Below are 106,652 nucleotides of genomic sequence, written 5' to 3' on the forward strand. Positions count from 1 at the left end.
CGTGAGCCACCATGCCCGGCCCTGAATAGCAAATATTCTTTTTGGAAGAGAAAAGGAGACCTCAGGGTGATCAGATAAATAAATAGATACATCAGACAGACAGACAGACAGATGGATGAACAGATGAATGGACAGATAGACTGATGGATAGATGAATGAAAGGATGGATAGATGAGTGGGTGGAGGTATGTATGTATGTATGGATGGATGGATGGATGGATGGATGGATGGATGGACACAGGTACAAGTAGATAGCAGTATCATCAGCTTTTGGAAAATAGTAGCCTCTTTACTTCAGATTAGCAATCAACGTGATATTTTCTCTGAAAGATGCAGCCTTAAACCCTGATAGATACTTGCCCAAGAATTCAGAGGTATGAGGCTCTGTCTCACAAATGGCTTAAGTATACTGAAATTGAAGTATGAAAACTTTGTTCATTCATTCATTCATTCATTCGATCAACAAATCATTATAGAATGTCCACTCTGTACCATGGCCCAGCAATGACCCCTGTCACTATGGAACTTAATGGCTCATTCCCATTTTTATTTGTAAAGTCGTAAATGACACTTGTAGTTCAAGAACAAGAAAGTATAGATGGCTGGGTGTGGTGGCTCATGCCTGTAATCCCAGCAGTTTGGGAGGCTGAGGTGGGCAGATTGTGGTCAGGAGTTCCAGATCAGCCTGGCCAACATTATGAAACCATGTTTCTACCAAAAATACAAAAATTGAGGCTGGGCGCAGAGGCTCATGCCTGTAATCCCAACACTTTGGGAGGTCGAGGTGGGCGGATCAGGAGATCGAGACCATCCTGGCCAACATGGTGAAACCCGATCTCTACCAAAATACAAAAAATTATCCGGGCATTGTGGCGTGCCCCTATAGTCCCAGCTACTCAGGAGGCTGAGGCAGGGGAATCGCTTAAACCCAGGAGGTGGAGGTTGCAGTGAGCCGAGATCACGCCGCTGCACTCCAGCCTGGTAAGAGAGCAAGATTCTGTCTCAAAAAAAAAAAAAAAAAAAAAAAAAAAAAAAATTGGCAGGGCATAGTGGTACATGCCTATAATCCCAGCTACTCAGGAGACTAAGGCAATGAGAATTGCTTAAACCCGGGAGGCAGAGGTTGCAGTGAGCCAAGATTGCACCACTGCACTCCAGCCTGGGCAACAGAGTGAGACTCCATCTGAAAAAAAAAAAAAAGAGACAAAATATAAATTCACCTTTTTCTCCTCTTACCCTCTAACGCCTCTGAAAATAACAAAATACCCTGGAAATCATTCAACAGACAATGATAAAAGAATTCTGAGTGCTTGACAGAAGAAGGGAGATAGCTTAGAGGCCTTAAAACTTCAGAAATGACAACATGGTGAGTTCTCTGGTTTTTCTTTTTATATCCCATATGACCCCAGACTGGATGCCAGAGAGGCCTGAAACCTCCAATAGGCATAGATGAACAATCAGACAGACAAACAAAAGTCTGGCTTGAGAACTGGGTAAAGGCAAAGCACAACAGAGACCAAATGGGGAGCCCTAATTCCTGTTTCACAACTGGGCACAAACAGGTGGCCTGATTTTCCTCCAAAACCCTGCTGGGTTGACCCAACCCTTACTCCACACTTGGGTAATTGGTGAGTGGGCTAATCCATCTACAGGGGCAGCATTAGCAAAGCCCAGCATCCCCCTACCCTATATCACGAAGGGCATGCAGTGCACATGAAATGGCACACGAAGATATAAGCCCAGTGGCTTCAGCCCCCCCACCTTTTTTTTTTTTTTTTGAGACGGAGTCTCGCTCTGTCGCCCAGGCTGGAGTGCAGTGGTGCGATCTCAGCTCACTGCAAGCTCCACCTCCCGGGTTCACGCCATTCTCCTGCCTCAGCCTCCCGAGTAGCTGGGACTACAGGCGCCCGCCACCTCGCCCGGCTAGTTTTTTGTATTTTTCAGTAGAGACGGGGTTTCACCGTCTGTTAGCCAGGATGGTCTCGATCTCCTGACCTCGTGATCCACCTGTCTCCGCCTCCCAAAGTGCTAGGATTACAGGCTTGAGCCACTCTGCCTGGCCGGCTTCAGCCCCTTTTAACTCCCATGGCAGAGGATGGCCTAGGAATATCTGGTGATCCAGGAAAGCAGCTTCCACTCCTTAAAGGAGCCGCAGCAGGAATCAAGCAAGAACTTCAAAAGTATCAGAAGAATGAGGCAAACCAGAATAGGACTGCAAGGGCTCTGAAAACTAAACTGTTGTTTAGTACATTTTCTGCTGATATAACAGAATACTTGAGACTGGGTAATTTATAAAGAAAAGAAATGTATTTGACTCACAGTTGTGGAGGCTCAGAAGTCCAAGATTGAGGGGCCACATCTGGTGAGGGCTTTCTTGCATGTCATCCCATGTCAGAAGGTGGAAGAGCAAGAGAATGTGTGTGAGAAAGCAAGAGATTAAACTTGCAGCCTCAAGTCCTTTTATAATTGACATTAATCCATTCATGACGGGAGAGCCCTCCTGACCCAAATGCCTTCCATTAGGCTCCACTTCCCAACACTGTTGCATTTGGGATTAAATTCTCAACACATGCTTTTTAGGGAACAAATTCAAACCATAGCAGCTGTCATTGGAACTATAGCTCACAAAAGTGGGCCAGAAGCTAGACTAAATTGGAAAAGGGTAACTGTCTGCTAACACAGAAGATTTAAGTGGCATCAGCAGCCTCGTAACATGAGCAACCAAAGTGCTCAGGATACAATAAAAATTTACTCATCATACCAAAAATCTGGAAAATCACACTTTTAATGATAAAAACTCAACTGATGCTAATACTAAAATAAATATAACATGGAAATTATTTGACAATTATTTAAAAAGGTTTTAAAACTTTTGCAATAAGAATGCTTCAATAAGCAATTGTGATTCTCTTGAAACAAAAAATTAAAAACCTCAGAAAGAAATAGAAGTTATAAAAAAAGAACCATATGGAAATTTTAGAACTGAAAAATACAATTGAAATAAAACATTCATTGGATAGACTCAATACTAGAGTAGAGATGACAGGGAAACTTGAAAACAGATCAACAGAAGGTATTCAATCTGGAAAATAGAGGAAAAAGACTGAAAAAAGTGAACACAGCCACAGGGACCTGTGAGACAGATATCCAACTCTCTTAAGTATCTAACATTCATATCATCAGAGTTCCGGAAGGAAAAGAGAATAAGGTGGGACTGGGGCCAAGAAGAACTCAAAAAACTAATGGCTGACAACTTCCCAACTTTGGAAAAAGGCATAAAACTACAGAATCAAAAAGTTCAGCAAAATGAAATGGGATAAACCCCAAGAAATCCACACAGAGACATATCATAAACTTCTGAAAAACTGAAGACAAAAAATTTTTTAAAACAGCTAGAGATAGGCTGGGCACGGTGGCTCACACCTGTAATCCCAGCACTTTGGGAGGCTGAGGCAGGAGGATCATGAGGTCAGGAGATTGAGACCATCCTGGCTAACATGGTGAAACCCCATCTCTACTAAAAATAAAAAAATTAAAAAAAAAAAAAATTAGCCGGGCATGGTGGCAGGCACCTGTAGTCCCAGCTACTTGGGAGGCTGAGGCAGGAGAATGGCGTGAACCCAGGAGGCAGAGCTTGCAGTGAGCCGAGATCGCACCACTGCACTCCAGCCTGGGCAACAGAACAAGACTCCATCTCAAAAAAAAAAAAAAAAAAAAAAAAACAAAAAAAAAACCCAAAAGAACAGCTAGACAGCTAGAGATAAATGATGCATTACCTATAGTGGAAGACCAACTTGAATGACAGTTGATTTCTCATCTGAAACTATCAAGGCCATATTTTTCAAGTGATAAAAAAAAAAAAAAAAAAGCAAAAATCAGCCAAACAAAAATCTCAACTATCAACAATGAATACTATATCTAACAAGCCATCTTTCAACAGTGAAGAGGAAGTAAGACATTTTTAGATGGAAAAAACTAAGAATTTGTTGCTAGTAGATTTAGCCTTTTGCTAAACAATGGTCCCCAAACATAAAGAAAATGTTAGGTACTAAATTGTGTCCCCTCCACCCTCACCTTTCTTTCTTTTTTTTTTTTTTTTTTTTGAGATGGAGTCTCGCTTTGTCGCCCAGGCTGGAGTGCAGTGGCGCGATCTTGGCTTACTGCAAGCTCCGCCTCCCGGGTTCACGCCATTCTCCTGCCTCAGCCTCGGAGTAGCTGGGACTACAGGTGCGCACCACCACGCCCGGCTAATTTTTTGTATTTTTAGTAGAGACGGGGTTTCAACGTGTTAGCCAGGATGGTCTCGATCTCCTGACCTTGTGATCCACTGGCCTCAGCCTCCCAAAGTGCTGGGATTACAGGCGTGAGCCACCGCGCCCGGCCCACCCTCACCTTTCTATACTGAAGTCCTAACCTCCAATGTGACTGTACTTGTAAACAAGGCCCTTAAAGAGGTAATTAAGGTTAAATGAGGTCATAAGTGTGGGTCCCTAATCCACTAGGACTGGTGTCCCTATAAAAAGAGGCAGGCACACCAGCTGTGTATATACAGAACAAAGGCCATGTAAGGACACAGCAAGAAGATGGTCATCTGCAAGCCAAGGTGAGAGGCCCCAGAAGAAATCAAACCTGCCAACATCTTGGACTTCCAGCTTCTAGAACTGTGAGAAATACATTTCTGTTGTTTAAGACATTAGGCCTATGGTATTTTGTTATGGTAGCACTAGCAGACTAAGACAGACAAAGGCAATAGATGAATGATTGTACCTTCAGAAAGGAAAGAATAATGGAATAGGTAAATAGAGAGGTAAGCATAATAGACTACTCTTCACTTGTGGAGTTTCTTTAACCGTACTTTGTGTTTGAAGCCACAATTATAACACTATTCAGTATGGTATTTGATGCACGTAAACACTTCATACAATTAGATTTAAAATGTTGGAAAGGTAAAGAGATCTATATAGAAGCAAGGTTTCTTAACTTCACTCAAAGGGGTAAAACAGTGACATGGGCAGGCTACAGTAAATTACATATATATGTGGTAATGCCTAGAGCAATCACTAACAAAATTGTACAAAGTAGTACACTAAGAAATATTATAAATAGGCCAGGTGCAATGGCTCACACCTGTAATCCCAGCACTTTGGGAGGCTGAGGTGGGCAGATCACGAGGTCAGGAGAGCGAGACCATCCTGGCTAACATGGTGAAACCCCATCTCTACTAAACAAACTACAAAAAATTAGCTGGGCGTGGTGGCGGGCACCTGTAGTCCCAGCTACTCGGGAGGCTGAGGCAGGAGAATGGCGTGAACCCGGAAGGTGGAGCTTGCAATGAGCTGAGATCGTACCATTGCACTCCAGCCTGGGCGAGACAGCGAGAGTCCGTCTCAAAAAAAAAAAAAAAAAAAAAAAAAGAAGTATTACAAATAAAAAGGAATCTAATTCCAATGAATGTTTAAATAACTCACAAGAAAGTAAGGCAAAAATACCAAAGGAATAAGAAACAAAGTAGACAAACAGAAAACAAATAATAAAATGGCAGACTTAAGCCTTAGCATATAAATGATTAATTTAAATATAAATGGTATAAATATACCAATTCAAAGATTGTCACATTGGATGCCACAGGACTTAATTCACCAAAGATGTAAAAAATAACAACACAGGTAGGAAACAAGAAATGGAGAAAGATATTCCATGCAAACATAAATGAGAAAAAAGCAGGAGTGACTATATTAATGTCACATAAAGTACACTTCAGAGCAAATGACATTATTAGAAACAAAAAGAGCATTACATAATAGAGAATTAATCCTCCAAGATATAGCAATCCTAACTGTGTATGCAGCACACAACAGTGTTTCAAAATACATGGAGTAAAATCCAATAGAGATGAAAAGAGAAATAAATTCAGAATTATAGTTGGGGAATTCAAGACTCAATTTGAAGCAATTGATACCACTACTAGAGATAAAATTAGCAAGGATATGGAAGAATAAACAGCACCATTAACTGACATTTATAGACTACTCCATCAAACAACAGCAGAATACATATTCCATTCAAGTGCTCATGGAACATTCATTATTAAGGCTCTATCCTAGGTCATACGATAAACCTTAACCAATTTAAAAAGACTGAAATCATGCAGAGTATATTCTCTAACCATAATTGAATTCAACTGGAAATCAATCACTTAAAGACAACAGAAAAAAATCTCCAAACACCTGGAAATTAAATAATACACTTCTAAGTCATCTATGGGTCAAAGAAGTCTCAAAGGATATTGAAAAATAAAAACAAAATGGACGTAAATGAAATTTAAAACATAGCTTTATCAAATGTGTGGGTTTCAGCTAAAGCAATGTTGAGAGCGATATTCGTAGCACTTAAATGCTTACATTAGAAAAGAAAAAAATATCAATTGATAAGCTAAGTTCTAGTTCAAGAGACTCGAAAAAGAAGAGAAAAAAATGAAATAAACAAACCAAAGCAAGCAGAAGGAACAAAATAATAAAACAGAAATCAATAAAATTGAATACATGAAGAGAAAATTAATAAAGCAAAAAACCTCATTTGTCAAAAAAATCAATAAAATTGATAAATCTCTAGTAATACTGACAAAGGTAAAAAAGAAGACATAAATAATTTCCAGTGTCAAAAGGAAAGTATATCAACATATCCTGCAGCCATTAAAATGACAAGTAAATACTATAAACAACTCTATGCTCATAAAATTGACAAAATTTGGGCTTCTGTTCAATGAGACAGGTAATAAATAAATGACGAATATCTGACAGTGCAATTGCCTAAAACCTGTGAGGGGATGCTACCCAACCCAGCATAAACTAGGAACTCTTATAAGAATGAACACACAAAAGGCAGTAATTTAGATAGCAAAATGGGGAAAGGAGATATATAAAAGAGTTACAAAATAGGAAATCCTAATTACTGCTGAAGGTTGATAAATCAGAATATAAGGGCATCATATCATTTAGGCAAATGTTTGGTTCTTCAGTAGAATGAAAGAGAACATGGTTTAAGTGGTTCCCTCTTGAGAGTGTGGCTGAAGGTGGGGACACTTATGGTGGAAATCTTCCAATTCAATTTGATTTTTAAACCATATGTGTGTATTAGTTTGATGGGTTTTTATGTTAAAAGAAAAAGGAATAAAGGTCAAATAGCTTCACCTACATCTTTCAAAAAATTACAGGAAATATCTCACTTAAGAGTCACCCAGACAATAATATTTATACTTAGCAAGTTGCATAAAAATTAAAAATTAAAAATATAATTCCCAAAATGATGGCAACATATTATTCACAAAATAGGAGTCAAATAGGTAAAGACAGATATTTGACAAATAAAACACAGGTATAAATACAGAAATCTTATATAGCAATTAAATATATCCCATTCTACTCTAAAAAACATTTTTAGTAGGTTACAAGAATATAAAAATACATTAAATAAAAAAATAGATTGTGAATGTAGCAGTTAGGGAATACAAAAATGAAGAAGAATGCACAAAAATATAATAAATATTTAATTTCTAAAGTACTTTATAGTACTTCCAAGTATTTTCCTTTTCTAATACAGATTCATTTTTTTTCCTAAATATAAAATAAGTATATTATTGAATTTTCAAGTAACACCAGAAAATTATAAAGAATCCAGCATTTCTCGGCTGGGCGCGGTGGCTCACGCCTGTAATCCCAGCATTTTGGGAGGCCAAGGCGGGCAGATCACGAGGTCAGGAGATCGAGACCATCCTGGCTAACATGGTGAAACCCTGTCTCTACTAAAAATACAACAACAACAAAAAAATTAGCCGGGCGTAGTGGCGGGTGCCTGTAGTCCCAGCTACTTGGGAGGCTGAGGCAGGAGAATGGTGTGAACCCGGGAGGTGGAGCTGGCAGTGAGCTGAGATGGCGCCACTGCACTCCAGCCTGGGCGACAGAGCGAGACTCCGTCTTAAAAAAAAAAAAAAAAAAAAGAATCTAGCATTTCTCAACATTCCAGCATCTAGAAATAATTACTATTAACATCAGCTGAACATTCCTCCAGACACATTACTTTGGGTATATGTATCTAAGACAGACATCTAACATACATACACACTCAAACAGAAAGAGCACCAAGAAAATGGGATCTTGTTTAAGAAAGCCGTGTGATTTCGTGGTCAGGAGCACAAACACTGCAGCCAAACTGCCTGGACTGTATCCAGAGTCCACCTCTTACAGGTGTGTGGCCATGGGTGAGTCCCCTCACCTCTCTGTGCCTCAATGTCCTCAGCCATAAAATGTGGATGTCAGTAGCATCCGCCTCCCAGGATTTTTGGGAAGATTAAGTGAGTTAACACATAAGGAGTGAATGGAATGGCATAGGGCACATTGCAAGCCTTTAGCCTAGGAATGTTGTTTTCCGGTGTGATTTCCAGTGGCCTGAAGGCACCAAGAGGAGCAGGAGGGAAAGGCTACCCTGGGTCTAGGCTCTGTACACCGGAGATTTTGTCAGACGTTCTAAGCAGAAGTTCATTCGTCATCTGAGGAGGTGTTCTCCCCGGGGCCACAGGCTGCTTCCCATGACTTCTGGAGGTTTGAGAACAGCATGTCTCTTGCTTCCTCCAGAGCCTTCTGCAGGAGTGGTGCATGGCAGACGGCTGCGGGAGAACGTTTCATTTCTTTACTGGCTTTTACCTGTATTTCCACCCTTTCATTTCATTAGACATGCAGCGTCACTGTAGTACATGTCTTTTTTTCTGTTTTTTTTTTTTTTTTTTTTTTTTTTTGAGACGGAGTCTCACTCTGTCACCAGGCTGGAGTGCAGTAGCGCCATCTCAGCTCACTGCAACCTCCGTCTCCTGGGTTCAAGTGATTCTCCTGCCTCAGCCTCCTGAGCTGCTGGGACTACAGGCACACACCACCATGCCCAGCTAATTTTTGTGTTTTTGGTAGAGACGGGGTTTCACCACATTGGGCAACAAGAGAGAAACTCCTTCTGAAAAAAAAAAAAGTTGGTATCTATCAAAGGCTTTGGAAGCCCTTTGACTCAGCCATTCCAATTCTAAGAATCCATACCCCAGAAACACTTGCAGATCTACGTAACACTACAGGATCAAGGATGTTCATTTCAGCATTGTTTGTAATAGGGTAAAAAAAGAAACTAAATGTCTACGAAAAGAAAATGGGTCAAATAAATTGTACTACATCCCAACTACAGAATACTATGCAAGAATAAAAAGGAATGGGCTGGGCGTGGTGGCTCACGCCTATAATCCCCACACTTTGGGAGGCTGAGGCAGGTGGATCACGAGGTCAGGAGTTCAAGACCAGCCTGACCAACATAGTGAAACCCTATCTCTACTAAAAATACGAAAATTAGCCGGGCATGGTGGCGCACACCTGTAATCCAAGCTACTCAGGAGGCTGAGGCAGGAGAATCGCTTGAACCTGGGAGGCGGAGATTACAGTGAGCTGAGATCGAGCCACTGCATTCCAGCCTGGATGACATAGTGAATGAAGTAATGGTATGGAAATTTTCCTACGTTAAATCAGAACAATGAAGTTGCTCTATGTTTTGTAAAAAGCAATTTGAATACAGGTACATATGTAAATGTTTAGAAACCATTCTTGGAGGATAGCCAACAAACTGTTAAAACAGTTACCTCTGGAGAAGGGAGTAAAACTGGGTGAAAATAGGATTTTCAAGTTTTATTCTTCAGGCCTCCTTACTGTTTGGATGTTTAATAGGAATGTATACCACTTGTGTAATGTAAACAACAGACACAACAGAATAGCAAGGCGTCTTGTCTCTAGGGACAACAAACAAGGAGCTCCCAGGCCCTGCTAAGTGAGAGTTACATGAAACACACACCCTGAGCCAGGAGGACCACACAGGCACCAGGTGAGGAGAAACAGACGAGGAACAAAGGACAGCGCGCAGTTACCGACCCCTGGTCGCGCTCAGCTCCAGGCAGAGATTGTGGGCATCCGCGCCAGGGCAAAACAAGGGTTTTATCTTCACTTGAACAAAATAAATCAAGAGTTTTGAAAAGGTCAATGTGACAGCCATTAAGACTGTATCTTCCAAAGATCTGGAGGCTGTGGAAATGGGAGGCTGAGACGCACACTGCTGCTCAGTCCTGTTCCAACCCAGTGTCCACTCAGAAACCTTCCCAGGACTCTTCCATGGGGCCCTGCACCGAGCAGGGGGCCGGGGACTTCTTCCTGGGGAGGGCCCCCAGGCTTGTGTGTGTGTGGAGGGCAGCCTCACACTCAATTTATTCGCTCCGAGCTTGCGGGCTGAGGAAAGGCGAAGCTGCAGATAGGACTCTGTCACCTGGAAGGGTTGGGAAAGCCCCAGACAACACCAGCCTCCCGACTGTCACTTCTGGAGGCGGCTCTCCGTGCTGGGATGCTATTAGTGATTTGAACAGAGTTCTCTCTGACTTGTTAACTTTCTTTAGCAGGGTGGGAGGTGCAGAGGTCGACTGGGAACTGACTGCCAGGATAGCTGGATTTCTCAGTGTAGCATCCAGGAAGCTGATTCTAAAGCTGTGCATGTGAGTTAATAAGGACAGAAACATTCCTTTCTCTAAAGCAGGGGTATCCAACCCCCAGGCTGGGGAATGCTTGGTACCAGTCCCTGGCCTGTTAGGATCCGGGCCGCATAGCAGCAAGTGAGTGATGGCCAGCCAGCATTACCACGTGAGCTCCGCCTCCTGTTACATCAGTGTGGGCATCAGATTCTCACAGGAGCACGAACTCTATTCTGAACTATGCATGTGAGGGCTCTGCACGTTCCTTATGAGAATCTAATGCTTGGTGACCTGGGGTGGAACACCCTCAACTCCCTGCATCCCCCACCCCGGGCCAAAAAAGTTGGGGACCACTGTGCTAAAGGATGAACAGCAGAAAACGCAGCTGCAAAGAAATCGCTTCAAAGCCATTCATTAGGGAAGGGTAATATTAAGTTTTGGGGGACAGAGACACTCCAGGATAAGTAACAAGAGTTCCAGGAATGGAATACAACGTTTGAAGCTTTTGGTTTGCACACTTTGGTCAAAAAGAACACTGGCACCATGGCTCACACCTGTAATGCCAGCGCTTTGGGAGGTCCAGGCAGGAGAATCACTTGAGGCTAGGAGTTCAAGACCAGCCTAGGCAACATGCCAAGACCCCGTCTCTCTAAAACATTTTAAATGTTACCCAGATGTGGTGGTGCACGCCTACTCGGGAGGCTGAAGTGGGAGGATTGGGAGTTCGAGGCTGCAGTGAGCTATGATTGCACTATGCACTTCAGCCTGGGCGACGGCATTAGCCATCTCTAAAAACAAAAACTAACCGGTTAGTGTGAACAAGAACAAAAGGGATTTTGAACTTTTCTAGAGGAAGGTATGTGTAGTAATTTCTCAATGACTGAGGTGTGTCTGGAGCCAAGCAGAGTTTCCCCAATCTGGCCTGGGGAAAATACTATGAGAAGTGGAGGATTCGATAGTTCTGAAAAATACAGCTCTCCAGTGCAACCCCCTATTTTGTAGGTGAGGATGTGTTCAGCGAAGACCGTGTCCTCGGACTTGTGGCTAGGACTAGACTGGGAGAGAGCTCTCTGTTGTAAAGTTTGCCTCATGCTGCCTCCTTTCTCTCAGTGTGGCATCCTGCCCCGGTGCGTAGACATGCCACTTGTCCCACATCACAGACTTCTAAATGTTTGTTATGGGCAGTCCAGATAAGAAACTCTTTGCTGTAATGACAGAAAGTCGATTCATTAATGCCTCTGTTTATTGTCCTACGCTGGGGCTTGCACGTGACTCAACAGATTTTAGTATATTCACAGAGTTGTACAGCCATCACCATGATCATTTTTACAACGCCTCCATTACCCCAGAAAGATCCCTCCAGCTGGTTTTCAGTCAATCCCATTTGCACTGCTAGCTGTGGCCAACTACAAAATCTATCTTCTGTCTCTTTCAATTTGTATTTTTTTTTTTGTGAGACGGAGTTTTGCTCTTGTTGCACAGGCTGGAGTTGCCCAGGCTGGAGCGCAGTGGTGCGATCTCGGCTCACTACAACCTCCACCTCCCGGGTTCAAGTGATTCTCTTGCCTCAGCCTCCCAAGTAGCTGGGATTACAGGCGTGCGCCACCGCGCATGGCTGATTTTGTGTTTCAGTAGAGACAGGGTTTTCTTCATGTTGGTCAGGCTGGTCTCGAACTCCCAACCTCAGGTGATCCACCCACCTTGGCCTCCCAAAGTGCTGGGATTACAGGCATGAGTCACTGTGGTCGGACTCAATTTGTTTTTTCTGGACATTGAATATATATAGAATCATACACTATGTGGTCTGGTCTATTGCATCTGGTTTCTTTCAGTTAGAATGTTTTTGAGATTCATCCATGTTGAAACACTTTGTCCATAGTTCATTTCTTTTTTTGCTGAATTGTATTCCATTGTGTGGACATACCACACTCTGTTTACTCATTCACAAGTTGGTAGGTGATGTGGTTTGGTTGTGTCCCCACCCAAATCTCATCATGTAGTTCCTCTAATCCCCATGTGTTGTGGGAGGGACCCAGTGGGAGGTGTTTGAATCATGCTGCTGTTCTCATGATAGTGAGTGAGTTCTCATGAGATCTGATGATTTTACAAGGGACGTTTTCCCCTTTGCTTGGCACTTCTCCTTCCTGCTGCCATGTGAAGAAGGACATGTTTGCTTCCCCTTCTACCATGATTGTAAGTTTCCTGAGGTCTCCCCAGCCATGTTGAAGTGTGAGTCAACTAAACCTGTTTTCTTTATAAATTACCCAGTCTCGGGTATTTCTTCATAGCAGTGTGAGAACAGGCTAATACTGTAGGCATTTGGACAGATTCCAGTTTTTCACCATCATAAATAATGCTGCTATTAGCATTTGTTTACAAGTTTTTGCATAAACATATGTTTTTGTTTCTCTGGAAGCAGAATTGCTAGGCCATATTGTCTTAGTCTGGATGGGCTGCTATAAAAAATACTGTAGACTGGGTGGCTTATAAACAAAATCTTTATTTCTCACCGTTTTGAAGGCTGGAAAGTCGAAGATCAAGGTGCCAGCAGGTTTGGGGTCTGATGAGGTCTTGCTTTCTCACAGACTATGCCTTGTCACTCTGTCCTCACATAGTGGAAGGGGCCACTGGACTTCCTTGGGCTTTTTAAGGACTTTAATTCCATTCATGAGGGCTCCACCCTCATGATCTAATCACTTCCCAAAGGCCTTGCCCTTTAATACTATTATATTGGGGAATGGGTTTCAACATACAAATTTCAGGGGAACACAAACATTTAGACCACAGCACACGACACATTTGTAAACTTTTTAAAGAAACTGTCACATTGTTTTCCAAAGTGATCACACCATTTTACATTTCTACCAGCCATGTATCAAGTTTCTCTTTTTCCATATCTTGCCAATATTTGGTATCTTCTTTTTGACTATTCTAGTGAGTGTGTAATGATGTTGCTTCATAGTTTTAACTTGCATTTTTTCTGATGCCTAATAGTATTAATGACTCTTTCATGTGCTTATTATCATTTCTATGGCTCTCATGTTGAAATACCAACTCTTTCACCCATTTGTAAATTGGGTTTTTAAATTTCTTATGACTGAGTTGTAAGTGTTCTTTATATAGTTGGATATACATCCTTTATAAGTATATAATTTACAAACATTTTTTCACAGTCTCTGGCTTGTTTTCATTTCCTTCATGGGGGTTTTAGAGATCAAAAGTTTTTAATTTTAATGAAATCCAGTATATCAATTTTTTTCTTTTCCATTTCATGCTTTTGGTGTTTTATATATAAGCACTTTTTGCTTAACTCAAGATTTAAAAGATTTTCTCCTAGAAGTTTTGTAGTTTTAGTTCTTACACTGATGTCCATGGGCAATTTGAATTAATTTATATACATAGAGTAGGTCTAAGTTTTTCATTTTCAAATAGATTCTGTATTAGTTTCCAATGGCCTCTGTAACAAATTAGTGCCAACTGGTGGCTTACAACTATAGGACTTTATTTTCTCACTGTTCTAGAGGCCAGAGTCTGAAATCACGGCATCAGAAAGAGATGCTCCCTTGAGGACTCCAGGGAAGAATGGGTGCCTTACCTCCTCTACCTTCTGGTGGCTGTTGGCATTCCTTGGCTTGCAGTTGATATCTCCTATATCTGCCTGTTTTCACACTGCCTTCTCCTCTGTGGGTGACCCCCTCTATGTCTGTGTCACCTCTTTCTGCCTGTATCTTACAAGGACTCTTTGATGGTATTTAGGGCCTACCAATGTAATTCAGGATAAGCTCACATCAAAATCCTTAACCATCACACCGACACAGATTCCCTTTTTTCCAGAGAAGGTAACATTTACAAGATCCGGGGATTAGGACTTGATTCTTCGGGTGGCCATCATTTAACCTACTACAACATCAAATTCTCCCAGTGATGTTTGTTAAGAAAACTATCATTTGCTTATTGAATTGCCTTGGCACTTTGTTGAAAGTCAACTGGCCATAAATATAAAGGTTTATTGATTTCTGGACTCTCAATTCTGTTCCATGGATGTATCCTTGTATCAGCAAAACACATTGTCTTGCTAATGCAGTATTATGGCAAGTTCTGAAATCAGATAATGTAAATTCTCCAACTTTGTTCTTTTTTAAAATTGCCATTGACTACTGTAGGACCTTGTATTATATTTTCACATACATTTTAGGTTCAGCTTATCAATTTCTGTGCAAAAATCTGCTGGAATCTTGATGGGAACTGAACTGAAACTATAATTTGGGATATGTTTTAGTCCGTGGAATGGCTCTCCATCTATTTAAATCTTAATTTTTTTTTTTTTTTTTTTGAGACGGAGTCTTGCTTTGTTACCCAGGCTGGAGTGCAGTGGCATGATCTTGGCTCACTGCAACCTCCACCTCCTGGTTTCAAGCAATTCTCCTGCCTCAGTCTCCCAAGTAGCTGTGATTACAGATGCTCCCCACCATGCCCAGTTATTTTTTTTGCATTTTTAGTAGAGACAGGGTTTCACCATGTTGACCAGGCTGGTTTCGAACTCCTGATCTCAACTGATTTGCCTGCCTTGGCCTCCCAAAGTGCTAGATTTACAGGCGTGAGCCACCACGTCCAGCCAATCTTTTTTTTTTTGAGACGGAGTCTCGCTTTGTCTCCCAGGCTGGAGTGCAGTAGCACCATCTTGGCTCACTGCAGCCTCTGCCACCCGGGTTCAAGCAATTCTCCTGCTTTAGTCTCCTGAGTAGCTGGGATTACAGGCGTATGCCGCCATGCCCAGCTAATTTTTGTACTTTTAGTAGAGACGGGTTTCACCATGTTGGCCAGGATGGTCTTGATCACCTCACCTCGTGATCTGCCCGTCTCAGCCTCCCAAAGTGATGGGATTACTGGTGTGAGCCACCTCACCCAGCCTGCCAATCTTAATTCTTATAGCAATGTTTTGTAGTTTTCAGTGTATAAGCCTTATACATTTTTGTTAAATTAATTATTATCTTACTCTCTTTGACATTATACATAGAATTGTTTTCTAAACTGGATGCTTTCCAATCTGGATGTTTTTAATTTTCTTTTTTAGCTTTATTATATAGGCTAGATTCTCGAACACCATTTTGAAAAGGAGTTAAAGATATTTGTGTCTATGTTCAGGAGGGAAATTCATATGCAGTTTTCTTGTAATTTGTCTGGCTTTGGAATCAACATAATAATCTCACAGAATGAATTGTGAGATGTTGCCACCTTCTCAATTTTTCTCAAAGAAATTTGTGAGTGATTAGTACTACTTTTTCTTTATTTGATAGAATTCACTAGTGTCTACCTGCATATGGATATTTTTGTGAAAATATTTTAAATTATTAATTCCATTTCTTTAGTTGTGATGGTCTGTCAGATTTTCTATTTCTTCTTTTTTTTTTTTTGAGACAGCCCAGGCTGGAGCGCAATGGCTTCATCTCGGCTCACTACATCCTCTGCCCCTCAGGCTCAAAAGTGATTCTTTCTGGAGTCGCTGGGACTACAGGCACATGCCATGCAGCCCGGCTAATTTTTGTATTTTTAGTAGAGATGGGGTTTCACCATGTTGGCCAGGCTGTCTTGAACTCCTGACCTCAAGTGATCCACCCACCTCATCCTCCCAAAGTGCTAAGATTATAGGCGTGAGCCACCACCTTGGCAGATTTTCTTTTTATTCTAGAGTTTGATAATTTGCGTCTTTCTTGGGTACATTTGTGTCATTTAAGTTGTCTAGTTTCTGTAGGGTTGGTAGTGATGTTACCTCTTTAGGTCCTAAATTGGCAATTTATGTCTTCTCTGTTATTTTCTTGGTTAGTCCAGTTAAAGGTCTGTCAGCTTTGTTGATGTCTTTTAAAGAAAGTCTTTTGATTTCATTATTTTTCTTTATTTAAAAAAATTCCTCTTTCTGCCCTCCCTCTCCCACATGCTGGTCTGCAGAACCCTACTCCCAAGGAGTACGGCCCTGGGTGGAGCTCAGCAGAGTCTGCCCACTCCCTACGCTGGCCCACACAGGCCTCCAGGAGCCCTGAGAGGGACCAGCAGAGCAGACCCCTAGAGTGTGATGGGCGCAGCCCTGCCTGAGGCCCAGTCGGGGATCTTTCTGCAGATCTACCTCTGGCTCAGCACATGCCCCCTGCCCTGAGAACAGGAAAGGGCCCAGAAGGGCTGACTCACCGGGCCGACACTCACACGGAAATAGGATGCACTTTATTTACCGGAGCAAAGGCAGGTGAGAGTGCCTCCTGTGTGACTGTTGGCCCTCCTGCCTGGTGGCTCTGAAGGGAAGGAGCCAGTGAGCCTGACCCCGGGAGCGGCCATCCCCATGTGCCCTGCTTGGCGGGCCCCAGGCGGCTTCCCCAGGCCCAGGTCTGGGGCCCCAGGCTCTCCCCTGCCTCGTGGCCGCGAGTCCTGTGCTTTGGGTTTTTTAATGCCAGTTCTCAGTACAGAAGTGCATTCTTAAAGAGGTTCCAGCTATCACTTTTAACCACATATATATACATATATAGTCTATCTACAAAGTGGTTTATTTGCAAGATGTTTCAACAGTGAGCTCGGGCCCCGCCCGCCTTGTGACCATCTGTCCCCAGTCCTTGTCCCCGCCCGTGCCCTGGTCCCGAGTGGCGTGGGGACAGGCCACTGTATGTATTAAAATGACTACATCAAATAAATGTTTATTGATTTTTTCCAAAAAAAAAAAAAAATCCTCTCCAGGCCAGGCATGGTGGCTCACGGCACTTTGGGAGGCTGAGGTGGGTGCAGATCATAAGGTCAGGAGACCGAGGCCATTCTGGCTAACACGGTGAAACCCCATCTTTACTAAAAATACAGAAAAATTGGTCGGGTGTGGTGGTGCGTGCCTGTAGTCCCAGCTGAGAGGGGAGAATGGCGTGAACCCAGGGGGTGGAGCTTGCAGTGAGCCGAGATCGTGCCACTGCACTCCACTCCAGCCGGGGAGACGCTAGAGCGAGATTCCATCTCAAAAAAAAAAAAAAAAAAAAGCCTCTCTAATCTTTATTTCCTTCCTTCTACTTGCTTTGGGATTTTACTTTAAGGCGGAAGCTCAGGTTATTACTGAGATTTTTCTTTTCTGATACGGGTATTTAAAAACCTGTATAAATTTCCTCTTACCCACTGCTTTAGCTGCCTCACATAAACTTTTGATTTGTTGGCCTGTGGTGGCAGCACGAGAGCAGAACATGAGCTATGGCTGCTGTAGGAGTCACGGCAGAACCAGCATTTAGAAAGTTTCTTCCACTCTTCAGAAGAAGGTATTGGTTGAAAGGCAAGTATTGGTTGAAAGGAGTACAGCAGAAACTGTAACCAAAGGAGACGTCAGGCTTATGAAAAATCTAAAGGAAAAGTATTGCAAGCAACAGTAGTAGCTGCTGGATGAGGCTATAAGGGAAAAGGTGGAGAGATTCAACCAGTTAGCGTTAAAGTCAGAAATAAATTTCCTCCAGGATAGAGAGACACCAAAATAGTTCTAGATGACAAGGATTGTATCTTATTAAGAGACAGAGGACATTCTTGAAAGTATGTAGACTGAAACAAATCACTATTGAAATGCCATCAACAGGAAGCTGCCCACTGAAGTTCTGCAATCTTCCATCATGCAAATAATTTGTCTTTTATAATAAAACTGGTAACTAAATTTTTTTGATATATTGTATTTGCTTCAGTTCATAACATTTTGAAACCTCCTTTGTGTATTTATTTGATCTGTGGGTTGTTTAGGAGCATACTGGTTAATTTGGGTGTTTTCCAGTTTCCTTTCTTTTTTTTTTTTTTTGAGTCTCACTCAGTTGCCCAGGCTGGAGTGCTGTGGCGCAGTCTTGGCTCACTGCAAGCTCTGCCTCCCGGGTTCACGCCATTCTCCTGACTCAGCCTCCTGAGTAGCTGGGACTACAGGGGCCCACCACCGCGCCCGGCTAATTTTTTGCATTTTTAGTAGAGACGGGGTTTCACTGTGTTAGCTAGGATGGTCTCGATCTCCTGACCTCGTGATCCGCCTGCCTCGGCCTCCCAAAGTGCTGGGATTACAGGCATGAGCCACCGTGCCCGGCCTTCCAGTTTCCTTTCTACTGTGGATGTCTGATTTAATCATGTTGCAGCCAGAGAATATACTTTTTATGACTTCAATCTTTTTAGATTTACTGAGACTTGTTTTATGGCCCAGCATGTGGTCTATACTGGAGAATGTTTCATGTACACTTGAAAAGACTGTACTTTGGAATCTCTGGGTGAAGAGTTCTTTCTTACCACCCCCGGCTAATTTTTATATTTTTGGTAGAGACAGGGTTTCTCCACGTTGATCAGGCTGGTCTCCAACTCCCGACCTCAGGTGATCTGTCTGCCTCGGCCTTCCCAAAGTGCTGGGATTACAGGCGTGAGCCACTGTGCTCGGCCATGTTTAGCTTTTCTTGTCTCTTGTATGTAACAGAGTTTGTGTTTTGCTTTGTGAACCAATTTGAAAATTTTTTCTCAGAGTAGAAATAAAGTGCATGGGCCACATGCAGTGGCTCATGCATGTAATCCTAGCATTTTGGGAGACTGAGGTGGGCACCCTGTTTGAGCCCAGGAGTTTGACATCAGCCTGGGCAACAGAGTTAAACTCTGTCCCTACAAAAATATTTTAAAAATTAGCCAGGCATTGCGGCACACACCTATAGTCCCAGCTACTCAGGAGGCTGAGGCAGGAGGATCGCTTTAGCCCAGGAAGTTGAGGCTGCAATAAGCTGTGATCGTGCCACTGCACTCCAGCCTAGGCAACAGGGTGAGACCCTGTCTCCAAAAAAAAAAAACACAAACAGAAAGTGGATGCCCATTCACTGTATATGTTTAAATTAGTCTCAACTCATGCTATTTTGTTGTATTTTTAAAAAGTTTTTTATAGATTCAGGGAGTACAGTGCAATTTTGATACTTGGGTGTATTTTCTGTGTGTATTGCATTATATTTATTATTTTTCCCCTGTATAGGCTCTAATTTTGCTTTTTTTTGAATTTAGGAAGTTTCGTTTTTATTCTACTAGTTATCTTTATAATAAAACTTCCTATAATGTACCTAATCCCCCGTTTTTGTACTTCTAGTATTCCCTTTGTCTAAATATTTTTGTACTGTACCCCACCTATTTACATAATACACTATGAGCAAATTATTTTTTTTTCAACTTTTAGATTTAGGGGTACATGTGCAGGTTTCTCACCTGGGTATATTGCATGATGCTGAGGTTTGGAGTACAAATGGTCTCATCACCAAGGTGTTGAGCATAGTACCCAATAGTTTTTCAACCCTTGCCTTGCCTCCTTCCCTCCCAACAGTCAGCATCTATTGTTCCCATCTTCATGTCCATGAGTATGCGGTGGTTAGCTCCTAATTATAAGTGAGAACATGCAGTATTTGGTTTTGTTTCTAATTCGCAAGGTATAATTTACATACATTAAAGTATTTCACTTTTCAAAAACTCCAATCTCATGACAGATTATTCTGCTTTTTTTCTTTGAGACAGGGTCTCACTCTGTTGCCCAGGCTGGAGTGCAGTGCTGGAATCACAGCTCATGACTGCCTTGACCTCCCAGGCTCACATCATCCTCTTGCCTCAGCCTCTCAAGTATCTAGGACTACGGGTGCACACCACCATGTCTGGGTTTTATTTTTTGTAGACATCAGGTTTCGCTATGTTCCCCAAGCTGGTTTCAAACTCCTGATCTCAGGCAGTCCTCCTGCCTTGGCCTTCCAAAATGCTGAGATTACAGGTGTGACCCACCATGCCCGGCCTTGTATTTCTTAATCAGATGCTTTCCCCTAGTGGTTTCCTCAGGAAAGGCTCAACAAGAAGTATTAAATTCTAATTTTAAATTGTTTTTCTATAACCTTGTTATCTGAAAGACTGCTTTGTAGATATAAAATCCTTGAATCGTATTTCCTTCTTCCTTCAAATCTCTAGAAAATGTTGCTGTCGAGATGACTTATTTTACCTGTGTTCCATCATCCTTAAGCTTCCTACTCCTCTTCACCAGGAAATAAGTAAGGAAATTAAATTTAAGCATCCTCCATAGCTTAACCCGTACTCTTAGGTGTACGTTATGAATGTTTTTATTTAAGTCATCACAAGGACAGTGTTCTGGAAAGATGCATGGAGATATTTCAGATTTAGATGTTGGACATCTCCATCTTCTGGGACTAAGGTTTTATGTCCACAAGGAAAGACGGCATGAGGCCCACACATCAGATGATTATTATTTCATAGACTTAAAGATACATCTTCTCCACCCACAATGCAATATCTCTAATATTGGAAGACATCTTACAGCATAATACAGGTAGAATTATTTTCTTCTAGTACATTAAAAAAAGTACACATGGTACAATTAGTGAAGTACTGAAATTGATGAAATACTGGTGTATTTTCTGTCCCAATTTGACCCAAAGCCCCATTTTTCCAGAGTTAGAATTTAGTCATAGACAATAAAAAGGTGGTGTGGTTCTCTTCTTCCCTGTGGATGTCCTGCTGAGTGGAAATGGGCTCCAAATGGTCTCTACCCTGCTCGCCCCAAGCCACCGCCTTTTAAAACACAGACTCGTCGGTAGAGCGCTCTGGGAACGTCCCACTCTGTGCAAGAGATATTTGTAACTTGGTCCAGATTTGAGATGACTGTACTTTCTCAGCATTTTGCTTCAGTTTGATCCAAATTTTACTGTTTCTAGTAGACATTTCTTTGTGGTATATATTACTGGATTATGGTCACTCTATAATTTTAACATAAAAATTTTACTTTTGGTTCTTTTTGTTTACAATGTTGGTTTTAAGGATTGAAGTAATGTGCCTGATCCGCCATCTTTCCCAGAAACTTATGGTCATATTTTCAAAAAGTTTATTACAAACATGATTTTGATGTTGCTATTTTGACTTAGAAAGTATTATAAAAGAAGCTGAAAAGTTATTATTTATGAAAATAATGGCCATGATATTTTTGTAGTCCTATGAGGTCAGCAGGAACCTAGGAAACCTCAGATACCATACATTCTTTGGTTGGATGTGAAAAAAGGAACTAAGAAATTTAGTTGTTTTCTAAAATAAGACAAAACACACAGATATTACTACCCCAGTGCAAAAAAGTTAAAAATAAGACACTATTCTGTTGGATATATTACATATGCAAATAGACTAATAATCAGGAATGTAGGTTTATTTCATTAAAAAATAAAACAAAACAAACCAGACTCATCCCCCAAAGAGTACTTTATCCTTTAAAGCAGCAGCAATCACAAGGCACATATGTACAAAATACCTCAAGCAAAATAGAAACTGAACATTCAAAAAATACGTGTTATTTAAAAAGATGTTGAAGACCATTTGAGTAATATGAGCATAGATTATAAAAATGGTAATTTTATTCTTCTACCTTTAACAAGAGAAGGAATGATGGTGTAATATTTATATGCTATCTTGTGGCACATATAACAAACCTTTATACCACGTAACCTGGTTTGCTAAACAAAAAACAGGTGAAGTACTGCTTAAAAATGGTATTTTTAGTGCTTTCACATCTTTTGTAGATATCGGGAATCTGTAAGCTGAAAAGAAAAATTATCTTTTTCCTTAGCTTAGAAAAAGCTACATGTCCCTAGGGAAACCCACCATACAGAAAAGGAATACATTTGAGATATTCTCAAATATAAAGGATGTGATTTATATTCTGGGATCAACATAATAACCAATCCTCTTCCTAAAACAGATTAGAGGTGAACACATAAGAAATGTAAAGAAAGGTCAATTATATTAAAATAAAATAGCATCTGATTTAAATTATTGCTCACTTAGGAAGTATAATGAATATTCTCTGGCTAGGGATGCTCAGTTTAGAAATGGTGTGACATCAATATTTAGTGTGTACAAAAGTTCTAGGATTCAAATACAACGTAAAGTTTATAATAATCACACAAAAAGTGTTCCTTTTAGCCACCATTTAGCTTCACACGACGAAGAGTGGAAAATCTGTGGTTTAATTAGATCTTCAACACAAATTTGTACCACATACGTTGAAGTGTTCCTCTCAGCTTTAATGCTGCAGTCATTTCTACATGAAATAGTAAGGAGTTAAGGAGTGCTTACTGTATCATTACTGTTAGAAGGGAGGGAAGAGACACTGAAGCTCCAGTTTTAAACGACAACAAAAGAATATAAAATACTAGTATAAGAAAACATTTAAATAGTACTAAATGCACAATTTAAATATCAGTTATACACTGTCATTAGTTTTCCTCTTAAAAAAATCAGTTCCTGGGCTTTTAGATGTGTTTTCTTTTTGAAAAAATAAGCATCCTTCTCATGGTCAATTGGTCCATATTGACATCATTTGGTAACAATCCTATCAAAGATCCACATGTTCTTGCTCTCCTTCAGGCCCCTCCTTGGCCAGCGGGAGTCTTGAGTCCTGTCTGCCTATTGTGTGGCAGGAGGCCACGGTCCTGGGACTGTCCCTAGAGCAGGACGGCCTGGGCCACCTCCTTGATGGTGGACGCAGCTCTCTCCAGTTCTTCTGCTGTTTGTCCCACCGTGACCACAACCCGAATGCTGAGGACAGTAAAGGACACAAAGAATTATCTTTGAGGGCCGGGCGCGGTGGCTCACGCCTGTAATCCCAGCACTTTGGGAGGCCGAGGCGGGCGGATCATGAGGTCAGGAGATCGAAATCATCCTGGCTAACACGGTGAAACCCCAACCCCATCTCTACTAAAAATACAAAAAAATTAGCTGGGCGTGGTGGCGGGCGCCTGTAGTCCCAGCTACTCGGGAGGCTGAGGCAGGAGAATGGCGTGAACCTGGGAGGCGGAGCTTGCAGTGAGCCGAGATCGCGCCACCGCACTCCAGCCTGGGTGACAGAGCGAGACTCCCTCTCAAACGAAAACAAAAACAAAAACAAAAAACACAACAAAAAAACAAAAAAGAATTATCTATATGAGGTGAGGACCTGCACTCACAGTCAGCCTGAGTTTGCCTGAGAGTCAAATCCACTGTCTCCTATTTTTGTAAACAAACCTCTCTTGGCAGTTGGCCTGTCTATTCATGTACCTGCTGCCCACAGCCGCTTTCTCACTACTGTGGCAGGTAGGTTGCTGTGGCAGGGACTCTGCAACCTGCGGGCCTGGGCGTACGCCACCAGTGCACATCCAGTTAAGAGTGAGTTGCCGTGGGCTCTGCCTCAGAGGCTGGGAAACAGCACCCTGTCCATCACGTACTGCTTCAGGCAGTGCCAGGCACAAAGCAGGAATTCTATCCTTCTCAAATCAACCAGAGTTTGATTATACATATTTATGTCAATAGCAATGTGAAAGCTTTGTAATACTCTAAGGTATGGCAGAAATGTTCAAGTTTTCAGGAAATCAAAGAAATAATAGCTTGAAAGGACAATGCTACCTCTGTCCCTCAGTTCCCTCTGCAAACATCTGCTTCCTGCATGTGACACATATTTATTGAGCTGTACTATGCTGTGCATGGAGTCCCGAGGGCACAAAACCAGCATGGCTCCCGTCCTCATGCACCTACAGTCTTACTAACAAGTAAACGTAGGATGTAGGATTATACCTTTGGGTAAGTGCAATAAAAGATGAAGGGAGCAGCCCAGGCTGGAGTGCAATGGAGTGATCTCAGCTCACTGCAGCCTTCACCTCCCGGAACCAGGTGATTTTCCCACCTCAGCCTCCCAAGTAGCTGGGACCACAGGCGTGCACCACCATGCCCGGCTAATTTTTACAGAGATGGGGTTTCACCATGGTGCCCAGGCTGGTCTTGTACTCCTGGGCTCAAGTGATCTGCCCACCTCGGCCTCCCAAGTGTTGGGATTACAGGTGTGGGCCACTGCGCTAGGCTGAGAAGGGCAGGGTCTTTAAGGTGCTTTGAGCTGCTACCACAGTGATCTTCCAAATCCTGATCTGGCGCTCCGGGCCAGCAGAGCATTCAAACTCCCCGGTGGGCTCTCCTGCAGCCTCCCTGACTTGGCACCTGGCCTCAGGACCCTTCTCTCCAGCTCTTCTGCAGCTTCCAGTCTGCACTCCCAGATGAACCTGGAGGTCTCCAAGCCACTGACAACCCTGAGCAAAGCACACACCACCGCATCTGATGGAAAGCCACGATGCCCACCCACCGGACGCCCGACACACACACTTCTCCAGGCCTGGTGTAGACATCACCTGCTCTCAAAAGCCTGGGCAATGAATGCCCCAGGGCAGAACTGACCATGTCCATGCCCCCTGCTGTGACTGCCTGGCCCAGTGTTAAACATTCGTCTTTTACTTTTGGTGTTTTTTCTTGATGCTGCAGCTTTTCCCCACCGTTGCTTGGTTTTCCCCAAGTGTTAGTGAGTGTCGCTGACTGAAGGAGCAGCAGAGAGGTGTGCCCGCCCCCACCCAACACTGCCGATCGTCTCTGCAGGACAGTCCTTGTGGCAGAACTCCTGGTCCGGCACGTGCCACCTTTCAGATGTGGCAGATATGAGCTGATGGAAACTCAGTTTGCCCGAGTTCATTCCTGGGCTCCCAGACATTTCTCTGAGTTAACTGAGAGGGTACTCAGTGAGTCCTCGGGAGCTTTTCAGTTAAAATTTAAAACACTTCTAGTTTAAGAGCAGAAAACAGGTAATGTACTATATTTTAATGACACATATTCTTCCTTAGCCTATGATAGTCTTTCAAAATTTTTCAAAAGATAATGTATTTCATAGAGCTCAGAGCAGGGGAAAAAACTAAGGTCATATTTGAATGTCACCGACCTGGGAGGAGGGAGACACTTCTCTTCCTTCTCCAAGTAGCGCGCCTGAGTTAATGCGATACTTCTGTTCATGCACTGCAGGAGGAAAAAGAACATGTCAGCAACCTGGACTTCAGACACGGCGGTAATTAAACTGGGCGAATGCTGAAATCCTGCAATGGTAGCTTTAACTCACTTTTCCAATCATAATTGCTCAAAGATATCACCAAGATACTACACCACCACTTTGGCAGCAATGTCCACAGAACTTTCTGCGATGACAAATCCCTCTGTTCTGTAGTGCCCAGCAGTCGCCATGAGCACTGTGTGCCTGCTGGGCACAGGGAGATGTGGCTGGTGCTACTGAGAGGTCACAGTTGTGCCTTTTATTTCCACTTAGTTTAAATTTAAACAGCCATAGAGAGCTAGTGGCTACCATTTAGACAAAGCAGAGTTAGAACATGAGGAAATGGTGCGAGCAAAGTCCTGCAGGCTGGACTTAAGACCACCACCACCAGCAGGACTGTGTCAGAGAAAAACCACTGCACTTCAGATATTAGCAAAAACGATGTCCACATGTGGCATCTGGGCATGGGGCCGCTGGGCACTGCAGACTCTCGCGTTAACAAAGTTTTACACAGCTTTCCTACATATTAACCATCTGTCAACATTAAGAAAAAATGAAAACAATCTCTACTAAAATAAAGAAAGCATAAACACCAGAGCAAGGTAATAGGCTACAGTGTTTTCTTTCTGGAGTGATGAAAATGTTTTGGAATGAGATAGTAATGGTTGCACAACCTACTGCATGTATGATACTAAAAGCCACTTAACGATATACTTCAATAGGGTGAATTTTATGGTATGTGGTATGTGCGTTATATTAAAAAAAAAGTAGCAACAGAGCAAAGGCCAGTGTAAAGGAAAGAACCACCATTCCACGTGTCTGGCAGTAAAGGCATCTGCCTGAAGAGGGGTCACGTCATAGGCTGCGAGGAAGAGATGGAAAACCCATACCAGGCAATGACAGCCTCCCGCTGACTCTAGGCTCTGCAAGTGTGCCTGGAAAAGTGAACTCCTGCAAACATCTGGACTGGCTCTGTTTCTAGCCCTGGCTGGTTAAGAGACACTATAAACAATAGCTCAGTTTGTAAAAACAGTGTCCTATTGAGCAACTCAAAATAAACTTGGCAAAGCCTCTCGGATCTGCGAAACTTAAGTAAGAGTTACGGCAGCATGGTTCTTTCCTCTCCTTCAAATACTGAAAAGATGAGGCGAGTGGGACGAAAGATCCGGAAGATTTTACAAATGGAAGGTATGATGATGCACAGAAGTGGGATATATATAGATATATAAATGAAGTTTCTAGATAGTATTCTGTTCCCTACCCCAGACTGTTCTCTTCTCACTCAACTCGCAAGAGGATTTCCTTAAGAGAACCAGTATCAAACCAGGCCCACAGACAGGAGTTTGAGATCTGTGAGCTGTCCACAGACTTTTCACTTCCTCTTTCGTTACGTGGCTAATCCTTGTAAGCACAGTATTTTAACACCGAGTTGCTTCATTCACATGTTCTCCTCTGCGTCTCTCTTTGGTACAAAGCAGTAATAAGACTTTAGCTGTTGCTATCTAATGAAAAGAGAACACAGGTGGATTTACTATGCAATGAATACACTGGCATCTGAAGGAGGCGACTGTCCCTCATCATGAAGCATGTGTGGACAACTGTCCCGATGCAGTTCGAGAAGAGACTCAGAACGGCGGAGCCATCACTCAGACCCAACACTGGCGTGTGCAGCTCATGAGCCTGCTCTGCGAACACAGCTCTCAGCTGTCCTGCTGGGGCAAGTCTATTGAAAACAACAAATTCACCTGCCTCATGAAGGTAACGAAATGAATGGGAATTTTACTGGCTTGTCCATTTAGTATGTATTTAATTTATACATTTGTTTTGGTTTTCCATTTGTATGAGAACTCTAATCACAAACACGTCATGCTTAGTTTTGTGTTTGTATGTATTTAAGGAACGTTACAAACAATGAGGTAGTAAAGCAGGCAGTGGGATGTTTGCCCTGTCGAGAGAGTCTTCATGTCCACAGAGGTATTCCTGAGGGGACATCAGCTGCATTTCCTCACCTCACAAGATAAGCAGCTCCAGCCTGATCATTCATAATCTGACACGTTTCTTTAGAAGCTCAGATCCTGGGGCTTGTTTTATGTTTTTGTTAATGTAACTGACTCTAGAAGGCCACAAATTTTATGAAGTTCTCCACAAATCTGTTATTCCAGATTATGTAGCTCAAACATTTGGGACATAGGACAGCTGAAGCCAGGTAGGCAGCAGAGGCTGCCCGCACACCCGGTCTGTATACTGCACAGCCACGTGGCCTAGAAGAGCCTGCCTGAGAGGCTGTATAGGCAGATGAGGCTTAGGACAGGGCCTGGCCTCGGAAAGGCACATGATAGGTGGTAGCTGCCATTATGACCCCAGAAACCTGGTAGCATCGCTCATAGCTACAGCCTCTGGACAAGGAAGCAGAATCATGCCCATTTGCATTCTCAAATACATACTAGGTATATGTCAGACTTTTCTAAAAGCAGCAGCAGCAGCAGCCCACATAAAAGTCCAGATCCTTCTGAAAGCAGATGTCCAGCATCCCAGGACTTGGAAGAGGGGAGCAGGGTGGGTGGCATTCCACTGCCCCTCCTGAGTCCTTCCTGCCTAGGTTACTCCGCTGCTCTTCCTCCCCCTTTTAAAGAAACTTCTGTTGTCCCTGCATCACTGTAAACCCGCGTGCCCAGGGCAGGAAGCACTCTGGAGGGGCAGTGCTGCCAGATGAAAATGGGCAAGTGGTTTCCCTGGTGATGTGTTTCTTAGACAATTAGTAGTAAAATAACTTTTGGAAGATACAAGAGCATCCTAACTTCAGGGTGACTGCGAGTGGACTGTCCCTGAGCTGTGCTGTGGGGACAGCCAGCTGTCCAGGAATGTGTGCGATGCCCACACACAATGCCTCCCCCAACTACACATAGGAAAGCCTGGCTTTGTAAAACGGTGAGCAAGTGAGTTTTCTGCAAGGCTAATTTTTCAGAGGAGAGGCCAAGTATATTTAAATGCAAAGTGGTACAAAACAGAGTAACTTTGGAGGGAGCCACATACTGACCCAATGGGAGGGCCTGCTGCCCGTTACCATGGCCAGAAGCTAGGAAGGACCTGGAGGATTAAGATTCCATGTCCAGAGTGGGTCACCAGCATCTTCCTTTCTACTCTCTTCTCCCAGGGCAAACAGACTTTTCTTAAAAAATAACATTAAAAAATTGCTTGGGGCAACGGCAGAAGTGGTGTGGGGGGATTTCCTCAAGTAAATGGATACTTACTTGATCTACAATTTCCTGAAGCAGTCTGACATCTTGCTCGCGAGACCCAGTGCTCTCTTCCAGTTGCAGGTGAAAGGCTGGAGAAAGGGACTCCCCCACCACTTTTAATCCAGAAATCCTGAAGAAGGGAAACACACACACAGCCATAAGTTCCTTCCAGGCTCAAAGATCACTCACGGAGAAATAATGTTAGAAGTCCACAATGTCAAGGCACAGTGAATGTACAGAAGCTTGCGACTGACGGGAAGCATTATTCCAATTCCAACAAAGAAAGCGAAGCGAGGCACCCTGGCGGTGCTTCCTCCTCTAAAAAAGTTTGCCTGTGATGTGGCTTCCTGAGTGCAGGACTGGGTCTCATGGCCCCAGCCTCCCAACAGGGAGTCTGTGCACCGTACTCCCGCCTGGGCGCCCCTCCTTATAGGTCCTCTGGGCCCCAGCTTGGTCTGTCATTCCCTTGCCATGTGCTCCCTCGCCCCTGATGTTTGTTCTTCCCTGTGCTGGCTGCACATGCTGGGGCCCAGCTCCAGCACTGCCTGCTGCTGGGGCCTTCTTCATCACCCACTTTAGGGAAGGCTCTGCTCCATCATTTGCTATTTTTCATCCTGTCTGGATCCTTCACAAGCTACTCACTACAGTTTATGTTATGCTTCCTTATTATCTATGTCTTTAGTTTTTATTTTGTTTCTCATTAATTACAGGGATGATTTCTAACATTAACAACATTATGCCCCATCTCTACAAACAAAACAAAAACAAAAATACAAAAATGGGCCAGGTGTAGTGGCTTGCACCTGTAGTCCCAGCTACTTGGGAAGCTCAGGTGGGAGGATCGCTTGAACTCAAGAGGTCAAGGTTGCAGTGAGCTGAGATTGTGCCATTATACTCCAGCTTGGGTGACAGAGTAAAACCCTGTCTCAAAAAAAAAAAAAAAAAAAAAAAAAAACCCCAACAAAAACCAAACATACATTATATTTTGACTAATAGCAATATGTTTAGATAGAAAAATGTCCTTATTTGCATGTTATGTTTTAGATTTTACTTGGATTAAAATTATTTTGTTTTCACTTAGGATTAACAGCACAAAAATCTGTAGCTTCTCAAAGACAGATCTTTAGGGGCCAAATCCTGTATTTTTAAATTAAATTAAATTAAATCCTGTATTTGTACTATAGCTGTCAGGAGATGCTATGCCACATTATTAATATCCAGTCAGGTTCACTTAAAGTCTATTTTATCCTATGATAACAAATATTATTTGAGTTTTGACCTACCTCCTAGGACACAAATGTGATACATGTCTATTTGAAACTGGGCTAAACATTTTAGATCCTTTCATTTAGTTTGTTTCACCTAAAATGATTTGTTTTTCCCTCAGAATGAAATAACAACAAAAAGCACTAGGTAGTACAACTGAATCTTCCCAGTTTAGGACTCGACAAGCCTTTACAGAATGACTACTGCATGTTACAATAATGTGAATTCTGGAAACTCATCTGACCTGGCCTTCCAATCACCCTTGGAACATTATTAATTAGCATCTCCTTCCCTTAAATATAATACATCATGCTAGATCTCTCAATAAAGCAGCCTACAGGTCTGAATCATGGAATCTTGAGGATGTGGAATGTGAGGGAACCTCCTAGGTTAGTTCTTTACTAATGTAGAAACTAAGCAATACACTTTCAAAACCCATTTCCTGTGTAAATTCTGACCATGTTAAACACATACATGAAGTATCTTTTTTTTTTTTTTTTGAAGGTCATATATTCTCAGAGTATTAAAAAATTGCTTTCAGCCAGGTGTGGTGGCTCATGACTGTAATCTCAGCCCTTTGGGAGGCTGAGGCAGGTGGATCACCAGAGGTCAGGAGTTCGAGACCAGCCTGGCCAACATGGTAAAACCCTGTCTCTACTAAAAATACAAAAATTAGCCAGGTGTGGTGGTGGGCGCCTGTAATCCCAGCTACTCAGGAGGCTGAGGCAGGGGAATTGCCCGAACCCTGGAGGCAGAGGTTACAGTAAGCCAAGATCGTGCCACTGCACTCCAGCCTGGGCAACAAGAGCAAGACTCTGTCTCAAGAAAAAAAAAAAAAAACATTGCTTTCCAAATAGCATTTCATATGAATCAAATGGCCTCAATTTTCCTCAGGAAATACCAAGCGGCCAGGCATGATGGCTTGTACCTATAATCCCAGCACTTTGGGAGGCCAAGGCGGGGGGGAACACGAAGTCAGGAGTTCGAGATCAGCCTGACCAACATGGTGAAACCCCGTCTCTACTAAAAATACAAAAATTAGCCGGGCATGGTGGCAAGTACCTGTAACCCCAGCTACTCAGGAGGCTGAGACAGGAGAATCGCTTGAACCCGGGAGGTGGAGGTTGCAGTGAGCTGAGATCGTGCCACCGTGCTCCAGCCTGAGCAACAGAGCAAGACTCCATCTCAAAAGAAAAAAAAAAAGAAATACAAGGCACCTGAGGTCCAAATCTAACTTGTGCTTTTTGATCAAATGGTCTCATCTCACATGCTGGTGAGAGAAGGAATTAAACAAAATGCCCTATCTCTGGTTGCCTAGATGCTGAATGTCAGATGAGTTTAATTAAAACCAAATGGACACAGTTGTAGCTTGAGTTCAGAGAAGCCATGTTTCAGAGTCTATTACATTACTCTTTAACAAAAGACTTTGCTGGACATATCATCTTATCCCAATGGATAAACAAGCACTGGACTAGCTCCCAGGGACAGAGCAATCACCAAGGTAGCCACGGTCTACACTGTGTGCTTACAGTCTATAGGGAGAACCAGACACCAATAACTACAATTACAATGAAAACAGAGGCAAACCAGCATAGGATGTTAACTTCGTTTTCCAAACTCAACCTCAGGGATGAGAGAAGTGAAAAATTAGAGAAAAATTGAACAAAAAAATTACTCAGAACTAAGCATTGAAGATACTGCCTCTGAAAATATTTATCTTTAATATATTTATTAGAAAATAAGAAATAAAACTGGCCAGGCGCGGTGGCTCAAGCCTGTAATCCCAGCACTTTGGGAGGCCGAGACGGGCGGATCACGAGGTCAGGAGATCGAAACCATCCTGGCTAACACGGTGAAACCCCGTCTCTATTAAGAAATACAAAAAACTAGCCGGGCGAGGTGGCAGGCGCCTGTAGTCCCAGCTACTCGGGAGGCTGAGGCCGGAGAATGGCGTGAACCCGGGAGGCGGAGCTTGCAGTGAGCTGAGATCCGGCCACTGCACTCCAGCCTGGGCGACAGAGCGAGACTCCATCTCAAAAAAAAAAAAAGAAAATAAGAAATAAAACCAAAAGCTAAATGCAAGAAGCTGAAGAAGAGTAAGAACACAATGCAATGAGACAATGCATTAAAATACGGAAGAAAACACTATGATGAAAACACACAAAACCAAACTTACACAAATAAAAAGTTAAAATAATATGGATATATGAGAAATAATCAACAACTATCCCCAAACCAAAGGCTCCAAGCCTATACGGCCTTAAAGTGGGAGACCTACTCTCAACTTTTGAAGAAACGATTAAGCCGTGTTTTACTCAGTGGAGCCATGAAGTAGAAAGAGTGGAAAATAGCCAAATCATCTACTGAAGCTATCCTAATACTGACTCCCATGTTACATAAAATTGGTATAAAGTTACAGATCCATTTAAATTATAAACATAGATATAAAAAGTCAAATTAAAATATTAGCTAAATAAATCTAACAGTGGAGAAAAACATATTATAATGAAGGGTTTTCTCAAGAATGCAAGGATGGTTTAACATCAGAAAATATTTCAATGTAATTCAGCCATAAGACAAATTTATGATTTACCTTAATAGATGTGTTAAAAAAAAAAAAAAAGGATAAAGTTCAACATTTATTTACGATTTTAACAAAAGGTCTTCAAATTTAGGAATAATTTAGCCAGGTGCAGTGGTACATGCCTGTAGTCCCAACTAGTTGGGAAGTGAAGGTAGGAGGATTGCTTGAGTCCAGGAGTTTGAGGCTGTAGTGTGTTGACTATATCTGTGAATAGCCACTGCACTCTAGCCTGGGCAACACAGAGCAATCCCGTCTCTTAAAAAAAACACAAAACAAAATAAAACTAGGAGTAATTTGATAAAGGCTACTCACCAAAAACCCATAGCATGATGTTTTATATTTAATGAAGAATTGCTTCTATACTGGGAATAAGAAAAGAATGTTTGCTATTATTGCCACTGTTCAATACAGATTTAGAGACCCAGACCAAAGCAATAAAATAACAAAATGAACTAAGATGTAAAAGCATTAGGAAGCAAAGAGAGAACACTATTATTGCAGATAACAGGACTTCTATGTACATCATCATAACAGAATGAAACAACTACTGGAAATAATAAGAGTTTAGAAAGACTCCTGGATATAAGGTCAGTTTAGAGAAAACAGTAATATTCTTATGAATTAACAATAAAGTAGAAAATATAAGAGAAAAGACAACTCCATTCACAACAGCAACAAAATCTATAGGATGTCTGAAAATCCTCTTTAAAGGTTCCATGAAGGTACAAGGGCTTTATAGGAATTCCATTAAAACACACAAAGGGAGATTAATTAACTAAAGAGCTCTTGTTCATGATGACAATTCCCTCCACATTCATCAGAAAATTTAATGCAATTCCAATCAAGATTCTAGCAATAACTTTGGAGGAACCTGTATTCCAAAACAGTAATAAAAACAGACACTAGTGATAAACCTGTATTCCAACACAGCGACAAAAACAGATAAAATAAAAACAGTCTGAGTAATGAGCAAATATACCAATGGAATGGAAGAGACAGTTCAAAAACAGATCTAAGTACAAATGGGAACCTGGTATATGATAGAGACAGTAGTGCCAACCAGTAGGAGAAAGGATGTTTTATACTTAGCTAGACGTTATTCAGAAATTGACCTCAGTAATCTTAAACTGAAATATTCTTCTCTTGACCAATTTCTTTCTCTAGCCACTATCTTGTTTCTCAGTACCTCTTTAGAGAAAAACTCCTCAAAACAGTCATCTAAGCTGTGTCCAACTGTCCGGAACCTCCTTCAAGCAGGCGTTTTACTCCCACACTCCCATGAAACTGCTCACCATGTCATAATACCTTTACATGATGAAGTCAAAGGATCAGTGTTCTGTTATCTGGTCTGGCCCGTAAGCAGTGGCATGTCACAGGCTGACCTCCTACATAAGCAATTTCTTCCCTGGCTTCCAGGACTCTAGGCTCTTCTAGCCTGCGTCTTCCTCACTGGTCACTCTTTCTCGGACTAGTCGTGGCTAAGTTTCTGACCTCTTCACATTGAAATGCTTCAAATAATATCTATACCCCAAGACTCAAAAATTTGTCTCTAGCTCAGTACTCTTCCTCACACTCCAGACTTGCACATCCAGCTGCTGCTCTGCACTCCATGTCTGACAGGCACTTCGGGCTTAACACAACCACTGCTGACCTTCCCCAGTAAGTGTTTCTCCCAGTTCTATCCCTCTCTCTCACTAGCGACTCTACCTACTTACTTTGACCAAACCCCCTAAGCTCCACCTGGAGTCTTCTCTTTCTCACTCACCCTGCATATGAACTGCTAGATCCAGTGTGCTCTCCCTTCAGAAGATACCCAGACTTCTCACGTCATGGATCCCACCATGGTCAGAGTCACCATCACCTTTCGCCTGCGTCAATCTCCTAACTGGTCTCCCTGCTTCTGTTCTTATTGCTGTTCAATGTATTTTTTCACACCATGCAAAAGTAATTTTGCTAGGGTATCCGACAGGGTGTGTCACTTTTTTGCTCAAAACCATGCCAGGACTTTCTCTGTGTGTCAAAGCTCTCATCAGGGCTCACAAGTCCCTGTGTGTGGATGGCCCAGGACCCAGACCTCATCTTCCACTAGATTCCCTACTCCTTCCCTCCTGTAACTTTGACCTCTTTGCTGTTTTTTCACTCTTCTCTGTAACCATCTAGATACCAGTACGGTTTGCTCCTGCGACCCTTTTGAATGCGTGTTTGCTATGAGGTGCCGTGGAGCCTTCCAACTGTGGATACTGAGCAGGAAACTGGGTGTGAGACCTGGAGCTGCAGTGGTCCAGGGTGGAGATATGAAGCTGGGAGCTGTCTACATACACGTGTCATGAAATGATGTGGAGCTCCAGGTGTGGAAGAAGGTAATGAGAAGAACAGAGAACCACAAACAAAGCCTCGAAGAACAAGGTGTTGAAAGAAAGCCTTCAGAGACCGAGATGGAGCCATTCAAAGATGTAAGAGGAAATCCAGGCGTGCAGTGTAGCAGAGTCCAAAGAAGGAAAGAGTGGTCACCTGTGCTGAAAACTATGGGGACATCAAGATGAGCTCTGAAGATGGTCCACTGGATTCAGTAGTCAGTGGAGACCTCCACAAAAACAGTCCAGACGAAGGGCAGTAGCAGAAGCCAGGTCTCAGAGCTGCCAGTGCAAATGAAGACGTGGAGATGATAGCTACTGAGAGCAGTAAAGACATGGGAAGTTGCAGAGGGAAATGTCGGGTGACAGGCAAGAGGAATTTAAAGTGGACATGACTGCTAATCAAATGATGCAAAAAAGGGAACAGGCTGATGACAAAGTAGCAGGGACAAGCAAAGGCACTCAGTCCTTAAAAAAGGGCCTGTGGTTGTTGGAGCAACATTTATTGGTCTACAGGAGGGAAGACTGGTTCAGATACCCATAGGTGTGTAGATTTGTCAGGAAATATGACAGAGTCCCAAGTGACAGCATAAGGCCAGGTTGTTAGCTGAAAGTGAGGGGAGTGAAGACAGAGGGTTAGGAATTTTGGAAAGAAAAAGTGTGACAGAGCTGGGGAAAGTGGAGGATTGGACTTAGAAACTAAGACAGGTTAACACCATAGAGTGAAGGGTATGTGAGGCTGCCGCTGATCAATTTCCAGTGACTCCAATATGCTAGGCTGTGTTGGCATATTAATATTTCACAAACCAATGGAACTGGAACCAATACAAATATATCTCCCTACCATAAATCATGCAAGAACTGCTGTTACTATCACACAGACACACCCAGAACTTTAATTGTCTCTGCCCCTTCTTTATCTGGAACAGCTGTGATATACTCATTTATCAATTGTCCTTTTCTTTTAGTTAAAGTCTCCAGTTTCCGTATCTGGAACAGAGAGATGACTTTCATGACCAAGAAAGCATGTTTCACCTTAGGAAAGGCAAAAAGAAATACCTTGGGCAATGTGAAATCACTTTCTATAAGACCAGGAACGTGCGTGGAGATAGCACCAACCTCGATCTTTTTTTAACTACAGAGGAATCTTAAAGAGTGACTCTTGTGTAGTTTAAAAAAAGAAAGAAAAAAGAAACACTCACAAAATTTCACTTATTTTTCTTGTGTTAAAACTTAGTAATTTACTAAAAAGTAACACAGATGGTATGAACCCAGTCATCTAATTATGTAATATATAATGGCATCCCTGTATGTGTGCGGACATGGAGAGATGCTTCAATGTTTACCCTGGTTATTTCCAGTGGTAAGACGTTGGGTTGTTATTTTCATCTTTCTATCTTCTGTACTGTTGTAATATTTTATTAATGAGTTTGTTTCATTTTTAGAAAAACAAAGTCATGATTCTTTAAAACAGATGATCTGGTTCTATACAAATTAACCAATGTGAGTGAACTAAGTTTTTGGTTTCTTAGTTGCAATTTGGTCAAACTGACCCAAGCCTATAAATTTAAAACTTTTCATTAGTTGTTTAAGTGTGGTGCAGATAAACTTTATGTTGGTTGAAAATATATAAAACTCACCCTTGTAAAGCTTTATGAATTTGTCTGCACTTTTCCTTCAACACTGCAAAAATACCTAGATGAAAAAAATACATTTGAGAGTCTCCTTGGAACGTATAATAGTACTAACCTAAAAATATTTTTGAAGACCCAGATCAAGTTCATCAATTTAAAATGCTGCAAATCCTTCTACATACGAACAGAGCCAGGAACCCATGCTCCCCTGAAGGCCCAGGCTTCGTCTCTGGTGCATGCTAACTGGCCCCTTCTCACCTCACTATCCCACTTTCAACAAACCTGGAATGATGCTTTCAAGAGCAATCAATGCCTCTTGCTCTCATCAAGATCCTACAGGTAATCTGGCTAAGAATCAAAGGGCACAAATTTACTGCTTATTTCTTTATCCTAAACAATTTGGTAAAAAATCAACTGTAGTAATTTTTACAATCTTTTCTTGATATTTTCCTTTTTTATTCAAGGAAAATCCCAAAACTAAAATATCTGAAGAGAAGTTAGGAGTGCCAGGCCATCTGAGAAGCAAGCATATGAATGAGCACAAAGACATACACCTTTTGGTTCTCTGTATCAGTGATGAAGATTCAGAAATACTTTACCGGGTAGGGCCTGCAGCTCCCTTTCTGTGTTAAGCTTTGCAGAGGTGGCCCTGTCATAGCCAAAGGCCACATTTTAAATTCTTAGACTTTTTATTTTTCCCACTGAGTAAGTTTTTTGCTGGTAAACCGGGCTTGGCTTCGGTACCAACTGATGATTCAAAGGCTAAAGGCGAAAACTCACAATATTTATAAAATTACACAGATAAAAAAGGGGCATGCTTCAGCTGATTTCTCAAAAAACTATTAACCAAATAAGGACTGGCTTATTTACACCAATGGAACGTTTAGGCCCAGAAGTGGAAGAGAGCCCCTCCTCCTCCCAGTATCTCCACCCACTATCTGAGCCAGCCTTGCTTTGGCTCTGGCTCTGGCTCTGGCTCTAAGCACAGGAGAAAAGCTCTGACCCCAAGTCCCCGGGGCAGGAACAGCTTCTTCACTGCCACTCTTCCTACGAAGGCCAGATAGTGTAATTGCAAACCAGTTTTGTCTGGCAAATAATTTCTCCAGTAAGTAAATCCGTAACACAAATAATGTAACCTGAAATCTCTTTGATTTCTCGGGTTTTTCAAGGGTTATACCTGGATTCTCTTCCATGATGTTGAGGGCCTCAATTGCTGCAGCAGCTAACAGGGGAGGTAACGAAGCTGAAAAGCAGTATCCCTGGCCGGAAAGTCGCTGAGAAGAAACAAATCAGTTGAAGACACATATATACATTCTCTGCCCTTTCTAGGTAAACATTTTTAAGGCATCAGTTCTCTAAAACAACTACTGAACAGCGTGTACATGTGGTGACGGGGGTAAGATCCAGCCATAAATAAACATGATACGTGTAACAGAAACAAGATTTTTTGTTAAATGAGAAATCATTTCTAAATAGAAAGTATTTTGAATGATTCTTTAAAAATTGACATTTAAATAAAAATTGTGTGATAAACTAAGTAAAATTTTGTATTTCAAAGTTATATTTTGAGGTGACCAATAGAGAAATTAGTTTCAGTTTTAGCTCCTTTTTTAAAAAAGAACCCACCTGATGGTCAATTACAAAAGACCTGCCACAGCAGAAACCTCCAATAGAGGCAAGTGCATTCTCCATGTTGGCACTGATAAGATCAATATCATCAATCTGCCAGAAAAGGAGTGACAGTTATTCCACAGTGTAAAAAAAAAAAAAGGCCAACTTCAGCCCTAGAGACAAAATTTAACAGCATCAAATGTCTGTTAACATCTGGATTCAAACTACCTATCTACATGAAAATAAAAAATAAACCATATAACATCTATCGCTGAATGAACTGTAGTTTCATGGCCCATCTCTGAAACTGTCTCATTTTATATATTTTTACCATTTCATTATACATGACAAATTAACTCATAGCAAAGACAAATAAATTATAAGAAGATAAAACCCAAAGCTGTTCAAAATTAAAAGCAGTCACAGGTACAAAATAAGACTATTTCCTTGCTAAAACAGTGGTCTAGCTGGCCTTCCCCATGGGATGCACCTGAGATAAATAAAAATAAGTCTCTTGAAGTTTTGAGCACTTTATTCTTGTATTCAACATGATTTTCAGCATTTCATAAATCAATTTATCCAAACGTCGTGGCGATGGAATCTTTGACCGACTGGACAGCAGAAGAACCTAATGTGCTCTAATGACCTAATGGGCTTTGAGTCCTACATCTTTCTGACCACTCAGAACTCCTTTGGTGCTCATCTTCGGCTGCAGCCCTCGGCACCGAGTTCCATTCTGGGCACAGAGTAGGCATTCAATCACTACTTACTGATGGGCATGTTAATGGACTGTCAGAACACAGCTAGTGTTTTCCTCAGTGTTTCATAGATCCAACAGAGAAACTGTGCACTCCTGCTCTTTTTAAAAAATGTTTTTAAACCTTTCATTGCGAAAAATTTCAAGCCTGAACAAAGTAGAACAGAACAAAGAATCCCCATCACCCAGATTCAATCATTATAAACTCAAGGACAACGCTGCTTCATCTATATCCCCTACCACCATCATCATTTCTTTGTAGTGAATCCCAGACTTCATGGGGTTTCATCTATAAACATTTCACTGTGTATTTCTTAACGATAAAAACTCTTTCAAAAACATAATCACAAAACTACTATCATACTTAAGACATTAACAATTTTTAAATGTTAAATGTAAATTTGATGTTAAATATATTCAAATATTCAGTGTTCAAATTATCTCTGATTGTCTCACCAAATTTTCTTTTAACAGCATCTGTTTGAATCGGGATCCAAATAAAGTCCACACATTCCGCTCTCTACTCTCAGGCGCTTGTGAGTATTTCCTCAGTGACAACTGCTAGAAGCATTCAGAAAACTACAACAGTGAAGTTCGAGTTTTTTCCTTCATAAACATTTTCATGCCTTAAAAAAGGCTGTTGTGTACTGCTAAATTTGCTTGAATTACACTTCCATTTATTCCATTTATCTCCTCGGTGCATGTAACTGCTGAATGTCAGTCTGCCTTGGAGGAGGTGCTTATATCCAGCCTCTCAGGATATTCACTCTGCTCTACATTTTTCTCTGGGACTACATAGTAGTGGGACGTAGATAATCTAAGGCAATTTATGTTTTATATTTCAACTCTGTAACATAGGTTGCACAGCTCTTATGCGCATGTTTTGGAGAAAAAGCTTTCTGTAACTCTTCCCTTGGTGGTTGGTAAGACAGCTGTTGAAGACTGGCTGACTTCCTCTGCCCTGAGGCTCCAGGAGCAAAACCCACTCACTAGGCACTGTGGGCAGTCTGGGTCCATTTCCCTCAGAAAAGGAAACATGACACCTCACTCTGTTTGGGACTTTAAGAGGTTTTGCTGAATGCATGCCAGTGCTGTTTCTGACACACACACACACACTGACACACGCACACACTGACACACACACACACACACACACACATGCATAACTGTATCTACCTCCCACAAACATATTATATAGAATACAGATTTTTAAATACTAGAAACAGTACTGTTTCTCTGCTGTCATGAATACTTCTGAAAAGACTACTCAGGAAATTCTTGATGATTTTAAGAAATAATTGGAAGGCAACATTTAACCATTTCTAGAGAAGAGACACTAAAGGCCAATTCAAATGCAATTTTGCAAACACAGCACAAACCCTGACTACCCACTCTGAGTTAATAAGTTCAGAAGGAAGATGGGGTTCCCTCTTCTGGCTGACTAGACCCATCCTGGGCTCACTGAGGTGACAGACACCAAAGTTTCGTGACCCTTCAAACTGGTAAGGAGTGCTGTCTTGTGCCTATTAAAAATATATGCCTCGCAGAATGGAACTACATGTCTCCCATAAGAGGCGAAACGTTCCTAAAAAGGGGAACTTACATTGATTCCATAGTGTTCAGTGACTCCTCGGCCATGCTCTCCTAGGACTCCAAACGAAAGGCTTTCCTCCAGGAAGATTCTTGCTTTGTATTTGTATTTTAACTTAACCTAAGTGTTATATAAAGGTTAGGATACTAATGATTAGCATCATATAGAACATTATTATGAAGAAAAAAATTAAGATTAAAAAGTATGTACAGCTGATCCTCGATACTTGTGAATTCTGTATGTGCAAATTCATCTACTTATTAAAATTATTTGCAACCTCCAAATCAACACTTTCTTCCTGTCATCACAGACATGTGCATGTGCAGAGCAGTGAAGAATTTGAATTACCTGACGCGTGTTTTCCCAGGTGAGGGTGAACGGGCAACTGTTTCAGCTCTGATCCTGTGAATTAGTACCCTATGGAAGGTCTATTTATTGCCACTTTTTTGGACTTCTGTGTTTTTTGTTGGTGAGTTTGCTATTTAGAGTGGCCCCCAAGTGTCATGCTAAAGTGCCGTCTACTACTCCTAGTGCACAAAGGCTGTGATGTCCCTCATGGAGAAAATTTGTGTGTTAGAGAAGCTCTGTTCAGGCATGAGTTGTAGTGCAACGAATCAACAGACTTTAAATAAGACACCTTTAAACAAAAACACACATAAAGCGAGTTTTGTGTCAACTGGTTGATGAAAATGTTGTAACCAGAGGCTCAGAGGAACCTAACCCTATAATTTGCCAAGCAGCAATAGTTTAGTATTTCTTATTCCAGTGTTCATGGCAACTTTACAGAATATTAAGTAGAGTGAATGATGAGAATCAATTGTACTTTAGATGGTCTAAAATGATTCAACTTAACAACAGACAGCACAATACTGATTTTTTTTTTTTTTTTTTTGAGACAGAGTCTCGCTCTGCCACCCAGGCTGCAGTGCAGTGGCAGGATCATGGCTCACTGCAGCGTTGACCTCCTGGGTTCAAGTGATTCTGCCACCTCAGCACCCAGTGTGTTGGGATTAAAGGTGTGACCCACCATGCCCAGCTTCAGTGCTTACCTCCACTTGAGCTGTTCCTACACTTCATCTTTAGTTTCACTGCTCTGGCTGTGTATCTGTCCATCAGTACTGCTTCATTACTGTAGCCCTACAGTATATGTCCTAGTACCTCTGGTTCACTACCTCCCTCACATTATTCCATCAACCACTGACACTCTTACAAAAACAGAAAGAAGAAAACAAATACATCTATTCTATTGATACTTAAAATATATTTAGATTTCTTCAGAAATAGTGAAAAAATTTAAAAATAACATATGAAATCCTTATTTTGAATCCTTATTCGATTAATAGACTCCTAGATTAAAATCTCAATGGCCAAATGCAAGGGTGGTTCAACATGGAAAAATAAAATATGTATTACATACACATTAGTAGAATGTAGGGGGAAAAAACCCCACATGATCATCCCAACAAATGCAGAAAAACACGTTTGACAAAATCCAACAACCTCTCATGATAAAACACTCAATAAATTAAAAATGGGAAGGAACTTCCTCAACCTGATAAAAGGTTATTATAAAAAACTCACAGCTAACATCATACTCAACGATAGGAGACCGAAAGCTTTCCTTGTAAGAGCAGGAACAAAACAAAGATGCTCACTTTCACCACCTCTAGTCAACACTGTAGTCGAGGTCCTAGCCAGGGCAATCAGGCAAGAAAGATAAAAGGCATCCAGATTGAAAAGAAACAAGTAAAACTATCTCTATTCACAGATGGCGTAATCTTATATATAGAATAAGATCCACAAAAGTACTAGTCGAGCTAAAAAATTCAGCAGAAGTTACATTATGCAAAAGCAATACACAAAAGTCTGTTGTATTTCTATAAACCAGCAGTAAACAATCTAAAAAGGAAATTAAGGAAACAATTCCATTTATAATAGAATAAAAAAATCAAATACTTATTGATGAATTTAACCAAAGAGGTGCAGGATATGTATACTAAAAACCACACAACATTGCTGAAGGAAATATCTAAATAAATGGAAACATCCCAAGTTCATAGACTGGAAGACTTATTATCATTAAGATGGTAATACTTCCCAAAGTGACTACATATTCAATGCAATCCCCGCCAAAATCCCAACAATACCTTTTACAGAAATGGAAAAGCTAATCCTAAAATTCAAATGGAATTTCAAGAGACCCCAAACAGCTAAAACAATTTTGAAAAAGAAAAAAGTTGAACTCACATGTCCTGATTTCAAACCTACTACAAAGCTACAATAATTGACACAGTGTAGTACTGGCATAAGGACAGATATATAGCAAAGAATGAAACAGAATAGGGTCTAGAAATAAACCCATACGTCTATGGTCAATTAATTTCCACAAGGGTGCCAAGACCAGTCAATGGGGAAACATTCAACAAATGATGCAGGCAAAACTGGATAACCACTTGATGACCTATTCATCATCGCACATGCAAAAATGAACTCAAATGAACTACAGACCTAAATGTAAGATTGAAAACTATAAACTCGGCCGGGCGCGGTGGCTCAAGCCTGTAATCCCAGCACTTTGGGAGGCCGAGATGGGCGGATCACGAGGTCAGGAGATCAAGACCATCCTGGCTAACACGGTGAAACCCTGTCTCTACTAAAAATACAAAAAACTAGCCGGGCAAGGTGGCGGGCACCTGTAGTCCCAGCTACTCGGGAGGCTAAGGCAGGAGAATGGTGTAAACCTGGGAGGCGGAGCTTGCAGTGAGCAGTGATCCCGCCACTGCACTCCAGCCTGGGCAACAGAGCGAGACTCCGTCTCAAAAAAAAAAAAAAAAAAAAACTATAAACTCTTAGGGGGAAACACAGCAGTAAATCTTGATAATTTTGGATTAAACAAAGATTTTTTTTTTCTTTTTTTTGAGATGGAGTCTCACTCCACCCAGGCTGGAGTGCACTGGTGTGATCTTGGCTCACTGCAACCTCCGCATCCCAGGTTCAAGCAATTCTCCTGCCTCAGCCTCTCGAGTAGCTGGGATTACAGGCATGTACCACTATGCCTGGCTAATTTTTTTTGTATTTTTAGTAGAGACAGGGTTTTACCATGTTGGCCAGGCTGGTCTTGAACTCCTGACCTCAAATGATCCACCTGCCTTGGCCTCCCAAAGTGCTGGGATTACAGACGTGAGCCACCATGCCCGGCCAGATTAAACAAAGATTTTAAAATAAAACACAAAAGCACAAGCAACAACAAAACAGATAAATTGGACATCATCAAAATTTTAAAAACTGTGTGTCAAAGGACAGTATCAAATAAACGAAACAAACCCCCACAAAATAGGAGAATATATTTGCAAATCATGTATCTGATAAACATCTAGTATCCAGAATATATAACGAATTCTTTTAAAAACAAAAAGACAAACAACCCAATTTTAAAAAATGGGCAAAGCACTTGAATAGATACGTCTCCAAAGATATACACATGGCCAAACAAACAAACAAACAAAAAAAACAAGAAAAGAGGCTCAACATCATTAGTCATTTGGGAAACACAAATCAAAACCACAGTGAGATACTACCTCACACTCACTAGGATGGCTAAAACAAACCAACAAAAAACCCTAGAAAATATAAGTTCTGACAAAGATGTAGAGAAACTGTACCCCTGGTACATAGCTGACAGGAATGTAAAATGGTGCAATCGCTGTGGAAAACAGTATGTCAGTTCCTCATTAAGTTAAACAGAATTACCATATAATCCAGCAATTACACTGCTAGATATATACATGAAAGAACTGAAAACAGGAATTCAAACAAATACCTATACACAAATGTTCACAACAGCACTATTCGCAAAAGCAAAAAGGTAGAAAGAACCCAAATATCCATCTGTGGATGAACATATAAAACAAAATGTGGTATTATCCCTACAGTGGACTATTACTTAGCATTAAAAAGGTATGAAATACTGATACATGGTATACAATGTTAATGAACTTTAAAAACATTAAGTGAATGAAGTCAGAAAGAAAAGGTCATATATTATACGATGCCATTTATAGGAAATAACCAGAAAAGGTAAATCCATAGAGATAGAAAGCAGATTGGTGGTTGCTGGGAGCTAGAGGGAGAAGAAAATGGGGAGTGACTGTTTAATGGGTTTGAGGTCTTCTTTGCGAGTCATGAAAAGGTTTTTGACCTAGAGTTGATGATTGCACACATGGTAAATGTAATAAATGTCACTGTCCTGTACAATTTAAATTGGTTAACTTTGTGTTATGTGAATTTCACCTCAATAAACGAAATTTCAATGGTCATGGTTTCTAAAAACAGTTATGTTGCTTTCACTACCAAAAAGCTAAGTTTTGGCCAGGCACGGTGGCTCACGCCTGTAATCCCGCAGCTCTGGGAGGCCAAGGAGAGTGGATCACCTGAGGTCAGGAGTTCAAGACCAGCCTGACCAACATGGAGAAACCTAGTCTCTACTAAAAATACAAAATTAGCCGAGCGTGGGGGCACATGCTTGTAATCCCAGCTATTTGGGAGGCTCAGGTAGGAGAATCGCTTGCACCCAGGAGGCGAAGGTTGCAGTGAGCCAAGATCGTGCCATTGCACTCCCCAGCCTGGGCAACAAAAGCGAAACTCCGTCTCAAACAAACAAAAAAAGCAAGCTATGCTTTCATTCATACACAATTCTATAAAAGGGAAAACTAATCTACAGGAAGAGAAAGTAGATTAATGGCTGTCTGGGGCCAACATGGGTACTTACTACAAAGAGGTATCAGGAAGCTTTCTGGATAAAGTTTTCTTTCTGGATAAACATTTTCTTATATAAAAATGTTCTGTATCTTGACTATGGTGGTGATGGTTATGGTGATAGAGATGTATATACATCTGTCAAAACTTATCAAATTTTACACTTAAAGTAGGTGTATTTTACACGTTGATTTCACCTAAATAAAGCTGGATCTTAAAAGCTAAGTAGGGCCAACGTGGTGGCTCACGCCTGTAATCTCAGCATTTCGGGAGGCCAAGGTGGGTGTATCACGAGGTCAAGAGATCGAGACCATCCTAGCCGACATGGTGAAACCCAGTCTCTACTAAAACTACAAAAATTAGCTGGGGGTGGCTGCGCACGCCTGTAGTTCTAGCTACTCGAGAGGCTGAGGCAGGAGAATGAACTGCCTGAACCAGGGAGGCGGAGGTTGCAGTGAGCCAAGATGGTGCCACTGCCCTCCAGCCTGGTGACAGGGCAAGACTCTGTCTCAAAAAAAAAAAAAAAAGGCTGGGCGCGGTAGCTCACGCCTGTAATCCCAGCACTTTGTGAGGCTGAGGCTGGTGGATCACGAGGTCAGGAAATCGAGACCATCCTGGCTAAGACGGTGAAACCCCATCTCTACTAAAAAATAAAAAAAAAAAAAAAAAAATAAAAAAATAAAAAAAATCAGCCGGGCGTGGTGGCAGGCTCCTGTAGTCCCAGCTATTCAGGAGGCTGAGGCAGGAGAATGGCGTAAACCCGGGAGGTGGAGCTTGCAGTGAGCCAAGATCCGGCGACAGAGCGAGACTCCATCTCAAAAAAAAAAAAACCTAAGTCTTGGCCAGGCATGGTGGCTCATACCTGTAATACCAGCACTTTGGCAGGCTGAGGCGGGAGGATCGCTTGAGTCCAAGAGTTTGAGACCAGCCTAGGTAACACAGTGAGGCTCTGACTCCACAAAAAAGGGAAAAACGAGCCAGGTGCAGTGGCATGTGCCTGTAGTCCCAGCTAACTCAGAAAGCTAAGGTGGAAGGATCACTTGAGCCCAGGAGGGTAAGGCTGCAATGAGCTGGGTTCACACCACTGCACTCCAGCCTGGGCAACAGAGCATTCCTGATTACTCTGTGAAGGCCAGCACTGGCATTCAATGTTGTTCTTTTTCCCTGATCTGAGCAAATTATGCTTATGAGGCCTAATGTGCAAAGCAACGCAGACATTATACACTAAAAGTGGTCATAAACAAAAGGCACCTGTGTCAAATAGTCCAAATATTAAAATTATGACTGAACATGGTTGCTTACCAATTCTGGAAGAGGACAAATAGTTCCAGTATTCATATACAATCCTTCTACTACAATGAAACGCCGAGTTACACGAGCCTTGCGAGGATTCTTTAAAAGAGAAAAAGCAGACATCTTACATTTCAGTAACTCTAAAGACAAGATCTGTTAAATATTCCCCAGCACTTTCACCTTCCAAGATTTATTCCTAAAAAAATATTCCGAATGAACTGAAAGCTCAGTGTTTGTGACGGGTTATTTTGAGATGAACAACAGTGCTATCTTCTCTCAGACACGTTTCTCAGCTCACAGCATTAGCTGGATGACCTCACACACACACAAACTAATTAGGCACTCTGAGAATATTAAAACACAAACAAAACCCTTCAACCCTCCAACTGGGAAGGGGCCTAAGGGAACTCTGTAAAGAAATGGGAATGTTTTACATCATAATGGAGCCGACATTCCCGGGTTACATGGGTATAATCACTGGTCAAAATTGTATAGCTGTATTCATATGATTCAATGTCTGTCAATTTTACCCAGAACAACTATAATGAAGATCATCATCATGAAGATGGGGTGAGGAACAGATGGCACAAGAATGATGTAATGCTGATAACAAAGCTGGGAGAAGGGTATGGGGGGCTTCACTATACCACTGTGTTTCCTTATTCTATGTTGGCATTTTTCCATAACAAAAAGTTACAAAACTCAAACCCTGTTTTCCTTCACCTCCCAAAACAAGGGGCAACCCTGCTCCTTCCTCACTCCCCACTGATCTATTATCGGATCAAGTAAAATTTGACTATGACTTTGTCCAATGATGTTCCTCGGCTGTGGGGTAGAGAGGTCTCCTTTTCTTTTTTTTTTTGAGACGGAGTCTCGCTCTGTCACTCAGGCTGGAGTGCGGTGGTGCCATCTCGGCTCACTGTAACCTCCGCCTCCCAGGTTCAAGCAATTCTCTGCCTCAGCCTCCCGAGTAGCTGGGATTACAGGCAACTGCCACCACGCCCAGCTAATTTTTGTATTTTTAGTACAGATGGGGTTTCACCATGTTGGCCAGGCTGGTCTTGAACTCCTGACCTCTTGATCTACTGACATTGGCCTCTCAAACTGCTGGGGTTACAGGTGTGAGCCACTGCACCCGGCCAAGGTCTTCTTTTCAAAAAACACACACCTTCACACACTCCGCTCAGAGCAAGTCACTAATAAATCTCTCACATGTATGAAACTGTACATGGTTCAGGTGTGCGGGACTGCAAAAAACCCTGAGATCCACAGATAGAGTTTGCCATTACCTTCTTACTCAGAGGTTTCTTGCCTCTAAGCTTCTGCTCCAATGGACAATTAGAAATGATCAGAATTAGAAAGTATCAGAGCAATGCTTTAAAGGAGTATTTTACAACCCACAGCAGTAGCACTAAAAAAAAAAATGTTTGTTGAGGAATAAAAAAGTATACATCACTGATGTTGCTCAATCATCTTTACTCTGTCAACTCACAACTGAAAGCTGGGGAGCTAGCAATATGTTAGAAGTGACTGATGAAGAGGTGCCACCCTAATTTCTACACAGGGCATGCTACCTCTGCCTGTCTTTAAGGAAAAACATTTTTCTTAGATTTAAAAATATTCAAATTTTGGGAAATGGAAAAGTACAAAAAACAAATAAATTAGCTAATCATACCACATGGTGATAATTTTTGTCTTTCTTGCATAAACATATAAATTACTTTGTTCAGAATCAGGATTTTACTGTAGTTTTAGGACCTGCTTTTAAAAACATTATACTGTGAGCATTTCTAAATTATTTCGGATTACATGATTTTAATGGAGATGTTCTGCCTATGGATATACCATAAACTACTTAACTATTTCCCTAATGTTGGATTTAGTTGTTTCCCTCATTTGCTTTTTCATATCACAATATGAATATCCCTCAATATGTGACATCATTTCTGATAATTTTTTAAAGACACCACCACAGGAATGGGTCAAACGGCATGGAATTACTTGGATCCTGGAATGTATCTGCCAATTTACCTTCTAGAAAAGAAGTGCTAATTTAAACTCTTTCCAGAGTCATAGATTCTTTGTCTCAACACATCTGTGTTGGCACTGACTACTACTATTAAAAACATGCCCTAATTTAACAGGCAAAACTCCTAGCCTAATTTCCTTAATTATTAGTGAGTCTAGGCTATTTTTCACTTGTTCATAGTTATGTGTATTCCTTTTATGAACTACTGTTCATATCCACTGACCATTCTTTAAGAAGAATTAATATGGCACAAAAGAACCCTGTAGGAAAAGGGATAAAAAACAATTTATGAACCACAGCACTTGGGAAATGGACAAAGAAAACATTCAAAGTATTAATGACCAGATTATTTATGTGAAAATAAAATTGCAAATGAGTATTTCTAAAAACCAAAATGTAAAGTTACTTAGAAAGCCTGCTCTCATCAAGAAAAATATAAATTAGTAAAAAAGTAAAAATTATAAAGTAGAAATAAGTTTCAAGATATTTAATTTTATTTCTTGTTGTTGCTCATTAAAAAAAAAAGTTCTATGGCTTACGGATCTTGTAGAAAAAGAGCACATACAAAACCTGAATCTGATGTTTTCCAAATTTATATAATACTAACTTGGCAAAACAAATGGCAGCAGACTGCAATTCTATTACTGAATACAGACTAGCATTCTATTACTGCATAATCGTAAGAAACATCTTTTTATACTTTGTAGAAAGAAATTAACCAGTGGAATGGGCTCAGTTTTCAGATTTTCCCTATAGGTTTTTCTAAATTCTGTAAATGTGAAACATTAGCCTACAGCAGATTAAGTATAAAATAGCAAGATCATGCATATTCATCATGAGAATGTGTATATTCATGAAGTGATGCACTCAGGCTGACATCTGAACAAAGATGACAGAATCCTAAATGAATAATGCAAATATTTGGAAAATTGAAAATTAACATAAAATTAAGAAATGTGACGAGCATTTTTATAATTTATTCTAGTTATGAATGTGTTGCACTGGCAAAGTCCACCTGAAACTGTGTCTGAGATGAAGACACACATCATGGTGCTCTGCTCAGAGCCACAGACCTGAGCTACTTTACTTACCCATGTCATCAGGGGAAAATAAATTATAATTTTAACAACGATGCTCTGAACCCACTTCCTCTGTTTCACTCTAATCAGAACACCAAGGAGCTACTTCCAAACCACCATCACCTGAGGTTATGTTAGGCTCTTGAGAGGAAAGAGCTGAAACCAGGGCTGCAAGCTGGAAGGAGACCATGTTGGGGCAGTCATTTCCCACGGGCAGCAGCTGCTCAGAGCAGGATACAGGTGGGGTGGGGAGAAAGGGCTTCACTTTGTTCATATATTAATAAAATAAGCTTGCTGCCATTCTTTCCTCATGTAATTGATACATGATTTATTCTGGTGTGAATAAGCCTATTCTGAATTCACTAGGTATATGTCATTAAAGGCCTAGTAAGTTTTGGTGTCATTACGCCCGGCTATGAGTAGACATCTCCCCGCCTCACTAAGTGCATGCTGTTTTTCAGCCTCTCTTGATCTCTTAGAAAGCTGCTTGGATTACCTCCCCTCAATTTGCTATATGTAATTATGGCAATGACAAGGCAATTACAATCAGACTTGGCTCTCCAATATGAAGTACATTTAATAAGCAGGAACACCCTTCTTAATATCCAAATGTGATCCACAGGCAAGTTTTCATGACAAATTACCATTTCATATATAATTTAGCTGGTTAGAAAGTACAAAAGAACTGTATAATTTTCTTCAAAAGAATCATACCTTTTGATCTTCGATCTCTTGTTCTTTTAGTAGTCGCTCGAGGTCAGCCATGTCATTATGCTTAAATAACTTAATGTCACTACGGGATGCCTGTAATCCTTTCTGAATAGCAAAGCAGGCAGCTCTGTCTCTGCAAGGATAAGAGATCCACCAAATTGGGTTTAAAGGGTCTTGTCAACATTCTCAAAAAGGAACGCTTGTTTTTGTAAGCTGACCAATCAGTGATTGTTAACACGAGCATAGCAAATAAATAAAACATGTTTGAATATTTATACATCATTGTGTGCGCTTCATCCATGAGTCCTTTTCACATAACTACCATACTTAATCTGTTCCAAGAAGCACACTCTCACTATGTATTAATCTCTCTGAAATCAGCATGCATCTTACTATGGATGACGTATCAGTGTATTCACATACTTTTCTCTTTGTAAGAAACATAAAATACTGGTGTGCCTCGCGATCAGTGGCATCTGTGATTTGACTGACACATTACTCTACCATTATTTTGCCCTGAGAAGTAATACTGGCAGCCCAGCTAGCCAGAAAACTTTTAGATAATAACTATTCTACTGTAGCCAAACGCCACAGAAAAAAATGAGGGGTACCCAGCCCCATCTATGTCAGCAAAGGCTGAGCAGGGAACCTAGACATTGACCCTTGAGAGGCTCTAACAAGGCAACGCCCCTCCTAGGGTGTTGTCAGGGAAGGCCAAGTAGGACGCTGAGCCTTTTATTCCTATCAGTTGATAACAACAAGTGGACTCCCTCCACCCCCACTGTGGGGTCAGCAAAGAACACATGGAGAGCCCTAACTTCCACCTGCACCTAGGAGTAGTGGGCACCCTCCCCATCTCCTCCTGGGCAGTGTCAGAGGAGGGCGAGTGGAGAGTCAGGACTATTACCATCACCCAGCAGCAACGAAGAAACCCACTGGAGGCTGAGTCGGGCCCCTGACTTGTCCCTCCTCCTGGCAGTATGAGGCAGCAGTCCCCCAGCCCCTTTCCCTGTCAGAGAAAGCCAAATAAAAGAGATGGCTTAAACTAGACATGGACTACAGCAGCGTAATATGAAAGTGTCTAGGTCTCCATCAAATATCCCTTATATCAAGAACCAGAAGATATCAAGTAGAATGAAACAAGTGTCAATAGTGAGATGACAGAGATATCAAGCTTATCTTACAACAATTTTAGAGCAGCCATGATAAAAATATTTTAATGAGCCACCATGAAGACACCTGAAGCAAATGAAATAATAAAAAGCCTCAGTGATGAAATGGAAGATACAAAGAAGAGTCCTATGGAGCTATCAGAACGGAAAAAACAAAATTACTAAAATAAGAAGCTTAGTGGATGGGCTCACAGCAGAATGAAGGAGACAGAGGAAGTATCAGTGAACTGAGACAAGCAATAGAAATTATTCACTGACGGCCGGGCGCGGTGGCTCACGCCTGTAATCCCAGCACTTTGGGAGGATAAGGAGGGTGGATCACGAGGTCAGGAGATCGAGACCATCCTGGCTAACACGGTGAAACCCCGTCTCCACTGAAAAAAAAATACAAAAAAATTAGCCGGGTGTGGTGGCGGGCGCTCATAGTCCCAGCTACTCAAGGGGGCTGACGCAGGAGAATGGTGTGAACCCGGGAGGCGGAGCTTACAGTGAGCCGAGATCACGCCACTGCACTCCAGCCTGGGATACAGAGCGAGACTCTGTCTCAAAAAAAAAAAAAAAAGAAAAAGAAAAAGAAAAAAAAAGAAATTATTCACTGAGCACAACAGAAAGAAAATAGAATAGAAAGAAATGAACAGAGTCTCAGGGAACCGTGGGATTACACTAAAAGAGTAATCTTTTACTCTTGTGTCACTGGAATTCCAGAAGAAGAGAAAGGGGGTGGGGCTAAAAAAGCATTCAAACAAATAATGGCTAAAAGCTCCCTAAATTTGTCAAGTGGTTTAAATCTACAGATTAAAGAAGCTGAGCAGGGAACCTAGACTTTGACCCTTGAGAGGCTCTAACAGGGCGACACCCCTCCTAGGGTGTTGTCAGGGAAGGCCAAGTAGGACGCTTTGCAAATGCAAATGAGCAAATGCAAACAAATAGTTGCCAAGGCACATCATAGATAACTTCCAAAAAAAAATGACAAAAAAAGTCTTGAAAGCAACCAGAGAAAAATGACACCTTACACATAGAGAAAAACAATTTGAATAATGGGAGATTTTTCATCAGAAACCAGACACCAGAAAAAAAAAGCATCACAATGTGTTCCTAATGCTGAAAGAAAATAACTGTCAACCCAGAATCCTATAACCAGCAAAAATATCCTTTAGTAATGAAGGTGAAATCAAGACATTCTCCGTTAAGAAAAATGAAGAGTATTTGTCACTAGCAGACCTACCCTAAAGATATGGCCTAAGGAAGTCCTCTAAATAGGAAAAAAGCCATAAAAGAAGACTGTTAGATTATCAAAGGAGGAAGAAGCACAGTAAGTAAAAAATATGGGCAAATTCACTAGGCTTTTTTTTCTCCTCTGGAGTTTTCTAAATTATTTTGGACAGTTAAAGCAAAAATTACAACACTGATATGGTTCTCACTCTATGTATAGGAAATATTTAAAACAATCATAATGTAAATGAGGGAATAAAGGAATGTAAAGGAAAGTAAAAGTTTCTACACTTGAATTGGTACAATGATGACACCAGTAGTCTACTATAGTATACGTGTAATGTAATACTCAGAGTAATGACTAAAAAAAGCTATACAAAGAAAAAATAAATTCTAAAAACATGTTCGATTAGCCCACAGAAAGGCAGAAAAGAGAAAATAAACACAAAGTAAGTGAACAGACAAGAAACAAAAAACAAAATGGCAGACTTCGTTTTAACAGACTTAAACCCTACTGTATCAAATAATTACATTAAATGTAAATGTACAAATACATGATTTAAAGACAGGCAGGCAGAATAAATTAAATAACATGACCCAACTATATGCTGTCTGTAAGAAACTCACTTCAAATATAACAATATAGGTAGTAAAAAAAATACAGATATATACACACAACTATATAATATACAAAATAAAAAGGGCATCTGACAAAGTAAACCTTGGAACAAAGAAAATTATCAGAGTGTTTGCTTTGGCAGCACATACACAAAAAGCAGAAAATTATCAGAGACAGAGAAGAACATTATGAAATGCCAAAAGGGTCAATTCATCAAGAAAACTTAGCAATCCTAAATATGCACTAAACAAAAAAGCTAAAAAATTTAAGATGCGGCCGGGCGCGGTGGCTCAAGCCTGTAATCCCAGCACTTTGGGAGGCCGAGACGGGCGGATCACGAGGTCAGGAGATCGAGACCATCCTGGCTAACACGGTGAAACCCTGTCTCTACTAAAAAAAATACAAAAAACTAGCCGGGCGAGGTGGCAGGCGCCTGTAGTCCCAGCTACTCGGGAGGCTGAGGCAGGAGAATGGCGTAAACCCGGAAGGCGGAGCTTGCAGTGAGCTGAGATCCGGCCACTGCACTCCAGCCTGGGCGACAGAGCGAGACTCCATCTCAAAAAAAAAAAAATTTAAGATGCAACAGCTAATAAAACTGAAAGAAGAAACAGACAAACCCACAATTACAGTTGAAAACTTCATTATCCTTCTCAACAACTGATAGAAGAACTATACAGAAAATCACCAAGAGAGAACCCAGAAACACCATCAACCAAAAAGACCTGACATTTATAGAACACTCCACCAAATAGCAGAATACACATTTTTAAGTGCCCATGTAACATATTCCAAAATAGACTACAGTATTAGCCATAAACCAAACTACAACAAATTTAAAGTCCCCAAACACCTGAAAAGTAGAAAATACACTTCTAAATAATCCTTAGGTCAAAGGGAAAGTCTAAGCTGGGCACAGTGGTGTGTTCTCGTAGTGCCAACTACCCAGGAGGCTGAAGCAAAAGTATCCATTGAGCCCAGGAGTTCACAGCCAACCAGGGCAAAACACTGACACCCTATTTCTTAAAACGAAAATGAACTAAATACAAATGAAAACACAACACATCAAAATTTGTGAGACACAACTAAAGCAGCGTTGAGAGGGCAATTCACAGCACTAAATGAACATTCAAGAAAAGAGAAAAAGTTTCAAATTAATAATTTAAGCTCCTACCTCAAAATCAAGAAAAAGAACAAAATAAATCAAAAGTGAACAGAAGGCAGGAAATAACAGGAGAATTCAATCAATGGAACTGACAAGAAAAATACAAGAGAAAAATCAATGAAACAAACAGCAGATTCTTTCAAAAGATCAATAAAATGGACACACCTCTAACAAGACCGACAAAGAAAAAAAGGAGAAAAGGCACAAATTACCAATACCAGGAGTGAAACAAGGTATATAACTATAGACTCTGCAGACATCAGAATAATAAGGGGATACCATGAACAGCACCACACATACACATCTGACAACTTATAGGAAATGGACCAATTCCTTGAAAAGCACAAACTACCTCAATTCACTCAATATGACAGATAATTTGAACAGCCTGATAACTACTAAGGAAACTGAATTCAGATTTAAGATACTTGCAAAAAAGAAATCTCCAGGCCCACATGGTTTCATGGGAGAATTCTACCAAAAAATTAAATAATTAAAAATAATTCTATACAAATAGCTCCACAAAATAGAAGACAGAACACTTTCCAGTTGATTCTATGAAGTGTTATTCTGCGACCAAAACCAAAGTAAGTATCAAAAAAAGTGTATTATAGGACAGTCTCCCTCATGAACACAGATTCAAAATCCTTAACAAAAGATTGGCAAATAGAATTTAGCTTTTTATAAAAAAAATTATTCCCCATAACCAAGTGGTGTTTATTCCAGGTATGCAAGGCTGGTTCAATATTTGAAAATAAATCAATGTTACCCACCACATTAACAGGCTAAAAAAGAAAAATCACATGATCATACCAACCAATACAGAAAAAGTAGCTGACCAACCAAATTCAACATTGATTTACAATGAAAATGCTCAGAAAAAAAGGATGAGGTGCAGGAAAGTGGATGTAATAAAGTGCATTGTAAGAAATCTGCATCTAACATTATACTTATTGAGAGTAAATGATTTCTAATATCAGGAACAGGGTAAGAATGTCTTCTCTTACTACTCTTACCACAGTCCTGGAAGTTCTTGCCTGTGAAATAAGGCAATAAAAGGGAATAAAAAGTAAGTAGATCAGAAAATAAATAAAACTATTTACAGATGACATGATGACTGTCTACATGGAAAATCCTAAGCAATCTAGAAAAACAGTTCCTAGAGCTAAATAAGTGAGTTTGGCAAGCTTGCAGGATATAAGATCAGCACACAAAAATCCATTTCATCTCTATATGTTATCAATGAATATGTGGACATCAAAATTTGTATTTGCAAACCACATATCTGATAAAGAATTACGATCTAGAATGTATAAAGAACTCTCAAAACTCAGTATAAAAACAAATCACACAACTAGAAAATGGACAAAAGGCATGAAAAGACATTTCACTGAAGAGATGGCAAATATGCATACGAATGGATGTTCAACATCATTAGCCATCAGAAAAACATAAATTTCTCTCCACACCTATCAGACTGACTAAAAAAGTAGTGACAACATCAAATGCCTCTGAAGATGTGGAGAACCTCGATCATTCATATATTGCTGATGGGAACATAAAATGGTATAGACGCTTTGGAAAACAGTTTGGCAGTTCCTTTAAAAACTGTGCAATACTATAAACATAGCAACTGCATTTCTTGGCATGTATTCCACAGAAATAAAAACTTATGCTCACACAGCATGAATGTACATGAATGTTTAGAGCAGCTTTTTTTTTTTCTTTTTTTTATAATAGCACAAAGCTGGCAACAACTCAGATGTCTTCAATAGGTAACTTCAATAATGGTGGTGCCTTCATGCCATGGAATAATACTCATCAATCAAAAGGAACCAACTCTGGATACAAGCAACAACTTGGATGAACCATCAGAGAATTACGCCAAATGAAAAAAGCCAACCCCAAAGCGTTGCCTACTGAATGATTCCATTTGTATAACATTCTTAAAAAGACAAAATTAACAAACAGAACAGATTAGTGGTTGCCAGGGGTTAAGGAGTGGGCAGGTGGGAGGAATGTGGGTGTGGCAACATGAAGGATCCTTGTGGTGACAGAAATGTTCTGCATCTTGACAATGACAAAGCCAATATCCTGGCTGTGAAACTGTTCATTCTGCAAGAGGTCCCCACTGGAAGACACTTAGGATTTCTGTATCATTTCTTACAAGTGCTTTTGAATCTACAATTATCTGAATGTAAAAAGTTTAATTTTAAAAAGATCTGTGAAGCAGCATGAACACAGACTTAGAGGAGTGATAGGACAGACTTCAGTCCATGAATGACCACTGCGCTGAGACCCACTATTGGCAAAGCATTAACACTGTTTACTGAAAGGAAGGAAATGAAGCATCAGACAGTGTCTATGCCTGACAAATTTATCAAAACAAATTTACCAAACACCATGTTTACCTCTAGCACTCATACATTCAAACACATTTCAGGCAGAATATTTAAAATTATGTAGCAGAATAAACAGGTTAGCAACTCACTGGAATCAGAAGTTTTAAGACACTGAGCATAACACATGGAAGAGAATTTAGCCTGTTTCCTAGCAGTTAAAAAAAAAAAAAAAAAAAAAAAATGTATTTATCAAAGGAAGCGTATGAGTTCACCAGCAACCATCAACTTTTTCTGGACTTAAAAAGAATTTATAGTGGGGTGCTTGTGTATAAAGTGACACTGAATGACACTGCAGCTGTCTATAACTCTGCTTTTACTAAAAACCCAGAAACACTGTTTAAGTCAATGGCGCTCCAGTTAGTGATGAGTCTTCCACATTATTTTTTAAACTATGTGCCAAAAATTAATAAAAATATTCATTTTTATGCTCACATTAGTATACTACTTAGACCCAGGACATTTGCTGTAGTGCTCCTAGACTGTTGTAGAGCTATAGTGAGGAATGGGTCACATGTACTGCAGAAGCCCCAGGTAGAGTCAGCTCTGTAGTAATTGTGATAGAAAGTTCTGTCGCTGCACAAGCAAGAGTTCCAATGGTGAGTGGTAAGAGGCCAGTGCAGGTCTTGAGGGAGGCCAGGCTCTACCATATAGTTATCTGGCCCCTATTCTAAGCTCCAGCTTCCTTTCATTCATTTACTGAACTAGTGTTTATTGACCATTACTAAATGATAAATACTATTCTAAGTAATGGGCTCCCAGCAAGAAACAGAAGCAAATAACCACACAGATATAAAATTATAAACTATTACAAGTTCTACAAAATAAAAGTATAGTTAAGTATGAAGCAAATGAGCAGAGCAGAGTGTGTGTGAGAGTGTGTGTGTGTCTGTGTGTGGGAGGGAGGCTTGAGAAGCAGGGTGACCTTGAGAGGCAGTTTGAGTGCTTGTGTGAGCATGGACAAACAAGAACAATAAATTCTCTCTGGTTGTAAGATTGTGTCCACATGCAGCAGGGGTCTTGACCTGCTCTGAGAGGTGTGGGACGGCTTCCCTGCAGAAGTATGTGTAGGATGAGAAGGTTAAGTAGGATAGGAGAGGAGGAACAGTGTTCTAGTCAGAACAAGCATGTGTGTGGGTCCCGAGGTGAGAGGACACTAGCATACAGGGCTGGCAAGGCTACAGCTTAAACACCTCAGGAAAATGGTACAAAATAAGCCTGAAAAAGTGGTGCAGAGCTCACAAGATCATACAAAGGACTTGGGTCTTCATTTTAGCAACAACAGAAGCTTTACATTTTAAAAAGATTACTCTGGCTATGGTGTTAAAAAGGAAAAGAGGAGGCCAGGCGCAGTGGCTCAAGCCTGTAATCCCAGCACTTTGGGAGGCTGAGGCAGGCAAATCACCTGAGGTCAGGAGTTCAAGACCAGCCTAGCCAACATGGTGAAACCCCATCTCTACTAAAAATACAAAAAATTAGCAAAGCATGGTGGCAGGCACCTGTAATCCCAGCTACTTGGGAGGCTGAGGTAGGAGAATTGCTTGAACCCAGTAAGTGGAGCTTGCAGTGAGCTGAGATCACTTCATTATACTTCAGCCTGGGTGACAAGAGTGAAAGACCGTCTCAAAATAAAAAAATTAAAAGAAAGAAAGAAAAAAAAGGCCAGGAATGGTGGCTCACGCCTGTAATTCTAGCACTTTGGGAAGCCGAGGCGGGTGGATCACCTGAGGTCAGGAGTTCGACACCAGCCTGGCCAACATGGTAAAACTCTATCTCTACGGATAATACATAAAATTAGCTGGGAGTGGTGGCGGGCACCTGTAATCCCAGCTACTTGGGAGACTGAGGCCGGAGAATTGCTTAGAGTTAGGAAGTGGAGGTTGCAGTGAGCTGAGATTGCGCCTCTGCACTCCAGCCCCAGCGACAAAGTGAACTCCGTCTCAAAAAAAAAAAAAAAAAAAAAAAGGAAAAGAGAAAATAAAAGTAAATTTGAGACCCAAATTTTAGTCCACTCAAAGGACGACAGGGGCTTGGCCTGGGGCGGCGACAGATGCTTCTGACTGGTTTAATCAGCTGCCTGGAGCCTGCCAGCCCTTGCTTGGCTGCCCTTTGCCCTTCACAATAAATCTCCATAGCATGCATTCAGGACAGGCAGCGAGTGTGAAGATCTACTTGTGGGTAGTCAAGAAAGTGTCCAAGTCATGGCTCCTCTATTCTTAATAAGGTAGGAAGCAAGATCGGCTGAGGCCAGGAGACGGGGTGAACGGGTGATGAGACATGGAGAGACTTTGCCGGGCAGTCTGAGTGACAACGTGAGGTGGTGACCACGGATGAGGATAACACACAGCCACAGAGCTGCACAAAGAAGGCAGATAGCTGTCCTCATCCGGACATCAATAAATAATTATCATGGCAGATAAATGACTACAGACACTGTTAAGCATCTTTTAAGTGAAGGTTTCACAAATTTTGAAACCTTTGGTGAGGTGACTTTCTTGAAAAACAATAAAAAGCAGTATTATTTTATGCAGATAACTTCTAATGAAGTATTTCTCTAAGGAATTTACCTCAGTATTATCTCAAAGGAGTTGCTATTAGAAAACTAGGTAAAGGTTACTTACACAAAAACAATGTCCCCTCTTTTAGAGTAAGCAGGAATAGCACTGGCTATGGTGGCAAATCCATATGAGTATATAATGGCTTCTTCTGTCTTCATAAATTTTGCCAGGCGGTCTTCCAAATCCAAATGAACATCTATTTCAGTACAAAAATTAAATGGTTAAACTGTCTTATAATTCTTTTTCTCTACTAAAGAATAAATAAAAATGAACATCTATTTCAGTTAAAAAATTAAATGGTTAAACTGTCTTATAATTCTTTTTCTCTACTAAAGAATAAATAAAAATGAACATCTATTTCAGTTAAAAAATTAAATGGTTAAACTGTCTTATAATTCTTTTTCTCTACTAAAGAATAAATAAAAGAACACAAACAGTATAATTATCAGTACTTTCACCTTATGGCCAAAATGGAATGGTTTTTAAATGATAGATTATATAAGATCTATTAAAATAATTCCAGGCCCATACAACTTCTAAAATACACGAACTAAATCAGCTACTCATCTATCTGCAAAATGTGTTACTGGGGCAGTTCCAACTTCGGGTCATGCTTTGATATCACTCCACTGTAAGACTTCAAGGCCTACCAAGTTTCCCTGCGTTAACTGCCCTTGACCAAAACCACTGAGGTCTCACCAATGTCTGATGTTAACTTATTAATGTCTATTTGCATTTTAGCAAAAACAACTCTGTATACTTTGCATCAAGAAGGTGACACTTACTAGAACTCCAGTGACCATTCCTCTAACAATCTGTGTCAGCATTTAGTAGTGGCACCTCCCATCACTTTTTGGGGCTGGGATTCTGTCTGAATTTCTTATAAGTGTAATGAATAATAATTCAAATTTATAGTACAAAAGGAAATATAGTACTTTTATAGATGTACCATAAGAAGGATGTTGACATAACAATGAGGATAAATTATAATTATTAGACTGATTATTATTTTCCTCTGAAATGATGGCTCCTTACAGCCTTTTTTATTTTTTTTATTTTTTTTTGAGATGGAGTCTCGCTCTGTCGCCCAGGCTGGAGTGCAGTGGCACAATCTGGCTCACTGCAAGCTCCGCCTCTCGGGTTCACGCCATTCTCCTGCCTCAGCCTCCTGAGTAGCTGGCACTACAGGTGCCCACCACCACGCCCGGCTAATTTTTTCTATTTTTAGTAGAGATAGGGTTTCACCGTGTTAGCCAGGATGGTCTTGATCTCCTGACCTCATGATCTGCCCGCCTCCGCCTCCCAAAGTGCTGGGACTACAGGCAAGAGCCACCGTGCCTGGTCCTCCTTACAGCCTTTTAGCTCTCAGACTGAACCATGAGGCTTTATGTCCTCGGACGGAGGACCAGTGATGCTTAGAATAAACAGGCCACTGGCCAGTTTAGAATCTTAAAAAGTTTAAAGCAGTCTTAAAATGAGGTATTATCAAGGAGGGAAAGGGATTTTTAAAAAAAATTCCTTTAGCTCTTTTAACTATGGCAGGACCCAAGCCTGGAGGACTAGATAACAGAGTTTCACCACAGGTCCTGTGTGGGGAGGGCTCAGAGAAGCCAGGCCCCTCCAGTCTTAGAGCGCTATGTGAGAAAGGAGGGAAATCAGAGCCCACAGAGTTGGATTTTGAGACCCAGGATGAGGGAGCCGTGGTGTGCCTACTGATGAGAACCCAAGCACGGGCAACGGCAGGCGGTCTGGGCATTCCTGAGCTAGGGGCAGCAGAGAGGGCTGACGGCCTGGCAGGAGGCAGCGTATTTACAGACTTCCTAAAGAATGTTACAGAACTGTTAAATGAACTATTAATTTCACTCCTATCAAATAGTGATAAAATATGAGGCATGCTTCTTCCTATTTGTACGTTAACATGGTCAATATCATTTGATTTCCATTACCAATTGGTTATCGTTATTTTATAAAATGGACACTTTTCATTATACCAATATTAAACAAACGTGGGACTTTACAACACAGAGTTTAGAAGAACATATCCCAGGTGATCTTCGAGTGTAAGATCTCTGACATGACGATCACACGAAATCCAAGGTCGTGATCCCTTTTGTCTGACAGCCACCCTCTAGGAGAGATGCTATCAGAAAAGGTTTCAGGTAAAATCTAGCAAGAAAGAGGAACACAGCCAAGGAGCTGAGCATGGGTTACTCTGGGGTATGTCTTCCTTCTCATCCTCATTACTGTTCTCTGAGTGCCACCACTTTGCCACCTCTCATGTTCCCAGGTTGGAGGCCTCCTTCAAATTATAATGGTGCTTCTAATTGAAAATTTCTGCCACAAACCTTCACAGTTCAGCCAGAAGGACAACCCGGGCCACAACGGTTTGCTTTCATTTGGTATCTCCATTTCAAAAAGAAAAACATGCTATGTATACAAACTATTTTTGCTAACCACAAAAGGGATTTTAAATCACTCTGTAGACTTCTTAGCTCTAAATGACTCTTTTCAGTGATGAATGATGAGACTGTAAAACTGAGTATGACCCTGTTTCAGGACTTTAGAGTGAGTTACCCAGTTGATGAAAATCAGCATGTTACAAATCTTCCTATCATTAGGTATACTCGTAACTGTTTATATACAGTTGCCATAAAGTGGGAAGAAGAATCTCGCAACAATACATCAATGACTTATTTGTTCAAGCATAGTCCCAAAAGTTCAAAAAGACTAGTCTTTTCCTTCTATCAAAAGACACTGGGTTTTAGCTGATGACAGCCTTGCAAAGCAGGTTTTGTGACAGGTAAATATGGGTAACTGCAGAACTTGCTTCTCTTGATGCTCCTTTGTGCAACGAAGAAACTCTCAACCCAAGGGAGCGGAAGGCAACAAGCAGGAAAACTACAAGGGCACCCACTTTTCTTCCATTTCTGATGTCCATATCTTCTGTATGTATGATCCACTTCACTAACTGGCGCTGTAGACTTGCATGGAATAAAACAAAAGTACTATATTCTACAATTCACTGTTAGCACTAAACATGGCAGAGAAGTGACCATGGAGGAAGGTGTCCTAGAATGCCTCCGCACACCTCACAGCCCTCAGCACTTTCTTGCACTTGCTGATCTGGTGTCTGGCTCCCTCACCAGAACCTCAGGGACGGGAGGCCTCATTACCTCCGTCATCACAGAGCTCAGACTGTAGTTAGGTCTGGGGGGGTCAGCCCTGGGCAGCCTCGGTGCCTTCCTCTGTCGAATAGGGGGGATAGTCCTACCTTCCTCAAGGGTTAGCAGGAGGACTACAGGAGTTAATGCTGATAAAACACTCAGAACACTGCCTGGCATGGAACAAGCAATACGCTATTTAAGAGTTTGTTTAATTACATTAATATTGTAGAATAAAAGAAAAGGTTTTATTTTAAAAGTAAAAACCTGGTCACACTTTAGGCAATCTTCTAATTAAGTTATCTGAATTCTGAATTGTTGAGACTATCTTCTAATAAGAGCCACTTGGTTCAGCTTCTCACTTACAAGGAGGAGAGATTATGACCTTCCTGGATGTTCTCCAGAGAAAATACCATAAAATAGCTGACTTTAGGACAGTTTAGAAACAAACTACATTTTCTCTTAAGGCCTTCATATTTTTGCATACATACTGTCCTTAAAAAAAAATCCCTAGAGGCCAGGTGTGGCGGCTCACACCTGTAATCCCAGCACTTTGGGAGGCCGAGGCAGGCAGATCACCTGAGGTCAGGAGTTTGAGACCAGCCTGACCAACATGGAGAAACCCCATCTCTACTTTAAAAAAAAAAAAAAAATTAGTTGGGCATGGTGGTGTGTGCCTATAATCCCAGCTACCCAGGAGGCTGAGGCAGGAGAATTGCCTGAACCTGGGGGACAGAGGTTGCGGTGAGCCAAGATCGCGCCACTGCACTCCAGCCTAGGCAACAAGAGTGAAACTCCGTCTCAACAACAACAACAACAACACACACACACACACACACACACACACACACACACATCCCTAGAGACATGCACAATTTTTCTTCTTAAGAGTATAAATGATAGTGAAAGAAATCAGGCACATTCCTCAGCCCCGGGCTCAACACAAACAGGCCCAGTACAAACACATCCCACCATATCTCTCTCAACTTCCTGAGCCCAGTACAAACACATCCCACCATATATCTCTCAATTTCCTGAGCCCAGTACAAACACCACCTGGAAAATCCCCGATAAGGACACAGCCGTTTGTGGTTTTACTGAAAGCGCGGGAACCAATAGAAAAACTACTAAATGTATAACTTAAAATGTAAACCAATTGTAATGCTGTAACCAAAAGAATTCCCTTGTTCCTCTGTAACTTTACGTATCCTATTTACATCGGGCTATAAAAGGCAAGCACTCGCATTGTTCGGGGCCCTCTTGCATGCTGTGGAATGGAGCGACCAAGTTCGAACTTGCAGTAAAAGATCCTTGCCGCTTGGCTTTGACTCTGGACTCTGGTGGTCTTCTTTGGGGAACAAACGGTCTGGGCATTACATCAGCCCTTAGGTAGTCACTGGAACACACAGGGCCGAATGTCTTTCATGTTTTCACATGCAGTACCTTATGTGATCCGTAGCAAAGTGTTCTAAAGCCACGCAAGCAATGATTGTTCCCGCTCACACCTGAGAAAACCATGATTCCCACGACTGGTAAGAAGAAGTGGCAGATCTAGGAATTTTATGACCAAATTGTAAGGTCCCCTGAGAGCAGGCTGTGCCATGGTCAAGTCATCGTGACCCCTGTGACCCACACATATACATCCAGAAGGTCTCCTGCAGCCAGAAAGTCTGGGACAACAGGAAAACCACGAAAGAAGAAAAACGGCTTGTACCTGTCTTAGCTGATTAGCCAACCTTGTGGCATTCTACCATTGTAACAGGCTCTACCCTATGTGATCAATCAATCTCGTGATAATGTATCTTGTGACATTCTTCCCCTACCCGCAAAAACTGGCCCTTAACTGTAACTTTCCACTGCCTACCCCTAATCTATAAAACCATCTCCAATCTCACCACCCTCTGCTGACTCCCTTTTCGGACTCAGCTCGCTCGCACGCGGGTGAATAAACAGCCTTGTTGCTCACACTTAGCCTGTTCAGGTTGTCTCTTCAATTAGGCACGTGCATAACACAAATGTTCTTCCTACTGAAAAAGGTGGTCATGGATCAGTTGACTGTTCTAAAACAAAGAAGGCAAATATTTTTATAAACTACTGAAATGAACAACTTTTACTCTAGACTGGCTCTAGAACACAATTAAATGCTATTATCTCTCATAATGAAACCTTGCCACCCAATTGTTTTTTGACCTAGTTTAAGACAATGAATCATTACATATGCAAAACAGACCCCAGGGAACCAGGGATAAATCACATGTGAATAAGACCTAAATGTACTAAAAACAAAGAAAGAAACAACAAAAAGTTTACCAACAGACACTATCCTAAGTACAATGGGATCCCACTGGCCTGAGAGGAAAGGAAGGTTCCATGACTCAATGAAACCACTTGCTGAGTTCTAAAATACACATCAGTGGGTGGGAAGAAATCTAGTTCACATGGTCCTAAGGCAACTGTTCTAATAACTTGCTGAGTTCTACCCGCCTGGCCTTGAGGAGGTAGGGGAATGTTTAGCCTTAAAAAACTAGATGAATCTTAATCCAGTCATTGCTCCATTACTTTTTCTGAATTAATCATTTAACAGATATGTTACCGTGAAATAGTAAACAAGAGAGAATGTTTAATAAGGAAATTGACTCTTAAAAGTGATTCACATTCACTATTTCACGAGTTGGGAAGAAAGCTACAAGCGGTGTGCTTTGAAACTAGTTGCGATACGTTGGAGGGCGAGAAAGACAATATTAAAAGCAATCATGTGGGAGTCCAGGGAAAGCTATCCTACACTTCAAATTAAACTCTTCAAGAATACATAAGCAATTGTAAACGAGAGAAACAGGGCTTCATGTCTGCGTTATTGCTCGGTGCAAAAGGCAAACATCCCCGACATATTTAGAATAATTTAAATGTATACGGTATTTTAGACATACAATTTAGCCTTAGATGACTTCATGTAGCTTCTCCAATTGTAACTAATGCTAAAATTTCAAAGTATTTTAATACAACTGTAATAATTCAAGTTATTACTTCCAGAATAAGAAAAGACACAGAAAAAAATCCTGTCAGAAAATTTAAAAAGTACAAATATGGGCAATACATATATTTAAAGAAAGGAAAAACGATGACAAGTAAACATGGGCAACTGTTGAGAATGAAGAAAGCCATGTTTATCTGAAGGACAATGCACTCAGAAAACATTACACATTACTTTAAGTTGTAGATTTGGTGTCTTGTTCGAAAACAGTCCCACTGCAAACTATCTTGCAGCCTTTGTCCAGAAGCCACAGTCTGTCTGAACCTGCACCTATAGCTTTAGGATAAGGATGGTTCCTACCCTAAAGTGACCAATAAAGTGGCTTACAGAGGATCTGATCTATGCTTGTGCGTTCATTGCCTCTGACTGCATAGTTAGACATCTGAAGGATCAAACCCAGTTTAAATTTAAAACACACTCACTTCAACAGCAAGGTACAGAAAAATGTGTTCGGTATGCTAGCATTTTTCTAACAATGGAGGAAAAAAAGAAATACGTGGAAGTGGTTCACATATGCTGATAAAAGGTCTCTGGAAGAATTAACAAGAAACTACTGACAGTAGCTTGTCTTTAGGTGGTAGGATGGCAGTGAGGAAAATAGGACCTGAGGTTAGGAGATTACTCATGTCTATCTTTGTCCACTTTTTGAAGTTTCTATCATGTATTGAATTACCCAATCAAGAAAATTAATTAAAAAACCATTAATCTAAAGATCCCATGTTTGGAAACATCTATCATGCTATTATGCAGGTGATTCAAAGGGAAAGGTGACTAGGATATTTTAACAATATATTTCACAGCTTTCAGAAAACTTGCCTTGAAGATTTGAAACTTTCACAGTTGGACTTGTCAATAAATCTCTCATTTGTCCAGATCAAAACTCAAGCGGGGCCAAGGTTACACAAGCCAATAAAATCCACTAGAAAGAGAGGCTTTTAAGAAACAATTCCTTTACCTCAGTAAGCAGTCACAGAAAGCCTTCATCAGATTACAACTGACAATGCCATAAAATGTGACTTTTCTAGTTTTCTAATACCTGCCAAGAAAATAATTCCCTACCAATTAAAAACCAAGCAAACAACCCCTGTTTGTATTAGATTGGAGGAACGTGGGAGGCTCTGATACGAGCTCATTTCTTCAAACTTGCCATCAAGAATGGAAGTCAGGATACTTGGTTTATATTATTATTATTATTATTATTATTATTATTATTTTTTTTGAGATGGTCTCGCTCTGTCATCCAGGCTGAACTGCAGTGGTATGAACACAGCTCATCACAGCCTCAACCTCCTGGGATCAAGGGATCCTCCTGCGTCAGCCACCCGTGTAGCTCGGACTACAGGTGCACACTAGTGCCCAGTTTATTTTTATTTTTTGTAAACACAGGGTCTCGCTACATTGCCCAGGCTAGTCTCAAATGCCTAGGCTCAAGCAATCCTCCCTTCTCGGCCTCCCAAAGTGTTAGGATTACAGGCGTGAGCCACTAAATCTGGCCAGTTTCTAATTTTAGGGTTAGAACTAAAGATTTTAAAGATCACTTTCAGCTGTAGGATTCCTGGACACTAATTCTCCTCATCTGTTTCCAAGACAAATAATGTAATCACCAAACTAGCTTAGGGATAATGTAAGGTGCTCCCTTACGTAAAAAAAATCACAAAAGTAAAAAACTTAACTGTTAAAGTAAAAAACTACAAAAAGATCCAGAAATGGAAATAAGAATAGAAGATGGAAGATATTTCCCTTGGTCTGCTTTCCCCACACTGTGACAATTTTTTATAAGCCAAAATGTTATTTCCAGCAAAAAATTCATCTGAACAATTTTATTATTTACTTATTTAGAGACAGAGTCTCCCTCTGTTGCCCAGGCTAGAGTGCACTGGCATGATCTCGGCTCACTGCAACCTCTGCCTCCCAGGTTGAAGCGATTCTCCCACCTCAGCCTCCCAAGTAGCTGGGATTACAGGTACCCACCACCATGCCCGGCTAATTTTTGTATTTTTAGTAGAGACGAGGTTTCACCATGTTAGCCAGGGGGGTTTTGAACTCCTGACCTCAGGTGATCCGCCCGCCTAAGTCTTCCAAAGTGCTGGGATTACAGGCATGAGCCACCATGCCTGGCCTGAACAATTATTTAATAACATTTTCAGGAGCAAAGAATATACACTTAATAAAAACAACCATAAAATGCCAGAGTCTTTTTTGACGACTCCCAGGGAATTCACTGTATTTGAAATCATACACTCATCAAATATTTAGTTGGCCTGTTTCTGGCTTATCCATACACAAGGAAATCAATGATCCTTCATCTTCATTCTAGAAAGAAAAAAACTACACTTTATCCCCCCTCCCTCCACCCCAGGCAATCTGCTCTCCACTTTCTTCCTAGAGCTGTTTCTCAGCCCCCTCCATGGCTAGTCAGGGCAGGGGTTCTGCTCTCATCAGTGGACTGTGGGCAGAAGTATGAGGCCATCTCCCCTGCACAGAGAGTCCTGCTGCTCTGCCCTCGTTTCCCCACACTGCAATCCCCACACATGCACACGAGGATGAGCCCACCATGCCCGGCTAATTTTATTATTTTTTCTAGAGACAGGGTCTCCCTATATTGCCCATGCTGGTCTCAAATTCCTGGGCTCAAACAATCCTCCCACCTCAGCCTCTCCAAAGTGCTGGGATTACAGGTGTGAACCACCGTGCCTGGCCTAAAATCGAATCTTAACTATTGAAAGTAGTAGTCTGAAAGAGAACACAACAAAAACTTACCAAATGTGCCATAAAATCCTCTGGGTCCACAAGTCCCCACGCCATACTTCTTTAGAGATGCTAAAGCTGCTGCCTTTATTGAAGTAAAATAATTATACTTTAATAATTTATCTTGAAGAGTTCAAAACGAACATTTCCTATTTTTTAACCCATAGAGCTCCTTCCACCCTCCTCCACTTTTCTTCCTTTCTTAGAACTACGGCGACTCGAACAGAATATAAAGACAGATGTAAAGACTGAGGATATGACTTAAAACATGGAAAAGTTATACTAGCCTGATTCTCAAAACCTGGTTAACTTTTCTGCATTTGTGGGCCAAGTCTCTCCTGGAAAATGCCTGTTAGCCTACAATCCCAATAGGAGAGAGAGCAATTTCCTAGGCCCTTCTCCAGCTATTCTCCAGGTCCGGCCTGTTCAGTTCTGTGGTTGTTGCCCAACACTGAGCCACATAAGACACTCTTGCCCCTCTCTGTCTAGGTCCAGATCACAACGCTTGTCAGACAAAAAGTAATGGGAAAAACTTGCATAGCCCTTTCCGTCCTTTTTTTTTTTTTTTTTTTTTTTGAGACAGTGCAGTGGCACTATCTCAGCTCACTGCAACCTCCACCTCCTGGGTTCAAGAAATTCTCCCACCCCAGCCTCCCGAGTAGCTGGGACTACTACAGGCATGTGCCACCATGCCTGACTAATTTTTGCATTTTTTGGTAGAGATGGGGTTTCACCATGTTGGCCAGGCTGGTCTTAAACTCCTGACCTCAAGTGATCCACCGCGCCCAGCCTGCATTTGTCTTTTACGTCCAGTTTCTTAAATCAGTAATGTTATCTGTCCACTTCAGCATTATGTGCTACTCACCTTAACCCTAGGGTTATCCAACAATCCAAGAAAATTAAATGAGGCAAAATTTATACATTCTTTTCCATTCACCACAATTTTGTGGCTTGGAGGGCTAGGGAAGAGATAAAGAGAGGTACACGTCAATTACACATTCATGTTACATGTTATTACATTACCTTGGTGGCAGGCACAACCACAAAGTGTTGTCATCCTACCCTATTTGCATACTGGTCTTTGATTTCTTGTTTTTAAGAAGTAGTATTAGAGCATGGTACATTAAAAATAAGATATTTTTACATTATTTTTATTTTTAATAAACTACCTGTACTACTAAAATAAAAAAAGAAAAATAAGCTAGAATTCCAAGATGAATGAGTGGCAAATCTTAAATGCTTTGGTTTTAAAACTCGCTTAAGAAAGAAGCTGCCAAATAAAGTATCTCAGAAAAATCTGGAATAAGCCAAACAGAAAGAAAATATAAAATAAGATCAAAGGCAAGAAAAGGCAGAATGAGTTATGAATAGTTAAGTGGCTTAAAAAGAAATGGTATCTATAGGAAGTCACTAAAGAGTAAGTGGGATATGTTCCCAATGTCTAAAGTTAAGGCTGGAATGCTGTTGAAGAGGAATCCCCATACTCCTGGGGAGTGGGGAGAATGTGGGTGGCAGCTACACTGGAGCCGGATATGAGCCCGGCTGGGACAGGAGAACGGGCTCCTGAGGATACTTCTGTTAAGCCCTCTGCAGATCTATATTCTAGCCATGAGCCATGCTTCAAAATAATGGGCTCAAATTATGGGTTGCAAACTGTTAAAGGGCTGTGAGACCAAGTTAGTTGGTCACAATCAGCCTATTTTAACCAGAGGAAACAGTAAAACAAAATAGAATGGAAAAGAAAACATCAGAACCATGGCACAGGGTGAGTGATGGGATTATGTATCTGTACTGGTCCATGTACTGGGTTGCTCGATAAAACGCACTGTAGCCAGAAAAGATGGAGAAACACTATTCTCATCGATACCTTTTAACAGCATTGGTCATCCTTGAGAAAACACAGATGCTGGGAAACCAGGAAAAGGAAAGAATGACAACGTGAAGTAAATTCATGAAAGCTAACTAACTCATAAAAAAGGCAAGAAGACTCAGTGAAAACAACAGGGGTTGTAGAGTCTGTCAGACAGGCCCCCTCTGTATTACGACTACTGATGACTTCAGAAGCTCAGGGACATCACTGACCTCTGGGATTCTCAGTTTCTTCATCATTAAAGTAGGGGGAGAGCCTACCTCGGAGTAGAAGGAAACTGCTATTATGGAAGTGCCTGGCTCATAAGAGGTACTCTCCAAATATTTTCTTCCTTCTTCCCTAAGGCTTCAAGGGCTTCTCTTTCAAATCCAGTGCCACTCACTTCCTCAACTGTGATTCTGATTTTATCATGTTATTTAGGTTCCTACTTCTCAGGGTTTCCTTAAGTTTCCTAAGTCCTCCCTGATTCCAGAGTCAGGGATTGGCAGTCACAAAAAGATTTTAAAAAACAAATGAACAAACAGCTAGGTAGACCACCCCTGTACCAAAGGTGCTGCAAACACTGGGACCATTCTACAAAAACTGTAATACACAGAAAACAAATGATTAAGAACAAGTACATCCAAAACCTCTCACCACGGCTCAAAAGCTATCAGGAGGCAGCATGATGTGATGCAGGGATGCTATTGCTGTCCAGCACTTGGAGTAGGGAAGGAACAAAGTTTCCAGTGAGAAATGGAAGTCTCAGACCTGTGCCCCATGCAGGCTAGCAGGAACAGGTCATAACGGGCACCTGATACAGGAATCCTGGAACCTAAAATCTTACAGGGTACGCTGCAGAATCAGGTAAAACCAACCAGAAAGACATCTCCACAATCAAGACCCGAGAGGACTCAAGAGAGAAAACAACTTTCCCAATCAAAAACCACAAACCCACCATGAGTGACAGTCAACACACAAGACATGCAGAAGGGCTGCCGCCCAAGAACACGAGATGCTGGACATAGAAAGTGCTGAGGACCAAGAGCATAAATATAAGGAAAGATTAAAAAGCTACTAAGAAAACGACAGGCTGGGTTGGGCGCCGTGGCTCACGCCTGTAATCCCAGCACTTTGGGAGGCCGAGGCGGGCAGATTACCTGAGGTCAGAAGTTCAAGACCAGCCTGACCAACATGGTGAAACCCCATCTCCACTAATAATACAAAAAAATTAGCTAGGCATGGTGGCACACGCCTGTAATGCCAGCTACTCAGAAGGCTAAAGCAGGAGAATCGCTTGAACCCAGGAGGCGGAGGTTGCAGTGAGGCGAGATTGTGCCATTGCACTCCAGCCTGGGCAACAAGAATGAAATTCCATCTCAAAAAAAAAAAAAAAAAAAAAAAAACGAAAAAGGACAGGTTAACTTGCTAAATAGTCAAATATAACTTCCGGAAATAAAATCTAAGAGTCAATAAAATTAGAAATCCAAAAGATAGATTAAATACCCCATCAGACACAGCAGAAAAATGAAAGACAGAGCTGAGATTACCAAGAGATGCAAAAATATGAAAGAGTACATACTGAACATGCAGGATATGAAGGTTAAAAGTACACTGAACATTAGTTCTACTGGGAAAAACTGGAGGAAAAAAGTGAGAGACAATGTTTGAACAGATAACAGTTAAAAAAGTCCCAGAATTCACAGGACACAGATCCACAGACTGAAGTAGAAAAATGAATCCCAAGTAGGATAAATATGAATAAATTACAACAAGACACATGACAGTGAAACTGTAGAATTTTACAGAGAAAAAGAACTGTGAAAGCCACTAGAAAAAACAGAAGATGAACAACAATTAGACTGACACAGTCTTTTCAGAGGCCAGGCCATGATAAAGAAATCCTCCAAGGGCCGCAGGGCAAATAATGATCCACTTAGAACTTATTTTCCACTAACTGTCATCCAAGGAGGTAAAATAAAAACATTTCTCATTAAGAGATACAGATTACCTTCTCTGAATCTCCACATAACAATCTAATAGAGAATATATTTTAGAAAAAGGAATTTTAAGCCCGAAGAAGTTGCACAGATAAAGAAATAAATACCTAAAGATTGGCAATAAGAAACTGGTAAATAGGTAAAGAAGGTGATTCTCCTATAATAATCCTGGAGGATGTAAAATAAGTGGAAGTCAAATATCAGACCAGGACATCAAGAAAGGGGGAGTGGGGATGGGGAACAACTGAAGTAGGAGTCTAGTAAGTCCCTGTACTGCTCAGTAAGGAGAGAGGAAGATTAATTAACATTTGGGGCAAGGTGGCTCATGCCTGCAAACCCGGCACTTTGGGAGGCCAAAGTGGGAGGGGGATCATTTGAGGTCCGCAGTCCGAGACCAGTCTGGCCAACATGGTGAAACCCTGTCTCTACTAAAAATACAAACAATATTAGCTGGGCGTGGTGGTGCATGCATGTAATCCCAGCTACTCCAGAGGCGCAGGCAGGAGAATCCCCTGAATCCAGGAGAGAGACGCTGCAGTGAGCCGAGACGGTGCCACTGCATTCCAGCCTGGGCAACAGAGTGAGACTCTGTCTCAAAAAACAAAAAAAACTGGACAGGAATTGCTTATGTGAAGCATGAGGAGAAGAAAAGAATAAAGGAAGTCTAATCAAGAAAACCTGATCAAGCAGACTAAAGGCAAGGGGAAAAAAAAAAAAAGAAATGAAATAATTAAGGCCACTGCCCTGGAACAAAAGACCACGTCTGTCAGCTGCTCCTGCAACTAGGTGTGGCCAGCGTTGAGGTCACCAAGCTGACAGGGCCAGAAGGAGCCTCTTTTCTGCCCGTCTGCCCGCCATCTTCCCTTAAGGTGACCACGAATGGAAGACACACACCTCAAGGGCAGAGCAGCAGGATGGTAGCCTGGGTCCCTGATCATCTGTGGCGCTAGCTACCTCGCTCCACACTTGTGAGGGCAAATAAACTTGTACTTTGCCGGAGCCACCTAAGTTTGGGTTTCCTATTATATGCAGTTGTACCCACTGCTAATTAGTTACAACTTCAACCCAGAATGATCTCTAACAATGCTACCTTTAGGTGTTTTGAAGAAATCAGTTTTGTTTTTTTTTTTTAAAGGGAGAGAAAATAATTTGACACAGATACTGTACTTATTTCCCACACATAATACATATTCCTGGGAGAGGGACTTCACAGTGAAACACTATACAACCAAGTAAGCAAGGCTTTTTAAAGACCACAACAAAAAGCAACCCTGAAAGGGGTCAAGCATAGAATCACAAATACCGAATGAGCATTGGGTAACCTTTTGAGGGACAGCAGCATACACAGATTCAAAAAGTTACGCATCCAGGTATTCAGACAGAAGTGAAAATGACAGACTTTAAACATACATTTTTCAATGCTTCTAATGGTATCCCAGATGCCTAGGAAGACTTAGGATAAAACTGCTGCATGGGGCAAAGGAAGCAGCAGTATTTTTGAATATATTATTTGCACAATGACATTTTAAATATATACGTGCAATTAAATTAATAAATCAAATAACATTATTTTTGGCTATTTCCTCTTTAAGTTTACATATCAAATGGGCCAACAAACTGTTTTAAACGTCATTGGGAAAATTGTGAATCACCTCATATTTCAGCAGAAATAGTGTTTCCTACACAAATGAGTGAGTAATCAAAATAAATGTAAACAGATTAAACTCCTCAGTTAAAAAATGATACTAGGATTAAAATCCAATTATGTACAAAAGAACTACACACAATGACACAGTAAAACTGAAAATGGAGTCCTATTAATCACATAATAACTAAATGAAAGGTGGTGTAGCTACACTGCTATCAGACAAATGGACTCTAAGGTAAAACGTAAGTTTTGTTAGAGATAAGGGACATTAAAAAAGATGTAGAAATGCTGAGCCCACATACATCTAATAACATACCTTCGAACTAAACAAGTTAAAAACAAAAAAGAGAGAATGAATCCACATGGGGGGTAATACTGATCTTCACTGTCTCTTTCTTTCTCATTCACTTACATACCAGACAGAAAATGGCTAAGACTGTCAACTATTTGAATAATAACTAAAATGCTTGATGTAATAGACACAAGACACCTTGAATAAAAGGAATACAAAATATAAATTTTTGTGATAAAGCCATGGAACATTTGCAAAATTTACAATGAAGACATAAAGCAAGTCTCAACAAGAGCAGCAGAATCATTCAGGAAAGCTGTCATCCAGAACATGTTTTTTAATCACATAGCAATAAATTATAAATTACTGAAAAGACAAAAACTCAAGGAAAACATTATGCTTTAGTCAAAGAAAAAAAAAAACCACAATAAAAATTAGAAAATATTTAGGTCTGGGCCGGGCATGGTGGCTCACGCCTGTAATCCCAGCACTTTGGAAGGCCGAGGCAGGCAGATCACCTGAGGTCAGAAGTTCTAGACCAGCCTGACCAACACAGAGAAACCCTATCTCTACTAAAATACAAAAGAATTAGCCAGGCATGGTGGTGCATCCCTACAATCCCAGCTACTCGGGAGGCTGAGGCAGAAGAATCACTTGAACCTGGGAGGCGGAGGTTGCGGTGAGCCAAGATCGCGCCATTGCACTCCAGCCTGGGCAACAAGAGTGAAACTCCATCTCAAAAATATAAATAAATAAATAAAATATTTAGGTCTGAATAACACACATTAAAATACAGCCTACAGGCTGGGTGCAGTGACTCATGCCTGTAATACCAGCACTTTGGGAGGCTAAGGTATGTGGATCACCTGAGGTCAGGAGATTGAGACCATCCTGGCCAACATGGTGAAACCCCATCTCTATTTAAAAAAAAAAAAATTAGCTGGGCGTGCTGGCGGGCGCCTGTAGTTCCAGCTACTGGGGAAGTTGAGGCAGGAGAATGGCTTGAACCCGGGAGGCGGAGGTTGCAGTGAGTCGAGATCGCACCACTGCACTCCAGCCTGGGTGACAGAGCGAGACTCCATTCCCCCCGCCCCCCAAAAAAAGTATAGCCTACAGCGGAATAGTACTTAGAAAGGAATTTATAGGCTTAAACACAGAAAAGTTCATTATCCCTCATACACAATTTTGAAAGTTTGCAGCAAGTTCATTAAGTAGCAAAACCTGTCCTAAACATACATGAAACTCTTTACTGATTTTATTTATTCAATGGAATGAAACTATTCTGGGGGTGCTGCCCTAGACTACATGAGAGTGGTTCTGTAATAAGGAATATGTACTTTATTATCTTTCAAAACCTTTTTTTAAGCCTGAATTCTGAATTACACTCAGGGTCTTTTGTAAAGAGAATGTGAATCAGTACTAGAAAAGATCAAAAATGTAAATTAAGTGTTCAGCTAAGTTAGAAAAAGAACAGAGTACATCTAAGAGATATATGAATAGAAGTTAAATAACAAGAATTTCAGAAAATACAACATAATAAAGAAAAGTCATGCAATGATCTTAGATGCAGAAGTGACATTTGATGAAGTTTAATATCTATTTATAAAACTTAGAAAACTAGGATCGGGGGGAATGGTCTCGAACTGATTAGACTATAATACCTAAAATCTACAGATATTAACTGGGAAACAAGAGAGGCTTACTTTTACGAACATGAACAAAACAGATGCTTGGTATCTTTTCACTATTCAGCATATTACTAAAGACCATACCAGTAAAACTGTAAGTCCAAAAATGTGAATAAACAAGTGTGCCCACACACACACTTCTGAGAAGAGTCACATCGTTATCGGCAGGTGATATGATCACCTTACATAAAAAACTCAATGAAATCAACAAACCATTGGAATTAATAGTAATAAAGGCAACAAAATATAAAGTATTTACAGTATCAAGGAAAATATAAAGACAGTAATAAATGATAAAATATAATGGCTCAACATTTTAAAGATATTATATTTTGCCAAAATAAACTACAAACTCAATGCAATCACAATTAAAATTCCACCAGAATGTCTAACAGAACTCTATAAACTTCAATAATTACACAGAAGGATACAAGTTCAGGAATGACTAACTGAATTTAGAAACAGGGAGGTGCTTTACCGGAAGGAAGCAAATATTACAGACCCCTGTTAACAACAGGTTTGGTACTGCAGCAGGTAGGCAGAGACCAATGAAAGAATCTAGAACTCAAGAGAGCTGTGTACATATGAATACCTGGAAAATGACAGCAGTTACCCCACAAACCACTAGGTTTCATACAAATTTTTCTCTATGGATAAAGTTGAACAGCCTGGTACAAAGTGAATTCCAGATATATTAAAAACCTAAAAGGTATTTTAGAAAAGATAACAAAAAGTGGAAGAATGTCTTTGGGACCTCAGGATAGGAGGGTAGGATATGATTTCTTAACCAAGTCTCCAAGAACACAAACCAAGCCAAGATGGATGCATTTGACTAAGTCAAAATTAAGAAATTTGGTTCAGCGAAAGATACCGAAGATAAAGTTAACAGACGGATGATAGAAGAGGTTTATTGTATTTCACTGAATCTAAGATGTCATCAATTGCATTTTATCCATCACTAAGGAAGAGAAAGTGTCAATTAAAATACATTGATATTTTCTTGTCATGTACAGCTTTTTAGTTTATGCTTAATGAAAAGGTCTATTATACATTCTTAGATACAGATTTTTGTTACACTACATTTGTACTTATGAAAAGGAAAATAGAAGCAAGATAAATCAGTCGAGATATTCCTAAAACCTCTTTAGCTGAGTTCTGTCCCTCTCCTCTAAGTCACTGATACCACAAGTTTTCATACCATGATCTCCTTCTTGCTCTTGGCAGTATCTTGGCATTTTTTACCAGCATGCTCCACTATCATTTCTGAGATTATCTGACATGTTAACTGTCACCCATTCTCAAGTTCTGATGCTGCAACTTTCCTATTGAATCAACCTCACAGTTTTATCGTCCTTCCAATTAAATCACGTTTCTAGAAAGTGAGCTGATACTACCCAAAGGCAACAGGAAGTCTGACAAAGAGATCTTCAAAGCCTTTCGTCATCCTAGCCTCTGTGAGCCTCTGCTCTGCAGATCTGGCCATTTCTCCGGCCATCAGCTGCCTCGCTGACCAGCAGGGCACGCACCTCAGCTGGAATGCTGACAGTAAGCTCACCACCACCAAGTTCACCGGTATATAGGCAATGAGAACCATGCCACAAACTCCCTTCCTGGTGACAATGACTCACCAGTGACTCTCAGCGGCTTTAAGATTCATCCCCACTTCAGGGATCTTACACTAGGGAAAAAACAGTATGTGTCTTAGAATCAATGTAATACAGTACTAAGTCAAAAACTGACTAAGGATTCAAATCTACAAGGAATATAGAACTTTTGCTAATCAAAAGACAGACTGGGAATCCAGTGGAAAAATAGGTAAAAGATATGAAGACACATTCAAAGAAGCAGAAAACTCCAACAGCTAAAAAGTAGATGAAATGATGCTCAAAGGCTCAAATAGCAAGAGAAATCCAAAGCAAACAGTATTGCTAAACAGAGATGTAGGGAAAACTTGAATTCCTGTATACTATCTCAGGGGACCACAGACGACACAGGAAGGTCCTAAGGGAAAATCAGGCAGGCATGTATCAGTATCCTATTCCTGGCTCTATACCCCCAGAGAAATTCAAGGGAATATTAGGTTCATGGGGGAATATTAATCAGAGGATTCTTTGCAGCAGTGGGAAATGGGGGCGGTTTAGGTGTCTATCATGAGGAAAATGGAGAAGTGAAATTTGGTGGCTGTACACAACAGAAGAATATGTGACAGTCAAAAGAAATGATCAGGCCGGGCGCGGTGGCTCAAGCCTGTAATCCCAGCACTTTGGGAGGCCGAGACGGGCGGATCACAAGGTCAGGAGATCGAGACCATCCTGGCTAACCCGGTGAAACCCCGTCTCTACTAAAAAAATACAAAAAACTAGCCGGGCGAGGTGGTGGGCGCCTGTAGTCCCAGCTACTCGGGAGGCTGAGGCAGGAGAATGGCCTGAACCCAGGAGGCGGAGCTTGCGGTGAGCTGCGATCCGGCCACTGCACTCCAGCCTGGGCCACAGAACGAGACTCCGCCTCAAAAAAAAAAAAAAAAAAAAAAGAAATGAACAAGAAATACATGCAGCAACCCCACCTCTCTTTACTGACCCTGCTTTGATATTTCTTCATCCCATTTAATATTAGCTAACATTAAAAACCACCTCACCCTTGATCTCCTCTGAAAGCACACTCGGAAAGCAAATGCAAAATGCATACAAAGTTTAAAGGTCTAAACCTACCCAGACCAGAACAAGGAGAAGAGCTGACAAAATGTTGGAAACCGGAAAGCAAATGGACAAGTTATATTTGATAAGTCAAAGAGATCAAAGAGAAAGACAAGCCTGGGCCAGCAGTGAAAAGCCAAGCAGCAATGCCTGAAACATGCTCCCAAACTGGGGTACCAGCTTCCTCTAAACATGGGAAAATGGGAAAGGCTGACAACAGGAGGACTGGCTGGGTGCCTAGACAACAGGCAGTCACTCCCCTCCACCTTGAAGAAATGCTCTCTGGAAAGGCTGTGTATAAACTGGAAGTCCTTAAGAGAAAGAACAAGTGAAGGCAGGGGTGCCACTCTGAAGACAAAAATTAGTGTAAGTTACATAATGAATGGTAAGACCCTGGGCCTCTTGCCTTCAACTCAGCTCCCAAATGGTGGAAAGCAGCTTTTTACCTGCAAAGTAACAGATTAGAGGACTCCTCTCCTGGGAAACACAAAGCCAAGAGAATAAAAACTACAAATACTAAGTTTGGGGGTCCCCTCAAATAAACGAGCAGGTCCCTGTCTGATTATCCTAGTGCAAGCCCCTCAGTCAAAAAGCCCACCCCATCCTCACCCCTCTAAAACACAAACGGTAACTATATGTGGTGATTGATATGTTAATTTGATTGTGATCACTATTTCACAATGTGTGTGTGTGTGTTTGTGTGTGTATACATAAAAATATAAAATCATTATACACCTTGAATATATACAATTTTTATTTGGCAATTATGCCTCAGTAAAACTGAAGAAAATTAACAGGGCTCTCAATGACCGTTTTAGTGTGTCATTCTTGAAAATAGATAGACCATCCTTAGATTTATGGTCAACTGATTTTCAACAAGACAACTCAGAAGGGAAATAGTCTTTTCAACAAATGGTGCTAGGACAACTTGACATCCACCTGCAAAAAAGATAAAGATAGGCCTCTACCTCACACCATATACAAAAATTAACTTGAATTACACTAAATTGTTAAGGGCAAAAACTATAAACGGTTAGAAGACAGCAAAGAGTAAATCTTCATAACCTTAGATTAAGCCAAAGTTTTTACAGATGACAAAAAAACACAAGCAACAAAAGGAAAAATAGGTTAGACTTCATTAAAATAAACTTTTGAATTTCAAAGATCACTATCAAAGAAGTAAAATAAAATCCCACAGAATGAAAAAAAAATCTGCAAATCATATATCTGACAAGGGACAAGAATTCAAAATATATAAAGAACTTTTACAGTTTTAATGATAGAAAGAACCCCCAACTGAAAACAGCCAAGTGATTAAAGTAGACTTTTCTCCAAAGAAAACATACAAATGGCCAATAAGCCGATGAAAAGATGCTCAACATCATTAGTTATCTGGGAAATGCAAATTAAAACCACAAGATCCCACTTCCCACCTACTAGGATGGCTACAATAAAATAGAAAATAATAAGCATTGCTGAGGATGTGAAGATACTATAAACCTCATATGTAGCTAGTGGGAATACAAAATGATACAACCACTTTGGAAAACAGTTTGGGGATTCCTCAAAATGTTAAACACAGAGTTATCATTATGACCCAGCAATCCTACTCCTAGATACATATCTAAGAAAAATTAAAACATTATGCCCACGCAAAAATGTGTACACATTATTTCATAGCAGTTTTATTCATACATATTTTATTTTTTCATATACTCTTACGAGGGAAAAAACCCAATTGTGCTTCAACTGATTAATGTATAAACAAAATGTGTATATTCATAAACTGAAATATTATTCCATGATAAAATGAAGTATGGATACATGCTACAATGTGGATGAGTCCTGAAAACATTACGTTAAATAAAAGAACCCAGAAACTAAGGCTAAGTATTGTTTATTCCTTTTAATGTGAAATGTCCTGAATAGGCAAGTCCATAAAGAAAGTAGATAAATGGTTGCTAAGGCCTGCGCAGAGGAAGGAGTGGGAAGTGACTGCTAATGGCTTTGGGATTTCTTTTGGGGTGATAAAAATGTTCCAGAATTAGATGGTGGTGATAGTTGTATAACTCTGGGAATATGCTAAAAACCACTTAATTATACACTTCAAAATGATGGATTTTACGCTACATAGATTATGTATCAATATGGCTGCTGTTTAAAGTCAAAAAATCTTACACTTCAAAATGGTAAATTTTATGGTATATAGATTATATATATCAATAAGGCTGCTGTTTAAAGAAAAAAAACTTAAGTAAATTCACTTACTCTTGTGTCAACTCAGTACTGAATATAAATAGGTATTGCATAAGTTGAAGAAAAGTAACACTCAACGTATGACTATCAACAAAACATCCTTCTATTTTCTTGTAGTTTTCTGCAAACAATTTACATAATGTTCTTGATGACAATAAAAATATTGTGCATATTGGAAAAAAAAGAAGGGATGTTAACAATCACCAGATATTGAGGAAGTGTCTAACAGATCAATAAAAACTGATAAAACAATCAGTACAGTGCAAAAGGGTAAAAATAAAAAATTTTAAGATGTGTAGGTTTCAAAAAAGAAATTCACCTCCCATGACCCTTCTCCGAAATCCATCTATAATCTACTGTAAACCAAGAGATAGGAGATAGCCAATGCAGAACAGAGAAATGAAATTCTCAAGCTAATGGTGATTGGACACACCAGGGCCACCCTGTGTAGCGGCTGCAAATAACAACCAGTCAGGAATGGAGCAGGATAGAGAAAGAACAAAGAAAGTGAATCCAGCAGATAACTAACGTGTGAACATTCTGAATGGAGTTTTATGCTCCTAGAGGAAAACAACATTAAATTAAAGACCAGTATAGAACCAATCAAGTGACCAAACAAAAATGATTACCTCTGGGGAAAACAAAAGTATCCGATAAAGAAAATACAGTCTCATAACATTGGCCCAACTAATGAGTAATACTAATGAAGTCATAAAAATATAACCACTAAATTATTTAAGGACACATTATGCTATATCTGAACTCTGCCAGAAGAAAGGGCAGCGCAAGGCCGCTGCATGAGCTGGGGTCCTAGAAGGGGCACCCAAGTGTTGGCACCACAGCCCAAGGTCTGCACCAGGCTGCTGCACTTACTGGAGGAAGAGTACCCTCCCCTAATCCACACAAAGGCACGACAGGAGCTAGTCCAGGCCTGGGGACAGTGAGTGTAGATGTGTTTTCCGAGAGCCAGTCTCAATCACCTACAATTAATGGATATACAGTCATGTGCCACATAACGACATCTCAATTGACAAAATGGACCACATATACAACAGTAGTCCTATAAGATTATAATACTGTATTTTTACTGTACTTTTTTTTTGGGGGGGGGGGACAGGGTCTGGCTGTGTTGCCTAGGATGGAGCACAGTGGCGCAATCTTGTCTCACTGCAACCTCCACCTCCCGGGCTCAAGCCATCCTCCCACCTCATCCTCCCAAGTAGCTGGGACTACAGGCCTATACCACCACACCCAGCTAATTTTTTGGATTCTTTGGTAGAGAAGGGGTTTTGTCATGTTGCCCAGGCTGGTCTCAAATTCCTGGGCTCAAGTGACCTGCCCACCTTAGCCTCCCAAAGTGCTGAGATCACAGGCATAAGCCACCATGCCTGGCCCTACTGTACCTTCTCTATGCTTAAATATATTTAGATACACAAATACAAGTTTGCTACAACTGCCTAGAGCATTCAGTAGAGTAACATGCTGTATAGTTTGTAACTTAGGAGTAACAGGCTATACCACATAGCCTAGGTGTACCAGGTTATAGGTACACACTACACATCTAGGTCTGTGTAAGTTTACTCGATGATGTTTGCATGACAATGGAATTGCCTAACACATTTCTCAGAACGTATCTACGTCATTAAGTGATGCATGATTGTAAGGAAACCTGGGGGAAAAAAATCAAGAAGAAAATAAAGAACAACATAAGCAAGTTTCTTTAAAAAAAAAAAAAAGGTAGGCCAGGTATGGTGGCTCACGCCTGTAATCCCAGCACTTTGGGAGGCCGAGGCGGGCAGATTACCAGAGGTCAGGAGTTTGAGACCAACACAGAGAAACCCCATCTCTAGCAGCCTAGTTTAGGGAGCTGCTTGATGTCCACAGGGCTATACTGCCCCAGAGAAGGAGCCCACATACAGCACCATCTAGAAAACCAAGCCATAGCTGTGTATATTCTGCTCCATGAACTAGTGGTCACTGCCTCCTCTGAAATGACAGAGGCTACCCTGTCATTACAACAGCGTTCTCCAGGAAAGCAGCTACTGCTCTCTCTATCCTAGAAACAAACTCTCAAAGAGGTCTGCCTTCCACATCCTAGTGACTGCGACACTCTAACTGTGGGCTGATTTCTCATGCCATTGGTGTGCTCACCAACTGGGCCTGCTGCTTCCAGAGGATCCCCATCTCAAGCCTGCAGACCAGCCCCAGTAATCCACAGCCAGGCGAGTGTTTCCAGAGGAGTCCCATCTCAAACTGGTGAACCAACCCTTATGACTCAGTAACACACTCACTAGCTAGGCATGCAGCTTCCTGAGACTGCCGCCTTCCTCCACAACCCCCAGTCCTGAGCAGATAAACAAACTGCACATGCTCCTGCAGCCTAGGTCACCAAGGCACTCAGAGGTATCGCCAAAATGGATAATAGCAAAAGAAAAAAAAAAGGCAAGAGAAAAGCACAGATACTACATTATTCTGTCCTCCCGGAACTAAAGCAGATGCAGCCCATCCAACTGTCACCCTAAGACACTTCTCCAGGTGAAAGTCTTTCTCTACATAAACTACTCTATACAACTGGAAAAGGTGACCATGTCAACAGTATCATAAATATAAACATAGGAGATAAGAAACATGAAAATGCAATGAAACTCGACACCACCAAAGGTGCATAATGTTTCACAAAGTTACCCTAAATAAATGGCAATTTTCAAACTGCCTTAAAAGGAATTTCAAATATTGATCTTAAGAAAATTTAATGAGGCCGGGCGCGGTGGCTCAAGCCTGTAATCCCAGCACTTTGGGAGGCCGAGACGGGCGGATCACGAGGTCAGGAGATCGAGACCATCCTGGCTAACACGGTGAAACCCCGTCTCTACTAAAAAATACAAAAAACTAGCCGGGCGAAGTGGCGGGCGCCTGTAGTCCCAGCTACTTGGGAGGCTGAGGCAGGAGAATGGCGTGAACCCGGGAGGCGGAGCTTGCAGTGAGCTGAGATCCGGCCACTGCACTCCAGCCTGGGCAACAGAGCATGACTCCGTCTCAAAAAAAAAAAAAAAAAAAAAAAAAAATTCAATGAGATACAAGAGAATACAGATAGAAAACCTAACAAATAATAAAAAAAAGCCATAACCTGAATGAGAAATTCAACAAAGACATAGATATCATTAAAGAAAACAAACCAACAGAAACCTTAGGAATGAAGAACTGAACGAGTGAAATAAAAAGTACAACTGAGCTTCAACGGCACACTAGGTCAAACAAAAGAAAGAATTTCTGAACTTGCAGACAGGACTTTTGAAATAACCCAGCCTGAGGGAAAAAAGGAGAAAACAAGAGGAAAAAGAATCAAAGAAAGCCTATGAGACTTGTGCCATGACATTACGATAACAGATTTTGGAAATATAGAAGAGAAACAGAAGAGACAGACAAAGACACAGAAAACTTATTTAACAAAATAATAGCTGAAAATCTCCCAATTCTTGGGAGACATGTGGACACCCAGTTCCATGAAGCTTAAAGGGTCTAATACATATTCAACCCAAAAAGGCCTTGTCTAAGGTACATTATAATCAATTTGTCAAAAGTCAAACACAAAGAAAAAATTCTAAAATTAGCAAGAGAGAAGCATCAAATCCCAAGTAAGCAAGTCTCCTTTAGACTATCAGGAGTTTTCATAGCAGAAACCTTGAAGGCTAGGAGAGATTAGGATGATATATTCAAACAAAGTGCTAATGAGAAATCTGTCAGCAAAGAGTACTGTACTTAGCACAGCTATCCATTAGAAATTAAAGAAATAAAGTCTTTACCAGACAAGCAAATGCTTATGGAATTCATCACCATAAGACCAGCCTGACAAGAAATGCTTAAGGGAGTGCTTCAATCACAAGTGAAAGAACAACAACTACTAATGCAAAAACACAGGACATTATCAACCTGTTAAAAATAAATTAACATTCAAATTGAGAATTCTACATTACTGAAATGATGCTTTAGAATCTTTCAAATCACCCTTGAGAAAGGTGAACATCAAAATAGTCAAAGATATTTATATCCACAATGAGTTCTTAATAAATGCCCAATACAGAACAATATAAATTAAGGCAAAAAAGTACAAATTCTGTGCATTGACAGGGGATGTGGGGATAGTATAGCAGGTTCGTGTGTGATCAAAACTTTTTATCAGCTTTAAATAGTCTATCACAACTATAAATTTTTAAATGGAAGAGTAACCAAAGAGAAAAAAATTACACCAGATATGTCAATGAAATAATCAAAATTTATCAGTACAGAAACTCACCAAACCATAAAGCGAACAATAAAAGAAACAAAAGACCTACAAAACAACCAGAAAACAATTAACAAAATAACAGAAGTTAACTTCTTGCCTTTTAATAATATCTTTGAATACAGACAGTTTCAATTCTCTAATAAAAAGATGTAGAGTGGCTGAATGGTTTTTCATACATGTTTCCCTAGTCCAGACACCCAAGAGTATGTCCTTCTCTAGGGCATAAGAAAATCTAGAGTTACATTTAGGGCATCATAATGTGTGGTGAATAGTTGACTGAGCTGGCATGCTCACAATGACCAAATTATGTTCGCCACATTTTAATCCAATACATTGATCTACTATTAACTTGTAAATAATGTATTTGTTTTCTAGACACATTCCAGGAAGACCAGAGAAACTGAGTTTTATCTATATGGAATAATCCACTGGCAAATTTCTTTTAGGATAGACCAAAGCTGATCTAGAACATAATCTTTACATACCTGGATCCTTCCCATCAGACAAGAAAGAACATCTGGGGTGAAAGGCTCCTTTAGAAGAGCAATGTGGGATGGTGCTGTGTTAATTGGTAGTCCCTGCCCTACATCTTTGTAGAGGACTGGAGCCCAGAGTGGGCCATGGTCAACTTATATGTTGAAGTGAAGACCTCCTTCTAGGTGTGCATGTGCTTATTACAGATATGCCACGGTGCGAAGTACCCCAGGACTACAGGAATAAATAAGAATACGTGCTGTATCCACGATCATGAGGCACACAGGCCAGAGTGCCAGCTGTGGAATAGCACAGCTCTGGTCCAAAGCCTGGCTGGGCCATGACCACCTGAATGACCTGAGTAATGATCTAAGACAAATTTGTAAAAAGAAGTGGAGGCCCTGCCTGCCAGGGGGCTATGCGGTAAGAGGCAGCATCCAGTCAGGTCAGGGCACCGTGTCCTCTCCTTGGAAACCTGCTCAGCGAGGCTGGAGGTCCTCAAAGCCACCGCAGCCATGGAGAAGGCGGGCCTGGCTCCAGGCGGCACAGAAGCAATGGAGAGGCCCTGGGGAGCCTGATGAGATCTGGCTGGTCCTGCGCCCTGCTTCCAGCAAGTTCTGGCACTGTAACCCGGGGAACAGGGCCAGCCAAGACAGGGCCACTGGGTGCCAGCCAGCACCTGGGCCAGGCACTAGGCGGGAAGGGCTCTGGCGGATCAGCCCCGCACCCCCAACAGCCCCCAGGCCCCATCCAGAGCCACACATGTGCCCACAGGAGCAGGACGTCCCTGAGGCTAGAGTCCAGCTGGACCGGTGGAGGGGCCCCGCCCTTTGTCCTTTGACTCCTCTTGTAGGCACCCTCGCTGGGCTCCTAAGCACTCCTCCACACCCTGGCTCTGTCACCAGCCCCATGGTGATGTCACAAGCTCCCAGGTGCCCAGTGCGCACCCAGCCACAGAGAAGTGGGTGACTTAGGAGTATCCTCTCCACTTCTGACCCCTAGTTTCGTCCGCGCACAACTTGCTCAAAATGGGCAACTCACTAAGCATATTTTGTTCCTGGTTCCGCCGCAGGTCCCGGGGAGGCCATCGGCAACGTGCTCGTCTCAGCGTATTTTGTTCCTGGTTCCACCACAGGTCCCCGCCATGCCATTGGCAACCTGCTCGTGTTATCCGTGAGGCCTTCCCAGCTGGCAGGGCTCACCCTGCGGCTCCTGCACCTATGCCTGCCTCGAGAACCCTGGGCTGTTCCCGATTCCTCTTCTACCCTCAGCGACATCCTGGGCCTTCTTTTCCAGCCAGGTGGGACGGCGCCCCTACGAGGCTGTGTCTTCTCCCTCGGAACAGGGGCACCCCACCGAGGGTCCCGCCTCCTGTGGTCTGGAGCCCCCCCTCAAGGAAGAAACCCGTGCTGTCTGCTCGCAACTCCATGATGTTCGGACACTCCAGCCCTGTGAGGATCCCTCGTCTCAGACGCACGTTTAACCTCCGACTGCCTTCATTAGATGAGCAGGTGATCCCAGCCAGGCTCCCGAAGACGGAGGTGAGGGCAGAAGAGCCCAAAGAAGCAACGGAGGTGAAAGACCAGGTAGAGACGCAGGGGCAGGAGGACAATAAAAGGGGCCCTTGTAGCAATGGGGAAGCAGCCTCCACCTCTAGGCCCCTGGAGACTCAGGGAAACCTCACTTCCTCCTGGTGCAGTCCCAGGCCCTTGGACGGAAATGCCCACCTCAAGAGCTTGACAGAAAAGAACCAGAGTGACAAGGCCCAGGTGCATGCAGTTAGTTTCTACTCCAAGGACCATGGAGTTTCCAGCTCACACAGCCCTGCTGGAGGCATCCTTCCCTTTGGGAAGCCTGACCCAGCTCCAACAGTGCTCCCTGCCCGAGTTCCAGCAGTGCTCCCTGCCCCAGTTCCGGGCTGCTCCCTGTGGCCAGAGAAGGCAGCCTTGAAGGTGCTGGGTAAAGACCACCTGCCCAGCTCTCCAGGCTTGCTGATCGCGGGGAAGGACATGCAGCTCAAAGATCCTGCAGCCCTTCTTGGATCAAGTAGCTCTTCTCCACCCAGAGCTGCCGGCCACGGGTCCCGCAAAAGAAAGCTGTCAGGGCCACCACTGCAGCTGCAACCCACCCCTCCCCTGCAACTGAGGTGGGATAGAAACGAGCGGGCCCCACCTGCTAAGCTTCCCTGCCTATCTCCTGAGGCACTGTTAGAGCTGGGTCAGGCTTCCCAAAGGGAAGGACGCCTCCAGCTGGGCAACATGGATAAGAACATGGGGGTGTTAAGTAGAACATCAAAATCCAGGAGACGAAAACAGCCGCTTGGGAGGAGAAAGAAGATACGGCAGCGCAGGCGCGGTGGCTCACGCCTGTAATCCAGCACTCTGGGAGGCCGAGGCGGTGGATCAGGAGGTCAAGAGATCAAGACCTGAAGAGCATCTCTGCCTGGTCCCCGCACCATCTGGGCAGTGAGGAGCACCTCTGCCTGGCCCCCGCCCTGTCTGGGCAGTGACGAGCGCCTCTGCCTGGCCCCCCGCCCGGTCTGGGCAGTGAGGAGCGCCTCTGCCCCGCTGCCTCACAGTCTGGAAAGAGAAGAGCACCTCTTTCTGGCCGCCGTCCCATCTTGGCAGTAAGAAGCGCCTCTGCTCGGCCCCCTCACCGTCTCTGTCCGGCCCCCTCACCGTCTGGGAAATGAGGAGCGCCTCTGCCAGGCCACCACCGCGTCTGCGAAGTGAGGAGCCCTTCTGCCTGGCCTCCACCCTGTCTAGGCAATGAGGAGCACCTCTGCCCGGGCCCCTCACCGTTTCTAAGGGAGGAGCGCCTCTGCCCAGCCCCTGCACCCTCTGGGAAGTGAGGAGCGCTTCTGCCCGGCCACCGCCCTGTCTGGGAAGTGAGGAGCACCTCTGCTCGGCCCCCTCACCATCTGGGAAGCGAGGAGCGTCTCTGCCGGGCTGCTGTGCAACCCTCCAGGTGTGAAGTGACAGTCTTGTGTGTGATTTTTCTGCCCTTCCCAACTTTGTATTTTTGACATTAAAGCTTTTAATTAAAAAAAAAGAGATCGAGACCATTCTGGCCACCATGGTGAAACTCCATCTCTATCGAAAATACAAAAATTAGCCGGGCATGGTGGCTCGTGCCTGTAGTCCCAGCTACTCGGGAGGTTGAGGCAGAAGAATGGCTTGAACCCGGGAGGCGGAGGTTGCAGTGAGCCAAGATTGCGCCACTGCACTCCAGCCTGGCGACAGAGCAAGACTCAAGTATACAAGACAAAAGACCCAAGTATGCAAGCAATATATATCATATAAATGGGTAGTGAGATTAAGTATCAGCAAGATACCAAGCCTCCTAAATTAATCCATAAATTCAACACACTTCTAATAAAAAACCCAAATGCATTTTTTTGGTTAAGTATGATCACCCAAACCTAAACTCACAGTGAAGAAGGGTCAAGAATAGCCTAGACAATTCTGAAGAACATGGAGGTAGAAAGACACTCTAATCAACGTTTATTATAAAGCTGTGGTATATATGAATGAGTCTCTGGTACACAGAGATACAAATATACCCAATGAATAAAAATAAAAGCCAGAAACAGACCCTTTAGAAGGGAATCTGGCTTACCAAAGAAGGGAAATTTCCAAGCAGTAGGTAAATACTAGATTATTCAACTAATAATGCTGGGACAACTGGCCATCATATGGAAAACAATCAAATTAGACCTTTTGGGTAGGAAAGGATTCCCTAAGACCTCAAAAGACCAAATTATAAAAGACTGCTAAGTTTGGGCCGGGCGTGGTGGCTCACATCTGTAATCCCAGCACTTTGGGAGGCCAAGGCGGGCAGATCACAAGGTCAGGAGATCGAGACCATCCTGGCTAACACAGTGAAACTCCGTCTCTACTAAAAACACAAAAAATTAGCCAGGTGTGCCGGTGTGTGCCTGTAGTCCCAGCTACTGGGGAGGCTGAGGCAGGAGAATGGCGTGAACCCGGGAGGCGGAGCTTGCAGTGAGCTACTGGGGAGGCTGAGGCAGGAGAATGGCGAGAACCCGGGAGGCGGAGCTTGCAGTGAGCCAAGATCGCGCCACTGCACTCCAGCCTGGGCGACAGAGCGAGACTCTTGTCTCAAAAAAAAAAAAAAAAAAAAGATTGGTAGGTTTGATTTCAGAATATATAAAACTTTTATAAGACTAAAGAGATCTTCAGAAGTGAAGAATAAAAGCTTCTCTGTGATCAGATCAGAATCAGAACAACAATACTCAGGAAAATATCTCGTATCACATTCTAAAATAAACTAAATATTTTTATGGCAACAGGCATATATGGTAAAATTATAAATATAAGCAAAGACAATCACCAACTTCAAGACGGTGGTTATCTGTATGAGAGGCAAGAGTAAATGACGGAGGCGAAGGAATTTCTTAAGATACATTTGTAATATTGTATTTATCTGTAAAAGTAAGTTTGAATTAAAAATAGCAAACTGTTAACACCTATTAATTCTGGATGGCAGGTATATAGGTGTCTGATATCAACTTTCTGTATTCTTAATATATTTCTTAACTAATGAAAATACATACAATATAGCAAAGATAGCCAAGAGAATGAAAAGTGAAAAATAGATGAGACACTGGAAGCAAGCAGGGAAGAGGCGTAAGTGAGCAGAAGCTCCATAATTCATACTGTGGGATCAACAGGTGTTGTCTGTAGTTGGTGAATCAACAAACAGTAGTTAAGCATACTATAGTATCTAGAATTATGAAGGTAACATGTAACAGATTTAAAATCAGAAAATAACCAGATGGGTAAAAACCAGGAGTCTGTTGCTTTTCATTTTAAGTGTTCGACCATTTGAAATATTAACACATGCACATTCTTGGAAAAAAGGGCAAGCATTAATGCTTACATTGGAGATTTTAAAAAATGTCTATATCATCCCTAGAATAAATTTTTTAAAATCAGGAGCTAAAGCTGTTACTCCTGGGAGCTTCTAAACGTCTTGTTTCAGATAAAAAAGGACTACTACATATAAAGCACTATACACTGCAAGTTACTACAAGAAGCCAAATACAAGTATTTCAGGTAGCAAAATCAATTTACCCTGAAACGATGTTGTAGTTGAGAGCGGGATGGTCTTTCGGGACAGGAGGAACAAGAGGTTCTGGCTGCCACTCTTCAATCAGTTCTTCTTTTTCCTATAGGAGAAAAAGAACTAAAATACAGTGCAGTGCTAATATTATCAATTATGAGTGTCTCTGCTACTTCACTATCTCTTATTATTCTAATTCTACTAACTATTCTCAAGTTCGCTGCCACTCTTATTCAAGCTTATGTCTTCACATTATTAGTAAGTCTTTGTTTGCATGATAATACATAATGACCCACCAGATACATGCCTACCATATAGTTGTACCTAGCCCTTGACCACTAACAGGAGCTCTCTCGGCTCTCCGAATAACATCTGGCCTAACCATAGGATTACTTTAATTCTACCACTCTTAAAAGTTAAAACTTTAGGCCTACTAACCAACACACTGACTATATATCAATGATGACGTGATATTGTCCGAGAAAGTACATTCCAAGGCCACCACACAGCAGTTGTCCAAAAAGGCCTCTGATACGGGATGCTCCTATTATCTCTGAAGTATTCTTCTTCGCCAGTTTTTTCTGGGCATTCTATCACTCCAGTTTAGCACCAACCCCAGAATTAGGAGGACACTGACCCCCAACAGGTATTCTTCCTCTGAACCCTTTAGAAGTACCTCTCCTAAATACGTCTGTATTATTGCATCAGGAGTTCCAATTACTTGAGCCCATCACAGCCTAATAGAAGGTAACCAAAAACAAGTAATTCAAGCACTATTTACCACAATCCTCTTAGGAGTCTATCTCACCCTTCTAAAATCTCAGAATATTTCGAGGCCCCCTTTATTATCTCTGATGGAATCTACAGCTCAACATTCTTTACAGCCACAGGCTTTCATGGACTTCATGTTATTATTGGATCAACAATTCTCACCATCTGCCTTCTCTGCCAATTAAAATTTCATTTTAGGCCAGGCATAGTGGCTCATGCCTGTAATCCCAGCACTTTGGGAGGCCGAGGTGGGCAGATCACCTGAGGTCGGGAGTTCGAGACCAGCCCGACCAACATGGAGAAACCCCGTCTCTAATAAAAATACAAAATTTGCCAGGCGTGGTGGTGGCGCGTGCCTATGATCCCAACTACTCGGGCAGGCTGAGGCAGGAGAATTGCTTGAACCTGGGAGGCAGAGGCTGCGGTGAGGCGAGATTGCGCCATTGCACTCCAGCCTGGGCAGCAAGAGCAAAACTCTGTTTCAAAAAAAAAAAATTCATTTTACATCCAACCACCATTTGACTTTGAAGCCGCCACCTGATATTGACACTCTGTAGATGTCGTATGACTATTCCTATGTGTCTCTATCTACTGATGAGGGTCCTACTACTCTTTTAGTATAAGCAGTACCACTGACTTCCAATCAACTAGTTTCGACAAAGTCTGAAAAAGAGTAATTAACCTAGCACTAGCCCTAATAACTGACACCTTATTAACTCTATTAGTAGTAATTACATTTTGACTCCCATAACTTAATACTTATATAGAAAAATCCAGCCCTTATGAATGTGGATTTGATCCATTAACCTCTACCTGCCTCCTCTTCTCCATAAAATTCTTCCTAGTAGCCATCACATTTCTCCTATTCGATTTAGAAATCGCCCTACTACTACCCCTGCCATGAGCCCTTCAAACAAATAACCTTATCCTAATAATCAGCACAGCCCTTCTACTAATTACCATTCTAATCCTAGGCCTAATTTATGAATGAACCCAAAAAAGGATTAGATTGAGTTAAATTGGTAAATAGTTTAAATTAAATGATTTCGACTCATTAGATTATGATAGACCATATTTACCAAATGCCATTTATTTATATTAACATTGTATTAGCATACACCGTAGCACTGCTGGGAGTACTAATCTATCGATCCCACCTAACATCATCCCGATTATGCCTAGAAGGCATCATACTGTCAATATTTATCATAAATATGCTCGTAACTGTAAACATGCATTTCACTCTAGGATTCCTCATACCCACTATCCTCTTGGTATTTGCTGCCTGCAGAGCCGCAGTAGGCCTTGCTTTGCTAGTCTCCATCTCCAACGCATCTGGCCTAGACTATGTACAAAATCTAAATTGACTCCAATGCCAAAAATTATCATTCCAACAACTATAGTGTTACAATATGACTCTCCAAAAACTCTATAATCTGAATATAGCTACTCGTAGCCTATTCATCAGCCTCACTACCCTATTTTTTAATCAACCTAACAATAATTCATCTAACTTCTCATTAACTTTTTCTTCTGACCCATTAACATCACCTCTTCCAATCCAAACAGCCTGACTACTACCTCTTATAATCTCAGCAGGCCAACATCACCTGTCTAATGAATCACCCCTATGGAAAAACACTCAATATTTCCAAATTAATTTTCCTACAAACTTTTTAAATTACAGCATTTACAGCCACAGAACTAGTTATATTTTACATTCTTTTCAAAGCTACAGTCATCCCTACCCTAATCGTTATTACCCGCTGAGGTAACCAACCAGAATGCCTAATGCAAGCTCATATTTATTTTATACACTAGTAGGATCCCCTCCCTTACTTATTACACTCATCCATACCTGAAATAGCTCAGGTTCACTAAATATCCTAATAATAATGTTTACTAATTAAGAACTATTGAACTCCTGATCTAACAACCTTATATGACTAGTATGTATTATGGCTTCTATAGTAAAAATACCTCTACATGGACTTCACCTATGACTCCCTAAAGCCCACATAGAAGTCCCTATTGCCAGCTCAATAGTACTTGCAGCAGTACTACTAAAACTAGGCGGCTACGGTATCATATGACTTACCCTCGTCCTCAGCCCCCTAACAGAATATATATCCTACCCCTTCCTCATACTATCCTTATGAGGAATAGTTATAACAAGCTCTATTTGTCTAAGCCAAACTGACTTAACATCACTTATCGCTTATTCCTCTGTAAGCCACATAGCACTTGTTATCGTAGCTATCCTTATTCAAACCCCCTGAAGCTTTTCAGGCGCAGTCACTTTACATCAACTTCAGCAGTATCAAAATTGTCTGTTGCAATGCAAAAGTCACAGGGAATGCACTGCTAGAAATACCATGTCTAGGTGTGGCTAGAATAAAAATAGAATCACTTGTGAGTTTTGTGCACTTACCACGCGCGCCTCTTTCCTTATCACTAGAGCTAGAGGCTCTTTTCCGTGTAGTTTTGTGGGTGACTTGACAATTTATGAAAATTTAACTTCTATGCTCAGAATTTTTTTTTCTTTACCATACACAACACATCAAAATTCCATGTGAGGTGGGTATGAGGAGGATTCTTTTCTACTCTGACTCTCCTTCAGGAAGCCCACAGGGGAGACTTCATCCCACACTTCAGAAAGAGTTGTGCTATTCTGCAGCGACCCACACAACCCTCATATGAACATTCAAACTCCAGCAGTCGCTCAGGCTTCCTCTAACCATCTATTTGCAAGACTGCTGTTGACTCCTAGCAAAGTATCCAAGACATAATATGGTCTTCATTTGGGTACTGACTTTATTTCTAGATTTCCCCATATTTTGCCTACCCTGATATTTCATTCCCCTTGATTTCCTTACATTACAGAAAATGCTTTAACACACATAGTTGAGCCACCAAAAATCCTTTCTGGAAGGACAGAGCAACTATAATCACATACTCAATAATTAAAACAGATTTAATTTCTTACCTTGACTGTAAGATCAGATCGTTCTTGTAATTTGTAAGTCTTAGAGAAAAGAAGTCTGATTATCCAGAGTATCAGAATCCCTTCCAAAATAAGATGGTAAGCAGGAGCCTAAGAGTGAGTCAAAAACAAGTAAGAAATGAACCATACACTTCTAACACCTGCACATAAAATTTACTACACCTGCATATACTGCCTCCTATGACTTTTAGCCTATTCGTAACAATTTACTTTAGAAGCTCCCTTAATTTCTATTCATTCCTTTCCCCATTTCTAATAGCAGGCGATTTCTCCTTCACATGAAAAACCCCTAATATTTTTAGCTTTTAAAACTTCTTTGGGAATAAAAATTTAAAAAATAAAATCTAGGCCGGGCGTAGTGGCTCATACCTGTAATCCCAGCACTTTGGGAGGCCGAGGTGGGCAGATTACCTGAGGTAGGAAGTTCGAGACCAGCCTGACTAACATGGAGAAACCTTGTCTCTACTAAAAATACAAAATTAGCTGGGTGTGGTGGCGCACGCCTGTAATCCCAGCTACTTGGGAGGCTGAGGCAGGAGAATCGCTTGAACCCAGGAGGTGGAGGTTGTGGTGAGCCGAGATCATACTGCTGCACTCCAGCCTGGGCAACAGGAGCAAAACTCCATCTCAAATAAATAAATAAATAAAATCTAACACAGAATCCCAATATTTAAAACAATATCAACTATCAGATTATTTAATTTCAGTGGTTATTTCTTTTTTGGGTACACTATACAAGATACTCATATTCTACATTCAATGTGCATAGGAATTGGGAGTAAGAAGTTTATTTTTATCAATTTTAAAATTTGCTCATCCCCCTAAATACAATTCATTTATGAATGTCTAAATACCCTTTTAGTTTTCTCAATAGTTGGATTCTAGCAAGCAAACATCTACCCAAGCCACTAGTTAAGAGTTCACTCCAAAAAGAAATCGCCTAAGTTGAGAAACTATTTGTCTAGTGAATAAAAATCACAAACGCCCCTTCTTTTCCTTCCCAGGAAATGTTACATAAAGGAGTTCTCTCAAGTCTCACTGCTGGACAGTTTTGGGGAATGAAAAGTTACATTACTGTCAATCTTCAAAAAGGAAGCAAACAACATTTAACAGAAAATAATCCATTTCTTTAAAAAATCATTTATAAAAAAGATTATTCAATTTTAGTGACTCATTTTAGGTCACTATAATTAATCTAATATTGGGCATCACTTAATATATGAGCATAAGACAGAGCCATATTTGCTGTCTCTGCTATGTTTCAAGATAAAATTTCCAGTATGTCCTGCAATGGAAGACACCATCATTACCCCTACCAGTAGACAGTGATATGAAGTTTGGTGACACTAAATCATTAAAAGTAACGTGAAATTCACTTGAAATGAATGTAAGCTCTATAGGCACAGGCACTTTTGCCTATTTGTTCACCGCACTATCCCTAGCATCTAGACTTGTGTGGTCCAATGTGGACAGTCACTAAGTTACATGGGGCTATTTAAGTGAAATTTAAAATTCAGTTGCAGCTGGGTGTGGTGGCTCATGCCTGTAATCCCGGCACTTGGAGAGGCCAAAGCAGGAGGACTGCTTGAGGCCAGGAGTTCGAGGCCAGCCTGGGCAACATAGCAAGTACCCCGTCTCTATTTAAAAAATAAAAATAAAAAGATTACTTGGGTGTGGTGGTATCTGGTCCTAGCTACTTGGGAGTCTAAGGCAGGAGAATCGCTGGAACCTGGGAGGCGGAGGTTGTAGTGAGCCGAGATCGCGCCATTGCACTCCAGCTTGAGCAACAATAGCGAAATTCCGTCTCAATAAATAAGTATCTACTAAACTAGTTGTATCTTTATAAGATAGAAAACTGATGTGCGCAGAAGAATGACAAACTATTTCTTATTCACAGATCCTAAATCACTTGGTTTCTTTTCGACAAAAACAAACTCCAATTTATTACAATTTTATTCCCCAACGAACTGTTCCATAGTTCCAAAGAACTGACTTCTTCAGGACGTTCCCAGACCAAGGTTTTCCACTCATTTTCACCACTTCGTTTTATCGTCCGTCTAAACTCTGGTTTTTGCAGACCTGTCTCCTGCGACCCCTTACACATGTTCCTTTCCTGACCCTCCAGGGGACCCGGAGCATAAGAACTCAAACCGAGACCCTCGGTCCCAGCCCCCACCCGTTCCTCCCTACACTCAACCGCTGGGAATAGAAGCTCCCGGCAGTCCTTCCAGCAAGAGACGCCGAGTCTGGGCGTGACCGAGCCAGTCCCGCCGAGGTCCCAGGCCACAAATCCACACGCGCAGTCCCACCCTCCCCAGGCCCGGGTGTGGTCGCGGACCGCTCACGGCGCGGAGCCCACCTCGTAGAGTGCCTGAACCATCTCCACCAGGACCCACTGCTCCGTGGCGGTCGCCATAGTTAACCGCTTCCTTCCAGAAGGCGGGTCACAAACACGTTCTAAAAGTGCGCGTCGCCGCTCAGTGACGTCTTCGCCTCCGAGGAGGGCGGGGCGGTGGAGCGCTGGGCACCGCCTCCTCGCACTTGCGCACTGGTTGAGGGGAGGCTGGGAGGGGTCGGGTGGGATTCCGCAAAATTCTTCCAGGGATTGTTTACCTTGTGTCCATTACGCACTCTGCTGGATTTGGGATGGAGAAAGTAGTAATGAACGGGCCTTACCCTTGGCCATCAGTTGGGCGCAGAGTGTTAAAATGATTGAAATACGTTTACTTTTTTTTTTTTTTGAGACGGAGTTTCGCTCTTGCCCAGGCTGGAGTGCAATGGCACGATCTTGGCTCACCGCGACCTCAGCCTCCCGGGTGCAAGCGATTCTCCTGCCTCAGCCTCCCGAGTAGCTGAGATTAGAGGAGTGCGCCACCACGCCTGGCTAATTTTGTATTTTTAGTAGAGACGGGGTTTCTCCATGTTGGTCAGGCTGGTCTCAAACTCCCGACCTCGGGTGATCCGCCCGCCTGGGCCTCCCAAAGCGCTGGGATTAGAGGCGTGAGCCACCGCGCCTGGCCAATACGTTTACGTTTAGTAACATAAGTAATCCAGGAATGCATTATCATTAAGAAATGCATAATTATACACAAAAATAGCCAACTCAAATAGCACTTCCTATTTGTCAGACACAGGCCAAGGCTTTGCAGGTATTAAATCTATAGCAGTTTGGTGCAGAACCTTTTGGAACCTTCCAATGCATATGCAAGCAGTATGCACGCACACATACTTAACTGGATTGGATTTCTTAAATATGATTGAGATCATAGGGACAATACTCTTCTACAACTTACTTTTTTTTTTTTTCCAGCATTTTTTCCCCTAATATATCTCGTATTTAATGGCTGAAGACTTTAATGGAATAATTTATGTATATTTCTCGTTCCATTTTATTTAAACATTTACCTATTGGTGAATACTTATGCTGTTCCCACCTTTCCTCTCTTACAAATAATGCTGCCATAACTGTCGATGTTCCTTCTATGTATATCTTTCTGTGCATGTTGGAGTTTTTCTGACTGGTTTCTTCAAAATGGAATATATCTAAAGACTATGCACGTTATTAATTTTGATAAGTACTGCCAAAATGGCTCAACCAATTAAAATAATTTGAAAGTTTTTCCATGCTGTAGTCCATGATGGATATTATCAATCTTTTAAAAAATTTTGCCAGTTTAATGGAGATAAAATGATACCTCACTAACCTTTATTATTGATGCTTCTGGTTACTCATGAGGTTGCGCAGCTTCTTATATGTTTAGTGGCATTTATAGACTGTATGAATCGCCAATTAATATTCTTAATCCATTTTTCTATTGGTTATTTTTGCTTTCTTATGGATTTATAGGAACTCTATACATTCTGCATATCTTACATTTTTCTGTTTCCTATGTGAAAACTATTTTTGCTCAGTTTCCACCTAGTGGTTTCTGCTCTTTCATCATACTTTAATTTTAAATTTTATGCAGTGCTTCAGTCTGTTCCCTTTTTGTCTCTGGATCTGCATATTGCTTAGAAAGGCCTTCTTCACCACATCTGTGATTTCCAACCATTCATGCAGCAGTTTGTTGTTATTTGCAATTAGCTCTTTATTCTGGAAACTACATTTTTGTATAATGAGAGTTAAGGGACTTAATTATGTTTTTTTCTAAAGGAATAACGATTTTTTGAGTGCCATTTATTTGAGTAACCCTGACTTTCCCCAGTACTCTGAAATGGTACCAGTGATATTGATACAGGAGTTAAAAAGCAATTATTTAGGCAGATAGTGAGGGTAAGAGAGTCCTCAGCAGAGCTTCCTTCTGAACAAAAAGCAACCCCAAAATTATTTCTTTACTGACAAAGAGCAGCCTGAAAAATTGAGCTGGAAACATAGATAAGCAAGCTGGAAGCGCATAGGAGAATGCTGGCAGTTGTGCCAATAGAAAAGGGCTACCTGGAAACCAGGTATGTTCAACATGGAGACCCCGTCTTCCATTTTCTTTTTCACCACATGTACAGTGAAGGAACAGGCAACAGGGCATCAGCCAGGTAGAGAAGCCATCTGCATAATCAAAGATTAGGGTGGGAGGCTAGCTTCTTCATGCACTGTGCAAATGGCACACCCAGTCCAACCAATCTTTCATTCCCTATGTAAATCAGACACTGCTTCCTCAAGCTCATCCATAAAACCCTGTGCATTTTACCGCAGAACTGGCAACCCATTTTCTCTGGGACCCCTTTCTCTGCACAGAGAGCTCTTCTCTTTCGTTTGCCTATTAAACTTCTGCTCTTAACCTCACTCTGGTGTGTCGCATCCTACTTTTCTGTGGCTGTGGACCTCAGGTATTACCCCAGATCATGATGCCGCTACATTATGTGCTACATTTCCACATAAGTTGGCACTATGGAACCCGTGTCAGTGCTCTGCCCACAGTCCTGTGCTTGCGTGCATTTCCTCCCCCAGGTGCTTTCCTTCCAGCAGCCACGCCTGCATTTCTCAGAGGACCCCCTCGAAGGCTGCCATTCCTACATTTCCTGCTCTCCTAGAGAGTTGGAAGTATCTGAGAATGTATCTTCTCCTGGGCAGTACTTACCACTGTGGATGACGGATGGTAGCTGGAATATAAATATTGCAGCTTCCTTGCCCCACTTAGCAAGACAACTCTGAGGGGTGAACTTCACCATACTCTCTGCAATTCTGAGTCAACGGTACTATCTGCAAATTCTTTTATATACTTATCAAAAGGTGGAGTCTATTTTTCCTCTCCTTGAGACTGGGCATATCTTTGTGGCAGCTTCTATAAGAGAATGCAGCTGCCATGTAGAAAGATCATGTGAGAATCACATAGAGGGGGAAAGAGATGACTAAGGGGCCCCAGCTGCCCCAGCCCCTGGCTGTTTGAGTCTTACTAGTCCAGGTACCAGACGTATGAGGGATGACACCTTCAAGGTGGCTCCAGTTCCAGCCACCATCTGGTTACCACCACTGAGAGACCCTGAGTGAGGTATGCCTAGCTAAGCCCAGATGACACCCAAATGTGTGGGCAAAATAAACGATTGTTATTGTTCTAAGCCACTGCTTTGGGATTGTTATATTTTGGGATAACTGGAAGGAACACACCGTAGGATTTTGCTTGATTTGGCACTTTTGCTTGGCCTCTGTATCAGTTTCCTAGGGGTACTGTAACACACGATCAAAAACTGGATGCTTTGAAACAACAGAAATTTATTTTTTCACATTTCTGGAGGCCAGATATACAAAATGAAGGTGTTGACAGGGCTATACTCCATCCAAAGGCTCTGGGGGAGAAGACTTTTTTGCCTCTTCCAGCGAGAGCCTTAACTTGGTTACATCTGTAAAGAACCTTTTTCCACATAGGCCATGTTCCCAGGTTCTAATCCCTGGTTCGAATGTTAACATGTCTTTTTGGGGTCTGCCATTTAACCTACTACAGTCCAACCTCTGGCCTTCCAAATTCACATCTGCCTCATGTGCAAAATACATTCATTCCATCTCAACATCTCCAAAGGTCTTAACTCTCATCTAAATATCATAAAAATTAGTTCAAAGAGTCTCAAATATTCACATACAAATAATCTAATACTCAGGTGTACGTGACTCTATGGGGATGAGCTAGGAAAGGGCCATATTCCTCTGCATCTATTGACTGGTGAGACTAGAAAACAAGTTACCTGCTTCCAAAACACAAAGGTGGGCCATGTATATGATAAACAATCTCACTGCAAAGCAGAGAAAATAGAAGGAATAAAAGGGTCATCAATCCCAAGCAAGTTAGAAACCCAGCAAGGCAAAGTCATTTGGTTTCAAGGTCTGGGAATAATCCTCTGTGGCTTGAAGCTGTGTCTTTTGGGCCCATGTCTTCACAGGTCTCTTTGCTCATGGCAGCTCGGTAGGTCTCTACTCTTGAACATTCAGTCTCTACCCCTGTGCCCATGACCCTGTCCTCAGAGTCATTCTTCCTTTTTCTTGCAAGGCAGCACATGCTGATACCTGAGTAGTTCTATCAGTCCTCTTCTTGCCTGAAGAATTGTGCATATCTAACAGCCTGTCTTTCACTTTGTCCTGTCTCAGTCCCTTCAGGCCAAGCTGACAGTGTTTCTTCTGGTACAACCTGCTCAAGAACTTTTGAGGCTCCCTCACAGGGATCCATGCCATTAGATAAAAGAACCCCCACAGATCTTTCCTGGATAACCCTGGATCTATCCTTGGATCTGTGAGATAATTGAGGGATCCATCAGTTGTACAGCAGATCTCTTCAGTGCAATATTGTCTAGGCACACCCTCTATCCAGAGTATACTTTCCCAACAGTGAATTTCCCAATTTTAGCATCTTTTGCAATCTGAATAGGCCAATAAACTCTCAATCATCAAGTGTTGTTTCTTTTAGCTTAACAGCTGCTTCCTCAATTTACTTCTTTCCTTTTGTATTTTATTACAAACAGAACGAAGAAACCAGGCTGCACCTTCCACACTTCGCTTAGAAATCTCCTCAGCTAAATATCCAAGTTCATTGCCTACAAATTTTGCTATCCACCTAAGTAAAGGACACAATTCATCCAAATTCTTTGCCACTGTGTCACAAGGATCACTTTGCCTTCAGTTTCCAATAACAGGTTCCTCATTTCCTTCTTAGCCTTCAACATAAACCACCTTTAATATCCACATTTCTACTGACATTCTGCTCATGATGAGATATACATTTCTAAGATGATGGAAGAATTCTCTACCATACCCTTCACTTCCTTCTGTTCCCTCACCAGAATTGCCTTTAAAATCCATAACTCCACTAACAGTCTCTTCAAGAAAGACTACGACTTTTCTCTCAAGTACCTCAAAAACCATCCAACCTCTATTTGTTACTCAGTTCCAAAGTCACTTCCACAATTTGAGGTCTTTATTACAGTAGCACCCACTTCCTGGTACCAAAATCTGTATTAGTTTTCTAGAGCTGCCATAACAAATTGCCACAAACTACTGTGGCTTAAAACAGACAAAACTTTTTTCTCCAAAGTCTGGAGATCAGAAATCCAACATCACAGTATTGATGGAGCCGCTCTCTGTCTGAAGGTTCTAGGAGAGTATCATTCTTGCCCCTTCCAGGTCCTGGTGGCTCCAGGAATTCTTGGCTTGTGGCAGCATCACTGTAATTTCTACCTTAGTCTTTTAATGGCCTTCTCTTCCTGTATGTGTCTCTCCTCTGTGTCTCTTATAAAGTCACTTCTCATCAGATTTAGGGCCCACCTGGATAATTCAGGATGATCTCATCTTGAGATCCTTCATTACATCTGTTAGGACCCTTTCACCAAATAAGGTCACATTGACATGTTCTGGGGTATAATAGGGCTCTCCAGGGAAACAGGATAAATAAAACACATATAGATCTCTACATAAGAGGAGATTTATTACAATGATTGGCTTGGCTGGGTACAGTGGCTCACGCCTGTAATCCCAGCACTCTGGGAGGCTGAGGCGGGTGGATCACCTGAGGTCAGGAGTTCGAGACCAGCCTGGCCAACATGGTGAAACCCCGTCTCTACTTAAAATACAAAAAATTAGCTGGGCATGGTGGTACGCACCTGTAATCCCAGCTACTTGGAAGGTTAAGGCAGGAGAATTGCTTGAACACAGGAGGTGGAAATTGCAGTGAGCCAAGATCACACACATTGCACTCCAGACTGGGGGACAAGAGTGAGACTTTGCCTCAAGAAAAAAAAAAAAAAAAGGCTCACATGATTATGGAAGTTGAGAAGTCACACAACTGCCATCTGCAAATTGGAGAACAAGGAACATCAGTGGTGTAATTTAGTCCTCGTCCAAAGGTTTAAGAACCAGGAGCACCAAAGTCCAGGGGCCGGAGAATATGGATGTCCCAGCTTACACAGAATGAAATGTACCTTTCCTCTGCTTTTTTATTCTACTCAAGCTTTCCATGGATTGAATCATGCCCACTCACATTAGTGAAGGCAATCTGCTTTATTTAGTCTATGAATGCAAATGCTAGTCTCTTCTGGAAATACCCTTACAGACGCACCCAGAAATAAATTTTACCAGCTATGTGAGGACCCCTTAGCGCAGTCAAGTTGACACCTAAAACTAACCATCACATGGAGATTAGGACATAGGCATGCCTGTTTGAGATCCACCATTCAACTCATTCCAGTCGCCTTCCCTTCCTCATCCCAACTCCCCTCTCTTTTACCATTTTTTTTTTTGTGAGACTGCTCACTAATAAATTACTTTTACACAAATCCTTGTTTTGTGGTCTGCTTCTGGGGAAACAAACCTAATAGGGTTCATATGTGGAGTCTCTATTTCATTTCATTTGTCTATTTGTTTGTACCATACCAATACAATATTGCTTTAAAAATTATTTATTCTGGGATATTTGTTGATTCACATGCAGTTGTAAGAAATAATTCAGAAATAGCACATCCACTCTTTACCATCAATGTCATCAATATCCAGTTTTCCTCAGTGTTAACATCTTCCAAAACTATAGTACAATATCACAACCAGGACATTGACATTGACACTGTCAAGATACAGAATCATTTGTTTGCCACAAGGATCTCTCATGTTGTCTTTTTACCACTGCACCCAGTTCCCTTCCTCTCCCTGCCTTGGCCCCTATCATCCACTAACCTTCTCTTCATTTCTATAGTTTTGGGTTTCTAGAATGTTATGAAAATGGAATCATACAATAGGAGACCTTTCAGGATTTTTTCATTGAGCATAATTCCCTAGAGATTCATCCAGGAAGGTGCATGGAATACTGGTTTGTTCCTTTTGATGGCCATGTAGCATTCATAGTATGAGTGTACCACAGTTTGTTTAGCTATTCACATATTAAAGGACATCTGGATAGTTTGCAGTTTTAGGTGGTAATGAATAAAAGATGCTATAAACATTTGTGTACAGATTTTTGCGTGAACATCAATTTTCATTTTTCTGGGATACTTGCCCAGGATTGCCATTGGTGGATCACATGGTAGTTTTATAAAAAATGTCCAAACTATTTTCCAGAGTGGCTGCATCATTTTGCATTCCCACCCGCAATATATGAGATGTTGAGATGATGCCAGCTGGGGCCCCAGGTGGACCACAACTCCTGTTACAGTGGTAACAGGACACACAGACTTTATACTCAGCACCACGCCAGCATGCCTCCCATTCCAAGGTCCCGCTTTGAATACCCTCTTCCCAGCCTGAAGTTTGAAGCCATTTCTGGATGTGTAAACTGGCTACTTTCCCACTGCTAGCTCAAATACAGTCACTTTCCTATCCCTGTACTTCATCCTTGTTACCAGCTGTGCAAACTGCGAGCGGCCAGGCCTGAGCTTGGTTACAGTGCAAACTTAAAGACTCCAGATGAGATCACCCGAGGAAGGAATGGAGAGAGAAGAGGCTCAAGCCTGAGCCCCTAGGGACAGCCAGCCAAGGGGACTGAATGGGAATGTCCGGAATGTCTGAGGAAAACCAGGAGAGGGCTCTGGGACAACGGAGTGGCCACCTGGTTGAGCAGTGCTAAAAGGCCGAGAGGTAGACAAAGAAGTGACCACAGCTTTAGCAATGTGGGCATCACTGATGACCTCAGTAAAGCAGTTTTGGTGGAGTGGTGGAGATGATGACCTGGTTGCAGGGGCAGTAGGAAAACGGGGGCGGGGGGAGAAAAACTGAATGTAACGCATATAAAACAATTTCACTTGTTCCCCTGAGAATGCAATTATACTTACCTCAGTGTTTCCAAGTATTTGATTTATTAACTGTTTCCAGGAGTAGTAATTCTCATTCAGGTGTTGATTTTCTACAACTTCTTAGTAATATTTTTAATTTTTATTTGCATTTATTTTATGCTGAATTTCCTCCCTGGCAATAAGTTTCTGTTTCTTCAGTCTCTTCTGAGGTATCCTTTTATTCTTTGCGAACTCCTCTTCTGGTTTAGGAACAATTTTTTTTTTTTTCAGTAAGGATCTGCTCAAGGGACACTCATGTGTGGGTTATCCTGACCATGAACTCTGCAAATATAATTGGACGCACATCTCAAGGGGCTTTGTTCCCCAGGATAAGCTCAATGACCAGCCAATCTGCAGCTAAACCCTTGAGTTCAGCAGGACTCTCTGCATTGTTAAGCACGTGCAGCGAACATTCGGCTCTCTTTTTAGGCCACCAACCCTCTGTCCAGCCCCACTATATGGCCTGCACACACTCACCATCTCCACCCTGGTAATGATGGAGAGGCACACATTGCTTTTGTAAGGTGGCATCTTTCACATACATGGTGGCTTTTTGTGTATGCATACTGGGATGGCCCGGGCAGTTTCTTGGATGCTCCTAAAGTGAATACAAAGATTTGAACCACTGGATTTGCATAATTTTGTGGGGTGTTCTGGGTCAAAGGGAATAGTGAACTGTTTTTTTGTTTGTTTGTTTAGATGGAGTCTTGCTCTGTGGCCCAGGCTGGAGTGTAGTGGTGCAATCTCAGCTCACTGGAACCTCCGCCTCCTGGGTTCAAGTGATTGTCATGCCTTAGCCTCCCCAGTAGCTGGGATTACAGGAGTGTGCCACCATGCCCAGCTAATTTTTGTATTTTTAGTAGAGATGGGGTTTCATGTTGGCCAGGCTGGTCTCGAACTCCTGACCTCAAGTGATCCACCCACTTCGGCCTCCCTCCTCGCTCTGGGATTACAGGCAGGAGCCACTGTGCCTGGCCCTGTGTGTGCTTTTTGATGTTTGATTTCTCCTGTTGATGTTTCTTCCAATGCGGTATGTTTTATCTCAGCCTTTCCACAGAGGATTGTTTCTTTTATTATAATTAAGTGATCCTGTTTGTCCTATTTCATGTTTGTATCTTGGAGGCTGGTTTGTGTGATGTCTGTAGTTCTCTACCTCCTTTTGTTAGATTGATCTGTTGACCTGTTACCTTGAAAATTTTCTAGAATGTGAAAAATATACATCCAGTTTATTTTTACCCACATTTACATGCATCAATAAGGATACATCTCAAAGACACTGTGCTGATGGAAAAAGCATATTTTCAGAGGATATGATCTATTTATGTGTGTGCTTAAGTGCATGTAACAATATAGCATGTACCTGTGTATATATACATATAGGTATTATGGATAGTGAAGATAACCATTTTTATTTATTCTGCTGGATACTAGGTATGTTTCTTCAAGCTGAAGAATTGTATCTTTCTTCAGTTCTAGAACAATTGTTTTCAATTTTTTTTTTGTTTTTACTATTTCTTCCTCATTATTTATGTTCTTTCTTAAAACAAACAAAGAAACAAACAAAAAGTCCTCCTGTTTCTGGAAGGAAATATTTGCAAAGCCTATATCTAATAAGGACTTAACATCCAGAATATATAAAAACAACTCCTACAGCTTAACCACAGCAGCAACAAACTCAGTTCAAAAATGGGCAAAAGACTTGAATAGACATTTCTCCAAAGAAGATACACAAATGGCCAAGAAGCACATGAAAAGATGCTTAATGCCACTAACTTATATACTTAAAAATGATGAAAATGGTAAACTTTATATTTATGTATATTTTGAAACGATAAAAATTCCCTTTTCTTTAAATATATGTATACATTTATCTTTTATATACATTAACTTTTTCCAACATTTTCAATTTTTGTCCTTTTCTGTTTCATTTTGGCAAGATTCCTGATGTTAATATTCTAGTAAACTGATTTTATCTTCAGTTG

At 41.5% G+C, this 106,652-nt stretch overlaps 2 protein-coding genes across 3 annotated transcripts; one reads left to right on the forward strand and one right to left on the reverse strand.

Moving 5' to 3' along the window:
- Positions 1-21,719: 21,719 nt before the first annotated feature.
- Positions 21,720-96,948, reverse strand: SPTLC1 (serine palmitoyltransferase long chain base subunit 1). Of its 2 annotated transcripts, XM_050762042.1 has the most exons (15): positions 96,794-96,948; positions 94,417-94,524; positions 90,671-90,765; positions 69,255-69,348; positions 68,402-68,474; positions 59,513-59,645; positions 50,331-50,460; positions 46,518-46,607; positions 40,473-40,580; positions 38,128-38,223; positions 37,679-37,775; positions 36,508-36,562; positions 28,676-28,793; positions 25,320-25,393; positions 21,720-23,125 (listed from the first exon to the last, which is right to left on the reverse strand). In XM_050762042.1, exons 1-15 carry the CDS (start codon positions 96,848-96,850, stop codon positions 23,032-23,034), a joined length of 1,422 nt encoding a protein of 473 aa, XP_050617999.1. In that variant the 5' UTR covers positions 96,851-96,948; the 3' UTR covers positions 21,720-23,031. The 2 variants fall into 2 exon arrangements, with proteins under 2 accessions (XP_050617999.1, XP_050618001.1); XM_050762044.1 differs by lacking the exons at positions 68,402-68,474; positions 69,255-69,348; positions 90,671-90,765; positions 94,417-94,524; positions 96,794-96,948 and adding an exon at positions 64,577-65,590.
- LOC126938016 (putative UPF0607 protein ENSP00000382826) lies at positions 86,527-88,933 on the forward strand. The gene has a single exon (XM_050762045.1). The coding sequence runs from the start codon at positions 86,603-86,605 to the stop codon at positions 87,944-87,946; it is 1,344 nt and encodes a 447-aa protein (XP_050618002.1). The 5' UTR covers positions 86,527-86,602; the 3' UTR covers positions 87,947-88,933.
- Positions 96,949-106,652: the final 9,704 nt, after the last annotated feature.

Source organism: Macaca thibetana, chromosome 15 (assembly GCF_024542745.1).
Source record: "Macaca thibetana thibetana isolate TM-01 chromosome 15, ASM2454274v1, whole genome shotgun sequence".
Taxonomy (NCBI): domain Eukaryota; kingdom Metazoa; phylum Chordata; class Mammalia; order Primates; family Cercopithecidae; genus Macaca; species Macaca thibetana.

What these genes read in the sequence shown, in the direction of transcription:
- LOC126938016 (XM_050762045.1), top strand. Translation starts at nt 86,603, where the DNA reads ATGGGCAACTCACTAAGCATATTTTGTTCCTGGTTCCGCCGCAGGTCC.
- SPTLC1 (XM_050762042.1), bottom strand. Translation starts at nt 96,850, where the DNA reads ATGGCGACCGCCACGGAGCAGTGGGTCCTGGTGGAGATGGTTCAGGCA. An exon ending in TGGATAACCCTAGGGTTAAG is followed by an intron (nt 68,475 to 69,254) that starts GTGAGTAGCACA and finishes ACTTCAATAAAG; the next exon opens with GCAGCAGCTTTAGCATCTCT. An exon ending in CATCATGGAAGAGAATCCAG is followed by an intron (nt 36,563 to 37,678) that starts GTATAACCCTTG and finishes TTTTTCATCTAG; the next exon opens with GTATTTTTGCAGTGTTGAAG.